The 144179-nt window shown below is 37.1% G+C and overlaps 2 protein-coding genes and 1 long non-coding RNA gene across 4 annotated transcripts in view; 2 read left to right on the top strand and 1 right to left on the bottom strand.

Annotated features, from left to right (window-relative positions):
- Positions 1-55411, top strand: part of timm50 (translocase of inner mitochondrial membrane 50 homolog (S. cerevisiae)) — an 85024-nt gene extending 29613 nt beyond the window's left edge. For both annotated transcript variants that reach the window (XM_061877736.1, XM_061877737.1), the window contains exons 4-11: positions 6666-6687; positions 24810-24868; positions 27133-27252; positions 33846-33950; positions 34540-34638; positions 53858-54014; positions 54079-54185; positions 54258-55411. In XM_061877736.1, the coding sequence (XP_061733720.1) occupies positions 6666-6687; positions 24810-24868; positions 27133-27252; positions 33846-33950; positions 34540-34638; positions 53858-54014; positions 54079-54185; positions 54258-54356 (768 nt within the window). In that variant the 3' untranslated portion in view covers positions 54357-55411. The remainder of the gene's footprint in view (positions 1-6665; positions 6688-24809; positions 24869-27132; positions 27253-33845; positions 33951-34539; positions 34639-53857; positions 54015-54078; positions 54186-54257) is intronic.
- An 11412-nt stretch (positions 55412-66823) lies between these two features.
- dlc (deltaC) lies at positions 66824-127194 on the top strand. Its single transcript, XM_061877735.1, has 10 exons — positions 66824-67027; positions 67177-67419; positions 69312-69372; positions 69463-69720; positions 74722-74913; positions 74986-75155; positions 75227-75443; positions 119104-119851; positions 125051-125153; positions 126674-127194. Exons 1-10 carry the CDS (start codon positions 66968-66970, stop codon positions 126677-126679), a joined length of 2058 nt encoding a protein of 685 aa, XP_061733719.1. The 5' UTR covers positions 66824-66967; the 3' UTR covers positions 126680-127194.
- On the bottom strand, positions 80908-131963 carry LOC133536965 (uncharacterized). Its single transcript, XR_009802585.1, has 3 exons — positions 131822-131963; positions 126651-126773; positions 80908-82946 (listed from the first exon to the last, which is right to left on the bottom strand). It is a non-coding gene; the product is annotated as an uncharacterized LOC133536965 (long non-coding RNA).
- Positions 131964-144179: the final 12216 nt, after the last annotated feature.

Below are 144179 nucleotides of genomic sequence, written 5' to 3'. Positions count from 1 at the left end.
TAAAGTTAAAGTACCAATGATTGTTACACACACACTAGGTGTGGTGAAATGTGTCCTCTGCATTTGACCCATCTCCTTGATCACCTCCTGGGAAGTGAGGAGAGCAGTGGGCAGTGTGATTATTTAAAAGTGCATAAATGCAGTTGGGCCGATGAAGAGTAATGGTGCTGTCGTGGGAAAAGGATCAGAGGTTATTCTTGAAGCTGTGTGGCCTGCAGAGGGCAGCAGTGCACACGTGTAAGTTAAAGTTAAAGTACCAATGATTGTCACACACACACTAGGTGTGGTGAAATGTGTCCTCTGCATTTGACCCATCCCCTTGATCACCTCCTGGGAAGTGAGGAGAGCAGTGGGCAGCAGCGTTGCCGCACCCGGGAATCATTTATGGTGATTTAAAACCCAATTCCAACCCTTGATGCTGAGTGTCAAGCAGGGAAGGAATGGGTCCCATTTTTAGTCTTTGGTATGACTCAGCCGGGGTTTGAGCTCCCAACCTACTGATCTCATGGTGGACACTCTAACCCGGGGGGTTAGAGTGTCCACTGATTAATGCGAAGGGCTACCAGTTTGATACACACTTAAATAAATTGCCAGAAATAGCCAATTTGCTCAATTTACCTTTAATAAATAAATCTATATATATATTAAAAAATTGGTATTTCTGTCTGTCATTCCGTGGTACATTTTTTTTCTTTTACGGAAGGTTTTTTGTAGAGAATAAATGATGAAAAAAACACTTAATTGAACGGTTTAAAAGAGAAAAAAACATGAAAAAAATGAAAATTAAAATTTGAAACATGGTTTATCTTCAATTTCGACTCTTTAAAATTCCAAATTCAACCAAAAAAAATTAAGAGAAAAACTAGCTAATTCGAATATTTTTGAAAAAAATTTAATAATTTATAGAACATCATTAGAAATTTTTCCTGATTAAGATTAATTTTAAAATTTTGATGACATGTTTTAAATAGGTTAAAATCCAATCTGCACTTTGTTATAATATATAACAAATTGGACCAAGCTATATTCCTAACAAGGACAAATCATTATTTCTTCTAGATTTTCCAGAACAAAAATGTTAAAAGAAATTCAAAAGACTGAAATAAGATTTGAATTTGATTCTACAGATTTTCTAGATTTGCCAGAATAATCTTTTTGAATTTTAATCATAATATGTTTGAAGAAGCTAAAATGAAGAATTAAATTAAAATGTACTTATTATTGTTTATAAAAAAATACTTGAACATTGATTTAAATTGTCAGGAAAGAAGAGGAAGGAATTTAAAAGGTAAAAAGGTATGTGTTTGAAAATCATAAAATCATTTTTAAAGTTGTATTTTTCTCTAAAATTGTCATTCTGAAAGTTATAAGAAGCAAAGTAAAAAAATAAATGAATTTATTTAAACAAGTGAAGACCAAGTCTTTAAAATATTTTCTTGGATTTTCAAAGTCTATTTGAGTTTTGTCCCTCTTAGAATTAAAAATGTCGAGCAAAGCGAGACCAGCTAGCTAGTAAATAAATAAAATTAAAAAAATAGAGGCAGCTCACTGGTAAGTGCTGCTATTTGAGCTATTTTTAGAACAGGTCAGCGGGCGACTCATCTGGTCCTTACGGGCTACCTGGTGCCCGCGGGCACCGCGTGGTGACCCCTGCTCTAACCACTAGGCCACTGAGTAGATTAGGACAGGAGTGATCAGTGTGGTCAAGGATGTTGTTGTCTGGTCGCAAATGTCTCACGTTTTGTAGCCATCCATTGTTTCCTGGTAAGCCAACAGGCGTGGTGACTCACTTCAAAGTACAGGCACACTTCTTCCACCTCCCTTGTCATCCAGAACCACTTAGTCCAGTTGGTGTATCATCCTTTTTATTGCTTGAAAGGTCCTTTAGAAGACCTTGAACTCCTAAGAGCCAGTTTTATGAAAGTCACATCCTAACTGTATTTGTAAAAGACAACACATATCCCTAAAAAATAAAAATGTTCTATCTAAAGTCCTGTCAGTTTATTTTGTAGTAGGACTATGATCATGGCAAAAATAAGGCTCTAATTTGATTGGATGTTGACAGGCAGCCCACACGCTGACAGACACACACGTACACAATGAAAGATACGGAGTGCTCCTGAATAACTTTTTGATCTTCAGGTTTTGGGGAAAGTAGCAAGTTTTGTTATGTCAAAAGGCTCAAGTCCAAGTGAAGTAACAAGTCATTGATGTTAAAGTCTAAGTCAAGTTGCTAGTCTCTTTACATTTCGTCAAGTCGAGTCTGAAGTCATCAAATTCATGACTCGAGTCCAAGTTATGTGACTCGAGTCCACACCTTTGCTGTTAGCATTAGCTAAGATAGCTGCGGGCTACAAAACAACGTACACTATTTTGGAAAAAATAATGTTGTCTGTTTATTTTTAGTCATCTGTAAGCACAAAAAAGAATTTGTTTTTTTTACAGAGAAGCAGTGCCATGATCAAAGTACTTTAAAATCATTTACGGCTTGCTGGGCACCACTCCATCTCGGACACATGAGTTATGAAAATGACCCTATACGTAGCTCAATAACCAAGAAGATCCTAAACATTTCCCATGTTAATGCACAGTGGATTCCAGGACTATAATATATTTTGTTTGAAACAAATTTGTCCAGGGGACACAGGACTACACGGTGGCGTGACAAGCCCTGTTCACTTACTTCTGAAATATTAATAATGATGGAAAATCGTCTCAGATGGAAAATTCTGAAGTCTTGCACCCACCCAAAGTTGGCTTGTCCACGAGCCTTTACACATTTTGTATTCCAAAATATTTTACCTTTAAAAATGGACTCCTTTGGCGAGTTATAAGACAAGTTCGGCTTACTTAAATTTTTTGCCAATTTGACATGTTGATATGGATAAATTCCACCAACTGTACTTATTTTTCGAGGTAACCAACCTTTGAAACAGGCTCCAGTTTGTGTCAGTACGATCCCTTGATTTTTTTTTTTGCTTTTGTACGATCCATTCTATTCCAGTTTTTTGCTCACATTAACACGGGTACAGTACAGCCATGGAAACAAACGCTTTAGCTTGCCAAACTGGCTGCCACATTGCGTTTTTAGATTACATGCCTTTTGAGCTGTCTATTGCAGTCTAAAACAGCACATTTGTCAAAATAAACAAGTCTCAAGTAAATCTAGGTGCATATTACTTACATATACAAATTCTCCAATGCAGAAAGAAGCATATTAGAAAATAACAAAAAAGACAAAGGCTCCCGCAATCCCAAAAAATGGATGGGTGTCCGCATACTTCACTTTACTGCGTCATGAGCTTAAAGTATTGAATTATTGTAGCCACAAGGTGTCAACAAAAAGCAATTACCACTTTACTTCAACGTAAAGACAGCATTAGTCTATTCCAGACGCTTAATAACAAAGAGGTTAGTGTTTTTCATACCTACCGTTGTTCTCTGTTTGTATAATTTCACTTGATCGAACCTTTTCTAACATTCCACACAATAAAATAATAAAGGTATGTATAATTCCAGCTGATATCGTATCAGATCATTATCTATATTGGTCAATAGTCAAGGGAAAAAGTTGTATTGGGTCACCCCTAGGAGTAACCAAGCCTATTTGGTGCTAAATTAATGTTTGATATATTGTATATTTTTAATGGTACTGGAATGAGGCAAAAGTGAGGTATCGTTACTGCGGCGCCTAAGTACACAGTTTTGACGTTAGTTTTTCACCTGCACAGATGTGCGTGTGGCTAAAACAGTGGTTCTCAACCTTTTTTCAGTGATGTACCCCCTGTGAACATTTTTTTAATTCAAGTACCACCTAATCAGAGCTAAGCATTTTTGGTTGAAAAAAAGAGATTAAGTAAGATACAGCACTATGTCGTCATTTTCTGATTTATTAAATTGTATAACAGTGCAAAATACAAAAAAAGACATTTTTAACATCAATATTTATGGAACATTTCCGAAAAAAATCTAGCTGTCAACATTGAATATTGCATTGTTGCATTTCTTTTCACAGTTTATGAACTTACATTCATATTTTGTTGAAGTATTATTCAATAAATATATTTATAAAGGATTTTTGAAATTTTTATTTTTTTAGAATATTTAAATAAAATCTCACATACCCCTTGGCAAACCTTCAAGTACCCCTAGGGGTACGCGTCCCCCTATTTGAGAACCACTGGGCTAAAAGGCTCAGATTGAAAGCTGGAAAGTTTTGCTGTACTTGACCTCAAAAAATGCAAACTCGACAACCTGCACGAAGTGCTTGAAGGTGATGGCTATTGTGTAAGTAACAATGTAAGCAACTTAGTTTTGCTCAATTGCATTTAGGATTCACCAGCAAACGCTGCTGTTAAAGCCAGTATAAATAGCCAAAATTGTGTATCAATGAACTATTTTTGATTAATTGTACAGCATGTTGGCTCTTAGAATAGTGTAAAATCTTGCAAGTTTTGTATTGCTGCTGGTCTTGCCGTTATAATTTGAATTTTATTTCTGATAAGTGATTCATTACTTAGTTACGATTGTGTTTTAGTGACTATTCTGTCCAAATTTTGCAAAATTATGTTTAAAAACATTTTGTTTGTTTTCCTTTTCTGTGCTTTGCTAAACACTGATGAGTTGAAACGTGGACATTTTTAGCGTCCTGTGATCCTGTCACTGAGCAATCATGATTTATGTTAACATTTGTGTACCATGAATTGATTAACGTGGACCCCGACTTAAACAAGTTGAAAAACTTATTCGGGTGTTACCATTTAGTGGTCAATTGTACGGAATATGTACTGTACTGTGCAATCTACTAATAAAAGTATCAATCAATCAATCAAGGCTCTCACACAGACTCAGTATAATGTGTTGTGAGTCGAACCCAGACAGGCGGTGGGAACCCACTTTCCCCCGCTCTCACAGAGCCGAGGTGCCGACGAGGACTAAGCGGCCTCGTTCACACCTCGCTCAGACCAATGAGCTCTTTTACAGATGTCACTTGTGTGTTAGTCTGATGACCACATGAGAGGAACTCTCACATTGTTCACCTCAGCTTTCCCGCGCTGATTTTAGTCCTATTGGCTGGATTTGGACATGATCTGCTGATTACGAACACAGTAAATGTGCACAATGTTGATGACTGAAACTAAATTGAAGGTCTTGCTGTGTTGCTCTGCAGCCACGAGATGGCAACATTATCCTGAGTGTTGTCATGGTGCTGACATGTTTGGCATTAAGATTGACATACTTTTATCGTCATACTTTACACAATATGATCCCTGTAAAAGTACTGTACACAAAATTAGTGACTAAATGTTTTGGCATGTGGGTTGCGTGTTGCTACATGGGATATGCAGTATGGTACATCTCTGTCTATTTGCGATTTGTTGCCCCTCATATTTGCAGATGTCGTTTTCTCAAGTTATATCATTCAACATTTTCCAGCAGGAAGGTGTAAGTACAAGTATTGTAATAACTGCGATTGGCAGATTGTACGCAGGGGTTCTTGACCTTTTGGACCTCAGAGCGCAACAGAGGGGCCCACTCAAATAACACTGAGATAGTAATATTACTCTCGTTTCTGGTCCTATTTCTTGAATCTCCGGCTCTTAGCTTTGTATGGACTCATCGATTGTTTACAACCTGAGTTCAGAGAGGAAATGACGCCAGAAAAACCGCGCCCCGCACAGGAAGTGACGTCAGAAAGAACGCGCCACAGCCAGCTTCTTAATAAAGCGGTTTCGTAACTCGGAGCAAACCACTAGAAAGATGGGGCGAGTCATCCAGACATGCCCGTCTTTCTTCTTTCGTCTGTACAGACACTTGTGGAAATCCCACCAAAATACCTTCAGAGAAAGCGATTGCAGCTATTTCGGATACAACACTTCTCAGACGGCAAGATAACTTTCGAATGTCAAGGTCAGCTGTGATTCTACTTACCGAAAAACTTTGTCCATTTGTCGAAGAAGAGACAACGAGAATGCGGGCTCTAAATAAATGTGGCGGATGCTTTGCATTACCTGGCCGTCGAGGGAAGACTGTGGAAAACAGCGATTGATTTTTGACTGGAAAGGAGACTGTATCAGTTATTTTCCGCCATGTATGTCTCGGACTCAACGTCTAGGTCCAGAGTATATAAAGTCACCAAAGACGAATGGACAATGAAGGTGAAGGCAAAAGAATGAGTGTCCTGACCAGATATGTAGATCCCTAGATTGATTGATGTAAAATATTCTTCATTATATTAACTTTTACGTGTCCATTGAAGATTTGATTAATATATGATGGCTCAGGTGTGATTCACCACAATAGGGCCCCACAGCACACTGGATTCCAGTTAATTTAAATGCCACAACACTGGATATTGTTCAGATAACTTAAATTTAATTTAAGAACTCGCACACAAAGCAGCACTGGAGGTGACTATGACGTGCGCATTTTCCGCGCATGCGTACTAGGTCGCGTTGCGCCGGGGGGGGGGCGATCTTTAACTACCATTAATGTGTGTGTGGATAAGGTTAGGTGCGATTTACCCTGGATAACCTTAGTGAAGAAGGGACCTGAAATTACCTCCCCCATGTACTGTGTGAACACACGAATTGCACAGTTGTGATTTGTCTGTCAACACAAGCACGCAGTTATGTAATCATCTTTTTTTTTTGTCTCCTTCGCAGATTCCTGACGAGTTTGACAAAGGTGAGTGTGAACATGCAACAACATTTAACTTTCATTCAAAACCCATGTAAGTGGCGGTAAATGGTAAATGGGTTGTACTTGTGTAGCGCTTTTCTACCCCTTTTTAAGGAGCCCAAAGCACTTTGACAGTATTTCCACATTCGCCCATTCACACACACATTCACACACTGACGGTGGGAGATGCCATGCAAGGCGCTCACCAGGACCCATCAGGAGCAAGGGTGAAGTTTCTTGCCCAAGGACACAACGGACATGACTAGGATGGTAGAAGGCGGGGATTGAACCAGTAACCCTCAGATTGCTGGCACAGCCACTCTACCAACTTCGCCACACCGTCTCGGTAGAGATGGAAATGACAACACACTTTCTCTTGGGCGAATGTGTCCATTCGTTTTTGAAGACTTTTTCAAGTAAGGAGATGTGAAGAGTTTTTGAACTTTTCTGCTGTTTCGTCTGCTGAAAGTCTTCAAAGGCCTATTGAAATGAGATTTTCTTATTTAAACGGGGATAGCAGGTCCATTCTATGTGTCATACTTGATCATTTCGCGATATTGCCCTATTTTTGCTGAAAGGATTTAATAGAGAACATCCACGATAAAGTTTGCAACTGGAGAAAAGCCCTGCCTCTACCGGAAGTCGCAGACGATGATGTCACACGTGTTGGGGTTCCTCACATATTCGCATTGTTTTTAATGTGAGCCTCCAACAAAAAGTGCTATTCGGACCGAGAAAACGACAATTTCCCCATTAATTTGAGCGAGGATGAAAGATTCATGTCTGAGGATATTGATAGTGACGGACTAGGAAAACAAAACAAAAAAAAAATTTAAAAAAACAACCGCGTTTGCAGTCGCGTTGCATTGAGACGGATTCATATGTTTTTAGAGACATTTACTAGGATAATTCTAGGAAATCCCTTATCTTTCTATTGTGTTGCTAGTTTTTTAGTGAGTTTAACAGTACCTGATAGTCTGAAGTATACGTCCATGGCCGGGTGTTGACGCGCAGTGTCTCGGGGAAGTCGACGGCAGCTGTACGGGAGGCGCAAGCTCAGCTGATATCCGGTAAGTGGCAACTTTTTAACCACAATTTTCTCACCGAAACCTGCTGATTGACAATTGGTCGCGATCCATGTCCGCTGTGATCCATAGGAAAGTTTCAACTCCGTGAATTTTAAACAAGGAATCACCGTGTGTTTGTGTGGCTAAAGGCTAAAGCTTCTCAACTACATCTTTCTACTTTGACTTCTCCAATATTAATTGATCAAATTGCAAAAGATTCAGCAACACAGTTCTCCAAAATACTGTGTAATCATGCCGTTAAAGCAGACGACATTTAGCTGTGTGTGTGCGTAGCGCTCATACTTCCTAAAAACCCGTCACGTCTTGCGTACACGTCATCATTACATGACGTTTTCAAGACGAAACTCCCGGGAAATCTAAAATTGCAATTTAGTAAACTAAAAAGGCCGTATTGGCATGTGTTGCAATGTTAATATTTCATCATTGATATATAAACTATCAGATTGCGTGGTGGGTAGTAGTGGGTTTCAGTAGGCCTTTAAGACTTCTCACTTCACAAATGCAGGAGAACAAAACGCATCAGATGGTCACAAGATGGCGGCGCCCGGACAGGCTGCAACATCGCGGAGCTCTTGCTAAAGATGGAACATTTGGCAGATATACCGGACAATTCTGCAAACTTCATGGCTGGCTCACATCGTGGTCACTCCGTGATCACGTACGACCTCCAGACACTTCTGGATGTGGACATATCGGGCCGTTTTGGACTGATAGACGCGTGCTTGCTAGACGTGCTAACTAGCATGGGAATACTTCGGCGGCTACATCCAGCGGCCTGTGAAGCAGGGTAGTATAGTAGCAGCGGGGGCCGTCTACGGAGCAGACGCTAGCGGTGTGATCGGAAACGCGGATGTCGAGCGGGGCTAAAAACAAAGCAGAAGGCTAATCCCAGCAGAACACCACTTCCCTCCATCCTGAAGCCGGATTTAAATGGAAGATACGAGACTACTGGTCTGGTTAAGGAGTCAGTTAAATTAGAACAATTTTTTTCTGCTTTGATTGTTTCAGAGTTGGACATGTGTTCTACCGAGGTGGCAAACTATGATGCGTGCAGTTTATCAAAGCAACAAACAAACAATCGGAACATGCGTTCTACTGAGTTGGCTAACCATGATGCGTGCGGTTTATCAAAGCAACAATCAAACAATCGGAAAATTCCCGTCGTATCAATTCCTAGATATGGTCGTAATTATACTAAATGCACTGGGCATAATAAACACAACATTATTAATATTGCTACTACGAATAATTTGATCAAAAATTCCCTAAAACAGCCCACTACCTATAATATAGGTTTTTTTAAACATAAGATCATTGTCTCCCAAAACGTTGTTAGCTAATGATATCATCAGAGACAACAATCTTAACGTCATCGGTCTCAGCGAAACCTGGCTTAAACCAAACGACTTTTTTGCGCTAAATGAGGCATGTCCTCCTAACTTTACACATGCGCATATTGCCCGTCCTCTTAAAAGGGGTGGGGGGGTCGCACTAATATACAACGAAAACTTTAACCTTAGTCCTAACATATATAATAAATATAAATCGTTTGAGGTGCTTACTATGAGGTCTGTCACACCGCTGCCTTTACACCTGGCTGTTATCTACCGCCCCCCAGGGCCCTATTCGGACTTTATCAATGAATTCTCAAAGTTCGTTGCTGATCTAGTGACACACGCCGATAATATAATCACAATGGGGGACTTTAATATCCATATGAATACCCCATTGGACCTACCGTGCGTAGCGCTCTAGACTATAATTGATAGCTGTGGTCTCACACAAATAATAAATTAACCCACGCATCGCAACGGTAATCCGATAGACCTAGTGCTTGTCAGGGGTATCACCGTTTCCAAAGTTACAATACTCCCGTATACTAAAGTATTGTCCGATCATTACCTTATAAAATTCGAGGTTCAGACGCATGTTCGTCAAACTAATAATAATAATAACTGCTATAGCAGCCGCAACATTAATACGGCCACAACGACAACTCTTGCTGACCGACTGCCCTCGGTAATGGCACCATTCCCAAAATATGTGGGCTCTATTGATAACCTCACTAACAACTTTAACGACGCCCTGCGCGAAACCATTGATAACATAGCACCGCTAAAGTTAAAAAGGGCTCCAAAAAAGCGTACCCCGTGGTTTACAGAAGAAACTAAAGCTCAGAAATTATTATGTAGAAAGCTGGAACGCAAATGGCGCACGACTAAACTTGAGGTGCACCATCAAGCATGGAGTGATGGTTTAATAACTTATAAACGCATGCTTACCTTAGCTAAAGCTAAATATTACTCAAATCTCATCCACCGTAATAAAAACGATCCTAAATTTTTGTTTAGTACGGTAGCATCGCTAACCCAACAAGGGACTCCTTCCAGTAGCTCCACCCACTCAGCTGATGACTTTATGCAATTCTTTAGTAAGAAAATTGAAGTCATTAGAAAGGAGATTAAAGACAATGCGTCCCAGCTACAACGGGGTTCTATTAACACTGATACGATTGTATATACGGCGGATACTGCCCTCCAAAATAGTTTCTCTCGTTTTGAGGAAATAACATTAGAGGAATTGTTACAACGTGTAAATGGAATAAAACAAACAACATGTTTACTTGACCCTCTTCCTGGGAAACTGATCAAAGAGCTCTTTGTATTATTAGGTTTGTCAGTGCTAAATATTATAAACTTATCACTTTCCTCGGGCACTGTTCCTCTAGCATTCAAAAAAGCGGTTATTCATCCTCTTCTTAAAAGACCTAACGTCGATCCTGACCTCATGGTAAACTACCGACTGGTGTCTCACCTTCCCTTTATTTCAAAAATCCTCGAAAAAATTGTTGCGGAGCAGTTAAATGAACTCTTTGCGTCTAACAATCTATGTGAAACCTTTCAATCCGGTTTCAGGGCAAATCACTCCACGGAGACAGCCCTCGCAAAAATGACTAATGATCTATTGCTAACGATGGATTCTGATGCGTCATCTATGTTGCTGCTCCTCGATCTTAGCGCTGCTTTCGATACTGTCGATCATAATATTTTATTAGAACGTATCAAAACACGAATTGGTATGTCAGGCTTAGCCCTGTCTTGGTTTAACTCTTATCTTACTGATAGGATGCAGTGTGTCTCCCATAACAATGTGACCTCGGACTACGCTAAGGTAACGTGTGGAGTTCCCCAGGGTTCGGTCCTTGGCCCTGCACTCTTCAGCATCTACATGCTGCCGCTAGGTGACATCATACGCAAATACGGTGTTAGCTTTCACTGTTATGCTGATGACACCCAACTCTACATGCCCCTAAAGCTGACCAACACGCCGGATTGTAGTCAGCTGGAGGCGTGTCTTAATGAAATTAAACAATGGATGTCCACTAACTTTTTGCAACTCAACGCCAAAAAAACGGAAATGCTGATTATCGGTCCTGCTAGACACCGACCTCTATTTAATAATACAACTCTAACATTTGACAACCAAACAATTAAACAAGGCGACACGGTAAAGAATCTGGGTATTATCTTCGACCCAACTCTCTCCTTTGAGGCACACATTAAAAACGTTACTAAAACGGCCTTCTTTCATCTCCGTAATATCGCTAAAATTCGCTCCATTCTGCCCACTAAAGACGCTGAGATCATTATCCATGCGTTTGTTACGTCTCGCCTCGACTACTGTAACGTATTATTTTTGGGTCTCCCCATGTCTAGCATTAAAAGATTACAGTTGGTACAAAATGCGGCTGCTAGACTTTTGACAAGAACAAGAAAGTTTGATCACATTACGCCTGTACTGGCTCACCTGCACTGGCTTCCTGTGCACTTAAGATGTGACTTTAACGTTTTACTACTTACGTATAAAATACTACACGGCCTTGCTCCATCCTATCTTGCCGATTGTATTGTACCATATGTCCCGGCAAGAAATCTGCGTTCAAAGGACTCCGGCTTATTAGTGATTCCCAAAGCCCAAAAAAAGTCTGCGGGCTATAGAGCTTTTTCATTTCGGACTCCAGTACTCTGGAATGCCCTCCCGGTAACAGTTCGAGATGCCACCTCAGTAGAAGCATTTAAGTCTCACCTTTAAACTCATTTGTATACTCTGGCCTTTAAATAGACTCTCTTTTTAGACCAGTTGATCTGCCGTTTCTTTTCTTTTTCTCCTATGTCCACTCTCCCTTGTGGAGGGGGTCCGGTCCGATCCGGTGGCCATGTACTGCTTACCTGTGTATCGGCTGGGGACATCTCTGCGCTGCTGATCCGCCTCCGTTTGGGATGGTTTCCTGCTGGCTCCGCTGTGAACGGGACTCTCGCTGCTGTGTTGGATCCGCTTTGGACTGGACTCTCGCGACTGTGTTGGATCCATTATGGATTGAACTTTCACAGTATCATGTTAGACCCGCTCAACATCCATTGCTTTCCTCCTCTCCAAGGTTCTCATAGTCATCATTGTCACCGACGTCCCACTAGGTCATTATTGTCACCGATGTCCCACTGGGTGTGAGTTTTCCTTGCCCTTATGTGGGCGTACCAAGGATGGCGTAGCGGTTTGTGCAGCCCTTTGAGACACTAGTGATTTAGGGCTATTTAAGTAAACATTGATTGATTGATTGAATGCACTTACATGTATGCAAATGGAAAACGTGTGTGCTAATTTTTGGCACGGACGTGTGTGTAGGGGTCAGTGTTTGAATGATGGATCACTCCACAGAGCCTCACTGGCACTGCCAACTGCTCTTTGTATATATGCTTATGAGTGTGCGTGTGTGTGTGCGTGTCAGCCATTCATATGCCCACCATGACCCATCATTTTTCCAATCCCCCAAACTGCTATCTGACCACTCTTACCACAGCAATTTCCGTAACGATCGGACAGAAAAACACCTCTTAATGTCATGACATGACACTTAAAAAAAGTATATTTGACAACATGAAAACTAATTAGGAAAGCTTTTGGTAAAGGTCCAGAACCCAACAACATGTCCACAGGATCATTATGTTGCAGGGAGAGGACATTATATGGTTAGCTCTCACAGAAAAGTTTGGATATGCCAACATCTGCTATATGTACAACATGTGTTGTGATCCCATCTCTCGTCTCTGGTGGTCTGGTTGTTGTCGTTAACTTTCCTCATAAAATTGTTCAAAGTTTTATAAGGTTGTCATTTCGATCAGATTCAGAGCAGCGGTACAAATTAGACTCCCTCTTTAAACGATTTCTGATCGCCTGCTGATACCAATAAGCACTTTGTCAATAACTACCAGAGGCCCAGTCTGTCTCGACAGACTTACTCCTCTTTATCATCCCCCTTCGTCCATCATGAACTAGTCCCTGTGGACCACTTTGCTCTCAACAGTGTGCAGATCCCTTTCTGTGTGTAATTTTATCGCGCTCCTCCTCCGGGCTTCGTCTCTCCTCATCGTCCTCACCGTCGATGGCGGTCTGTCCATCTGTCTCCATCTCTGCCTTGGCTAGGACTGCCCCAGGACGGTAGAAAACTGATAAAACAATAAATAAAACCCAATGTGTGCACTTTTCATGACAATGTCTTTTGTAAACCGAGACTCAGTGAACACAATCTGGTCCAGAGGGCTAGCGGTAGTTTGAATGGAGGAGAGAAGGATTGATTTTATGAACAGGAGGAGGATAGTGCATGCATCAGCTGGACCGGACCTACAGATCCAAAGAACTATTGACCAGTGAGAGTTGGGTACCAGCAGGCGATCAGAATTAATTAGACTGGACCATTTTGGGGCAACAGATTGACCTCCCAGCTGTCACACACGTTCCTACACGCGCGCATACACATACACACATTCAATTTCATTCAGAGCAAATGTCCAGACAAGTGTTGCTCCGGTTCCATTGAAACAGAACGGCATCGTCATGGCAATAACAAAGACAACTTATTGTTTTGTTTGTTGTGCGGATTTGTGCATTATGTGAAGACATTGATCTTTGTGAAAGCTGATAAACGCTATTGAATGGCTTCCATGATCACTTCCCTTCAGCCAATCTCAAATAATAAGAGCCAATCATGACTTCAACAACCTTTAGGGGATTTACGGACCAGGGCCAAGTCATCCTTGCTGGGCTTAGGGAGCAAGTTAAAACTTGATGATCCCTGAGGGAGCAAATATTGTTAGATCATCTCCACTTCCCCTCCTCCAACTCGCACCCTCCACCTACTTTTCGTCACAAACCACGAATACCTGGAAACATGGCAGCGTATGCACAGAAAATAGTGAAGTCAAAGGAAACTGTTGCCGGGCTTTACTTTTCTTTTACTTTTACTGCAAAATTGGGATGTGAATCTTTCGTCCACTCATGATGTGATCTGATTCTTGGGCGAATGAGTCAATTCAGATTAAATTCTCGATTTATAGACTATTCTCTTTGAGTAATTTGTGAACGGAAAGACAAACAGTTTAGAAATTGGTACTCCACTTCAAAAAGTGGTTATAATCGAGAAAATTCAGCTTTACGCGGTTAAGTCAAGTTATTGTAAAATTGTAAATACACAGACACTGTGATCACTGTGTTTTGACAATAAAATTCAACACTTGTTTGGCATATGGAAAGTATTATTTTTATTTACTTGGAATATTTAACATATTGTACTTGGCTAATAAGAGTTAAGAGCAAGCGATTGCAGCTATTTTGGCTACAACACTTCTCAGAAGGCAAGAGAATTTTCAAATGTCAAGGTCAGCTGTGATTATACTGAAGGAAAAACTTTGTCCGTTTGTCGAAGGAGAGACAACGATAATGCGGGCTCTAAAAAAAGGTAGCGCGTGCTTTGTATTAACTGGTCGTCAAGGGAAGACTACAGAAAACAGCAATTGCTTTTGGACTGGCAAAGCAGACTGTATCAGTTATTGTCCGCCATGTATATCACTCTGATTTGACAATGAAATTCAAAACTTGTTTGGCATATGGAAAGTATTATTTTAATTTACTTGAAATATTTTACATACTGACCTACTGTACTTTGCCAATAGGAGTGCAAAAATAAATCAATTTGCAGCCGATTCCTGATTTGTATTCATCCCAATTCTATATCAAGCAATAATTTTTAAAAATTGATTTAAAAAAACAAAAAAAAAACAGGGTGTGTGTGTCTATTTATGGTAGATGAGAACAGATCTAAAGGTTAAATATAGTGTAGAAATGCATCCAATTGCAGGAAATGTTTATTTTAAAAAAAACAAAAAACTTTTGGGACTAAGGACGCAGCACTTTGTGCCGATAGAAATGTTCCACTTTTTTTCGTCAGTTTTCCACTTTTTTTTCTCAAAGGCTGCTCACCTGCCTGCAACTGGAGAAAAAACTGCACTTTAAAATGTTCAAAATTTCTTTTAATTACAACTTTGGCTAACAAAGATTCTGAGTCTACTTTGTTTATTTGTTTACTTATTTAGGATAATTGAAAGTTCTTGACCTTTCAATTACAATCGTTAACAATACTATTGAGAAATACAAGTTTATTGTGTTTGAAAGGGTTACTTGCAATAATAATGATAATGGTAATATTTATCAATGTTATTATAGTTACATTAGTGGTTTATTTGGTTTCAAAATAAAGCAGACAATATTATTGTTTACCAGCAATAATTTGTGGGACTGTATCATCCAGCAAAATGTGTTATCAGCCCAGGCCGAGCACTAATCTGTTTGTTGATCTGACAATCCATTCTTCTCACTCGTGAACAAGACCTCGAGGTACTTGAACTCCTCCAGTTGGAGCAGGATCTTGTCCTCAAGTCGGATAATTAAAAAAATCCGCTGCTAAAACGTCCGAAGCCTTTAATTGGTCTCTTAGTCTGAATTGATCTGAAATCAAATAACTTTGTTTATTCTCATCTTCTTTTATAAACTCAAATACTGTCTTCACAATAACACCATCGTTAATAAAAACATTGTTATTGTTGAAGCATTTTATTGTGAAGGGATTTAAGGCATGTTGTTTGCATGGTTTTATTTATGATGTAAATTGTGTTTGCATGTGCTGTAATCAAACCGTGGTTTAGTGCTTGTTTACTGGAACAGCCATCGCATTCCTTACATGTGATTTCACTTCTTCATGTGGTAAACATTAACAGCAGGTACACACACACACACACGCACACAAACATTAAAGAGGCCGGCCCACACTGCCGTTTGTCACCCATAGAAAACAGACGATTGACAAAAGAGCAGAAGGAGGAGGTTGTGTTGTGCAGCAGATGCTGGGCCTGATTTGGACCCCTTAATATCCCCAACGCCACCCTCCCTCCTCACAATGCATCTCTCCATTTCCCTCCTTCATCCATCTACTGAAGTCCTCTCTGTGTTTTGATTTTTTTCCATCCATCATTTGCTGCTGCTCCTCACCATGTGCACCTCCTTCCTCGTTAGCTCCCTCTCTCCTCTTGCCTCACCTCTAGCCCTCCCTCCTTACATTCCTCAGCAACCCTTTCTTTTTCCTTTCCCCTCTTTCCTTTCCTCCATTAATTTGCTCTCACTCTCTCCCGTCTCAGCGTGTTTTCTCCTGCTTCTTCTTCTTCCTCCTTTGTTTTCCTTCTCCATCTTTCTCTGTCCCCATTAGTCCATCACTTATTGTACAATTTAGTTGCTAAATTCGTCCAGCCATATTCAAATCAACTATGGTCTGTCTTTTTGCCCGCTGCTAATTAAACATTAGCGTGCCGGCATGTTTACGGCATGTTTACACCCTTTTGTTTATTGTGATGGATGGATAGACTGTGTGTGTTCGTCTTATGCCAGTCCGACCATGGCACGTCTCTCTCAGAACGAGAATTCGTTTGGTGTGGCTGGGCCCGCCGGGGATAGTCGGAGACGGACACGGGCAGTCGTGAAGTGACAGGTCCACTCAGCGAGGCCCCTTGCACAAAGACACAACTTTGACTATGAAAGGAGGACCGTTAGGAGGGACAGAGCGGCTGAATGAAGAGGAAGGTGGCCTCTTTCTTCCTCTCCTCTGCTCCCCCTCATGCCTTCTTTCCTCCCTTCTTTCCCTAAATTATCTTCTTCCCATTTGCTTACTCATATTTCCTGCTACTGTTTTCTCCCCGATTGAGGAAATGTGATTAGAGACTTCACCTATAAAGTGTCGGTTCTCTATTAAATCTAGCAGTTTTATAGAGAAGGTCAGTGATGTTGACTCAGAGAAGCTTTAGGAATGTTGGCTTGCTTGTGGTCAACAGTTTGGGTATGACATGGGTGATCACTTGTGCAGGTGCTGATGCTCATCAGGCTGATTCCATGGTCTTTATCTTCTCAGGTCTTTGCTTCCCAGCTTGTTGTTATTCTTTTCAAACAGTTCTCACTCTCAATCACCCTTAATGATAGTCTTTTGAGACATCCAAGCCCAACATTTCCAATGCAGAGGGGCCTGAGGCCCACTCAAATATTTACACTGAATTAGTCATCTTATGCTCACTCTTTTAATTGTATTCAACAATTATATCAAACCTACTTGCAATGTACAACCTTGTCAAATTATATGAAACCATGTGTTAATCACAAAGATTCATTTTTATCTACATGCAAACCTTAGGTTTAGGTCAGGCAAATTAAAAAAACAAGTACTAATAAGTCTCTCTCTCTCTCCCTCTCTCTCTCTCTCTCTCTCTATATATATATATATAGACTTATTAGTTCTTATTTTTTTAATTAGCCTGACGAATATATATATATATGTGTATATATGTATATGTGTATATGTATATGTGTATATATATATATATATATATATATATATATGTATATATATATATATATGTGTACATATATATGTATATATATATATATATGTATATGTGTATATATATGTATATATATATATATATGTATGTATATGTGTATATATATGTATATGTGTATATATATATGTATATATAGGTGTATGTATATGTATATGTGTATATATATATGTATATATATATGTATATGTGTACATATATGTATGTATATATATATGTATATGTGTATATATATATATGTATATATATGTATATGTGTATATATATATGTATATGTGTATATATATATATATGTATATGTGTATATATATATATATGTATATGTGTATATATATGTATGTGTATATATATGTGTATATATATATGTATATGTGTATATATATATATATATATGTATATATATATATCGTCCACAAAACCTTCCAAATGTACTGTATACAAAAGGACTCCAATAACCTACGAAAGACACATTTACATACAATTATGTTGTCCTAAAATAGATAAATGATATGTTTCACAACTAAACTGTCAATAAAATTAGAATGAAAGTGAAAATACAGTTAATTAATGAGTTTTGCACTTAAACTACCAGTCGAATGGAAAATTAAGTTGAATTTATTTGCTTAAATGTAGTTCATAATATCCATTAAACCGTATCCAATTATACAGTCTGAAAAATATGTGAAAATGCCATATAAACATCAAAAAATGCTACAATTTCAGACGGCCATTTTGAATATTTCGCTCCTAATAGCTTCAGTAATTTCCATAGATTCGAGGTCGTATGACGTCAGGATGGGAACACTTCTGCACTCTGACCGTGTCATCAGATCAGTCATACCGGAAATATGCAAACATTGGAATGACATGTACTGTTTATCATTCACAATCCTTATGTAAAACAAGAACGCATATGCCCGGCTTTTTTTTGTTTAATGCATTTGAAATCGTAAATAAATAGCTAACAATTGAGTCAACAGATCGAGCGAGGGTCCTCTATTTCGTCCATAAAACCCTCTAAAAAAACATCCAAACACCACCAGTCGTGACCTGAAAATTAACTTAACATAAGTGATATTGTTGTTATAAGCACTAATGCGGACAGCCTTTTTGAGCCGCGCATTGTTAGCAGTGAGCTAATGCTATCTTAAACTGCTGCTGTTGACACACTGAGCGGGCGGATGCTTCTGCTTTGTCTCAAACTTGATAAAAAAAAAAATTATAGATTATTATTCATGCATCTTTCACCTGCTGGTAGACAAATGTGACTGACCATGGGCCGACAGGCTGGTCTACTTTGACATCTCGCAAGTCAGCGAAAAACACACAAAAGAATGCTAGTTGCGGCAACTTTGTTCAACCCTTTGTGAGGATTGTGATTGATTCTTCATCTAAACAGGATTATGTGAGCGTTCCATCGGTTGGCATCCCAGCGAGAGTGGAAATATTACAGTAAATGTTTGTTTTATTATGGTTAGTTTATATGTTTAGTAGGGTTGCCCCGATCTGATATTTGGATCGGATCAGCCGCCGATAATTGCTAAAAAATGCGTATCGGCAAGGCATGGGAAAATCTCGTTCCAAATCCAGTTTTTAAAAGAAATCCGTGTTTTCCAACGCACCGATTTAAATAATACATTCCATTCTTCTGCTGCTCCCTACGCTCCGTTCCGCATTTTCCAGCACACCTTCAACACATCCACAGGTTTGTGTTCTAACCGTTAAGACGGCCGTGTGAATTAAAAGTTACGGTAAAAATGTCAGCTGTGGGATTATTTTACCCTACAAAACGAAAAAGATGAAGCGGTTGAGTGCAAAACATGCCACAATAAAGTCAAGCGTGATAGTAAAGTTGTAAGACATTTTAATGACTCTTGAGCGTGAGAAGCTTTTTAGCACTCATCATTGATGAACACAGGAGCAGACTGACACCTGAGGATCTTGAAGTTCTCGTCTTTGTTGGAAAGAATGTCCCCATTATGCTTGGACTTCAATTGGATTTCCCAGAATTATCCTAGTAAATGTGTTTAAAAACATCGGAATAGGTCCCAATGCTATCGCGTTTTTTTATTTTTTTCTAGTCCGTCACTATCAATATCCTCAAACACGAATCTTTCATCCTCGCTCAAATTAATGGGGAAATTGTCGTTTTCTCGGTCCGAATAGCACTTTTTGTTGGAGGCTCCCATTAAAATCAATGTGAATATGTCAGGAGCCCCCACACTTGCGACGTCATTGTCTGCGACTTCCGGTAAAGGCGAGGCTTTTTCAGGAAGTATCGAAAGTGGCAAACTTTATCGTCGATTTTCTCTACTAAATCCTTTCAGCAAAAATATGGCAATATCGCGAAATGATCAAGTAAGACACATAGAATGGACCAGCTATTCCCGTTTTAAATAAGAAAATCTCATTTCAGTAGGCTTTTAAGAGACACATGTCCAAACAATCCAATCAAACCAAGATAATACGACCGGTGGTCCTCAGTTTAGAATTTTTTTGTGGTTAAACAAAAATATAAACTCAACATTTTTGTTTTTTGGCCACATTGCGCGGTTGGGAGAGTGGCCATGTGAGCAATCTGAGGGTTCCTGGTTCGATCCCCATTTTGACCAACCTTGTCATTTCCGTTGTGTCCTTGAGAAAGACACTTCACCCTTGCTCCTGTTGGGTCGTGGTTGGAGCCTTGCATGGCAGCTCCCACCATCCGTGTTTGAATGTGTGTGTGAATGGGTGAATGTGGAAATAGTGTCAAAGCGCTTCGAGACCTTTGAAGGTAGAAAAGCGCTATACAAGTGTAACCCATTTACCATTTACCTTTCATGGAATGCTCAAAATCAGCGTACATGACAGTCAGTACGTTTCCATTCACTAAATTAGTCCCGATTTATAAAATAATTTGACTTCTTCTATTTTCACACCTTCATCTAAAGTTCCTGTTTCCAATGTGACTGTTGGTAATACACTGTGTGCCTTTCGTATGCTAGGAGGCTATGTGATAATTTCAGGTTGTTTAGCTACGTGGGCTTGTGAGCAGTGGAACAGAATGTTACATGCTAATAAGAGAAAGCTAGTAGTTATCACTAATCTAATGGATAACAACTTTTCACTTCTATTTGGTGTTGTTGGTAATGTTTTAATGTGTTTAAATTGCTTATTTGGTTATTGTGGTTATGATGATCATCAGAAACACATTGCTTTGACTATTTAAATCCAAACTACACTGTGAAATATTTTTAATTGCCGGATTACATGTCAATAACGTCATGTAAATTGTTTATATCGGCATTTAATTCTTACATCACGCAAAGTATGAATAACGGTGTTTACATGGGTTGTAGAAAGCTAATTTCGAGCCAGATCATGCAATAATTTGGTTTTCCGAAATGCACTGATTGTATTTCAATTCCTGCGATTGTGCAGCAACCTAACACAGGGAATAGGAGTGGACATATCACATGTTACAATCAACAACCTGGTCAACTCGAGGCAAAGATGTGTTGCACTGCATGAGTTAAATGGTAGTCACGCCAGGTACTGACTGGTTTTCTAACGACTTAACCTAAGCAGTTTGGTTTGTAAATGTGAGACTTGTTTGAGAACTAGTTACGTTGCGTGTCGCGTAAGATTACGTAGTCACTATGGGTGTCCCATCTTAGGCACTTTGTAGTATGATGAAATTACAATTCAACCCCCCGCGACTCCAAAAGGGAATAAGCGGTAGAAAATGGATGGATGGATGGGTTCTACGATCACTTATTGCAATCACATATTCCACTAAATAGTCCAAAGTCAACTGTCAGCTTTATTATAAGAAAATAGAAGAGTTTGGGAACAGCAGCAACTCAGCCAAAAAGTGCTAGGCCACGTAAACTGACAGACAGGGGTCAGCGGATGCCAAAGCGCATAGTGCAAAGAGGTCACAGACTTTCTCCACAGTCATTTGCTACAGAGCTCCAAACTTCATGTGACCTTCCAATTACTCTGGAGTGATTAATTACGCTTTTCCATCTGGAAATCTGATTGACGAGTCTGGCTTTGGACGATGCCAGGATAACGGTACATTTCGGACGGACTGCATTGTACGGAGTGCAAAATTTGGTGGAGGAGGAATTATGGTGTGGGTTTGTTTTTCAGGAGTTAGGCTTGGCCTCTTAGTTCCAGTGAAATGAACTTTGAATGGTTCAGGATACCAAAACATTTGGGACAATTCCATGCTCCCAACCTTTTGGGAACAGTTTGGAGCAGGCCCCTTCCTCTTCCAACATGACTGTGCACAAAGCAAGGTCCATAAAGACATGGATGACAGAGTCTGGTGTGGATGAACTTGACTGGCCTGCACCAAGTCCTGACCTAAACCCGATAAAACACCTATGAGATGAATTAGAACGGAGACTGAGAGCCAGGTCTTTTCGACAAACATCAGTGTGTGACCTCACCAATACGCTTTTGGAAGAATGGTCGAAAATCCCTATAAACACACTCCGCAACCTTGTGGACAGCCTACCCAGAAGAGTTGAAGCTGTAATAGCTGCAAAAGGTGGACCGACATCATATTGAACCCTATGGGTTAGGAATGGGATGGCACTTCAAGTTCATCTGAGTCAAGGCAGGTGGCCAAATACTTTTGGCTATATAGTGTATCAGGCGCTCGTCTAGGAACCAGTTACAGGTGCAATTGAATCCAATGGTTTGGTATTTGGTTCACACATGAGTTCGATTACTGTGGTCATATACCGGTTGTAATTAACTTCCCACATGAACAAATTGGAACAAAATCTGCTAGTGTGGCATCATACATTATTAGTGAGAAGATTCAAGACTAACTCTGACTGCCACCACTTGTGCAATATTCACATTTTCCTAAAATAACAAGTACACACTAATGTGGTTATGTTCCGCTTTCAAGAAGACTGACAGGATGACAAATTTGGTACCCGCCCTCTTTGTGCTTTCCTCCTCCATGCATCCTCCCATCACTTCCACTCCTTCATCACTAATCTCATCTGTCCCGCCCTCCTTGATTAACATAATAAAAGACCCCCGTCTTAATCTTCTCCAAACACGCATCCCATGTATGCATAGGGATGATATAGTGATGCAGTGTGATACACGCATGCACACTCTCTATGCTTGGTCTGGGGTCCCGAGGGAGAAGTTACCCTAAAGCCACGCTTACACTCCCACGCTGTGTGTGTGCAGTCAAGCTTAGTGATGAGAGATGTTATCACCCCACTTTGTTGTCTCTTGACTCAAATGTGCATCCTCTTTTACGCCACATTGGCAGTCTTAATGGAAATAGTGCCACAAATACCTTAATAGCACAAATTGATCCAAAAAATAACGAGAGCTGTGTCAAAAACTCTGTCACGGTTAGAGGTATTCCGTTTCAAAAATGCGTTTAATGTTGCACTTGTACACCTGCACAATAGAGAAGTGTTTGCTTCTACAAGCTTAAAACATGATGCGCTCCAATATAACAGTCTGCTGGCAACTGAACATGTGAAATGTGTAATAGTAATAGGTCTGTGGCAGATGGCCGCCGCTTCCTGCTTGAGCATGCTGCTATGAACTCTGGGGGATGGAGTCCCCCTGGGGACCACAGCGTCCTAGCGTCAGCGTTTGTGTGCCTAGAGAGCAGGCACGTGCGTGCTGCTATTGTAATTGTGTTTGTAGTGAGGAGCCCACAGCCCCACGGGAAGCACAGTCTTTATTATTATTGGCCATTAACGCATCGGCAGCTGGGGGTGTCATTAGCAGCGAGCTAGCTTATCAGCCCAGCCATCAGCAGGTTGCATTGCTAACGCTGAATAATCACTCAGCTGTCGTCAGTCCAGTCAGAGTCCATGTACCCACTCCGCTTCAGGTCAAAGTCATATAATGTCTGGCTGATGTTATGTGTCACCCGAGACGCCTGAGTATGATCCTCGGTAGCGCTAGCCTGGCTGATGTGGCTGGTAGAGGTGGATACTTGACGTGGGCTGGGCTTGTGTAGCCCCCGTTGTTAATGGATACAAATCATAAGAGCTGATTCTTGTATTACGGAAATGACCAATGCAGCTTGCCCTTAAAGGGGAACTGCCCTTTTTTGGGAATTTTGCCTATTGTTCACAATCATTATGAAAGACATGACAACAGATGTATTTTTTTTCCCAATGCATTCTAATTCGTAAATAATTTTACACTTATAACAAAGCCAATGAGAGATCCTTCAGTCCGCCCATAAAACCCCCAATTAATAATTATCCAAAAACAGCCAACAATACTCCATTTACATTTTGCGATTTGAATATTAACCAGGCTTCACGGTGGCAGAGGGGTTAGTGCGTCTGCCTCACAATACGAAGCTCCTGCAGTCCTGGGTTCAATCCCAGGCTCGGGATCTTTCTGTGTGGAGTTTGCATGACCTCCCCGTGAATGCGTGGGTTCCCTCTGGGTACTCCGGCTTCCTCCCACTTCCAAAGACATGCACCTGGGGATAGGTTGATTGGCAGCACTATATTGGCCCTAGTGTGTGAATGTTGTCTGTCTATCTGTGTTGCCCGATTGTAGCTGAGATAGGCGCCAGCGCCCCCCGTGACACCAAAAGGGAATAAGCGGTAGAAAATGGATGGATGAATATTAACCAAGTATTAGTTATATGTTATAAGCACTTTATATAGCAGCGCTGTGATCACAAGCTTGTGTGTCTATGTAGACAATATTGACTGGTTAGAGTCTTCCTCGTTACCTTGCTTGTGGAAGTTTTTTGTGATCATATATCATGCCTTTTGCCTGGATAGTAGAAGGATGAGGATGTAATCCAACAATTTGGTGTACTTTGACAGCAAATTTAGACCAGGAAATGAAAACACACAAAAAAAAAAAAAACGTCCCGAAAATACTCTTGGTCCAACCCTCTTTTCTTTGCGAAGATTTTGAGTCGTTCCACCCCCTTTCCTTTTTGAGTACAATGAGTCTTTCTTAGTCTAAACAGGAATATAGCAAGTTCATGTTTGTTGGCTCTTGTGAATTCTGCAGTGAGGAATAATTAGTGATGTAGTTGGGGGGGGGGGGGACGTTATGATGCATCTTTGAAATTGTAAGCAGACTTTTGATTGTATTTATTATTTAGAATGCATTAAAGAAAATCATGTGTTCTTGTCTTATATAAGAATTGTGAATGATAAGCAAAATTAAAAAAAAGTGAAGTTCCCCTTTTTAATGCAATGAACACAAACCAGAATTTCCAAACCTTGACTGTCCTTTGCTCCAACTTGTTCCTGTGTTTCAGACTTACCAGTGGTCCAGCAGCTGAAAAGAACTTTCAAGTACTTCCAGGACTACAGACAGGTGAGTGGAACACATGACCTATGAGCCATCGGTCTGGCAGTCGTTTTTTTGTGCTTAAACTGCACTTTTTTTGGAATTGTGTCTGTCTTTTATAATCATTATGTCAGACAAAAAAAACACGTGTTTTTCTTTTTTATGCACTATAACTAGGGGTTATGATATACCTGGATTATGACCGAAAGGAGAAGATCACGGGTACAAGCGGCCGAAATGAGTTTTTCCTCCGCCGGGTGCTGGGCTCTCTTTTAGAGATAGGGTGATAAGCTCTGCCATTCGGGAGGAGCACAAAGGAAAGCCGCTGCTCCTCAACATCGAGAGGAGCCAGATGAGGTGGTTCGGGCATCTCAGGTCAGAATGCCACCCGAACGCCTCCCTAGGGAGGTGTTTAGGGCACGTCCGACCGGTAGGAGGCCACGGGGAAGACCCAAGACACGCTGGGAAGACTATGTCTCCCGGCTGGCCTGGGAACGCCTCAGGATCCCCCGGGAAGAGCTGGACAGAGTGGCTGGGGAGAGGAAAGTTTGGGCTTCCCTGCTTAGGCTGCTACCCCCGCAACCCGACCTCGGATAAGCGGAAGAAGATGGATGGATGCACTATAACTACAAGATAAATGTCAATGTTAAGGCACGTGATTAATAAAAAATTAAATAAAACATTGCGTGTATGGATAAATATTAATCACCCTGTTGGTTATGAACATTTGTAAACCCGGGAGTGAGGTCGGCACACGGCCAGAGCGACGATGAGTGAACGTCAGAGCGTTGCACCGGGCGGCCATTTTCGCCCCCCAAAAAATGAGATGGAACTGTAGATAAAATTAAAGTAATTTGTTGGTATTGCAGCAACAAACGTTTTTATCATCGGCACAAGTTTTATAAAAAGCATCTTAAAGCAAATATGTACGTGAGTATGCCGCCGTTAGCATGAATGCTACATTGACAGAAGATGACAAACACTGACGGAGTTTACTTGCGTCAGTGTTGTCAACATAAGTACCACAAATAAGTACCACAAATAAGGTAGATAATGCTTTTGCAAAATGGACAGCCGGTGCATGGAGGTCACCTGACATTAGTGAAGACAATGTGCTGCAAGAAAATGTCATGTGTGTCACCACAGCTTAACTGGAGGAGCGCAATTTCAAATGAGCAAATCAATGACTCAGTTTGTAAAATGTTTAAAGATGGGTGACATTCTGACAATACAATTGTATTTGTGTCCAAAAATTGGGGGTATTTTCTTAACCAAATTTTAACTATGTAAGCGAGTAATAGCCCATGATTAATCGATTAATCACAATTCAAAAGTGTGATTACGCGATTAATTACAATTCCCAAAAAATTAATCACTCGACAGGCTTAAAATAAATGTGACCAAAAGTCAGCTTACAATGGCTCCTGTGGCAGTCCCTCTATTCTGCCTGTGAAGCGCCTAAAAAAACATACAAAGCACCTCCATTAAGATTTTAAATACATGCTGTAAGTATATATTGTAATGTAGTAACAGGCACATTTATGATATGTAATATTTACGTATTTTGCCCATTTTAAGCATGTGGCACATTAATTTTACAAACTTCACTACTTTCGCATTTTTCTTCAACATCACTGATAACTACCCTCTGCAGACTTCATGAGAGCCAACAAACAAAACAACACATAACTTACTGTACAACATCTGCTGTCATTAGGACCGACTGATTGTCTTGCTTTGTTCCCGTTTAGATGAAGAATGACCCATTGTCCTCGTGACCCTTTTCATGTCTCTCTTGCCATTTCTGCGTTTGAATTGGATGTCAATGTTGACCAACTTGTCAGATTATGTTCTTATACTTCTACTATCAAAGTGAGAGGAATTATTTATGATGCAGAATGAATTTTCATAAGCTCTGAGACGCAGGCGCCTTTAAAAATAGTTTGTAATAGTTTGTCTGTGTTAGCGCTTATAATAAAAATATTACTACTATTTGGTTAACATTCAATTCACGAAATGTAAATTGAGAATTGATGTATTGTTGGTGCTTTTTGGATGCTTATTTAGATGGATTTATGATTGGAACAGAGGACTTCTCATTAACTCCATTGTAAGTGGACTTTTATTTATGTTTATTTACCAGTTAGAATGCAATAAAAAATACATTTGTCGTCTTGTCTCATGAGTGTGAACGATAGGAAAAATACCAAAAAATGCCGCAGTTCCCCTTTAAACCTACTCTGACTCTGACTCTTGAGTTCATGTTTCTTTTTGTGTTTTCATGACGTCAGATGATCATCGAGCCCACCAGCCCCAAACTGCTGCCAGACCCCCTGAAGGAGCCCTACTACCAACCTCCATACACGTTGGTCCTGGAGCTCACTGATGTTCTGCTGCACCCGGAGTGGTCGGTACGTTTATGCATGCCCACCTGGTCCTCTCTGCTCTGGTCCACCAGGTTACCTTGTTGTGCTCCTCCTCAAAAAGTAGAGAGAAGATCTGGATTTATTTACAGGTGTGGGATATCAAATGTTGGTGAGGTGTGTAAACATACCACCTGTCTACTGGAACCCCCTCCCTATATACACACACTCTTTGTCCACCAAGCTGAACAGGTGTGCAGCAGTAGTAGTTTGACATCTGACGCTTCGCACGCGCACACACACACTTTAAGACGTCATGTGGGACACAAACTGTTTGCTGCTGCTTTGTTTTCATGACACACACGACAATGAAAGAAAGTCATTCAAGTGTCACTTTGATATTTCATTGTTTCCCAACAGGAGAAACTGGAAGATAGATTTCAATTGACAGTAGTCATTATGTCTGTACATTTCTACTTTGTTCACCGGCAAGCTGATCAGTTGACACACAAACATGTACCTGTGTTTCTTAACTATAGGGCCAGGGCCCATTGTTAGGCCGGGAAAAATATCTGTTTCTCAGCTGTGGTTGGTTTGGGCTGCACTTAATACACAGCTTATTAAAAAAAACATATATATTGTTATGTATTATTAATTTATTTGAAATGTATTTATTTTAGCACTGCATAACGTGGGGCAGCATAGCTCGGTTGGTAGAGTGGCCGTGCCAGCAACTTGAGAGTTGCAGGTTCGATTCCCGCTTGTGCCATCCTAGTTACTGCCGTTGTGTCCTTGGGCAAGACACTTTACCCACCTGCTCCCAGTGCCACCTACACTAGTTTAAATGTAACTTAGATATTGGGTGTCACTATGTAAAGCGCTTTGAGTCACTCGAGAAAAGCGCTATATAAATATAATTCACAATTCACTAATAACTGTATCTGAATGTATTTTGGTCAGTTTTTATGAGTACCTTCTTTTGCAGTAAATTTGATAAGTATTTATTTTTGTAATCAGTCCGACCTAGGCCTTGATAATAATCTTTGTGATTAATACATGCTTTCATATTATTTGATAAGGTTTATCCTGTTAAACTCTAAGTAGGTTAGATATGATAATTGAATATGATTAAAATCAAGAGTACAATTATTATCCAGTGTTAATATTTAAATGGGCCCTGGGCCCCTATGGAGTGGAAAGTTATGAACTCCTTATCTATACCACACTAAATCAAAATATTGGAGAAAAAAGTGAATTTGAGAGATGCTTGAAAATCTAATTTTCAAGGTTATACAGCTATTTACTCAAGATACTGTCAGGTCACATATTGGTTAATAATGAACCCGTTATGCTTTTTTGACTGTCAATACATTTCTATGCACTAAATTAGTCGGATTTATCAAAAACATTGGCTGAAAGTAAGCTTTCTTCAACACACAGCTTTTGAAAAATGGGATCAACACACCTAGATTATATGAATGGAAACCAGTTTTCTCTGGCATATGGACGTAATCAGTGCGCCAATCTCAACACGCCATTCCTTACTGCATTATTCACAGGCGAAGAAGAACAAATCAGTGGGGGAAAGGGGAAACTGTTAACACCAAGTATTTGTACAAGTTAATATTTTTAAATATACAATATCTGTGTTGGCCCTGTGATGAGATGGCGACTTGTCCAGTGTGTACCCCGCCTTCCGCCCGATTGTAGCTGAGATAGGCGCCAGCGCCCCCCGCGACCCCAAAAGGGAATAATCGGTAGAAAATGGATGGATGGATGGATGGATGGATATACAAACCTACCAGTTTAGTTTAAAAAGGGTCAGGATATATATCAGTGTTTCCCCCAGAATATTTGTGAGCTAAAGTGGCGTCTCTCTAGGGGGCAGGGCAGGAAAAGTCTGCAATAGACTGCAGACTGTGGTGAAGTAGGCCGGCTTCGTCGCATGAAGAAGCCTACAATTTAGTTGGTTGTGTTTTCCGCTCAGTATGCGGAATGGCAATATAAGATATATATCTAGTACAGTAAAATCAAAACACAAAACAGTCCTAGTTACCTGAGACACTAAGTATGCCATTATTTTGTCTTAGTAAATCAATATTTACTAAGTCAAATTAATGACTTACTATAAATTAATGTTTGCAATAAGAGTTGAAAAAAAAGAGTTAAAAGTGGGGCCACATGCTGACATATGCTCAACTCATCATGCTTAATTTATTACAGCATTTGGGAAGCCCTTTAGCTGATTTTCATTATGTAAATGTTATATTTTTATCAACATGTAATAACAGAGACCCTGTCATTCAAAACTAGGCAGCTACATTACTAATGAATAATGTAACTGTAGCTGAAAAAATAGTACAATAGCAATAGGAGAGACTATTCATCCCTGAACACTATGGAGTTCATGTAGGCTTGATGATGCAGTTACATTATTATATGAACTATCAAGACAGAACTCTTAATTTAACATAATGTTCTTTTTTGCTGCTTCAACACAGAAAAAGGTCAAGTGAAATAACTTAGTTGTTAACTGTAGGTCAATAATGCTTGTCTTTCTCTTAGACAGACAGGGTTTTGCTGTTCGTAACACATGCACACACCGCAAAATGAGCTAACATTACGCTAAAAGCTAATTGGCCTTCACCTCAAGGGCTGCGAGCAAGCTGAGCTGCCGCTTACATTTCTAAAACATCAACGCGCTCATAGTGATGTTACTAGTAGTTGACTGGGAGGTGTTTGTATTATTTTGGGGAGAGTCCGCTGCATTATGCTCGCCTGCCAAACACCTTCCTGCTAACCCGCATCGTCTCTCCTCTCTGCCTGCCTCTGCCATGAGCACTGACTCCATTCGCTCTGAATACTCACTGCTGATTGGCTGTTACCGCTCTGAATACGCACTGCTGATTGGCTGTTACATGCGCTCTGAATATGCACTGTTTCATGCGCTCTGAATACACACTCCTGATTGGCTCTTACCGCTCTGCGTGTAACCAATCAGATGGTTGTGTGGGTGGGACAATGCTGGGTGCTGCAGAGAAGCACTGACAGAGGCAGTACAAAGCGTAGCAGGATTTTAAGACTTAAGTTCAGCACCGAATGATAATATGAATACATATAATAAAGTCAAATACAAATAAGGCAACAAGAGAAGTATCCTACACTTCTCTTTTGTAAAGTGAATCTGAACAGCCGATATGGGCATCTACATCAACTATATGTTTTGCCTGAGAAGCTGGACAGGACAATTTTTTTTAATTGATTTATTTTTTTACTTTAGTTTAGGCGGTGGCTCTTTGTTGTTAAGGCAGCTGCCTTAACAACAAAACGCTGCGAGAAACCCTGATTTGTATACATGTGTAAATGTGTATATATATGGGTATATATTTGTGTGTGTAGATTAGGGGTGTAACGGCACACACAATTTTCGGTTCGGTACGTACCTCGGTTTAGCGGTCACGGTTTGGTTAATTTTCGGTACAGTAAGAAAACAACAAAATATACATTTTTTGGTTATTTATTTACCAAATTTGTAAGCAATAGCATAACATACTGTACATATACACACAGGGTTTATTGCCAGGGTTAATGTGGTCAACATATATAAAATAAAAATTAAATAAGATAAGGCTCAGAATGGTTTCTTATCAAAACCTTTCTACATATAAAGTGCTGTTTTTGATTGATTGATTGAGACTTTTATTAGTAGATTGCACAATTGACCACCAAATGCTAACACCCCAATAAGTTTTTCAACTTGTTTAAGTCGGGGTCCACGTTCATAAACACCACTCACCGTTTATTGTGGACATGTTCCATAAATATTGATGTTAAAGATTTCTTTTTTTGTGAAAAAATTTTAAAAATTAAGTTCATGAATCCACATGGATCTCTATAACAATCCCCAAAGAGGCCACTTTAAGTTGATGATTACTTCTATGTTTGGAAATCTTTATTTATAATTGAATCACTTGTTTATTTTTCAACAAGTTTTTATATCTGTCTTTCCAAATAGTTCAAGAAAGACCACTACAAATGAGCAATATTTTGCACTGTTATACAATTTAATAAATCAGAAACTGATGACATGGTGCTGTATTTTACTTCTTTATCTGTTTTTTTTCCAACCAAAAATGCTTTGCTCTGATTAGGGGGTACTTGAATGAAAAAAATGTTCACAGGTAGTACATCACTGAAAAAAGGTTGAGAACCACTTTGTTATGAGAGTAGTGTATGTGTGTGTGTGTGTGGCCCCTTAATATGTGACAGCATGTGAGGTGAGTGTGTGGGCGAGTGAGGTGAGGGAGCGGTAGAGTGCGGGAGTGGTTGGTGTTTTGTTGGATTGGCTGTGTGCGAGACCTCGATAAAGCCACGATTTGCAACTAATTGCCGGACTCTTCATTTACCCTGGAGTCCGGAGCTGTGGAGACCCACTGCCGGGTAGAGTGAAGGGTTTTTCCCCCGGGAATACATCAGCCCTGGAGGAGTGTTCTCCCCTACGCTCGAGGAGCGGAGTAGAGACATTTTTGGAGCCGGAAGCAGGAAAGGTGCAACACATGTTTGATGTGTTGTCAGAAGCAGCTGCTAACCTCCGTCCTCCATCGCGCAGCCAAAGTGTTCCCATACGGGAGATCTTAATGAGGCAGGAGGGTCTTCCAGCTCTGGCTTATACATATTGTCCTAGCATGTGTACTCGTTCGGTACACCTCCGAACCGAAACCCCCGTACCGAAACGGTTCAATACAAATACACGCACCGTTGCACCCCTAGTGTATATATATATATATATATATATATATATATATATATATATATATATATATATGTCATCTGCATTTATTTTCAATTTCCTTTTAAATGTCTATTGTTGGTGTTGTGTTTTATCAAATAAATGTCCATTGTCCAGTGCGACTTATAACTGCGTGAGCAAATAGTCAAACAGTTTAAAGGCCTACTGAAATTAGATGTTCTTATTCAAACGGGGATAGCAGGTCCATTCTATGTGTCATAATTGATAATTTCGCGATAATGTCATATTTTTGCTGAAAGGATTTAGTAGAGAACATCGACGATAAAGTTCGCAACTTTTGGTCGCTAGTAAAAAAGCCTTGCCTGTACCGGAAGTAGAAGCCGATGTGCGCGTGATGTCACCGGTGTGAGGGCTCCTCACATCCTCACATTGCTTACAATCATGGACACCAGCATCGCGAGCGATTCTGACCGAGAAAGCGACAATTTCACCATTAATTGCAGCGAGGATGAAAGATTTGTGGATGAAGATAGTGAAAGCAAAGGACTAGAAGAAAAAAAAAAGGAAAAAAAGGACGAGGGCAGTGGCAGCGATTCAGATGATATTAGACACATTTACTAGGATAATTCTGGAAAATCCCTTATCTGATTATTGTTACTAGTGTTTTAGTAAGATTATAAAGTCATACCTGAAAGTCGGAGGGGTGTGGTGACCGCCAGTGTCTCTGAGTGAAGCCATGGAAGAGCCAAGAAAGTCGCAGCTGCCTCTTTGACAGCTGCAAGAAGAACGACACAAGCTCAGCTCATGTTTACTGTAAGAGCCAACTTATTACCACAATTTTCTCACCGAAACCTGCCGGTTGACGTGTGTGTGTGTGTGTGTGTGTGTGTGTGTGTGTGTGCGTGTGTGTGTGTGCGTGTGCGTGTGTGTGTGTATATATATGCATATATGCCACTGGATTGTAATGCGTAATCGCTCATGAATGGTGTTCGCAATAACAGTTTTGTATATTACTTTCACTAGTAACGAGTAATCTAATGAATTACTTTTAGGTCCGTTACAACGCCGTTAGCGAGAGCTTGATGTAACGTGGCACGCTACTTTTGATGTGGTTCTGTCAACAACAAGACAGCGTCATAAGCGCAGCAAATTCAAAGCAGGAAATATCTTTTTACTTGTGAAAGCAACAAGCAGTACTGCACTAAAATTAACTTGATATCAATTTGGAAGAGGCAACATCACACTGACGTAGCAGACAACAACATATACACACATACTCAATGGAAATATTGAACAACAAATAAATGAAGTGACACACTTGCCATCCAAACAATACCCCGTTTGTTGAAAAGAAGATATGACATCCATGGACACACATCCATTTTCTGTATTAAGCAGGTAATGTAGTGAAAAGATTCAAAAGTGCTGGCTTCGAAGCCGACAAATTGCACTGCTAACTGCTAGAATGAAAAAACACTGCTCCATTGAAACTCTCGATGACATCACGTCACCTTTTAAAAGCACAGAGTCTGCCCACTGTGCTCTTATTAATGTTAAAGTACCAATGATTGTCACACACACTCGGTGTGGCGAAATTATTCTCTGCATTTGACCCATCAGCCTTGATCATCCCCTGGGAGGTGAGGGATTAAACATCTCTCAAATGTATGAGCCAGATTTTTAAAGCTTTTTTTTTTTAAGTAACTTATAAATTACTTTCTCTAGTAATTACATACATTTATTAAAGAGTAATGCCATTAGTAATTCAATTGCTTTTTGGGTAAAGTAAAAAGTAACTATAATTATTACTTTTTGAAATAAATTTTCAGAAGACAGCTCATGAAGGACTTGTCTTGTGAACTGAACCACTCTGATTTCCCTCTGCTTACAGCTGGCCACTGGGTGGCGCTTCAAGAAACGTCCAGGCATTGACTACATGTTCCAACAGCTCGCCCCACTCTACGAGATCATCATCTTCACCGCCGAGACGGGCATGGTGAGAGACACACACACACACTTGTGTTGTCTATCCCCAAACATTGTGCTGCTGTCATGCAGATATGAGGCGATAAGAAAGTTTATCTGAGCACTTTTACGATCAGAAGCGGAAATTTGAGTCCATTGCTTAACCGATAGTAGCTCATAAATGTCGAGGGATGGAGCCTACAGTAAGAATGGGACTCATGATGACAGTATGGCTAATCATTGTTGTATGTTAGACGTGTGTGTGTTAATTACTTTGTTAATGTCTGCTGTTCACATGCAGAAAGTCTGCAGAGGCGGGTGTAATGCTTTGACATGCTAAAAGAGTCGTTAGCTCCATCTCTGTTTGTCCTGTTTGTGTGTGTCAAGTGTGTGCCTTTTGTCCCACAACGCGCACACAAACACAAAACCACAAGCTTTGTGACACATCCCTGCAGGCTCCTCTCATTTACATCTGACCACTGACTATTCATGACTTTGTTTCCTTTAAAAGCCTCAAAGATATGCAGACGGACAAGTTGAATGTGTTTCTGGGACAATCTTAGTCTTGACAATTGAACTCGACGGTTTGTTTGAAGTCTGTATGCGTTTACTTCACCCAGACGGCGTATCCTTTGATCGACAGCATCGACCCTCAAGGTTTCGTCCTGTACCGCCTCTTCAGAGACGCCACGCGCTACATGGAGGGTCATCATGTGAAGGTGTGTGTTCTTGCCAGTTGACGAACAGAAACAAATCTGTGTCATAATCAAGGTGATTGGGGAGTAAATGGGTCCAAGATGTGCGTGCAGTGAATACACAAGAGCAGTTAGTAGAGAAACACCTGTAAGATGGAGGAGAGTTGTTACATTACCACCCATGTCTGCTCGTCATCGCCGCCTTCTGCCACCATCATTGATTCCACCTCCTCGCCACAAAAGACATCCCTAATCCCCCCTAAATCCCCCTCAGGCCTCATTAGCCTTTTGCCTGGTTCCTCTTCTTCCTCTTATCTCACCTCCCTTTCACCCTCGATTGAGTCCTAGCGCTTCCTTGTTCCCGCTACCCCTTCCCCGACCCCCGTCTCAAGCTGCCCCGTCTCCCCAAACCACCCACCTCCTCCAACTGTCGTGTGTGCTGCATTGAGGGAGTTTGGTAACCTACTTCTCGCATCTCATCTCCATAACACGCCAAGATGATGCCGAGTGCTCCATATGCCAACACACACGGAGAGAGTTGTTGCTGTAAATATGCAGAGAGAAAGTTCATATCATATGTCGGCCATATTACTTGTTTTTTTTTCTGTCGTTCTCATTCATGGTCAAGAGGTGAGGGATGCTCTGGTCGACTGGTAGTGGCTTGATTAAGGAGGTCCCCTGAGTGGTGGACTCAAGTACGGGTAATTTAGGACACTCTCCGAGATAACGAGCGGCACATAAGTCGTTCTTGTAGCATCCTGCTATTGTTGGTTGGCCCGCATCCCAGCGTCTGGATCAGACGTCTTATTGTTTGATGGCCATGGCGACAAGGAGCACAACAGTTGGATTAACAGCGATGTGCTTTTGTGCTCCTCTTTCCGCTCAAACCCAGCGCATCTCTGAAGTAGGCCTGGGCGATGTATCGATTTTATCGATAAATGCAAGTTTTTTGTTGCACCTGGGGTTGTCCCAATACCAATAATTTGGTACCGGTAACAAAATGTACATCAATACTTTTTGATACTTTTCAATACTTTTCCAAATAAGGGAAGTACAAAAAAGTGTCGATTTTGGCTTTATTTTAACAGAAAATCTTACAATAGAATAAACATTTTCCTATTGCACTCGAATAATAATTTTAGAAGGTTAACATGTAAATTAAAATGCATTAAACTCGTTTTTTTTGTTGTTGTTGTTGTTGTTGTTCTTCTTCTTCTTCTCAAAGAACGATTTACAATTTTCCATACTACTTATACTGTAGTCTGCCATAATCGAGGATTAGATTTGAATATAATAATAAAGCTTTATTAACATTATATTAAATTATTCATGATTTATGGTTGCCAATCCTGGTCTATGCTTTAAGAAAAATACAATTACTAGTAAGTACTAAAAACTAAACTATGGATAAATGTACACAGATAAGCCTTGTAGCAGGTAAAACACGCATTGTTAAAGATAAAACACAATTTAAATTTGTTACCAAATTCAGTCATTTTACTAGCAATAGTTTACATTAGATGAGGGTCCTTACTCCACTAATATTTGGCATCAAGTCAAGCATTTGTGTGCGCGTCTACATATCTACATGTTTATGCATCTACATGTGCACAGCAGGGGAGTTGGTTAAATTATGAGTGTACAGTATGTGTGTTAGTGAGAACGTCAACGTGTTGGCTGAGTGACGTCAGTGAGTGACTGGGCGAGTACAGAGAGAGAGGAGCGCGCGCACTGCGCAGTAAAGTGATGAATGGGTACGGTTGTGTTCTGCAAAACTAATAATAAAGCAACTAGATAGTCACAAATCGGCGGCCTCGATTTCTGTCCGGAAAGCGGATCTTGGCAGAACCATTGCTGGGGAAAATTGAACTGAAGGGAATGTCAGCTCTGTGCTCCTCTATGCCAGTCTGCACCTGAGCCGAACAGCAGGACAGGTGCAACAACTCCATTATTACTCGTCACTCTTTAAACTCCTTGTGCAGATCTGAATGCTTATTTTATAAATGTTTATCTAAGTTAGAAGCAAAGATGGTAACACTAATTGCCATGTTTGGCGAGGCGTGTTTCAAAACAACACTTGAAGTGCGGCGCTTCCTTGTTTAAAGCGTCACTTTTTTTGTTAGTTATGAAGCCCAAATAGCTCCATGTTGGGCTTCACGCACGCTCTTTATTAACCAGTAGAATTGCTGTTTTTTGTCATTCCTCCCCACCAAGATGTTATTGCTTGTATGCACTTTGTGTGTTCGTTTTGACACAGTCAACTTCCGCAGCTAACAACTATAGCTCAGCTGAAACCCTCACTGTCACACATTGCTTGGTAAAAGACACCGCCTTTCAAAGGCACACACATGCTCTCATAAACTTATCTGCATATGATATATATAAAGTGTTTTTTTAAGTAGCGCATTAAGTACTCTCCCTCGTAAATAATTACATTTATTTAAGAGTAATATCATTTTGTTACTAAATTACTTTTTTGGTTAAGTAACGTGTATTTTTAATTACTTATTTAAAAAAAAAAAATCAGAACACTGGTAGTAACAGTAATGTGGTGTTGAGTTTAAACTAAATACTTTGCATGTTTTGTTTAAAATATCGATATGTACATAATGTAAATTTTGATTCGGCCTAAAAATACAGGGATATTAGTTATGGTCCATATCGCCCAGCCCTCATCCCTCATAGTTTCTTAATGTCATATTAGGCTCCAGTTTTGCTGTTTTTACATCAGAACTTTTATACAATCAGAAATCCGCTAGCTTGTTGCCAGCGCTGTATGAAATCTGCTGAGGCTTTCTCAATCAACAATGTGGCGATCTGTGCGGGGCACATACAGCTGATAGACAGTTGCCATAGCCAATCAGATCACGACTTGTTGACAGTAGCCCTTTGAGGTTGCTTCATGTTGAACGTGATGTTAAGACCTCCTTGAGAGTGAGTCAAAAGTGAGTATCCAATCACAAGTTGTGAGTTGCAAAAGCAGGAAGTGCTACGCAGATCAACAGAGCCGCACGGAGCCACACTTGCTTAGCAGAGACATCTGATATCTACTCGCTTTTTGAACCCACAATGGCCAATGGAGTAAAACGTTGCAGATATATACAGTATTTGCAAGGGGCATTTTTTGAGAAGGACATTTCAAGAATAGCTAGATCTCCTGAGACGATGTTGGCCGAACCTCGAGCTAGCCAACCTGACCCAGTTGGTGAAATAATTTGTCCGCCACTTCCAATCTATGAGCAGTATCCCTGGCTTACAGTTTCCGATGGGGGCTGCAAACTGTGAATTTGAATATTTTATTTCTTATGTTTTTACAATTAGTTTGATTTTGAGAGTACAATGTCGCGATATGCTTTGATTGCTCATGCAAGTTTCTTGATTTTTTTAGCTAGTTTTGTACACTATTGAGGTGATTCAATACAGAGAAGTGCACTACAGTATATTATTTCTTCAGGCGTGGTCATTTGGTGACTAGGACTGCAACGATTATTTTGATAATTGATTAGTCAACGATTAAACGATTAATCGACTAATCAGATAATAAAGCGTACACATATAATGGCTGTATTTTTTCTATTGACCTGTAAAAGCAGCTTATTTTCGGCATGTGATTATTCACAGAAAAGATGAGTAATCCATTAATTTTTTTTTTTTTTTTTACTGTTACTGTGCTGCTCATTTAGCTGTTACAAAAAACAAAATGATTGACAAAATGTTGTCGATTTAAAAGAAAGGAAAGTGCTACAAAACATAATTACCTTATGCATTACAAAAAACAGTTTCAACAACAGCGATGAAAACAAACAACAAAACACAAAATCTAACTTCCTCAAAAAGAAAACTATTTGCAACGTTTGAAAAGCTGCACACTGATATATTGGCTATTAATTAAGTTGGCAGTTTTAGCACTCTAGAATTCTATCTTTGATTAATTCCTAAAATGTCGGCTATTTAATAGATTGTATGTTCAATCTTATTATTCTTCCATATAGGTGCCTGTCTGTCTTTATGTGCATTAAAGTGCTTGAAATGATGTAGACAAAGTTTAGCTGACTGACTTTGGCTAAAATATTTAAAGTTATTTTTCACACAACTTTGTCTCTCTTTTGTTAGCTAGCTCTTAGCTAGCTAGGTAGAAGCTAACACCTTTACCGAGGCTGTGTCTGCATCCTCCCTCCAAATGTCCGACATCATGTCTCCGCTTTAAATGCTGGTGTATCACAGATATACTACCATAAAAACAAGGTCCGATTTGGAAAATGAGCAAGAATAAGAGGAAATATCCTCAAACTTTACATTTGATCGCTGTTGTTGTTTTTCACTTCCGCCCGTAAAAACACTAGTGATGACGTCACAAATATAATTGTCGGCGACAAATTTTATCGTTGACTAATCGTTGCAGCCATAGTGGTGACATAAATGATAGTATTATGAGAGTTATTAAAGTTGGACATCACTGAATGCCTAAGTGTGAAATGCACGGCCTGCCACTGCAGTACATGCTTAATCTTTTATTACTAAATATACCGTATCTGTTCTTTCCCTTTTAACATAAAAAATCATGTACTGAATGCGATAGCATATCTTTTAAAATTCAATATTATCAAAATCTAAATATTATGTATTACAAATGTATTTTTGGCTAAAATAAAGATAAATATTGTACTTAAATATCTGCTTGACTTATGATTCCAAAACAATTGATCAATCAAACTGTAGACCGTAAAATAAACAGTAGATTTTACGGTTAAATTCGGCCGACTGAGTTTTTTACCGTATAATCAACTTTGGTACTGTTTCTTTATATATATATATATATATATTTATATGTATATATATATATATATTTATATATATATTATATATATATATATATATATATATATATATATATATATACAGTAAGACACTAAAACATAAAACAACTGACAAATAAACATTAAAACAAGATTTTATGGTAAAAAACAAACAAATTGGCAACTCTGTTGCTTGAATTTTACCGCTAAAAACAGTGGTATTGTTTCTCCATTCCTTTGCATTTATTATATTTTTTTATATGCTGTATAAAACTCACTTATTAGTAGCTTATGTAATAATATATATTGTTAATGTATTATATATATATATATATATATACACATGTATATTCATATATTACTCATTGTTAAAAACGTCCCTCTTAGGGCAACCATAACTGCGATGTGGCCCTCAATAAAAACGAGTTGGACGCCCCGGTCTACATCAATTCATGTACTTTTCAAAGCAGCGCCAATATAACAAATGTCTATCACACACAAAACGTGAGGCACTAATGCGTCCACCATAAGATTAAACATACATTCTTTATGTAGCTAAAATGTCAAGAATTAATCAATCATACACTTCAATTAGATTGCTAAAATGCCAGGAGTTAATCACTTATATTTCAGTGTGCAGCTTTTTAAACACATCATCACAACATGCTGCTAATTCCTTTTTGAACAAGTTAGATAGTTTTGGCCTTTTGTAGTGTTTTTTTAATTTATTTTATCTGTCTTTTTTTAAAATGCTAATCATTATACTTTTTTTAGCACTCTGTCTGTCCTTGCTTTTAATTAAACAAAAGTTTAAGTGTTTTTATTTTTTAACAGACATATGAGCTGCATAGTTACTGTATAAATACATATTTCTAAATGAATTAGTCATATTTGTTGTTTATAAATGGTTGATTTATATAAAATAGTAAGGTAAAGTTTTGTACCTGACTAGTTTCGGCTTGTCAGGTACAAAACTTAACCTTACTAGTCTATATAAATCAAGAATTTATAAATACACATCAGTAGGCTAAATGAACCTCTTCAACACATATTTGTTGTTAATAAACACATGCCTAAAAATAACTCGAGCTCCATTTAGAAGTTGATGGCTAAACTAGAGCCTCTGGATTTGTGTTTGATTTATAATCCGATTAGTCGACTAATTGTTAAGATAGTCGATGATTTGTTGGCTGTCAAAATAGTCGTTAGTTGCAGCCCTACTGCCAATCATCTTGGCCATTAAGGCAGGGGTGTCAAACTCATTTTAGATTGGGGGCCACATGGAGAAAAATCTACTCCCAAGTGGGCCGGACTGGTAAAATCCCTGCACGATAACTTAAAAATAAAAGACACCTTCAGATTGTTTTCTGTGTTTAAAAATAGAAAAAGCACATTCTGAAAATGTGCAAATCATAATGTTGTTGTTTTTTTACACTTACATGTTGCGGTTGATAGCATTCTATCTTTATTTGTCGTTATTTATATTTTCTGAATGAATGATGTGACACTGTTCATCAGTCAACTCAATGGTGTTGATTGAAATTTAAAATGAAATAACACAGCGTACAAAGTTTTTTTTGCTTTGTGCCATGTATTAACCAGGGGTCACAGACACGCGGCCCGCACCTTAATATGAAAATTTAATAATAGTGTGACCCGCGAGTTTTATTTGAATGCCGCTTGACGACATCACATTTGCCAACCGTCTCAATTTTTCCGGGAGACTACCGAGTTTCAGAGCAGCCTTTCTCTCGACTGTCTGCTGGTTTTCACCCAAACAACAATAATAAGGGCGTGCTATGATGACAATGCGTTTAGCACCCTCCACAACCGTAACAAATAGCTTACCAGCCCATTCGCATATTGTATGAGGCTTCTGCAGACACACATAAGCGACTGCAAGGCATACTTACTCAACAGCCATACCGGTTACACTGAGGGTTGTCATGTAAACAACTTTAACACTCTTACTATAATGCGCCACACTGTGAACCCACACCAAACAAGAATGACAAACACATTTCGGGAGAACATCCCCACTGTAACACATTATAAGCGCAACATAACAAATACCCAGAATCCCATGCATCACTGACTTTTCCGGGCTCAATTATACACCCCCGCTAGCACCTCCCGGTAAAATGGGGGGGTCGGCAAGTATGCAGCTGAGCCACATCAGAGTGATCCAAGAGCCGCATGCGGCTCTGGAGCCGCGGGTTGCCGACCCCTGATCTACAGAGATACAAAGAATAGCTATTGCAACATCCAGTAGACACATTTAGAAGAGCTGTTTCTTTCATTCATAAATTTCAGGTTAATTTGTATACTTAGCAAAATCATCCCGCGGGCCGGATAAAACCTGCATTAAGGTATCAAAACAAACACTGTCAGAGACTTTAAAGGCCACGTCAGAAGAGATGCAAAGTGAGCTCATACTTAACAAGGTGCCAACTCGCGCCTTCACCTTTTTTTACTGCACGTAAATCTGTTAAATAACGCTTTGTGGCCAGTTCGCTAAATGCACGTTCATGCCCTGCACCATCTACCCTTGTGACTCCAGCTGTGACGTTCGCAGCCATCCCGTTTTGCCCTGACATAAAAGTTAGTGTTGGAAAGTGGACCGGAGTGTCCGTGCTGCAGATGTCTGCCTTCCCTCCTTGGCTGTCGCGGCACTGAGGCGTCTCATTCCCATCAACAATATAATGAATCTGTCGTGAAGTTGGGCGGCGCAAAACAAATGAGTAAAAAACAGTCTTGTTTTACATTAGCATGCGATACCATTTCTAATAGATGACTTTAATACGAAAATATGTATTAGCAATATTGTCATTTTACTGACGGACTCACGTTGCACTGACGTTAGCACAACGCTGTACTGACGCTAGCATGACACTCCCTACTCACTCTCCACATCTGCCAAGAAAGTCCCCAGTCAACAGTCCTTCCAGGACTTTCTATGTAGAACAGCAAAGCAGGTTGGAAGTTGTTGTTGTTGTTGTTTAAAAGGGAAGTGCAGTTTTTGGGGATTTTTGCCAAACATTCGCAATCCTTACGAGAGACAAGCACACTTATGTTTTTCTTTTTATTATAAATTCTAACTTGTAAATAATTGTGGAATGGTAGTTGCTCTATTGTGCTCTAAATACATCCAAACACCTCCATGAATTAAGTATATTTGTAGTGTAACAAGCACATTCATAATAGCATGTAATATTTACGTAATTTTTCTCATTTTAAGTTTTCGGCGGCGTATCAATTTCAAAAACGTTTTTTTCTATATGGGCTTGCATGTAAAACGTGCGATATAAGCAGGCATGTTTACTAGTGTAAAGCTTGCCAGTGTACATTTAAATGTTCTCCGATAAACACAATTTCTTCTATTTTATTAAAGTCATTTACAAAAGGTAAACATGCTCGACTGTAGGCTACTAGGAGCTAGCAGCTAAGCAACAGCTAACACACAATGGCACAAAATATAGATAATAAGTGTGCTTAATTGAACAGTATTTCAGTCTAAAACAGCAAATTTGTCAATATAAACAAGTAACAAATAATTATAGATGCAAAGCAGAGCCGTGTGAAGAAAATGTACAATAACAAACGTGTCCGCATTGTTCAATTTACTGTGTCATGAGCTTGAATGAATTGTTGCCAAAAAACGATTACCACTCCAATTTATGAAACAGCGCAAGTTTATTTCAGACTGTTAATAATAAATAAGTTAATATTTTTCATACATACCATCGTTCTTTTTTGACATTGCACACTTCAAAATAGTATAAGTGTGTGTAACCCTGCTGATATCGTATTGGATTAATATTAGTATCAACCAATTAGTGTTGTCCCGATACCAATATTTTGGTACCGGTGCTAAAATTATTTTGATACTTTTCTAAATAAAGGGCACCTCAAAAAATTACATTATTGGCTTTATTTTAACAAAAAAATCTTCGGGTACATTAAACATATGTTTCTTATTGCAATTTTGTCTTTCAATAAAATGGTGAACATACAAGACAGCCTGTCTTTTAGTAGTAAGTAAAGAAACAAAGGCCCTTAATTTAGCTGCTGACATATGCAGTAACATATTGTGTCAATTATCATTCTATTATTTTGTCAAAATGATTGACAAGTGGTAGAAAATATAATATTTATCTACTTGTTCATTTACTATTATTATCTGCTTACTTTCTCTTTCAACATGTTCTATCTACACTTCTGTTAACATTCAATAATCACTTATTCTTCTGTTGTTTTATACTTTACATAATTTTTCGATGATACCACAAATGTAGGTATCAATCCGATACCAAGTAGGTATAGGATCATACCTTGGTCATATTCAAAGTCCTCACGTGTCCAGGGACATTTTCTGAGTTTATAATCATAATACAAATACAAAAAAAATGAAAGATGTTGTGATGCTAAAAAATATCGACATAATTATAATGGTATCGCTCCATGCGTGACATCATGCGAAAGTGGCGCTGCCTCTGAGCAGCGACACGCAAAAGTAGTCACTCTGTTGTTTGTCCTGTCTTCTTTTTGTTTTATTCTGTTTGTCATGTGCGATCAGTGTTTTGTTATCATCATGAGCTAAGGAGGGCATGGGTTTTGCGACCGAGCGGCTCTAATGAGAGGAGCTCTGGACTTAATGGCGTTGCCCGAGGGACAGTCACAGCTGAGAACTGACAGCGTGTATAGCGGCCAGCAGCCCCACTCGCTGAAATACAGCTGTGACTTTTTGATCCGCTATAGAGGCTCAAAAGTCGGGACCTTGCCATCTGGCATTCCGCTGGAGATGTGCAAAACAGAGTCCGAGACGGTAGGCGGGCGGCGGCACGCACGAGGAAGCCGCGCAAGGTGCTGCGAGGAGCGGTCTCGACACGGAAGCGAGGGCGGAGAAGAGGAGTGCGACTGCGGCTTCGCCGACTTGGATTACGCCGCTTACCCTTTCCCTCCATCATCCTCAGTAACGCACAATCACTGACAAACAAAGTAGATGAGCTTCAAGCTCATGTAAAGTGCATATCCGAATACAAGAGCGCTTGTGTGATTGCACTAACCGAGACGTGGTTAACGGATCACGACTTGAACCAGGACCTGGAAATCACTGTTTTCGGGCAGCCTTTTCGGCTCGACAGAAACGCACAGCTGACAGGTAAAACACTTGGAGGGGGCGTGTGCTTGTATGTGAACCCAGCCTGGTGCAAGACTGTCACGGTGCGTGAAACTATATGTAGCCCCGATATTGAACTTTTGAGTGTCTCACTGTGGCTGTATTATTTACCGCAAGAAATCCCACAGCTGTTCATGTCTACATCCATCCCAGAGCTAATATGGGAGAGGTAACATCCACTATTGTTAAACTTGTGCACCGTCTTCAAAGTATCAGCCCCGAATCCCCCCATTTTCTATTGGGAGATTTTAATTCATGTAGCCTTAAGAAGTCCCTAGGTCACTTTTAGCAGTATGTAACCTGCCCAACTAGGCATGGAAAAATTCTGGACTTGTGCTATTGCACTATAAAAGGCGCTTACCAATCCTACGGACTAGCACCATTAGGCTCATCTGATCACAACAGCATCATTCTGGCCCCTGTGTATAAACCGGCCCTCAAGAGAAGAAAAGTGGAATGCAAGGAGGTGGCTGTGTGGTCCGAAGGCTCTATTCGTGAACTAAACTGTTGCTATGAAAGCACCAATTGGGATGTTTTTAAAGACTCTTGTAAGGACTTGAACGAACTGACTGATGCTGTGACAAGTTACATTAAATTTTGTGAGGAAATGATTATCCCTAGGAAGATAATTAAAGTATACCCATATAATAAGCCATGGGTTAGCAAATCCCTTAAAAATTCCTTAAACTTATCTGGGTGATTTTGAAAAACAAAGAGAAGCTCACAAGCTGGTCAAAAAAGAGATGAAAATGGCCAAGCTACAGTATAAAGATAAGGTAGAGGAAGAACTAAAAAATGGTAGTTCACGCTCTGCTTGGAGGGGTATTAAGTCCATAGTCGGAATGCAAGACTCCAAAAAATGTCTGTCTAACCCCCACAAGCCTGATTCTGTACTAGCAGATGAGTTAAACTGGTTCTATTTGAGATTCGATTCTCATGATTTTAGTAATGAACTGTCTGAATTCAGAGGCGCCCCTGTGAGCAGTCAGATTCAGATTAATGAAATGGATGTCTGGAGAACATTTGAGCAGACAAATGTGGGTAAAAGCCAGGGGCCTGACTGCATTAGTGGTAAACTACTCAAAAAATGTAGTATGTTTTTATCCGGAATTTTCTTTCACATATTCCAATTGTCTTTTATCACAGAACCGTGTCCCCAAATTATGGAAAGAGTCCCTTGTAGTACCTGTTGCAAAAGTCCCATCACCAAGGGGGCTGAATGACTACCGCCCCGTGGCATTGACATCTCTGGTGATGAAAAGCTTCGAGAAAATAGTAATGGTCATGACCCAGGATGCAATTGACCCACTACAGTTTGCTTATCAGCCCAGGAAATGTGTGGATGATGCAATCACAACAGTACTACACCTTGTTGTGGGCATTTAGATGGAAATGAAACACATGCACGCTTATGCTTTGTGGATTTTTAATCTGCATTCTGGCTCGTAGACCGCTGAATATGTCCAATATTGACTTTGGTACTATATGCTGGCTAGTGGACTTTCTCACCTCAAGATCGCAGAGAACTCGTGTTATTAGCACACTGTCTGATGCTCGCTTCTGCTCCATAGGATCACCTCAGGTACGGGTCCTGCCCCCCCTGCTGTTTGTACTGTACACAAATGACTGTCAGAGCACACTTCAGTCAAGGCACATCATTAAGTTTGCCGACGACTCGGTCATAGTCAGCCTCCTGCAGGACAAAGAGTCAGACCACAGTCCTGTTCTGGAGAACTTTATGAAATGGTGCAATGATTCGTACCTGGAGCTTAACGGCGATAAAACAAAGGAGATGTACATTGACTTTCGTCGTGAGTCCCCTGCCAAAGCACCCATTCTCATTAATGGCTCTGATGTTGAGATATTCCGTGGATACAGGTATCTAGGCACAATTTTAGGCAATAAATTGACCTTTGATGCCAACACTGACCGTGTTTGTAAGAAGGCCAATCAGAGGCTGTTTTTCTTGAGGAAACTGAGGGGTTTTCAGGTTGATAGGACACTAATGAGGATGTTCTATTCATCTTGTATCAAGACTATTTTAACATATTCTATCACTTCCTGGTTTGGTAACCTCAGTGTGGCCAATAAAAACAGACAAGGTGGTATAATCAAGGTGCTCCAAAAGACCATAGGCACTACCTTGAAACCCCTGAACCAGATTTATCAGGTCAGACTCATCCAGAAGGCAAAGGCCATTCTGGCCAACTCTCAGCACCGTCTCTTCTTAAAGTTTAGACTCTTGCCCTCAGGATGTAGATACGCCCCTAGTAATAGAAAGGCCAAAAAACAACCGATACATACGATCCTTTGTTCCCTCAGCTGTTGTTTTTATAAATGAGCTCCTTAAACAAGCTTAGCTGCTATGTAGTCACTTAAGTGGGATGCGACGTGTGATTAGTTTTTATTGTATTACAAATGTTTTTTGTTTTTAGCTTTATGATGGTTTGTATGTTGTATGTATTTTATGTATTTGTACCTTGTTTTGACTTTTGTACCTCGTCTTTACTGTTGTACCTCATCTTTACTGTTGTACGTCGTCTTTACTGTTGTACCTCGTTTTTACTGTTGTACTTAGTTTTGACTGATGAACCTTGTTTTTAATGACTACTGCTGCAAACCAAATTGCCCCTCGGGGACAATAAAGATTTTCTAAGTGTAAGTCCTGTACTTGGTATCCTTACACTGGATGTCAGGTGTCGATCCACCAATGGCGTTTGTTTACATGTTGACGCCGGTGAGCTACGATGTGTAGTGAAGCATGTTTAGCTATTCCTCGTCCTGCCGGGATGATACTTGTAAGAAACTCAGTTTATTTGTCGCCATGGAGGCGAAGATTAGTGATTTAGAAGTAGCTAAAACACTGCAGACTTTGGATGGACTTTAGCTGCTAGCTAGCCATGTCTTAGTGCTCCTCTTCCTGAGGGCGTTTCAGTGTTATAGCTTTACCTTTATCTTTAGTTTTTAAGCCAAAATACATTCATTGTCCCTTTTCTGTCAATCAATCAATCAATCAATCAATGTTTACTTATATAGCCCTAAATCACCAGTGTCTCAAAGGGCTGCACAAACCACTACGACATCCTCGGTAGGCCCACATAAGGGCAAGGAAAACTCACACCCAGTGGGACGTCGGTGACAATAATGACCCAGTGGGACGTCGGTCACAATGATGACTATGAGAACCTTGGAGAGGAGGAAAGCAATGGATGTCGAGCGGGTCTAACATGATACTGTGAAAGTTCAATCCATAATGGATCCAACACAGTCGCGAGAGTCCAGTCCAAAGCGGATCCAACACAGCAGCGAGAGTCCCGTTCACAGCGGAGCCAGCAGGAAACCATCCCAAGCGGAGGCGGATCAGCAGCGCAGAGATGTCCCCAGCCAATACACAGGCAAGCAGTACATGGCCAACGGATCGGACCGGACCCCCTCCACAAGGGAGAGTGGGACATAGGAGAAAAAGAAAAGAAACGGCAGATCAACTGGTCTAAAAAGGGAGTCTATTTAAAGGCTAGAGTATACAAATGAGTTTTAAGGTGAGACTTAAATGCTTCTACTGTGGTGGCATCTCGAACTTTTACCGGGAGGGCATTCCAGAGTACTGGAGCCCGAAATGAATAAGCTCTATAGCCCGCAGAATTTTTGGGCTTTGGGAATCACTAATAAGCCGGAGTCCTTTAGTCTACACACTGTGTCTGTTTGTAAGTACTCCGTGACTGTGCGCTGCCGAAAATGCTCCTCTGCTCGTAAACCAGCAATGTCATGACGTGATTTCGACGCGGGCGTATGAAGGTGGGGGCCCGGTACTTTTCAGAGGCGGTATAGTACTGAAAATTATTCATTAGTACCGCGGTACTATACAAATACCGGTACACCGTACAACCCTACAAGCAACACTCAATGCTACAATACCGGCGTCATACTGTATCAGAAGTGACACAGATGTTCTGAAGTCATTGTAAAATACATTTTTTGACAATATTTAGGCTCAAATGTAACACAAACGACCGGCAGTTTTAATATCTTTTTTTTTTTGGCTGACCGTAGCAATGATTTGATTTAATCAGTGTTGTTTTTGTTCTGTGGTTGTGGGCGACGCTGCTGCGTTATCTCGGACCATAAATCAGCTTCATCGCCCTCTTTAGACCTTAAGTAGGAGGTCAACTGTACACAATAGCCAGGTCAGCTTTTTGGTGGAAATCCCCTCCACTGCACTCAAAAGTGTTTCTGCGCGCACGCCTTATTGGCCCTGCTTATGTTGGCCTGGGAACGTGCGAAGGACCGAGGAACGCAACACAAGCCGTTTCCTGTTGTTGTCTCCATTAAACACAACTCCTTTGCTTCACGCTGGGCAGCGGCTCCCTCTTTTTTAATAGTTTACTCCCTCCATCTTTCAGCCTTCTAGTTCTATCGTTTGTTAATTGACTATGACCTCTTTTAGAGATGCTACATGCTAACAACAGCTGTCACTCTTAGAAGTTTAATTGACTTTGGCTCTTGTGGTTATGAAAAAATGTTGCATAACAAACTTTTTTTAATAATAAAGGTATGTGTTTATTTGTTAATAACAATATATGAATAGTGTCAGTGTTTATCTGTAGATAACAATACATGAATGATAAATGTTGGTGTTTATATGTAAATAACAACATATACATATAAATGTTAGTGTTTATCTGAGAATAACAATACATAATTAATACATGTCAATGTTTATCTGTAAATAACAATATAGAAATGATAAATGTCAGTGTTTATCTGTAAATAACAATTTACAGTGTAAACAATACATGTCAAAGTGTTTGTGTGAATAAAAATATATAAACAACACATGATATTGTTTATCTGTAAATAACAATATATAAATAATAAATGTCAGTGTTTATCTGTAAATAATAATGTATTAATCATAAATATCAGTGTTTATCGTAAATAAAAAATATAAATAATAAATGTCTATCTGTAAATAACAATATATGAATAATAAATGTCTGTTTATCTGTAAATAACGATGTATAAATAATAAATGTCAGTGTTTATCTAAAATAATAATATATAAATAAGTGTCAGTGTTTATCTAAAATAATGATATATAAATAGTAAATGTCAGTGTTTATCTGTAAATAACGATATATAAATATTACATGTCAGGGTTTATCTGTGAATAATATATGAATAACAAATTTCAGTGTTTATCTGTAAATAACAATATATAAATCATAAATATCAGTGTTTATCTGAAAATAACACCATATACCTGGTGGTTAGAGTGTCCTCCCTGAGATCAGTAGGTCGTGAGTTAAAACCCCGACCGAGTCCTACCAAAGACTATAAAAATGGGACCCATTACCTACCTGCTTGGCACTCAAAATCAAGGGTTGGAAATTGGGGATTATATCACCAAAATGATTCCCGGGCGCGGCTACCGCTGCTGCTCACTGCTCCCCTCACCTCACAGGGGGTGAACAAGGGGATGGGTCAAATGCAGAGGTTAATTTCACCACACCTAGAGTGTGTGTGACTATCAGTGGTACTTTAACTTTATATAAATAATACATATCAGTGTTTATCTGTAAATAATATATAAATAATACATGTCGGTGGTTATGTTTAAATAACAATATATAAATAATAAATGTATGTTTATCTGTAAATAACAATATATAAATAATAAATGTCAGTGTTTTTCGTAAATAATGTATAAATAATACATGTCAGTGTTTGTATGTAAATAACAATATATAAATAAAACGTATGTTTATCTGTAAATAACAATATATAAATAAAACAGGTCAGTGGTTATCTGTAAAAACAATATATAACTAATATGTAAGTGGTTATCTGTAATTAACGACATATAAATAATAAATGTCATGGTTTATCTGTGAATAACAATATATAAATAATAAATGTCCGTGATTATCTGTAAATAACAATATATAAATAATAAATGTCAGTGTTTATCTGTAAATATTATATGAATAATAAATGTCAGGGTTTATCTGTAAATAACAATATATAAATGTCAGTGTTGATCTGTAAATAACAATATATGAATAATAGATGTCAGTGTTTATCTTTAAATAACAATGTATGAATATTAGATGTCAGTATTTATCTGTGAATAGTAATATATAAATAATACATGTCAGTGTTTATGTGTAAATAATATATAAATAATAAATGTTAGTATTTATCTGTGAATAACAAATGATACATGTCAGTGTTTATCTATAAATAACAATATATGAATAATAAATTTCAGTGTTTACCTGTAAATAACAATATATGAATAATAAATGTCAGTGTTTATCTGTGAATGGCAGGATATAAATAATACATGTCAGTGTTTAGCTGTAAATAACAATATATAATTAATTCATGTCAGTGTTTATCTCAAGCTCACAACACAAACCCATCGGCTTTAGCATTAGCTTGTTAGCATTAGCATTCTGTTCCCTTGAGTTGAAGCTAATAACGCCACAAATGGAGTGTCACTGACTATTTTTACAACATGTAATAGAGTCAATATTTAATATTTGATGTTACTTACCTTCGTTACACTCATGTACTGTCTCCTTTTTCCCACATTTATCCAACAAAGTTAGAGTAGTAAGCAGCTGAGGTCACCGTTTTGAGTTCGGCTTCATACTCCTCGGTGAATACGTTTAAAAGAGTGTCTTATATACAACAATAAACTGCATGTACTTTAGATATTACAGCTGAGTAAAAACATTGCAGGATAGTTTCACTGATCAACGTTCTAAGATGCCCCACAAAATTTCCTGCAAGTCGAGAGTTTCTTTCGTTCTTTTTTTTCTCTGTTGTAAGCTAGCGTCAGCATGCTAAAAATTAGAATGTGACCGTATGTGTGTCAAATTAGCTAAAAAAAAAGTTAGCGTGTTAATGCTAGCATGCTTAACAATAACGTGTGTCAAGCACCAAGTTTTGTCACCCTGAGGCAGCTGCTATATTGGCTAAAACACTAGAATGCGTATTTTAGTAATGAGGCTGAGCCAATCAGTGGACAGGATACTGAACAGCTGGCTCAAATTAATTTGGTCTAGTCTCGTGGCCAATACCACTATACTATTGATATTTTTACCTTATTCACTCATTTTTATGCTGGGAAACGCTTCATTTAAGACAAAATAAATGGGTTGTACTTGTATAGCGCTTTTCTACCTTCAAGGTACTCAAAGCGCTTTGACATTACTTCCACATTTACCCATTCACACACACACATTCACACACTGATGGAGGGAGCTGCCATGCAAGGCGCCAACCAGCACCCATCAGGAGCAAGGGTGAAGTGTCTTGCTCAGGACACAACGGACGTGACGAGGTTGGTACTAGGTGGGATTTGAACCAGGGACCCTCGGGTTGCGCACGGCCACTCTCCCACTGCGCCACGCCGTCCCTAAGGTGGTATATTCTTTGTTAGCTAAATAGTAATCATGTGTGCAGATAGTTAGCAGATGTATGTACCCCTGACCCCCATGCTTTTAGCTTGTCACGGTTTAATTTTTGTCTTTCCAAATGAGCACTTTTTTGTGTGTGTTGGCTGTGGGCGGGACTAAAGTGCCCACTTGGGTTAACACACGCACACACACCCATTCTTGTATTTTTTTGCTTTCTTGAGACCTCCGAAAAAAATGCCTACGTCTTCAGGACCACCCTTTATAGATATATAAATTTTTGTATTTACAACATTGATAATATATACATACTATGCAACTATAAAAGAAGCTTGTTGTGATAAATGAGTTGGAATTTCACAAGAAAAAGCTCACAGTTTCACTACAACCAAAACTGAACAGTTGTACAATATTATGATAAAAGTTGGAATTTTACTCAATAACAGTTGCAATTTTACAAGAAAAGTTTAGAATTTTGGCAATTTTATGAAAAAAGTCGTAAAAATAACTTGAAAAAGTCATAATTGTATAGGAAAACATTTTTAAAAAATTGGCAACATAATGATAATCAGAATTTTACATGGCAAAATGATGACAAAAGTTATCTATTTACTCAAAAAATGTCACTATTTTACAAGAACAAAAAAAATTGCCAATATTGTGATTAAAGTCTGAATTTTATATTACAAATGGCACCATTTTGTATTAAAATGTAATCATTTTACATAAGTCGTAATTTTTTCGAGAAAATATTGCAATGTTACAGAAAAAGAAAGAATATGAGTAATTGTTCCCAATTTTATAAGAAAAAAATCGACACATTGTGAGAAAAAGACTGCTTTTAGTTAATTAGTTTATTTATTTGTTTGTAATTGTTTTTTAGTCTTCAACACTTACTTGAAGTTATTACAGTATGTACTGAAGTAATCGCACGGGACACTGGGATCCTTGTTTCAGAGCTGGGCTCTGGCATGGATGACCCCGACTGCTGGCGGAGGGTTGTGCAAGGTCTCTCTGCTACGGCCGCACATTTATGATGAAGAAATCAACCAAAAAAATCTTGACTTTGGAACAATGTTCACGGACTCTAGTATTTGGCTCTCTATTAGATGCAATGTTATTGGGGATTTGCTTTAACATTTAAGTGGGGAAACTTCCTATAAGGGGACGGCGTGGCACAGGTTGGGAGAGTGGCTGTGCCAGCAACCTGAGGGTTCCTGGTTCAATCCCCACCTTCTACCATCCTAGTCACGTCCGTTGTGTCCTTGAGCAAGACACTTCACCCTTGCTCCTGATGGGTCCTGGTTAGCGCCTTGCATGGCAACGCCCGCCATCAGTGTGAATGTGTGTGAATGGGTGAATGTGGAAATAGTGTCAAAGCGCTTTGAGTTCCTTAAAAAGGTACAACAGCGCTGTACAAATATAACCCATTTACCGTAAGAGGACAGCTGTAGTGCTGTATTCCGAGTATCATGTCATATTTAATTTGAACTTTTTTTTTTTAATGGTCCTCAGTAGTCTCGTACAAATTTGTGTGAATTATGCTAAACTATTTAAATTTGGTCCCCATGAACCATATTAACTCTTTTTCCCCAGCGTCCCCAGTAAGAATAATCAGCACATTACTTCATCAATCCAGAGATTTAAAGACGTGTATGAGCTAACTGGGCAGTGGCCATTTTACCTCTTTTTTTTTTTATGCCTCCGCAACCTGTAGAAAGGGTGGTCCCCGCAAGTCATGATCAAAAACTTGGTCCCCATTCCAAATGATAACCAGTGTGTGTTTGTGTGTGTGTGTGCGTGTGCGTGTGCGTGTGGGTGTGCGTGCGTGCGTGTGTGTGTGTCAGGACGTATCGTGTCTTAACCGTGACAGCAGCAAGGTGATCGTGGTGGACTGCAAGCGGGAAGCGTTCAGCCTGCAGCCTTTTAACGGCATGGCCTTGAAGAAATGGGATGGCAGCTCTGACGACCGAACGCTCTACGACCTCGCCAACTTCCTTAAGGGTGAGGACACGCCCCCTTTTGACTCCTCCCTTCCCGCCATGCTTAACTCCCGTCCTTTCACCAGCCATCGCTCTGAGCGGCGTGGACGACGTGCGCTCGGTGTTGGAGAACTACGCCATGGAGGACGACCCCATCGACGCCTTCAAGCGCAGGCAGGCTCAGCTGGCGCAGGTGGGCGGAGTCTGGCGGGCGCTCATGCGTGTGTGGGTTTGTTTATTGATGGTGTTTGTGTGTGTGTGTTAGGAGGAGGAGCAGCGTCTGTCGGAGTTGTCCCGGCCGAAGAAGCAAGTTGTGTCTCTGGGCTCCATCGCCTCGCGCTTCTGGCGCTCCAAACAGCAGTGAGCCCCGCCCCCTCACTGACTCACGCCAGTCGCTGCCACTGTGGGGAGGGGCCGGGGCACAGCGGGGGAGGAGCCTCGCTCACAAATCATGTTTGGGGTTTTTTTGTGGGTGGGGCCTCGGCACTCAAACGACAGGAGCGGCCTCCAATGAAATGGAAACACTTACTGCTTCTCGAACGCACGGGAGGACCGGAGCAGCTGATTGGGCGAGGGAGGGAAGGGGCGGGATGGAGGGAGGGGTATACAGATCAGGGTAAAGGTGTTCTTGTCAGCCGCTGGAGTGCTGGACATCACCACCTCGGCATCAAAATCTGACTTGAGATCTGCTGGCCAAGCCCCGCCCCCCCACGCCAAAACGTGTGACGTCTGCGAGCGCGCTGGTGGACTGAAGGCGGACTCATCTTTGTACCAATAAAGACAAACACCACCATTTGTCGTGATGACAAAACAAAGACGGCCCCATTTTTTATTTCTACTTTGTATTATTTATTGCTAAAAGTATTTTTGTGTTTCGGGACGTCTTCCTCTGGGCTTCACGGTGGAAGAGGGGTTAGTGCGTCTGCCTCACAATACCAAGGTCCTGAGTAGTCCTGGGGACAATCCCGGGCTCGGGATCTTTCTGTGTGGAGTTTGAATGTCCTCCTCGTGAATGCATGGGTTCCCTCCGGGTACTCCGGCTTCTTCCCACTTCCAAAGACATGCACCTGGGGATAGGTTGATTGGCAACTCTAAATTGTTCCTAGTGTGTGAATGTGAGTGTTGTCTATCTGTGTTGGCCCTGGCGACTTGTCCAGGGTGTATCCCGCCTTCCGCCCGATTGTAGCTGAGATAGGCAACAGCGACCCCAAAGGGAATAAGCGGTAGGAAATGGATGGATGGATGGACGTCTTCCTTTCCACAGGACCAGAACTCTCACAGCCACTTCCTGTATGAGAAGGTCACATGACACGTCCAATCCCCGCCTCCTTTGTCCCGCCGCAGGTTTTGGACCCAACCGAGCTCGCTTTTCCACGGTCATGTGTTGTAAGATTTCTGCAATAAAAGTGACCAATCAGAGGCCTCCTCGTGTCTTTGTGCCGGTTCCTCCCACACAGGAAGCGTGACATAATGGAGGTTCGTCGGAAAGCCGCCAGACTTTCCTGCTTTAGGTCTTTAACGAGCCTGTAAAGTTTAGCATGAAAGCTTGTTAAGTCAAGATTGTTGTTAAATAAATAGGATGCAAAGTGGAAACTTGTTTGAATCCGAAATGCGGACATTTTAAGTTTACATTCCAAGCATTCTTTCGCATATTAAGCCTCAAGAGACTCTTGGAACAGAAATGTCCAAAGTTCGCCACGTAGTACACTTCTTAACAGCCCGCGGCACAATGCTAGCATGTCAAATGTTTTGTGACTTGACAAATGCTACCTGTTAGCATTAGTAGGTTAGCTTTTTGAGCACATTTCACAGGTAGGCACCTGTTATTTTTGTACTTTATGTATGCTAACCTTAGCATGCTAATAACATTTTTAAGAAAATTGTTAAACATGCACCTCAGCGTCAAATGTTTTGTGACTTGACAAATGTTACCTGTTAGCATTAGTAGGTTAGCTTTTTGAGCAAATTTTACAGGTATGAACTTGTATAATTTTTGTACTTGATATATGCTAACTTTAGCATGCTAACATTTTTAAGAAATTTAGCAGACATGCACCTCAGTGTCAACGTTTTGTGACTTGACAAATGCTACCTGTTAGCATGAGTAGGTTAGCTTTTTGAGCAAATTTTACAGTTATGAACCTGTATCATTTTTGTACTTGATGTATGCTAACTTTAGCATGCTAACATTTTTAAGAAATTTAGTAGACATGCACCTCAGCGTCAAACGTTTTGTGACTTGACAAATGCTACCTGTTAGCATTAGTAGGTTAGCTTTTTGAGCAAATTTTACAGGTATGAACCTGTATCATTTTTATACTTGATGTATGCTAACTTTATCATGCTAACATTTTTAAGAACTTTAGCAGACATGCACCTCAGTGTCAAACGTTTTGTGACTTGACAAATGCTACCTGTTAGCATTAGTTGGTTAGGTTTTTGAGCAAATTTTATAGGTATGAACCTGTGTCATTTTTGTACTTGATGTGTTCTAACTTTAGCATGCTAACATTCTTAAGAAGCTTTGCATATATACACCTCAGCGTCAAATGTTTTGTGAGTTGACAAATGCGACCTGTTAGCATTAGTATTTTAGCTTTTTGAGCACATTTCACAGGTATGCACCTGTTATTTTTGTACTTGATGTATGCTAACCTTAGCATGCTAATATTTTTAAGAAATTTAACAGACATGCACCTCAGCGTCAAATGTTTTGTGAGTTGACAAATGCTACCTGTTAGCATTAGTAGGTTATCTTTTTGAGCAAATTTTACAGGTATGCACCTGTGTCATTTTTTTACTTGATGTATGCTAACTTTAGCATGCTAACATTTTTAAGAAATTTAGGAGACATGCACTTCAGTGTCAAACCTTTTGTGACTTGACAAATGCTACCTGTTAGCATTAGTAGGTTAGGTTTTTGAGCAAATTTTAAAGGTATGAACCTGTGTCATTTTTGTACTTGATGTGTTCTAACTTTAGCATGCTAACATTCTTAAGAAGCTTTGCATATATACACCTCAGCGTCAAATGTTTTGTGAGTTGACAAATGCTACCTGTTAGCATTAGTGGGTTAGCTTTGTGAGCAAATTTTAAAGGTATACACCTGTGTCATTTTGGTACTTGATGTATGCTAACTTTTGCAAGATAGTATTTTTCACATATTTTACAAGTATACACCTCAGTGTAAAATGTTTTGTGACATAACAAATGCTCCCTGTTAGCATTAGTAGGTTACCCTTTTGAGCAAATTTTACAGGTATACACCTGTGTCATTTTGGTACTTGATGTATTCTAACTTTAGCATGCTGGTATTTTTAAGAAATTTTGCAAAAATTCACCTCAGCATCAAATGTTTTGTGACTTGATAAATGCTACCTGTTATCATTAGTAGGTTAGCTTTTTGAGCACATTTCACAGGTATGCACCTGTTATTTTTGTACTTGATGTATGCTAACCTTAGCATGCTAATATTTTTAAGAAATTTAACAGACATGCACCTCAGCGTCAAATGTTTTGTGACTTGACAAATGCTACCTGTTAACATTAGTAGGTTAGCTTTTTGAGCAAATTTTAGAGGTATGCACCTGTGTTATTTTTGTACTTGATGTATGCTAACTTTAGCATGCTAACATTTTTAAGAAATTTAGGAGACATGCACTTCAGTGTCAAACCTTTTGTGACTTGACAAATGCTACCTGTTAGCATTAGTAGGTTAGGTTTTTGAGCAAATTTTACAGGTATGAAACTGTGTCATTTTTGTACTTGATGTATTCCAACTTTAGCATGCTAACATTCTTAAGAAGCTGCAAATATACACCTCAGCGTCAAATGTTTTGTGAGTTGACAAATGCCACCTGTTAGCATTAGTGGGTTAGCTTTTTGAGCAAATTTTAAAGGTATACACCTTTGTCATTTTGGTACTTGATGTATGCTAACTTTAGCATGCTAGTATTTTTAAGAAATTTTGCAGAAATACACCTCAGCATCAAATGTTTTGTGACTTGATAAATGCTACCTGTTAGCATTAGTAGGCTAGCTTTTTGAACAAACTTTACAGGTACACACCTGTGTCATTTTGGTACTTGATGTATGCTAAGATTTTTAAGAAATTTTGCAGATATTCACCTCAGCATCAAATGCTACCTGTTAGCTTTTTGAGCAAATTTTGCAGGTATAACCTGTCATTTTGGTACTTGAGGCATGCTAACTTTAGCATGCTAATATTTTTTTGACAAATTTTGCAGGTATACGCCTCTGCGTCAAAGGTTTTGTGACTTGTTAGCATTAGTAGGTTAGCATTTTGAGCAAGTTTTGCAGTAATACACGTGTCATTTTATCACTTGATATATGCTAACTTAAGCATGCTAGTGTTTTAAAAGAAATTTTGCAGGTATTCATCGCAGAGTAAAATATTTTGGTACTTGCTACAGTTAGTATTTTAGCATGCTGACATGAGCATACTAACTTTTTGTCAGCTAATTAGCAGACATGCACCTCAGTGTCAAATGTTTTGTGACTTGATAAATGCTGCCTGTTAGCATTAGTAGGTTAGCATTTTGAGCAAATTTTATACACCTGTACAAACTCCTGTGTAATTTTGGTACTTGATGTATGCTAACTTTAGCATGCTAGTATTTTTAACACATTTTTCCGTTATACATCAATGATATAGTGTAAAATATCCGCAGTTAGTATTTTAGCATGCTAACATTAGCATTCTAGCTTTTTTTTTAGCTAATTTAGCAGGTATATCATACACCACACAATATACGCACTGCAAGTATATATGTATAATGAAGTAACAGACACCCTCATGACTATTTGTAATATGTTTTATATACACACTGTAAGTATATACATTTGTATATAAAATGTAGTAACAGACACCTTCATAACAATATTAAATATGTACACTATACACACTGCTTGTATGTATATATATACATAGAGTATATATATACATATATATATATATATATATATATATATATATATATATATAAAATGTAGTGACAGACACTTTCATAATAATATGTAATATGTTTTATATACACACTGTAAGTATATATATATATAATGTAGTAACAGACACCTTCATAAAAATATTAACTATGTACAATATACAAACTGCACGTAACTGTATATACATATAATGTAGTAACAGACACCTTCATAACAATTTGTAATATGTTTTTATACACACTGCAAGTGTATTTATATAATGTAGTAACAGACACCTTCATAACAATAAGTAATATGTTTTATATACACATTTCAAGTGTATATATAATGTAGTAACAGACACTTTCATGGAAATATTAAATATGTACAATATACAAACTGCACGTAACTGTATATAAATATAATGTAGTAACAGACACCTTCATAACAATTTGTAATATGTTTTTATACACACTGCAAGTATATATATAATGTAGTAACAGACACTTTCATAAAAATATTAAATATGTACAATATACAAACTGCACGTAACTGTATATACATATAATGTAGTAACAGACACCTTCATAACAATAAGTAATATGTTTTATATACACATTGCAAGTGTATATATAATGTAGTAACAGACACTTTCATGAAAATATGTAAAAAGTACAATATACACACTGCAAGTATAACAGACAACTTCATAACAATATGTAATATGTACAATATACACACTGCAAGTGTATATATAATGTAGTAACAGACACTTTCATAAAAATATGGAAAATGTACAATATACACACTGCATTGCATTGCTAGCCACCGAGAACGAACCAATTTTTAAATGTTAGAAAAGCAAAAATAACAAAGAACGTTTGTCTTGTTGTCTCTTATGATGATTGTGAACGATAGGCAACATTCCCCCCAAAAAGTGCATTTCTCTTTAAGCAATTGTCCTTTCTCACAACCAGCCAATGAGGTGTCAAGTTTGAAGTTATGTGACTCAAATATTTCTGCACTGAATGTTTTTTAATACAGCTTTAAGACACCCTAGAGCAGAGGTAGGGAACCTATGGCTCTAGAGCCAGATGTGGCTCTTTTGATGACTGCATCTGGCTCTCAGATAAATCTTAGTTGACATTGCTTAACACAGTAAGTAATAAATAATTCTGCTGGTAATCACAGTGTCAAAAATAACGTTCAAAATATAAAACATTCTCATGCATTTTAATCCAACCATCCGGTTCTACCGCACCTGTTCAAGAAGTCGCAATAATGGTAAGAAGTATTTTATTTATTGTTGGTTAGCTTCAGAATAACATTGTTATTAAAAAGAATAAGAGACTTATTATACTCAAAAAATGTTGGTCTTACTTAAAAATGCACAGATTTAGTTGTATTCAGTCTTAAAAAAAAATATTATATGGCTCTCACGGAAATACTTTTTTAAATATTTGGCTTGTATGGCTCTCTCGGCCAAAAAGGTTCCCGACCCCTGTCCTAGAGTCTATTTCAAAACACTGCAAATTTATTTTTTAAACACACACATTTGGGTCACAAATTGTTATTCAATGATAGTGTCAGTGTCATTTCAAGTAATAAAAACATAAGTTCACAAAATTCAAACGCAAAAAAATGAATTACATGGATTTATTGTCCAAAAGAAAGCTTTTTTAATAAAGACTCTAATCAACACCTTTACTTGCACTCTTCCAATATGTAATCTATATATATATAATCTATATCTGTAATCTCTCTCTCTCTCTCTCTCTCTCTCTCTCTCTCTCTCTCTCTCTCTCTCTCTCTCTCTCTCTCTCTCTCTTTCTCTCTATATATATATAGATATATACATCAATGTTTATTTATATAGCCCTAAATCACCAGTGTCTCAAAGGGCTGCACAAACCACAACGACATCCTCGGTAGAGCCCACATAAGGGCAAGGAAAACTCACCCCAATGGGACGTCGGTGACAGTGACAATGATGACTATGAGAAACCTTGGAGAGGACCGCATATGTGGGCAATGGTCCCTGGGGGGGCGGTAGATAACAGCCAGGTATAGAGGCAGCGGTGTGACAGACCTCATAGTAAGCACCTCAAAGAATTTATATTCATTATTTAGGTTAGGACTAAGGTTAAAGTTTTCGTTGTATATTAGTGGTTAGTGATTAGTTTATATCACAACCATTAGTGTACTCTGTGTCACTCAGTATACCTTGCAGTCGTGTGCGTGTCGTCGCGGAAGCCACAACATGATGCTGGACTGACAAGCAGATCGTACATGTTGTAGTAGCCGACAAAGCCAATGGCTTCATAGCACGCTCTAATACTTATTATCTGGGTGACTACCGGCAGTCATTCAGGAGAATAATGGCGTCTCTTACTGTCTTCTTCGCTTTAAGACACGCCTCTTTGAATGGCAAAGGATACCGATCACAGAACCGTGCATATCAAATATGTACGGATGATTCAACCGCCACCCGCCCAAATCTAATTAAAATCTATTTTTTCGTCATGTCAACTGCCCGACCCGCGGTTTATCCGCGGACTCCGCGGATGAGACCGCAAACCGCGCATCTGTAATATATATATATACATCTATACCTACAATATATATCTATAATCTATATCTATATTATCTATGGCTATAAGGTATATCTATAATCTATATCTTTTATGGAATTGTCCAAAATGTTTTGGTATCCTGGAGCATTCAAAGTTCATTTCTCTGAAACTAAGGGGCCAAGCCCATCTCCTGAAAAACAACCCCCCACAATTCCTCCTCCACCAAATTTCACACTCGGCTCAATGCAGTCCGAAATGTACCGTTCTCCTGGCAACCTCCAAACCCAGACTGCATCCGACGCTTTGCATTGGACTTGGTGATGCATGGCTTAGATGCAGCTGCACGGCCATGGAGACCCATTACTTGATGCTCTCTGTATACTGTACGTGGGCTAATTGAAAGGTCACATGAAGTTTGGAGTTCTGTAGCAACTGACTGCAGAAAGTCTTTGCACCATGCGCTTCAGCATCTGCTGACCCCTCTGTCAGTTTACGTGGCCTACCACTTTGTGACTGAGTTGCTGGTGTTCCAAAACTCTTCCATTTTCTTATAATAAAGTTGATTTAGGAATATTTAGGAGGGAGGAAATTTCCCGACTGGATTTGTTGCCCAGGTGGCATCCTATGACAGTTCCACGCTGGAAATCACTGAGAGCGCCCCATTCTTTCACAAATGTTTGTAGAAACAGTCTCCATGCCTAAGTGCTTGATTTTATACACCTGTGGCCGGGCCAAGTGATTAGGGCACCTGATTCTGATCATTTGGATGGGTGGCCAAATACTTTTGGCAATATAGTGTATATTTGCGCATCGGTTGGGGACATCTCTGCGCTGCTGACCCGTCTCCGCTCGAGATGGTCTCCAGCTGGCCCCACTATGGACTGGACTCTCACGATTATGTTAGATCCACTATGGACTGGACTCTCACTATTATTTTAGATCCACTATGGACTGGACTCTCACTATTATTTTAGATCCATGATGGACTGGACTCTCACTATTATATTAGATCCACTATGGACTGGACCCTCACTATTATGTTGGATCCACTACGGACTGGACTCTCACTATTATGTTGGATCCACTATGGACTGGACTCTCACTATTATGTTAGAGACACTATGGACTGGACTTGTCATAGTCATTCTTATCAATGTCCCACTGGGTTGTGAGTTTTTCTTCGCCCTGATGTGGGCGCTAAACCGAGGATGTCGTTGTGGCTTGTGCGGCTCTTTGAGACACTTGTGATTTAGGGCTATATAAATAAACATTCTGCAATGAGGTGCGACTTGTCCAGGGTGTACCCCGCCTTCTGCCCGATTAGGCACCAGCCCCCCCTGCGACCCCAAAGGGAATAAGCGGTAGAAAATGGATGGATGGATGAATAAACATTGATTGATTGATTGATCTGTAATCTATATCAATAATCAACATCTGTTATCTACAATATTTATAACATATATCCGTAATGTATATCTATGATTTAATTTATATTTATAATCTATATCTATTATCTACAATATATATCTATAATGTAAATATAATCGTTATCTATTTCCTACAGTCTATATCTGTATCTGTAATATATGTCTATTATCTACAATATATATCTATAATGTAAATACAATCTTTATCTATTTCCTACAGTCTATATCTGTATCTGTAATATATGTCTATATATGTAACCTTAAGGTATAATCTATATTTTTAACCTATAATCTACTTCTATCATCTATATCTATAATTCATATCTATATCTATAATGTATATATAATCCAGGGGTCACCAACCTTTTTGAAAACAAGAGCTACTTCTTGGGTACTGATTAATGCAAAGGGCTACCAGTTTGATACATACTTAAATAAATTGCCAGAAATAGCCAATTTGCTCAATTTACCTTAAATAAATAAATCTATATATATGGCTATTTCTGTCTGTCATTCCGTCGTACATTTTTTTCCTTTACGGAAGGTATTTTGTAGAGAATAAATGATGAAAAAAACACTTAATTGAACGGTTTAAAAGAGGAAAAAACAGGAAAAAAAAAGAAAATTAAATTTTGAAACATAGTTTATCTTCAATTTCGACTCTTTAAAATTCAAAATTCAACCGAAAAATATGAAAAGAAGATTTTATGGAACATCATTAGTAATTTTTCCTGATTAAGATTAATTTTAGAATTTTGATGACATGTTTTAAATAGATTAAAATCCAATCTGCACTTTGTTAGAATATATAACAAATTGGACCAAGCTATATTTCTAACGAAGACAAATCATTATTTCTTTTAGATTTTCTAGAACAAACATTTTAAAAGAAATTCAAAAGACTTTGAAATAAGATTTAAATTTGATTCTACAGATTTTCTAGATTTGCCAGAATATTTTTTTTGAATTTTAATCATAATAAGTTTGAAGAAATATTCCACAAATATTATTCGCCGAAAAAACTGAAGAATTAAATTAAAATGTATTTATTGTTCTTTAAAATAGATAAATAAAATACTTGAACATTGATTTAAATTGTCAGGAAAGAAGAGAAAGGAATTTAAAAGGTAAAAGGGTATACGTGTTTAAAAATTCTAGAATCATTTTTAATGTTGTATTTTTTCTCTAAAATTGTTTTTCTGAAAGTTATGAGAAGCAAAGTAAAAAAAAAAAAGAATTTATTTAAACAATATTTTTGGGGATTTTCAAATTATTTTTGAGTTTTGTCTCACTTAGAATTAAAAATGTCAAGCAAAGTGAGACCAGCTTGCTAGTAAATAAATAAAATTTAAAAAATAGAGGCAGCTCACTGGTAAGTGTTGCTATTTTAGCTATTTTTAGAACAGGCCAGCGGGCTACTCATCTGGTCCTTACGGGCTATCTGGTGCCCGTGGGCACAGCGTTGGTGACCCCTGATATAATCGATCTCAAGGAAAAGATGCTGATCAATGATAGTCATCATTAAAATATACATTATGAATCAATAATCAATTGATTAACATGAATTATGAAAATATTCTGCTTCATGATGCCCCCCCCTACAAAAGTTGACACTTTGCATTCTGTTTTGGTACATTTTACTCTGAAAAGCATCAAACAAAACACTTTTACTCATTATTATTTTGAATTTTGGTAATATTGGGTCAACTGCACTGTGTAGGGGGGAGGGGGGGTGACTAGCCGTAAAGATAGCAACTTTGTGACAGAGGCCGAAATAAAGAAATAAGTTAAGGAAAGGTAAGGTAAGTTGAGGCCAAGTCGGAGGCACACGCGGGGGGCGGGGCTTAGACGTGACATGAGAGCCATGAGCCGTTTGCTCGTCTGTGCGCAGGTGCGAATCCTCGCGCCTCTCACGTTTATGACTCTCACACTCTGGCAGACTTTCCCACGCGCGCTCTTGCATATTGCCACGCCCACTCCCGACACCTCAGAGCGGCACGCGGCGCCCCTTCGCGCCTCCACAAAAGCTTGCGCCGTTTGGGCACGTGTGATGTCTTGCGCGTGCAGATGAGGGCGCGTGGCGTGCGCGCGTCTCCTGCGCGATCAATGCGGGCAGATGGCGCGCGATCAATACGTGCGCGTGCACGCACCCTGCATTGAGGACTCCTCGAGGCCCTAAAAGTGCTTTTCCGCTACATCGATCGCGAGCTGTCTGCCTACATCTAAATGTGACGTCGCTGTGGTGGTGCACGCACGCGCACGCACGCGCGCGGAAGAAGCGTGCCTTGTGTCGCGTGGGGTGGGTGGAGGGGGGAGGGGGGGTCCCGAGGAGGAGGCACGCGCTGGCCTCGTTAAGAATAACAATTGGGGGCGTGGCTAGTCTCGGCGCCAAAAAGACAGGATAACTTTTTTTCTCGTTTTTATTTTTATTTTTATTACATCTGCTGACATCATGTGCGTGTTGTGACGTCACCAGAAATGCACTTTAAATGCTGCCGACCTTATTCATAAACTGATGTTTCATTCACACTGTGTGCCTGTGTTTGTGTGTGTGTGTGCGTGTTTTCGTGGGTGGGAGGGGGCGGGGGGGGGGGGGGTGTTAGCAAAAGGAGCATTTGGTCCTATGTCACCTGGCAGTTTGTTCCATATAGTGTGCGCGTGCGTCCGTGTGTGGATGGTGAAAGCGAATCAAAACAGGATCCCCCCGCCCCCACCCTCCACCATCACACACGCACACGCAGGAGCACACTTTAAAAAGAAATGTCCTCACATACATTTCAATGGTTGTCACATTTCACTTTGTGACCATACCAATACAATTAATAATATGAATAGAAAATAATCAAACAAATAATACAATTACAAGTAATATTAATAGGAATAAGAAATCAAACATTATAATTACAATTATAATACTAAAAATAACAAAACACTTAATAATAGTAATAGAAAATAATAAAACAATAATATAATTAAACAAATAGAATAATTACATCCATCCATCCATCCATTTTCTACCGCTTATCCCTATTAATGGTAATAAAATAATAAACAGGGTTTACCCCGCGTCCCCGCCTTCCGCCCGAATGAAACTGAGATAGGCTCCAGCGACCCCGAAAGGGACAAGCGGTAGAAAATGGATGGATGGATTAATATTAATTGTCATTATGTTATTTGTTTTATTTATTTATTATTTATATTATTGGGTTATTATCCATACATCCATTTCCTACCGCTTGTCCCTTTCGGGGTCTCGGGGGTGCTGGAGCCTATCCCAGCTGCATTCGGGCGGAGGCAGGGTACACCGTGGACAAGCCGCCACCTCGTCGCAGGGCAATTAATATTAATACAAAATACAATACGATTGATAATATTACATTTAAAAAAATATATAAGAAATGGTACGACAATTAATAATAGTAATACAATAATAAAACAATAATATAGATAAAGGAGGGCCACAAAAAAATTAGAGGATGAAGGGTAATATTTGTTGTCTTTTCATTTATTTAAATTGATCAAAATAGGCTTAAAAAAGGTTAGAAAGTGTGCATCTGTTTCCAAAAGGTTTGATTAAAAACTGCATTGCAAAGCAAAACAATTTCCCACTACAAGAAATAATAGGAACCAACACCAAATATCAACACTGGACACATTTTGTAGGGACTAAGTCTACTTTTCCGTGCAGAAATATATATATAGATATAGAATAGATATGTATTTTATGTGTGTGTGCTGTGAACTAGTTGGGCAGACTTAGCATTAACATAATTGTCCTTCAAGGTGGACATTTCTTCCAGTGTGCCGCCTACCGCCCCCTCGACACCCCCCCGCTCCCTCCCCGCTATAAAAGCGCGCCAGTGCGCGCTCCTCTCAGTGCACAGTTCAAAACCTCGCTGACACGATCTTTGCTCTCCCCGTGCAAACAACTCTCTCTCCCGTCGGGAGCGCGCATGCACGCCACTTGACTCTTTGAAGTCCTGCGTTCGGACTTTTGCTCCCGTCCGTCATCTCCTCCGAGCGGACCCGCCATGACGCGCCGTTTCCCGCCGCCGTGTCTGCTGCTGCTGCTGCTGCTCGCGACGCGCACGGTGAGTCCTCCGTGCGCTTTTACGCGCGGCGGGCCCTCTCCCCTCTTTCTCTTCCTACCGTAACCGGGTGACGTTTTTTCTTTATGTATTTATTTTTTACCGGTCGATGCTCCCCCTGCCCCCATCCCTCCCTCTCTTCCCCCCAACAGGCGATGTCCTCCGGCGTGTTCGAGCTGAAGATCGACGCGTTCACCAGCCAGCGGGCCTTGTGCCGCCAGCCCTCCCGGGACTGTCACGTCTTTTTCCGGGTGTGCCTCAAGCACTCCCAGGACGTCATCAGCCCGGAGCCTCCGTGCACGTACGGGACCGCGCTCACCGAGATCTTTGGCGCGGACGCCGAGTCCATCAGCGGGAGCGCGCCCACCAGGGTGCCCTTCGCCTTCAAGTGGCCGGTAGGTGACCACCGACGCCCCCCCGCACCCCCTCCAAAAAAACCCCACACTCATTGACATGTCCGACCCCCCAGTTAATATTTTAGCATGCTAACATTAGCATGCTAGCTTTTTGGGGGGAAAATATGCAGGTATACACCTTAGTGTGAAATATTTTTTTTACTTGACAAATGCTACCTGTTAGCATGCTAACACTAATTGCATATTGTGTCATTTATCATTCTATTATTTTGTCAACTTTTATCAGGGACTAACGTTAAAAATGACAACACCATTCATTGTGTCATTTTATTATTATTTTTGTACACTGTCAATGACTGTACTTGTGTGTTTACATGGATTATATGACTTTTCTTATCGCGAGTTAGCATGCTATCTTTTTGTGGGCAAATATGCAGGTATACACCTAAGTGTAAAATATTTTTTTACTTGACAAATGCTACCTGTTAGCATGCTAACGCTAATGGCATATTCTGTCATTTATCATTCTATTATTTTGTCAACTTTTATCAGGGACAAACGATAAAAATGACAACACCATTGTGTCATCTTATTATTATTTTGGTATTCCGTCAATGACTGTCCATGTGTGTTTACATGGATTATATCACTTTTCATATCGCGAGTTAGCATGCTATCTTTTTGGGGGCAAGTTTGCAGGTATACACCTTAGTGAAAAATATTTTTTTACTTGATGAATGCTACCTGTTAGCATGCTAATGCTAATTGCATAATATGTCATTCATCATTCTATTATTTGGCAACTTTATCAGGGACAAACGATAAAAATGACAACACTATTGTGTCATCTTATTATTATTTCTGTATGCCGTCAATGACTGTCCATGTCTGTTTACATTGGTTATATCACTTTATCACTTTTCATATCGCAAGTTAGCATGCTATTTTTTGGGGGGGCAAATTTGCAGGTATACATTAGTGTAACATTTTTTTTACTTGATGAATGCTACCTGTTAGCATGCTATCCCTTCTAGCAAATTTGTGTAAGTATACACCTGTGTCATATTTTGGTACTTGGCGTATGCTAGCTTTGCGTGTTTGCATTTTTTAAAAACAATTTTCAGGTATACGTCAGAGTAATATATTTTAGTACTTGCCGCAGTTTGTTTTTTAGCATGCTAACATTAGCATGCTAGCTTTTTGTTAGCTAATTTAGCAGGTATACACCTCAGCGTCAAAAATGTTGATATGTGACAAATTTTACTTGTTAGCATGCTAACGCTGGTAGGCTAGGTGTTTGAGCAAACTGTATAGGTATACACTAGTGTCATACTTTGGTTACATCAAGTGGCCGGTAGGTGACCACAGCGACCACCCCCCCTCCAAAAAAACACACTCATTGACCTGTCCGTACGCCCCAGTTAGTATTTTAGCATGCTAACATTAGCACACTTTTTTTTGGGGGGGCAAATTTGCAGGTAAACACCTTAGTGTAAAATATTTTTTTTTTTACCTGTTAGCATGCTATCCTTTCGAGCAAATTTTTGTAAGTATACACCAGTGTCATATTTTTGGTACTTGGCGCATGCTAGCGTCAGCGTGTTAGCTTTTTTAATTTTTTTTTTCCAGTATACGTCGCAGAGTAATATATGTCAGTACTTGCCGCAGTTCGTTTTTTAGCATGCTAACATTAGCATGCTAGCTGTTTGTTAGCTAATTTAGCAGGTATAAGCCTCAGTGTCATAAATGTTGATACGCTACGAATGTTAGCATGCTAATGCTGGTAGGCTAGGTGTTTGAGCAAGTTGTATACAAATATAATCCAAGTGTCATATTTTGGGCACTTCAAGTGGCCAGTAGGTGACCACAGCTACCCCTCTCCCACCCAAAAACAAAAAAACACACTTATTGACCTGTGTCCTACCCCCCAGGGAACATTCTCTTTGATCATCGAGGCCTGGAAATCTGAGTCATCCGGACTCGACTCAACAGGTAGGATTGCTGCAACGCTCATATTCACCTCCAGGTGGCGCCACCTGCTGTATTATGTGGGCTCTGGCTCACTGCGCATGTCCTTCTCAGCGAAGCCAAACAACCTCATCAGCCGGCTGGCGACGCGCCGCAAACTGGCGGTGGGCGCGGAGTGGTCGCAGGACGTGCACTTCGGCGAGCAGAGCGAGCTGCGCTACTCGTACCACGTGGTGTGCAACGACCATTACCATGGCAACGCCTGCTCCGCCTACTGCCGACCTCGCAACGACACTTTCGGACACTTCACCTGCGACCAAGATGGCCGACGCCGCTGCCACGTGGGCTGGACGGGCGACTACTGCTCTGACCGTGAGTCTGCGCCCAAATACGCCGGCCTTCCCTCCCTTTTTTCGGGTAACGTTCCTTTAGGGTGGTGGTGGGGGTGTTTTTATCCAGCGTCCATGAAATTGTTAAGTCAACCAGTCGTCAACACTAAATATTTAAGGCCTACTGAAATGAGATTTTCTTATTTAAACAGGGATAGCAGGTCCATTCTATGTGTCATACTTGATCATTTCGCGATATTGCCATATTTTTGCTGAAAGGATTTAGTAGAGAACATCCACGATAAAGTTCGCAACTTTCGGTGCAAAGAGAAATGCCCTGCCTCTACCGGAAGTCGCAGACGATGACGTCACATGTTTGATGGCTCCTCACATATTCACATTGTTTTTAATGGGAGCCTCCAACAAAAATTGCTATTCGGACCGAGAAAACTACAATTTCCCCATTAATTTGAGCGAGGATGAAATGAAAGATTCGTGCTTGAGGATATTGACAGCGACGGACTTGAAAAAAAAAAGACGCGATTGCATTGGGACGGATCCCGATGTTTTTAGACACATTTACTAGGTTAATTCTGGGGAATCCCTTATCTTTCTATTGTATTGCTACTGTTTTAGTGAGTTTAATATTACTTGATAGTCGGAAGGGTGTCTCCACGGGTGTCTTGACGCGTAGTGTCTCAGGCGAGTCGATGGCAGCTATGGACGGCACAAGCTCAGCTTTTCTCCGGTAAGAACTGACTTTTTAACCACAATTTTCTCACCGAAACCTGCTGGTTGACATGTGGTCGGGATCCATGTACGTTTGACCGCGCTCTGATCCATAGGAAAGTTTCACCTCCAAGAATTTTAAACAAGGAATCACTGTGTGTTTGTGTGGCTAAAGGCTAAAGTTTCCCAACTCCATCTTTCTACTGTCACTCCTCCAATATTAATCGAACAAATTGCAAAAGATTCAGCAACACAGATGTCCCAAAACACTGTGTAATAATGCCGTTAAAGCAGACGACATTTAGCTGTGTGTGTGCGCAGCGCTCATACTTCCTAAAAACCTGTGACGTCTTGTGTACACGTCATCATTACACGACGTTTCGAAGACGAAACTCCGGGAAATTTAAAATTATAATTTATTAAACTAAAAAAGGCCGTTTTGGGATGTGTTGCCATGTTAATATTTCATAATTGATATATAAACTATCAGACTGCGTTGTGGGTAGTAGTGGGTTTCAGTAGGCCTTTAACGCTATATTATAAAAATATAATGCTATATTATAAAAATACAGACGTTTTGTTAACCCTATATTATAAAGAAATAAAATAAGAATTAAAAAAACTATTTACAAACACAAGCTATGGGATGACGTAAGCGGAAACGTGACCCCGGAAGTAAATGCGTCATCCCATAGCTTGTCTTTGTAAATTGTTTTTTTAATTTTACTTTTAATTTTTTTAAATATAGCGTTAACAAAACGTCTGTATTCTTATAATCTAGCGTTATATTTTTATAATAAAACATCTGTATTAATCATGACCCGGGAAGTAAATGGGGGGGAAGGTGCTTATAGGGGGGAAGAAATTTGGCGTGACAGCATGCTTAGTATTACCGCCTGGTCAAACTCGTGACGTCACGAGTGACACGTCCCCTGTCATCATATTCAAAATGTAGGAAGCTGATTTCAAAACCGGTAATTTGAAATCGCATAAAGGAAAGAAGACTCAGAGCTATTCAGTATGATTTAAGGTCCAAGCTTACATCACACGCCAATTTTTACTGCATGCATCTGGTAAGTGCCGTAGTGAGAAGCGGTTTTAAAATAATTAGTGCATGCTTACTTTTACCGCATGCCTTTGGTAAGCGTAGGAGTGAGAAGAGGTTTGAAATTGATTAGAGCCCCGGCGGCAATTTAAGGAAATACGGTAATGACAATTCATATTAATACAAAATAAAATTGGAGCGGTATGGCTCGGTTGGTCGAGTGGCCGTTCCAGCAACTTGAGGGTTCCAGGTTTGAGCCCCGCTTCTGCCAACCTAGTTACTGCTGTTGTGTCCTTGGGAAGACACTTGACCCACCTGCTCCCAGTGCCACCCACACTGTGTTTAAAAATGTAACTTAGATATTGTGTTTCACAATGTCAAGTGCTTTGAGTCACTAGAGAAAAAGCGCTATATAATAATAATTTACGTCACTTAATATAATTCACAATTAATAAAAAAATAAATACATAATATAATTAATAATATGAAATAAAACATATAAGATATGATGCTACCATTAATGATAGTAATAAAATAATAAAACAAATATAATACGCTTTTTTTCCTGAGAGTATGCAGGGTAATATTTGTTATATTTTCCATATATTTAAATGGATAAAATAGGCTTGAAAAAGGTAATAACGTGTTCATCTGTTCCAAAAGGTTTCTTCAAAAACTGAATCGAAAAGCAAAACAATTTTCCAGCCCAAACCAAAGAAATAATATGAATGCAAAGGCTGTGTCACCAACACTAAATATTAAGACTGGACACATTTAATAGAGATTTAGTCTAGTTATACGTGCAGTAATACATTTATTATCACTTGTACTTGTATTTTTATTTTTTTAGAGAACCAACGTACTATTTGTGTTATTATAATAACGAACATACAAAAATAAAACAAATACTATAATGAAGATTCATATTAATACAAAATAACAAAACATAATACCATTAATTAAAAAAATATTACAATTAATAATATCAAATGAAAAATACAAGAAAGGATACTACCATTAATAATAGTAAAACAACAATAAAACAAAAAATAATAATACACCTTTTTCCTTGTATGACCACAAAAAAATGAGAGGATGCAGGGTAATATTTGTTGTATTTTCTATATATTTAGATAGATAAAATAGGCTTGAAAAAGGTTATAACGTGTTCATCTGTTCCAAAAGGTTTGTTCAAAAACTGAATCGAAAAGCAAAACAATTTTCGACCCCAAAAATAATATGACTGCAAAGGCTGCTTCACTTACACTAAATATTAACACTGGACACATTTTGTAGAGACTAAGTCTGGTTTTGCGTGCAGAAATACATTTATAATCACTTGTACTTTTATTTTTATTTTTTCAAAGAACCAACGTACTAAAACTGGGGCAACTTTCTGGGATGAAAATATTCGCCTAAAACCAAATCATACTAAAACCAAGGTACATGCAAAGACAACTGTTTGTGTTATTATAATATTCAACATACAAAAATAAAAAAATGACGATTCATATTAATACAAAATAACAAAACATAACAATACCATTAATATTTTTTTTTGTAAATAATACAATTAATAATATGAAATGAAAAATACAAGAAATTATACTACCATTAATAATAGTGGTAAAAATAATAAAACTAATAATAATAATACACTTTTTTCCATGGATGACCACAAAAAAATTAGAAGATGCACGATAATACTTGTATTTTCCATATATTTAGATGGATAAAATAGGCTTGAAAACGGTAATAAAGTGTTCTTCTGTTTCAAAATGTTTGTTTAAAAACTGAATCGAAAAGCAAAACAATTTTCCACCACAAGAAATAATGCGAATCCAAAGGCTGCGCCACCAACACTAAATATTAACACTGGACACATTTTGTAGAGACTAAGTTTAGTTATAGGTGCAGAAAAAAAATTTATTTTTACTTGTACCTTTTTTTTTTCAAAGCACCAACGGGCAATTTTGTGGGATGAAAATATTGGCCTAAAACCAAAGTACATGAAAAGACAACTATTTGTTATTATTATAATATTGAACATACAAAAATAAAACAAATAATGTAATGATGATTCATATTAATACAATATAACAAAACATAACAATACAATTAATAAAAAAAAAATACAATTAATATTATGAAATAAAAAAATATAAGAAATGATATTACCATTACCAATAGTAATACAATAATTAAACAAATAATAATAATAGTTTTTTTCCTTGCATGACCACAAAAAAATGAGAGGATGCATGGTAATATTTGTTATATTTTTCATGTATTTAAATGGATAAAATAGGCTTAAAAAATAATAAAGTGTTTATCTGTTCCAAAAGGTCTGTTTAAAAACTGAATCGAAAAGCAAAACAATTTTCCACCCCAAGAAATAATACGAATCCAGAGGCTGTGTCACCAACACTAAATATTAACACTGGAAAAATTTTGTAGAGACTAAGTCTGCTTTCACGTACAGAAATACATTTATTATCACTTGTATTTAAATTTTTTTTAAAGCATCCATGTACTAAAACTGGGACAATTTTGGGGATGAAAATATTCGCCTAATACCGAATCATACTAAAACAAAGGCACATGCAAAGTCAACAATTTGTGTTATTATTATAATATTGAACATCTTCTCAAGTTTTTGCCTTTTTGATGTATTTTTCATTTTTTAGCAAACCAAATTGTTTTTGGATTGTATTTCTATTTGTGCAAAAAGTAAACAACGAATAGATATTTATTAGGTATGTGTTCTATGAATTAGTTTAGCAGACTTAGCATTAGCATAATTGTCCTTCAAGGTGGACATTTCTTACAGCAGTCGTCAACGCGGCCCTCAGCCTGCTGCTTCACTCGGTGTGTGTTGTTGTCTTTTGTTCCGCCCCGCCTCCCCACACATACACTCTCCCGGGCCGGGGGCTGCCCCCGAGCCTGCCCGCCTGAACGGGGACACGCGCTGGAGCTTAATGAGCGCTGCCTTGCGTGAAAAGAGACGGCATGTGTCGCTTTTGTTGTGTGGGCCAGCTGCTTAACAAGCACCAGTGTGTGTGTGTGTCGTGCGTGTGTGTGTGTGTGTGTGTGTGTGTGTGTGTGTGTGTGTGTGTGTGTGTGTGTGTGTGTGTGTGCGTGTGTTTGTGTGCGTGCGTGTGTGTGTGTGTGCGCGCGCGTGTGTGTGTGTGCCTGTGAGGCCCCCAGAGGGAGGGGCTTGTTGTGTGCTCCTAAGCGGACTCAACTTCTCTCTTCCCTGACTCCCACCAGCCGTGTGTGCGGCGGGCTGCAGCGGCGAGCACGGCTACTGCGAGGAGCCCGGCGAGTGCGTGTGTCGGCAGGGCTGGCAGGGCGAGCGCTGCGACGAGTGCGACCGCCACCCGGGATGCCTGCATGGCACCTGCCAGCAGCCGTGGCAGTGCAACTGCAAGGAGGGCTGGGGAGGCCTGTACTGCGACCAAGGTGAGTCTGCACGCCTTGTCGCGGCGTTTCCCTCATGGCGCCCGTCTTCTGACCTCTCTTCTTCACCCCCAGACCTCAACTACTGCACCAACCACAAGCCGTGTCAGAACGAGGCGGCGTGCACCAACACGGGCCAGGGCAGCTACACGTGCACGTGCAAGCCCGGGTTCACGGGCAAGGACTGCGAGGTCCAAACCAACGAGTGCGATAGCAACCCCTGCAGGAACGGCGCCAGCTGCAGGGTAAGTCGGCGCCCCCCGCCGGCGTCTGTTTCGCCTCGCCGGTGTCAGAAACCTTCTGGTCTGCCCTCCAGGATTTAGTCGGCGGCTACTCGTGCGCCTGTCCTCAAGGCTTCAGGGGCAAGAACTGTGAGATCGGCGCCATGCTGTGCGTGGACGAGCCATGTTTTAACGGTGGCACCTGCAGGGAGAGCGCCGGAGGAGGTTACACCTGTCTCTGCCCGCTTGGGTACGCCGGCTCCAACTGCGAGATGAAGAACAACAAGTGCAGCAGCAACCCCTGCGCTAACGGTAACTAGCGGCCGCCATTGTTAGCGCCCAGCTAAGCTACGGTGCGTTCGTCCCCTGCATGTGATAGTGTTGTTGACGGGCTGAAAAGAAACCAAAACAATGCTGCATTCAAAACAAAACTCTCAAAATAAGAGCGCCAGCGCAGGAGCCAACACGTCTTATCTGACGCGCAAATATGTAACCTTTGTTGCCATGGTAAACACGTCTCTTGCTCTACCGGACTGCCCGGGTCCGGGTCCTGGGCAGGAATGCGGCCCTGGCTGCGTCTCCGGGCCGATAAAGCCATCAGTGCCTAGGTCCTGCATGGCTCATTTGTCTCGCAGAACGCACAATCATGGGCCAAAGTCGTGTAAAAACAAACGGGAGCCATCTTTAACCCGACTTAAGTTACTTCTGTCGTTTATCACCATGCTATTGCTAGTTCATGACCTCATTAGCTTATTTTCCATCTGCAAACATTCCCAGCTATTGCAACATCAGCAAGTCAACAGCACGAAACATGGACCGGCTCCAAAAAGGTGTTTATGCTGGCTGTCTGTGTACGCGAAAAACACGCTGCCTGTCTGTAAACGCCTCTTCTCGTAATCATGAAGCCACTTCCTGATAACGTTGGCCACTTCATATTTTAGGACTCGCACGCCCACGCACTTTTCTCTGCGAGCCAAACCAGGTCCGCCAAGTTCCCGACTTTGGTACTTGGAAAAGTGTAGACGACTTATTAAACTTTCCAGATGACCTTTTAATAAATGGTTTATAAACTAAGATGTGTTTTAAAAAATAACGGTAAGGTATCACATTTATAAAAGGTATAAAAGGTGTTTTCAAAAGATAACACTTTAATCTCATGTGTTTATGAAGAATAACGTATTCAACTTAGGGGTTTTCAAATATGGCTCGTAGGGGTGTAACGGTACACAAAGATTTCAGTTCGGTACGTACCTCGGTTCAGAGGTCACAGTTCGGTTAATTTTCGGTACAGTAAGAAAACAAAAAAAAAAATGTTTTTTGATTATTACAAATTTGCTAAATCTTCCACCAAAAATATTTTTCTTAGTGGAATATTTGATGTGAAGTAATCGGAAATTTGGATAGGTCAATAATTCATAATAACATTGATTTTGATTCAATATTATGTTTTGAGCAATGATAGTTTGAAAAAAAAAAACAGCTTTGTTTTATTAGTCAACGTTGCAACTTTTTCTAAATTACATTTAGCCTTTAAGCTTTTTTATTTCACTTTTGTTTATGTTTTTGTTTATTTTAATAGTATTTTTAGAATGTGCCGTGGGCCTTTAAAACATTAGCTGTGGGCCGCAAATGGCCTCTGGGGCACACTTTTGACACCCCTGCTATAGATAATAAAAAATAAAATCTGATAAATCTATTGGTAAAAAGCAGAGTCTGGCGACACATGCGCGTTTATCATAACTCTCTCGCTCTCTCTGTCTCTGCCCCTCCCTAACAAATGTTGCTGCGTGCAGCACTTTTTTAGTTTGTTTTTAACCCCTTCTTAAACCTGAACGTACATTGAAAATACACGCAACTCTTACTTAAAATGCCGGACATTCGAGGCATTTAAGAAACTCCACCTGGACATCTCCGCAAAGAGGACATATCCCGTGAAAAGAGGAGGTGTGGTCATTCTATCATAGCCCGGTCGTTGCTAACATGCCGTGTGTTGTTGTTTTTTTGATTGATTGAAACTTTTATTAGCAGATTGCACAGTACAGTACATATTCCGTACAATTGACCTCTAAATGGTAACACCCGAATAAGTTTTTCAACTTGTTAAAGTCGGGGTCCACGTAAATCAATTCATGGTGCCTCGGTGTGCATTGTTTACACAACGTGCGGTGCGCTACTTTATATGTCCGTGTTGTTCGGTACACCGCCGAACCGAACCGAAACTCCCGTACCGAAACGGTTCAATACAAATACACGTACCGTTACACCCCTAATGGCTCGTTAAACTTGCATCTTTTAAAAGATAACGTACTAAAGCATCGTGTTTATAAAAGACAACGTATTAGACTAACACGTTTTTAAAGAACTCATAATAAACATGTTTTATATTATATGGCTTATAAACTGGGCTGTTTTAAAAGATAACCTACTTAAGTAATGTTTTTTATAAAATATAACATACTGAACTAAGGTGTTTCTAAAATAAATCGTATCAAACTAACCTGTTTTAAAATATGGCTTATAAACTGACCTGTTTTAATCGATAACGTACTTAAGTAACGCGTTTTATAAAAGATAACATACTAATGTGTTTCTAAAACAAATGGTATCAAACTAACCCGTTTAAAAAAAATGGGTTATAAACTAAGCTGTTTTAAAAGATAATGTACTGTACTTTTGTAACGTGTTTATAAAAGATAACTTATTAAACTAACAGGTTTTAAAATATGGCTCATTAAACGAGCATCTCTTAAGAAATAACGCACTAAAGCATTGTGTTTATCAAATATGACGTATTAAACTAACGTGTTTATAAAAGATAACATATTAAACTAAGGTGTTTGTAAAATAAATTGTATCAAACTAAACCATTTTAAAATCCATCCATTTTCTACCGCTTATTATTCCCTTTTGGGGTCGCGGGGGGCGCTGGCGCCTATCTCAGCTACAATCGGGCGGAAGGCGGGGTACACCCTGGACAAGTCGCCACCTCATCGCAGGGCCAACACAGATAGACAACTTTCACACTCACATTCACACACTAGCATCTTTTAAAAGATAATGTACTAAAGTATCATGTTTATGACCGATGACATATCAAACTGGGTTTAAAATTAAAATTGTAGTAAACTAACCTGTTTTAAAATATGGCTTATAAACTAAACTGTTTAAAAAGATAATATTCCTAAATAACATGTTTAGAAAAGATGAAGCATTAAACTAACATGTTTTAAAAGATAACATAATTAACTCTTGTGATTATAAATTATAACATTTTAAACTTAAAACATTTTTTAAATAAATCATTGACCTGTTTTAAAATATGGCCTATAAACTAAGCTATTTTAAAAGATAACGTACTTAAGTATTGTGTTATAAATAACATTTTAAACGAAAACATTTTTAAAATAAATCATTGACCTGTTTTAAAATACGGCCCAAAACTAAGCTATTTCAAAAGATAATGCGTTTAAGTAACGTGTTTATAAAAGATGACGTATTAAAGATGTTTTAAAAGAAAGGTCATAAAACTAACATGTTTGAAAGATCACATACTTGAGTAACGTGTTTATAAAAGATGAAGTGTTGTATGAACGTGTTAACAGGAAACAGTAACATGTTTTAAAATATGGTTTATTAAGCTAAAATGTTTATAAAAGATGACACACTAAAGTAAAGCATTAATAAAATATATTGTAACAAAGTAACAAAAAAATATTAAATTAGGATGTTTCAAAATATTTTTAAAAATAACTTACAAAAAAGGCGTGTACAAAAGAGAACATATTAAAACTAACGCATTAAAATAAATCGTATTAAGAGAACATATTAAAACTAACGCATTAAAATAAATCGTATTAAACTAACCTTTTTTAAAATATGCCTTTTAAAGTAAGCTGTTATTAAGATACAACATACTGTACTAAAGTAACGTGTTTATAAAAAATGACCTATTAAATTAACATTTTAAGTCATAACACATTAAACTAATATGTTCATAAAATATATCATAAGCTGTTTTAAAAAGATAACTCATTTATCATGTTAGATAACGTTTTGAACCAACAGGTTTTAAAGTATGGCTCATTAATCTAACATGTTTTTAAAATATAACGTACTAAAGTGACTCGTTAATAAGATATATTGCATTGAATTCAAGTGTTTTTGACAGATGACGTATTAAACGGGTATTTAAAAGATAACATATTAAACATGTATTGAAAAAATAATGTATTGAACACGTTTTTTTTTAAGATAACAAATTAAACTAACGCGATTTTAAAATTAATCGTAATAAACTAAATTGTTTTAAACATGGCTTATAAACTAAGCTGTTTGTAAAAAATAATGTACTAAAAATTTATAAAAGATGACTCATTAAACTAACGTGTTTTAAAAGATAACACATCAAACTAACACGTTCATAAAAGATAACGTAATGAACTCAGGTGTTTTTAAAAGATATTGTTTTAAACTAACAAGTTTGATTATATGCCTTATTAAACTAACATGTTTTGAAATATAATATATTGTAATTATAATATATATAATATAATATATTTTATATTATAATATAAAATATATTGTAGTAAGTGAACGTGTTTTTAGAAAATTACATATTAAACGTGTTTTCAAAAAATAACAAATTTAACATGTTTTTAAAAGATAAAGTATTAAACTAACTTGTTTATTAAAGATAAAACTTTAAACTAAGGTGTTTTAAATTATGGCTTATTAACCATGTTTTTAAAGATAACATACTGAAGCAACGTGCTCATCAAAGATAACAAAATAAACGCATTTTTAAAACAAATCGTACTAAACTAACCTGTTTTAAAATATGGCTTATAAACTAAGTTAACGTACTAAAGTAATATGTTTATAAAAAATGACGTATTAAATGAAGATGTTTTTCAATGATTACACATGAAACTGACATGTTTTTAAAAGATAACATACATCGATAAAATAAAATATTTTCTTATGAATGTACTTGTTTTTTATAGATAATGTATTAAAAAAGTTTTGAAAAGATAATGTATTAAAAATGTTGATAAAAGATAATTTGGTAAACTACTGCATTTTTAAAGAAATGGTATTAAACTAACCTGTTTTTAAAATATGGCTTATAAACAAACATGTTTTTAAAAGATAACATAGTAAAGTACCACATTTAAAAAAGATGGCATATTAAATAATTGTGTTTTTAAATGATAACATAATAAACTAACGTGTTTTTGAAAGATGTTTTAAACTAAACTGTTTTGAAATATGGCTTACAAACTAACGTGTTTAAAAGACAGGTTACCAAAGTAACGTGACAAACTAAGGTGTTTTTGAAAATCTTGTAATAGAATAAAGTTTTTTTTTAAGTTGATGCATTAATGAAAGTGTTTACAAAAGATAACACACTAAAGTGATGTCTTTTTAAAAAGAGAACATAAAGTAACATGTTTTTAAAAGGTGAACCCACTTATGTTGACAACCTGTCTATGTGGAAGAACTCAAGTCCCCATCCACTGTGTGTGCTTAAGTAGACGTTGACATACACGGTCGGTTGCTTAAGTCGACATAAAATTTGAGCCAAGGGGGTCATTTTAAGAAAAAATGTTCCGTATATTAAAATATTTTATATTTTCTAAATAATTTACACATCTTATGGATTTGTCAACTAAATGTATTATGGCTCGTACACCTCTTCACTGGTTGTAATTTAACCATCAGCTTTAAAATAAGCTTAGGTATTGTGCTAACAAACGATAAAGATTAACTTTATTCAGAAATATTTATTTTGTTCCACAATTGAGATCATTAGGCTGCTACAAAAATAATAGCAGTCCAGTTAAACTTTTGTGTATTTTAAATCAGGGGCAGGCAAAGTGATGATAATAAAATATATTTTTTAAGTAAACAAAGGAGAGTCAAACTAGCAGCAATAACAACAAACACCTTCTTAAAAAAGGAAAAAGTATTTTGTGACGATGATGTGTTCAAAATATGCGCTCACAGGTATTTAGGCAACTGGAACCTTTTTGTTTGGTTAAAGACCTTTCAGCTTTCATCTCTGAAAGGCTTCTTCACTTTTAAATCATAGGTGTGCAGTCTGTAATGGGTGTGTCCCACAGCAGTGGTCAAATTTGGGGTTTAACAATGGTCCCAAGTCCTTCTTAGTGGCATGCGGCTCGTTAGTGGCCACTCTCCCCATGGAACGAGACAACCTTTGGGGGAGAGATGGAAAAATTGTGAGCAGACAAAAGGTGATGGCGCAAACCTCTTCATTTCCAGTTTGACAAAGATGACTTCTTTCACACCTCTTTTCAAACCACAGGTCCTCCAATTCTACAATTTGGACATAGTGGTCCCCAAATGACTCTCCATTCCTTTTTAAGATGCAAATTAACTCCAGACTCTCAGCCCAAAGGAACAGCCCGCTAATGCTATGCCATTAGTCTGTGTAAGGGTTGTTTGGTGTCTCCAAAGTAGAGGTCTTTGCACGCCTCGCTACACTGCGCTGCACAAACACCATTTCTAAGTGTTGTCATTGGGTTGAACCAGTTTTTGTCTTGTGAGTATGAAAAGCATCGGTATGTCTTCCACCCATCTATCTCCTTCCGCTTATCTGAGGTCAGGTCGGGTAGGCAGCAGAGAAGCTCAGACTTCCCTCTCCCCGGCTACTCTTGTCCAGCTCTGTCTGGGTGATACTGAGCTGTTCCCAGGCAAGCTGAGAGACACAATCTCTCCAACGTGCCTGGGTCTTCACTGTGGTCTTTTACCGGTCGGACGTGCCTTGAATACTTCCGAAGGGGGTATACTAACCAGATACCTGAGCCACCTCATCTGGCTCCTCTTGAGGTGGAGGAGTGGTGGCTTTGCTCTGATCTCCTCCCAAATGACAGAGCTTCTCACTCCATCTCTAAGGGGGAGCCCCGCCACCCTTCGGAAAAAAAGATAGCGTAGATCGACTGGTCAATTGAGAGCTTTGCCTTCCAGGTCAGCTCCCTCTTCACCACGACAGACCGATGCGGAGTCCACATCACTGTGGACGCGATCCATTCTTCTGAGATAGCATTCCACTCTTTTTTGGATTGAGAATCATGATCTTGGTTTTGGTGGTGCTGATTCTCATGTATGATTTTTGATATGTGTTTTGAGAAAATGGGACAGTTTCTTGAAAAAAAAAAAAAAACTGCCACGTATGAGACCGCCACATTTGGTCTCCTGTTTTTATCCTTAGGCAGGGGAGTAGTGACATTTCTTATGCTCTGTTAGGACACTCACAGTAAAGTGTTCAATATGCTGCAACGTCATGGTGCTACCTAGCTCCTACCTCTTCAAACCTTCCAGCAGAGCTTGACGTGCAGCTCCAAAAAACCTCCTGTCCACAGCAAGGCAAGCCACAAAGTTGTGATTGGTACTTCTTTTTTTTCTCAAGCGAAACAATGGTGGAAATGAATGAATGTCTCAGTGACGAAATATGCAGATATGACCAACTGTACGAATATGAATGGTATCGGATAACACGTACAATAAAAGTGACTGATGTTCAAGCGCAAAAAACGATCTAGATGTCGCCCTTGATGTTGGTAACTCCGACTACATATCAATGAAATTTAACAAGAGCATAACAGGATCAAAACACTGTCGGAAGAGCCAGCGTAGAAACATAGCATGATGAAGTCTTTAGAAAGATGTCTCTGCTCCTTTTGTCTTCTGTTGTCAGTGGTAGGGATCTTTCCTGAGGGTCCTGATTGCCCCAAGCTTGTCTTCTTGTTGGTGATGGTAGTCAAAGAGCAGGTACTGGTCTGTGTGGTAGGTTTTCTGTAGACACAGAGGCTTCATTTCACAGTGCAAAAAGATGGCAATGTTTTGTCTTTGACGTCATCCTGAGTGAACAGGGTTTTTTCTGTCCACAGAGGTGATGTGTTCATTAAACAAATCCACTCTGCAGGTTTTGATATTATAACCCTTGTGTCACCAACAAAATTTGAACAAGGGATCGGGTTTAGTTCCTCTAAAGGAGTTCAATTCTTTCCGCTTCTACCATGTTCATGTTGGCCACAATGAAGGAGGACGGCGAGTCCAAGACATGTTTTTACTTGAAGATGCAAGAAATGTGGGAGTGAAATGTGGCGGTCTTGTTGTGTGACAGGTTTGTCAGACAATCTCACAAGGATGTTCTCTAAACACAACATACCTATGTGTTTCATACTCACAAACATCCTCAAACAAAAACTAGTCCGCATCAGTGAAAAAATTCTAAACTCTTATGCAGTGCAGTGAGGAGTGCATTGACCTCTATGTTTAGGAGACAAATCAACCTTTACACAAACACGTGGTACAACTTAAGAGGGCAGTTTCTGTGGGTCCATGGTCAGATGTTCATTTGCTTCTCAAAAAGAAGGGACAATCATATCCAAATTCTACATAGGGAGAACCGCTCATTTGAAAAAGGAGTAAATGTCGCCATCTCTGTCAAGATTGATAGGCATTCTCAAAACAGAATAAGGTTTGCGCTCGTAATCGGAATTCCCGCACTTGAAGGACGTTTGTTCCCAAAAAGATCCAACTGCTTCATTTTCTGATTTACGTTGTCGCTTAAATGGATTTATTACCAAAGTAAGTTGTGAAATGAATGTCTAGTGTAAAAATGGTAATCCGTTTAATGTCCATGTTTGCTTTATTTACAGATGAAACTCAAAAAATTTGAATATCGTGCAAAAGTTTGTTTATTCAGGATATTAGATTTTACAAGGTGAAACTAATACTTGACCTGAGCTCAGAATATTTCAAGCTTTCTTTTGATATCAGTATGACTGCTGATAATGGTTATGAAAACCTCAAATTGAAAATCTTAAAAAATGGGGGTTAACAAAAACCCTAAGCCGTGATGATCGAAATTATAACAAAAGGCCATATCTCACTTTGTATGTAATTACTTTAAATCGCATATTAGTTTCATATTGGAAGATGAATTACTGAAATAAACTGACTTTTGCTCAATATTCAATTTGTTTGAGTTTCACATGTATATGCTCAACATGGAACCAGTCATAGAACACAAAAAACACCCATCTCAATTCAACACAAAGATCCAATCTGATTGTGTGTATTATTTGTCTATTTACAGGGAAACCACACAACATCAACAAGACTTTACAAGACAAAATATAATTCTCTGTAAAAGAAAAATAAAACACGTCACAATTTTTGCAAGACTTCACAAACATGGGCCTTCAGAAACTAAGTGCCTCAAGCTTTTGTTTCCTGCTGCCCATTTTCCTCACCTGTCGTAGTCTCTAGTTCTGTAGCAACATTTGTCTCATCTCTCTAACTCCTGTTCCTGTTCTCATGACTGTGCTGATCACTAGTTTGCGTTATCGCCTCGCGTACAACAATATCAAGGCCTCTCCCCGAAAGATTGTTTCATTCCAAGGGTAGAGAAGCCTCTAGCTGCTTTGCTGCATGACAGGTGAACGAGCTATTTTGTTCACCAGCCACAACAGCAGCAACCTTCTTGTGACCACTACATATATAAACAGAGAGACAACACACCTAAAATGTAGATGTCAAATGGATTTTACTCGTAGAGTGTTTTTTTTTACCTTCAAAGTACTTAACGTGCTTGGAGACCACGACAACATACACCAAGAGCAACTGGGGGTTCAGTGTCTTGCTTAAGGATACTTTGACATGGTCACAAGGGGACTGAGGGTCGAACCCGCAACATTCGGGTTGGTAAACGACTTTACCACCTGAGCTTTCCTTTAAAAGTGAAGAAGCCTTTTGGATGAAAGTTGAAGAGTCCAATTGTCAACTGTTGTAGAGTTAATGGATGATGAATGAAACAAAGTCTTGATAACACAAACTAAGCTTCCTCTATTTAAGTCACTGCTGTTGTGTCCTTGAGCAAGACACTTCAACCACCTTACCTCCAGTGCAGCCAACACTGGTGATAAATGGCAACACAAATTGACAGCCATATTTCCGTTGCTGTGACTACAAATGTAACTTACCATCACATTGTTGTCTTAGCGCAAAACAGTTTTTTAAGGCACAGCTAATAGGATTATCCCTTTTTTCACTTCAAATAAAAAAAGATTCAACCCTCGTACAAATAAATAAGCCTGGATTAGTGAGTTCCTCAGATCGCATCATGTACCATGTCCCACTGCTGGAGCAGGCATGCATTCGAAAGGGTGAAGCTGCACTTCTGTGTTTGCACCACTTTGGTGTATTAATAAATTTAAAAGTGGATTGTTCTGCTTGTGTTTCAAATTTCACCATTCTGCGCTACGTGTTAACTTACGTTTAGCCCAAGTTAACAACGGCTCTGGCGGCGCACCAAAAAGACGATCTAACTTGACTATCAGACGAAGGAAACGTATTATTGTTAGTCAGGGAATGTCTCCTGTCCTGGCTAACTGGTCAAAGCTACACCTGATGAGTTTAGTAGCCAACAGAGTAGTGCAGGCCTCAATTTTTTTTATTTTTTTATTTTTTTACAGTGAATTGATTAACGTGGACCCCGACTTAAACAAGTTGAAAAACTAATTGGGGTGTTACCATTTAGTGTGGTCAATTGTACGGAATATGTACTGAACTGTGCAATCTACTAATAAAAGTTTCAATCAATCAACCAAAAAGGCAAGTGCTGGATTAAAGCAGGTCTTAAATTTTAGGGCACCATGGCAAGTTGAAAGGGCACCAAGGCAAACATTTTCTTTTGAGGCAGGGGCTCCACGAATATATAAAACGCCATGAAATTTCCATTCCATTATTGTTTACATCAGCGGCTGATGTTCAACCTTTACAAAAAAAGTAAACAAATTCACACGTGGTCGTTGACAAATCAAAATAGACATTTACGACATGATACATCACATAAACAACATTGACAGGTCTAGAACTGCTGAGTTTCGAGGGCAAACGATCGACTAATTTAGAACTCAATTTAAACTAAAAAAAGTTGTATAGCTTGCTAAATTTTTTCCCCGACAGCCTTTAATTGTTTGTGTTTTATTTTTTTGACTCGTTCCTTACTCAGCATTTTGAGAGCTGCCTGACCTAAATTCACCTAACACTTGACGTCCTTCCAGACCTTAATGCAGCTAGTGTATCTCTCGTAAAATCTTGGAACAACTCGGCTGTTCTCGTTGTTTGTTTACCTTTGACACAAGCTTCCAAAATGGCTGTGGCCTTGTTGTTTTACCGATGTTTTAAACAGTTAAAAATGAAAGAAAAAAGTTGTGTTGGGGTGTTTTTATCAATTTATTCGACAAAACAATTACGTTACAATTGTCCCCAAAAAAGTCAATGGCGGTCGTGGCATGTTTTTTGCGTCAATGGTGGTCAATTTTTAGGGCATTGTGGCAAACGTCAAGCGCGATCGAGGCAGTTGTCGTGGTTGCCGCGGTTAAATTCAAGCCCTTGGTAGTGTATCTTAAAATATATTTTTAAGATTTGTTGAAGGAAGTGCACTTAAAGGTTTTTTTTTTTCCACTCGCTACTACATCAATTTAGTACTTCAACTTACAAGCTTGATTTGGTTCTGTGACAGTTCGTAACTGAAAACACTCGTATTGCAAATCAACTTCACCCATTGAACTGAACTTAAATATTTTAAATTGGTGCTTGCTCCCCTCAAAACATTAACATTTTAGCCTTTTAAAAAGATAAACTTTTAGATAATGCATTTTGTTTGTTTCACCAAGTCATCTACGCAGTCGTTCATGTTTTTTAAGATATCTTCCTTTTAGGTCAACAAATTTTCTCAGCACTTTTTCTTCAAACCCACTTACTTCGTGGCCATGGTTGGAAAACCAAAGTAATGTTATCCCGGGCTTTAAGCTGGGCGAACAAGACCAGATTTTTGGGAGGATCTCAGGGGGTTCATTGTGACATCCGCTACGGTAGGGAGGCTCGTAACTCTAATTTCTGCTCACAACCTAAAGCATGAACAATTATCCGAGAAACCGCTCTTAACGCAAAACACATGTAAGTTCGAGTACTCGTAAGTCGAGATACAACTGTATTTCTATTATTTCTACACAATTGCAGATGTTTCAGGTTAGCAAAAACTCCAACATGCTTCTTAGCCAGCCGGACCTTGGTAAGAAACCAGACTCGGATTTCTCAGACTTTCTTTTTGTGATATTTGTGGCAGCTTTTCTCCAAAAGTTGTAATTTTTTTTAACGTAAATTTTTTTCAACATCGCAAAGGCAAGTGATTTTACAAATTTGTTATAAATACTTTTAATTGTTCTATGTAATCGCCAAAAGCATAAGATTCTTTTGAACAAATCTAACCAAATGTTCTTTATTTACACACAAATCTGTGCATTGTTCAGAAAACAAAAAATGATGACGTTTCACCCTTTCTATTATAACACAAAGCAACGGAACCAAACACACACTAAATTAATTTGCAGAATCATTTACTCTCGGCTATCATAAAAAAAAAAAACACCACCCAAAGGCTCCTCTATAAGCTGCAGACATTCTCCGCGTATGTTTTATGCTTTAAAAGTGCTTGTTCGTCATAAACTTTTATTTGTGTTCCTTGTAGGTGTGTTTGTAAATGTTTATATACTTAATCAGAGGTTCCTAACTTTTTTGACCTCGGGGCTGAAGGCCAATCAAATGTTAACTGAGTTAGTAGTCTTACTCCTGATATGAATCGTATCCAATAATTCTATCTATTTATTTGACACATAAACCTTAGACTTAGGTCAGGCTGATTGAAAAAAATAGGTACAACATTTTTTTTTTTTTTTACATACAATGATGTTTTAATAAAGTGAAGTGAATTATATTTATATAGCGCTTTTCTCTAGTGACTCAAAGCGCTTTACATAGTGAAACCAAATATCTAAGTTACATTTAAACCAGTGTGCGTGGCACTGGGAGCAGGTGGGTAAAGTGCCTTGCCCAAGGACACAACGGCAGCGACTAGAATGGCGGAAATTAATATTTTTTTCTCTAACTAAAATTAAAGTACAAATGAATATACAGCTTCACCCCTTTAGTCATAATTTTTGCGCTTAAACTTCTCTATGACTTTAGCTCCAGGCCACAGCTGGCGGCCCTCTAGGGGTGCGCTCGCGACCCAACAATGGGCTCCACCCTATGGTTTAGAAACGCTGTACTAAATTACCCTTAAGGCTTTCAAAAAGTAACATATTACACAAAGATGTTTTAAAAGAAGTAACGTATTAAGTTGTTTATTTTTTTTTTTTTTACAAAGTAACTTATTGTACAAAGGAGTTTACTTACTATTTTTTTTTAAATGTTACGTATTTTACTTAAGGTGCTTTTAAAAAGTAACAAAGGTGTTTTTAAAATGTAACTTATTATACAAAAGAGTTTTAAAAAATAACATTTATAGGGTTTTTTAAAAAGTAACATTGAACTAAGGTGTTTTTAAAAAAGTATCGTATTGTACAAAGGAGTTACCAACCTGTTTAGTTTTTTTAAGTTACATTTTATAATTTAAGTGTTTTAAAAAAGTACCGTGTTATGTTGAAAAGTTTTAAAAAGTAAAACTTTAATATGTTACTTTTAAAAAGTAACATATTACACAAAGGTGTTTTAAAAGAAGTAACAAATGATTAAGGTGTTTTTACAAAGTAACGTATATACAACAGAGTTTTAAAAAGTTACATATCATATTAAGGGTTTTTAAAGAAGTAGTAATATGCTACTTTTTAAAAAATCATTCATATGATTACACAGTTACACTGCGTTTTTTTTTTTTAAAGCAGTGTTTTACACTAACGCAGGGGTCACCAACGCGGGCACCAGGTAGCCCGTAAGGACCAGATGAGTAACCTGCTGGCCTGTTCTAAAAATAGCTCAAATAGCAGCACTTACCAGTGAGCTGCCTCTATTTTTTCAATTTTATTTATTTACTAGCAAGCTGGTCTCGCTTTGTTCGACATTTTTAATTCTAAGAGAGACAAAACTCAAATAGAATTTGAAAATCCAAGAAAATATTTTAAAGACTTGGTCTTCACTTGTTTAAATAAATTCATTTATTTTTTTACTTTGCTTCTTATAACTTTCAGAAAGACAATTTTAGAGAAAAAATACAACCTTAAAAGATTATAGGATTTTTAAACACATGTAGCTTTTTACCTTTTAAACCTTCCTCTTCTTTCCTGACAATTTAAATCAATGTTCAAGTAAATAATTTTTTTTAATGTAAGGAATAATAAATACATTTTAATTTATTTTTCATTTTAGCTTCTGTTTTTTCGACAAAGAATATTTGTGAAATATTTCTTCAAACTTATTATGATTAAAATTCAAAAAAATTATTCTTTCAAATTTAGAAAATCTGTAGAATCTTATTTAAATCTTATTTCAAAGTCTTTAGAATTTTTTTAAATATTTTGATTCCGGAAAATCTAAAAGAAATAATGATTTCTCTTTGTTATAAATATAGCTTGGTTCCAATTTGTCATATATTCTAACAAAGTGCAGATTGGATTTTTACCTATTTAAAACATGTCATCAAAAATATATATTTATTGTGAGAAATCATTAAGATGATCAGTGTTTCCACAAAGATAAATATCATTAATTATTAATAATAACATAGAGTTAAAGGTAAATTGAGCAAATTGGCTATTTCTGGCAATTTATTTAAGTGTGTATCAAACTGGTATCTCTTTGCAATAATCAGTACCCAAGAAGTAGCTCTTGGTTTCAAAAAGGTTGCCGACCCCTGCACTAACGTTTTAGGTGTCTCAACTTACAAGTAATTTGAGCTACGAGGTGATTCTCAACTATTTCTTATACTTTAGGTTGCGGGCATAATTTGAGTTGCAAGCATTTTACCCCTCGGGTAAAGTAATATTCGTAACAGGGTTGCGCCAACTGAGAAGTAAAGAATGATGTCTTGTTACAGGTTGTTGTCCCTGCTTCGTTTACTCAAGAAACAAAGCTAAGTTTGGATTAGAAAATTGATGTGCTGCCGCTCAGAGATCGAAGATCAAACTAAGAAAGTTAGTGGGATGTAGAAGAAGCCGACAACCAAACCAGAGAAACAAATCAAAATATGTTATAAATGATAAATGGGTTGTACTTGTATAGCGCTTTTCTACCTTCAAGGTACTCAAAGCGCTTTGACAGTACTTCCACATTTACCCATTCACACACACATTCACACACTGATGGAGGGAGCTGCCATGCAAGGCGCTAACCAGCACCCATCAGGAGCAAGGGTGAAGTGTCTTGCTCAGGACACAACGGACGTGACGAGGTTGGTACTAGGTGGGGATTGAACCACGGACCCTCGGGTTGCGCACGGCCACTCTCCCACTGCGCCACGCCCGGTGAGCAGCCTACTCGGCGAGACAGCCCTGCCGCAGCCAGGTTTAATGGTATGCAGCCACAAACCTATAAACGATGAACATTTATCCATAAAAATATTGAGAAGCTGCAGCTGCTGTTTGACGTTTTTCAAAAGGCTCTGTCAACTACCAACTGGATGATCGAGCATTAAATTAAAAAGTTAAAGTACCCATTATTGTCACACACTAAGTGTGGCGAAATTATTCTCTGCATTGGACTCATCATCCTTGATGACCTCCTGGGATGTGAGAGGAGCAGTGAGCAGCAGCGGTGGTTGCGCTTGGGAATCATTTTTGGTTATTTAACCCCCAATTCCAACCCTTAATGCTGAGTGTCAAGCAGGGAGGTAATGGGTCTTATTTTCATAGTCTTTGATATGACTCGGCCGGCGTTTGAATTTTGATCTACCGATCTCAGGGCGGACACTCTCATTACAAGGCCACTGAGCAGGTGGCCTTGTGGTTACCATTACCCGTTACCTTTGGTACACAGACAAACATATCACTTGTTGTCAACTCTGACCTCTCCGGTTCGTCACTCAAATACGTCCGTGTGCGACATAAAGAGCAATTTCTTAGTTGCTATTGTTACACGATGGAGAAGCAGCCAGTAGGAGATACCTAAAAAACTCTGCTTCCTGAGGGAAATGTTGAACATTGTTAAATTATTATATTTCTTGTCTAGAAGTAGATTTTTCTATTTCAAAGGCATGTCACATGTCAAAATTGTGCTTTTTTGATCATACAGAAAGCACCAATTAAATGTATTTCAATTATTCTTAATAGGCTAGGTTGCTTTGATATAAGAGTGTTTTAAGTTACAATCTTGGTCGTGGAACGCATTGTGTTCTCCTAAAATGAGGTGCTGCTGTATTAAGTTTTTTTTTTCAAAGCATACTAAAGTGTTTTTTTTAAATAAAATTGAAAATACTAAGGTTAATTAAAGAATGTATTGTTTTGAAAAAAATAGCGTATCAAATGGTGTTTTTGAAAAGTAGCATCTTATACTAAAGTTAAAAAAAAAAGTAACTTATTTTACTGAGTTAAAAAAAAAAGTTACGTATTATCCTAAGGTGTTTTTACGAAGTTATGTACAGTATTACACTCTGTACTTTTTCAAAAGCAACTTAATATACGATGTGTTTTCAAAAAGTAACTTATACTAGGGTGTTTTCAAAAAGTAACGTATGCTAAGGTCTTTTTTTGTATAGTATCATTCATATAATTTTTAAAAGGTTACGTATCATGCTAAGGTCTGTTTAAAAAAAAAAAAAAAATTTAAGTATCATACTGAAGTGTTAACATATTAAGGTCTTTAAAAAGTATCTTACTGAAGTGCGTTTAAAAACTAATGTGTTTTTAACAATTAAACTAAGGTGTTTTTATATTTAAAGTAACATATTCAAGTACATCTTTTAAAAAAGTACATATCACACAAAGGTGTTTTAAAAAAGTAACTTTGTACTGAGGTGTTTTAAAGAAATTAAGTATCATGCTAAGGGGTTTTTAAAAAATCAATTATATATATATTTTTTTTAAAGTAATGTATCATACTAAGGTGTTTTTAAAAACAACATTTTGTACTAAGGTGTTTTTAAAAATCAACCCATTTTCTACCGCTTATTCTCTTTTGGGGTCGCGGGGGGCGCTGGCGCCCATCTCAGCTACAATCGGGCGGAAGGCGGTGTACACCCTGGTCAAGTCGCCACCTCATCGCAGGGCCGTTTTTAAAAATCAACATATAATATATTAAGGTGTTTTTTAAAAATAACATTTTAACAAAGTTTTTTTTTTAAAGTATCATTATCGTGAGGTGTTTTTGAAAATAACGCATTTTACAATTTTTTTTTAATAGCATATTACACTAGATAGATGGATATATAGATAGATAAATAGATGGATGGATAGATAGATGGATAGATAGTAATTTATTTATTCCTTCGGGAGAGTTCCTTCAGGAAAATTAACATTTTCAGCACAATCCCATTCAAGATCAGACAAACATTACAGTGAGACAGAACAGGATCGCTGACGGGTCTGGTGAGATACAGGTAAACAAGGGGGGAGGGGGGATAGGAGAAAAAAAATAAAAGATTAAAATAAAATAAAATTGAATTAAAAAAACGGTCTAAGCCTGGGCCTCTGGAGAGGGGGTCCAGACTGAGGCCAAGGGGGAAAAAAAAAAAAACTAGACTAAGGTTAAAAAAAACAACCCAAAAAACATATCATACTAAAGTGTTTTTTTTTTAATCAACCAATTATACTAAGGGTTTTTAAAAAGTAACAGATCATATTTTTTTTTTTTAAATAACATCTTATACTAAAGTGTTTTTAAAAAGTAACTTATTATATATAACCTGTGATGAGGTGGCGACTTGTCCAGGGTGTACCCCGCCTACCGCCCGAATGCAGCCGTGATAGGCTCCAGTGACCCCCTGACACCCCAAAACGGACAAGCGGTAGGAAATGAATGGATGGATGGATGGAACTTATTATACCAATGTCGGGGTTTCCCCTACATGTAATTGATAGTGGCGCACCTTAAAAATGTGTTTGTTACGTGAAAACAAATTTAAGTAATATATTGTATGACTGGATTTCCTGTATATTATTTACACAATAAGTTTGAAAAATATCTCCAATATCATGAAAACAGTACACTGTGCTTTATTTTGAAAAAACAAAAACAAAATCGTGCATCTAAATCGCCTGTCAAAAAAGTAAGGAGAGAAAGTTCCAAAGAAATGTATTTCAGGTAATTAATGCATTTCTTGTTCAAGCCAGCGTAAACGAGCCTGACGTTGACATTACTTCTGGCAAAACTGTACGCCGTGCGCATTTTTCAACATCCGTTTGGATGTGTGTGGAGCGTGCATGTACCCATGTGTGTGTGGGTTTTCTTCCTCCAACATTCCAAATATATGCATGTTGGGTTTATTGGAAACTGTAAATTGTCTGTAGATATGAATGTGAGTGTGAATGATTGTTGATATACAGTATGTGCCCTGCAAATGTCCATGCTAATTTGAGTTAGCTGGTCAATGAGCTGGTCTTTTACACATTAGCATTAAGCTAGTGGCATGAGAGCCAACCTTTGACCTGTATAATTGTATTGTTTTGTATGTTTTTTCAGTTTATTCCAAACTAAAATATCAGTCTAACATGATTCCTACATGTATGTGCACAAATAATCTACTTTCCTGAGCTTGCTTAGTTTTACAGTGACTTAATTGTGGAGAATATCAACAAAACACCTTGCAGTGTTTTTTCATGTCTATTTCAAAATACTGTTTTTATATTTGGCAAACTAAATTCCAGCATTCATTGAGGGCAGAAAATAAAAAGCAGCGACAATTTGAAAAATAGGGAAAAACAATATAAGAATTGTTCTTATTCCTAGTAAGTAATACCACAGATTTGTTTTTAGATATACATAAAACATTTGTTTAGCCTTTTTAAAGAAAATATATGCATCATTGCTAATCAAAATTATCATGATGTTTTTAACATCATCATTTGTAACATATGATGATGTTACATTGACCACACCCCTAGACACGCCCCCATCACCACATGTATACTAGCAACCTAGAAGGAAACCCTGGTGAGGTGTTTTTACAAGGTAAATTATAATAACATGTTTTTAAAAAATAATGTATAGCAATGAGAATTTTTTTTTTGAGTAAGGAAATTTTTAAAAGTAACGCATAGGTCTGGGCGATATGGCCTTTTTTAATATTTGATATTTTTATGCCATGTCACGATACACGATATATCTCTCGATATTTTGCCTTAGCCTTGAATGAACACTTGACGCATATAATCACAGCAGTATGACGATTCTATGTGTCTACATTAAAACATTTTTGTTCATACTATATTAATATATGCTCAATTTAAACTTTCATGCAGAGAAAGAAATCACAACTAAGTCAAATGACCAAAACTGTGTTTATTAAACATTTACTAAGCAGTGGCACAAACATTGTCATTTCAAAACAGAAACATTTTAAAACAAGAAATTAGTGCACTTTTGTGCATGATGTCACTAAGATGACATATCAAAACAACACTAAATTAAAGTGCACTTTTTGTACAGAACGCCACTACAATAGTTTAAAACAAATAAAGTGCACTTTTGTGCATGATGTCACACAAGATATTTCAGTGACTGTTAAATAAAAATGAGCTGCACAGTCGGAAATCAAATAGTGCATGTCCTTCGCTATGTGGTAGGTTCTTGCGGATGTTATCTCCTTCTGTTGTTGACTACTTTTTTCATACGGTGTTGATGTGGAAATGGTTGCCTTGGCATTTTGTTGGTGTGGCACCGAACAGGGATGTTGACATGCAGAGTTTCAAACACTCTTCATTCTCTAGCGGGTGACTTTTCAAATGATGCTATATATTGGCAGTAACGCTACTTTTTGTAGCACTGCATTTGCCCCACACTTGACAAATTACGGTGGTCTGTTCAACATATTCCCTCTTGAAGCCAAATCACCGCCAGACGATGGACCCTTGCTGTTTTTCTTGGGAATTACTTCTTTATTTGTTACCAGATTCGCACCTTCTTTCACTCATATTGCCACTCGCACCACAGCTAATGTTACCCATGCCGCTACCTCTCTGCTCCGCGAGGGCATATATGTATGTGACGTATGTAAGAAGGTGCGCTTGTTTTATGTCTGAGAAGGAGAGACAACAAAGAGTGAGAAATGCCTGTAGTGTAATGCCCGCAGCTAAAATCAACTGCGTGAGAATGTATACTCGAATATCATGATATACTAATTTTCTGTATCACACAGAGACAAACCCACGATATATTGAGTGTATCGATAAATCGCCCAGCCCTAGTAACACATTTAAGTAAAGGTTTTTTTAAAATGTACGAATTATACTAAGGTGTTTTTGAAATGTAATGTATCACACTAGGGTGTTCTTAAAATAACATATACTACAATGTTTCTAAAAAGTAACTTATCATAGAAAGGTGTTTTTAAAAAGTGACCTATCATACTAGGACTTTTAAAAATGTAACATATGATTCAGAGGTATTTTTAAAAACTAAAGTAATAGGAGGTATTGAAAAAAATAATGTACTATCTTACCCCTACAGGGCCACCAAAAAAGATCTGTTTCTCAGCTGTGATCAGTATGGGCTGCAGCGGTACTCAGCTGTAATACACTTTTCCACCACTTGAAGCAGTAATGACAATATCAAACAAACAGAAGTCTGGAGCTTGTCATAAAGAAGTTCCTTAAGCGCAAAAATTATGACAAAATTGTTGAAGCTGTATTTTCATTGGCACTTTAATTTTATTAACAGTTTAGTTTAAAAATGGAAATAATTATTGATTAAATTTCTTTATCATTAATTGTATGTAAATGTATTTTTCGTCATTTATTTGTGATTCCTTCTTATGCATGATGTATTGGTTAGTATTTATTTTTGTAATCAGCCTGGCCTAAGTCTAAGGTCTATGTGTTCAATAAACAATCTTTGAGATTAACACATGCTTCTATATCAGGTGACAAGGTTGTAAACTGTAAGGAGGTAAAATCCAATTAATAAATATGATTATAATCAAGATTAAGCCTTCTAATTCGTACTCATTTTCGACCCCTAGGTCAAAAAGATTAAGAACCCCTCTTTTATACAAAGTTTTTTTAAAAAGTAACATGTTACTAAGGTGTTTTAAAAAAGAGTTTCGTGCTAAAATGTTTTTATTCTGAATGTTTTTCAAAGTGTTTCTAAAAAAATTACATATACTACGTTTTTTTTTTTTTTTAAAGTGTTTTATACTATAACTAGAATACAACAGAATTTTCTTCGAGTAGGGATGATAAAGTTCCACATAGTTTCAACTGATGTGCTGTACAAAGATTTTTTTAAATAAATTTTTATGCGGATATGTAACGTCTTATTCTAACGTGTATTTAAAAAGTCAACGTAATATACTAAGGTGTTTTTAAAAATAAAAGTATTAGACTAAGGAGTTTTTAAAAATCAACAGGTTTTACAAAGGAGTTTTTAAAAAATTCCACGTGTTATACCAAGAAGTTTTTAAGAATCAATGTATTATACTAAGGAGTTTTGAAAAATGTACTTATGATACTTAGGTGTTTTTACAAAGTAACAAATCAGGAGTTTTTCAAAATCAACGTATAATACTAAGGTGTTTTTAATGACTAAAGTCTTATACTAAAGAGGTTTTTTAAATCAATGTACAGTATTATAACTAGGTGTTTATAAAAAATTAAGAATTTTACTAAATTGTTTTTAAAAAGTTACACATTATACTAAAAAAGTCAGGTGTTACATACCTGTATGACGTATTTATCTACTGTGTATTAACCTAACATTATGATAAAAGATGACGTTGAATTAACACGCTTTTTTAAATGGCCCATTAATGTTAAAAAAAAAAGTTGTGACTTGAACTATGTAACATAAAATTATAACCAATCAAACTAACATGTCTTAAAAGATGACATATGAACGTATCTTAAAACATTCATAAACATTCACTTCAGCTGTGAGCAAATTCCAAACAGCCTCGTAAATGCAGTGCTTCTTAAATGATAAAACAATAAATAGCATAGTCTATTGGGATGAAATGATAGACAAAAGCCTTGATTTTTATGTTGTTGCTTCGATTAATTGTTTAATAAGTGTAACTAATACAAATTGAGAAAATCTGGACCGAATGGAGTGCTCGGAACTTTAAATACACGGACAATGTTTCCGCACGGCTGCTGCAATGGAGCGCACACAAGAGTGCATGGTTAAAAAAAATTTGGGAAAAAGAAAATTATGGCAAGCAGAAAAATCTTTGTTTATTCCAACTATTTTGCCATGTTTAGGCTATAAAGTGTGTTTTATCCAATTACTTGATTAGTCGAACAAACTTATCGATAAATTACAAAAATAATCCATAGCCCTTGAGTTTACATTTGTCAGCACGGCTTCTGGGACGTAATGACGTAACTATGTCTGTATGTAACACTTGCACGCATTAGCTTTTGGGTGTTGTTAGCTAAAAATAGCGATTTGGATAGTTAGCTGTCATTGAATGTATATTCTATCACGGCATGACGGCCAATTGTTTGTTGCGTCTTTTGGATGCGTTGACCGTCGAAACCACCATTCATTTTATTGGGGCCAGTAAAAAATGTTATTACACAAACGTAATTGTAAAAAAATGATAGACCGTTTTAACACAGGTGGTAACAAGTGTTTTTGTTATAGTTCTTGCTTGAAAAATGGTGCGACGTAAATATAAACATTTGTAGACTCATTGAGAAAACAAGACATGTGAATTGAGTTAAGTCTTCCTCTCCTACTTCTTAGGCCTGTGCTTCATAATTATTATTAATCTCACACCCCCCGTAGAGGACGGAAATGTTTTCACGCCCCCTGAAATGAAACATTTCATTCAATTTGATTCAGAATCCATTCTCGTTTTACAATCAGTATTCTTTAAGAAACTGCCAATTACAGAATTAATTCCATTGTTCCGAAAAACCTTACTAACGCTGTTATTTTTTATCGTAACAAGTATTCTCACCAATTACTTTTATGTACATTACGACGCCGTTATAATACTTTTGATCTAACGTGGCACTCTACTTTTGATGCGGGCAAGAGATCCTTAGAATTCCAGCAAGTTCACACACTACTGCTACTACTACAGGGGATTAATGAACATTGAATAAAGTGACTATCATCAATAATGATAGTTGATTCGCTTTTTAACAATCAGTGAAAACATTGTACATGCTCTCCCGTCAGTAATTCCACTGACTACGGATGCTGAGCTAAAACTGCCATTGAAACATCTCCCAACTATGAAAGTTTCCCTATTAATTAATTACATATTTAGTTTTTATTTATTATTGTTTGTATTTATTTATTTTGAATTATTTAATTAATCAACTAATTTCATCTGTTAAATAATTCCGTTAGTAATTCAACGACTATTTTAGGAGCGTAACAGGTAACTGTAATTATTACTTTTTTAAAGTAATTTTCCTAACAGTGCTTTATAAGCCAGATAAGCAGCTGTGCAAAACTACTGTACTACTTTTAAGAAAACAAGTTAGGTTCAAATGCAGAGATGCACTGTTATCCGTTACGTTGATATCTGTCGAGGCAGTTCCAAGTTGTCTGGAAGTTTAGTGAAGTGATGCATTTTGTGAGCACTTTCTCCTCTTTTAGTTGTGGAAGACAAAGTAAGATAGGTGTCCCTGGTTTTTGTGTCAAGCTTATTCTTACCCAGCAAATTGTAAAAAAGCTAAGTTTAGCGAAGACAATTTCTACTCCATGCCAAAACATTTGTAACATTTAAAGCGAGCTAGCTAACATTTGAAGCTGGTTAGCTAACATCTAAAGCTGGTGAGATAACATTTAAAGCTAGCTAGCTAACATTTAGTTAGTTAGCTGATTGATTGAAACATTTATTAGTAGATTGCATAGTACAGTACATATTCCATACAATTGACCACTAAATGGTAACACCCAAATAAGTTTTCCAACTTGTTTAAGTCGGAGTCCACGTTAATCAATTCATAGTAAGCTATCATCGAAAGCTAGGTAGATAACATTTAAAGTTAGATAACATCAAAAGTTATTCGGCTAACATCTAAAGCTAGTTAGCTAAAATTGAAAGCTACCTAGCTATCATCTAAAGCCAGTTAGCTAACATTTAAAGCTACCTAACCAACATTTAAAATTATCACCGAAAGCTAAGTAGCTAACATTTAAAATTAGGTAGCTAACATCTAAAGCTAGGTAGCGAACATTTAAAGGTAAATATTTTGGTTTAAACAATAGATTTTCACTTGTTTTGTTGCTCCTGACGCCTTTGAGGCTTTCCTTTTCATTCTTGGTATAAACGTGTTCATCTCTCCTCCATCAGCGCTGTGTTCCTGTCAGCTTCTTCCACTGGCTTCAACAATTGTTTAGTTTGCTGCCACCTAGCATGACTAAAGACACTGAGGAGTATATTTGTGTCGTGATGCTCTAAAAGTGCTTATCTCACTTTAAATTCACTGCTAAAGTCTGCCATCTTAAAACATTTGTTTTCTTTTTATTCTTCCACTTCATCTTCTTGTTTTTCTTCCTCTTTTTCTTGTTTTTCTTCCTCTTTATCTTCTTTTTGATTCTTCTTTATCGTCTTTTTCTTACCCCATGTTCTTACTTCTTCTTGTTCCTCTTCTTCTTGCTTTGTTTCATCTTCCTCTTCCGTGTCTTTCTTCTTCTTCCTCTTTTTCTTCTTCCTCTTCACCCTTACCTTCATCCTCATGTGCATTGTCACTCTCCTCATTCTTTCCTTTTTTCCTCCTTCTCATTCTTATTATTCTCACGCCTTGTCCTTATTTTCCTTCGCATTCTTCTCATTCTTCTTCTCATTTAAATTATCCTCTTAGTTTTCATTATTTTCCTCATTGTGCTCCTTCTTCCTTCTCATTTTCATTATTATTTTCTCATTTTCATTATCCTCCTTCTTATTCTTATCGTCTCTTATTTTTCTCCTCAGTCACATTATCCTCCTCATTTTCTTCCCCTCATTCTAATGCCCATTCTTCTTCTCAATCTCATTCTCCTCTTCCTCATCCATATTCTCCTTTTTTCTTCTTAATTCTCATTACCCTCCTTTTCATCCCTTTTTTCCTCTTCGTCCTTATTCTCCTTATTTTCCATTATCCACGTCATTATATTTCTCAATTTTCTTCATTCTCCACCCCACTTCCATTATCCTCATTTGTGTTCTCGTTCTTCTCATCATTCCCTTACTTATTTCTCTTTCTCCTCCTTCTCATTCTTCTCTGTCTCATTATCCTCCTCATTTTCATTCTACTCATTCTATTTGTCATTATTTTTTCATTTTCATTATCCTCCTCCTCATTTGCCTTCTTATCTTCATCTTCATTCTGACTTCCCCTACTTCTCATTCTTCTCTTAATTCGTATTCTCCTTTTCATTTTCCAACTTGTTCTAATCTTCATTATTATTCATTATTTTCCTTTACATTCCCATTCTTCTCATCTTTAAATTCTTATTCGTCTTTTCCTCCTCGTTCTTATCTCCATTATTGTCAATTTCCTTTTCATTCTCCACCTTCTCATTTTCCTCATTGTAAGCGTCGTTCTTCTTATTTAGTCTCCTCCCTCTCATTCTCATCCCCATTTTTATTCTTCTCATTCTAATCTTTATCCTCCTCCTCTCCCTTCTCCTTATTCTAATTATCATCCTTTTTCTTATTACTCTCCTCATTCTTATTCTGCTTCTCATTTTCCTCCTAATCCTCATTATTTTCCTCCTAGTAATTTAAATTTTCTTCATCCTCCATCTCCTTGTCATTTTCGTTGTTCTAATTCTCATTCTAATTATTTTACTTTTCATTCTTCTCATTTTCATTCTCATAATTCTAATTCTTATTCTTCTATTTCTTCCCCTGAATGTCCTAGTTTACCTGTCATGCTCTGCCTTCTCATCCTTCTCTTCATTTTTATTCTCTCTCATTTTCCTCCTTCTCATTCTTATTTTTCTCATTCTAATTCTCCTTCTCCTCATTTGCGCCCTCGTTCTCATTTTCCATCGTCATGTTGTAATTTTCATTCTTCTCCTCATTCTCCTGCTTGTCATTCTCATTTTCATTCTCATCATTCTAATTCTCCTTATCCTCCCCCCCTTCATTCTCCTTGTTCTTTTTTTCATTCTCATTCTCCTCCTCATTCTTCGACTGAGGCCCAATTGTTTGTTACTGGATGACATGTAAAATGCTGAGTCAACTGAGGCGCAATGGGAAAAAGTTTATAGAACCAAAACAAAAGGCGTTGTCGCTAACGATAAGGTTAATCAAGGTTATATATGACAAAGTTTAAAATGATAAGGTTAAATATGACAAGGCTTAAAATGACAATGTTTAAAATGACAAGGTTAAATATGATAAGGTTAAATATGACAAGGCTAAGAATGATAAGGTTATATATGACATAGTGTAGTGTCCGGATACCAATATTTTGGTACCTGTATCAAAATGTATTTTGCTACTTTTCGGTTCTTTTCTCAATAAAATTGACCTAAAAAAAATTGCATTAGCTTTATTTTAACAAAAAATGTTAGGGTGCATTAAACATATATTTCTTATTGCAAGTTCGTCCTTAAATAAAATAGTGAACGTACAAGACAACCTGTCTTTTAGTAGTAAGTAAGCAAACAAAGGCTCTTAGTCTGCTGACGTATGCAGTAACATATTGTGTCATTCATCATTCTATTATGTTGTCAAAATTATTAAGGACAAGCTGTAAACATTTGATTATTAATCCACTTGTTAATTTACTGTTAATATCTGCTTACTTTCTCTTTTAACATGTTCTATCTACACTTCTGTTAACATTTAATAATCACTTATTCTTCTGTTGTTTGATACTTTACATTAGTTGTGGATGATACCACAAATTTAGGTATCGATTCGATGTATATTCAAAGTCATGTGTCCAGGGACATATTTCCTGAGTTTATAGACATAATATGAATTAAAAAAAAAAAAAAAAGGTTTTGTGATGCTAAAAAAATATAGACATAGTAGTATCTCCTAGATACGCTCCTGTACTTGGTATCATTACAGTGGCTCTTAAGTGTAGATCCACCCATGGCATTTGTTTACATTGTGACACTGGTGAACTACAATGTGTAGTGAAGCATATATAGCTATGCCTCGTCCTGCAGGGATGATACTTGTAAGAAACTTACCGGTACTTTTTTTGTGGCCATGGAGGTGAGGATTAGTGATTTAGAAGTAGCTAAAACACTGCAGACTGCGGATGGATGTTAGCCGCTAGCTAGCTAGCCATGTCTTAAAGCACCTCTTCCTGAGGATGTTTCAGTGTTCTAACTTCACCTTTGTTAGTTTTTAAGCCAAAATGCATCCGAGCTCCCTTTTCTGTCTACACTCTGTGTCTGCTTGTAATGAGCTGTAATTGTGCGCTGCCGAACATGCTCCTCTGCCCGTAAACCCAGCAATGTCTTAATGTAACGACGAGGCGGTATAGTACCGAATATGATTCATTAGTATCGCGGTACTATACTAATACCGGTATACAGTACAACCCTAATATAACAACGTTAAAATTGATAAGGTTCAATAGGAAAAGGTTGAAAATGACAAGATTGAAAATGACAAGGTTGAAAACAACTAAGTTGAATATGATAAGGTTAATAGAATAGAAAGTACTTCATTGATCCCTGGGGGAAATTCAGCACCACAGTTCGCTCACAATAGATAATAAATAATATACAATATATATATATATACACACATATATATATATATATATATATATATATATATATATATATTCGAATAATATAAATATATTCTACATTTAAGGGCTTCACGGTGGCAGAGGGGTTAGTGCGTCTGCCTCACAATACGAAGGTCCTGCAGTCCTGGGTTCAAATCCAGGCACGGGATCTTTCTGTGTGGAGTTTGCATGTTCTCCCCGTGAATGCGTGGGTTCCCTCCGGGTACTCCGGCTTCCTCCCACTTCCAAAGACATGCACCTGGGGATAGGTTGATTGGCAACACTAAATCGGCCCTAGTGTGTGAATGTGAGTGTGAATGTTGTCAGTCTGTGTTGGCCCTGCGATGAGGTGGCGACTTGTCCAGGGTGTACCCCGCCTTCCGCCCGATTGTAGCTGAGATAGGCGCCAGCACCCCCCCGCGACCCCGAAAGGGAACAAGCGGTAGAAAATGGATGGATGGATTTAAGTGCAGTCAAGAAGGAACATATGCATTATACAGTCTGATGGCTGTCTGTATGAATGACCTCCTGTGTCGTTCCGTGTTGCATTTTGGGAGTCTGAGCCTTCCACTGAACGTGCTCATTCTCTCCACAAGGTCCTAGTGTAGTGGGTGGGAGGTGTTGTCCATTATGGCTAGGAGTTTTGCTAGACTTCTACTCTCTGACACCACCGCCAGAGAGTCCAGCTCCACTCCCACCACCTTACTGGCCTTCTCTACCAGCTTGCCCAGTCTGTTCGTGTCCCTCACTCTGAGCCCGCTGCCCCAGCAAGCAAAAATGATAAAGTCAAATACGACATGGTTAAAAATGATAAGGTTGAATATGATGAAGTGAAAAATTATTAGGTTAAAAATGACAAGGTTAAATATGACAAAATTAAATATAAGGTAAAATAATTATAAAGTTAAATATGACAAGGTTGACAATGACAAGGTTAAATGAAAAAAATGATACAATTAAATATAAAGTCAGATATATATGATAAGGTTAGATATGACAAGGTTAAATATGCTAATGGTTAAAAATGACAAAGTTGAACACAAGGTTAATTATGGTAAAGATCAATATGATAAAGTTAAAAATGATAAAGTGAAATATGATCATGTTAAAATAAGGAACGATTATAGTGTTGAAAATGATTAGGTTAAATATTACAAGGTTAAAATGATAGTTAACTATGATAAGGTTAAACACTATAAGGTTAAAATGATAAAGTTTAATATGATAAGGTTAAAAATGGTTAGGTAAAATTATGTTGAAAATGATAAGGTTAAATATGACGAAGTTAAAGTGATAAAGTTAAATATGACAAGGTTAAATTATAAACTTAAAAAGAACAACGTTAAAATGATCCAGTTAAATATAAGGTTAAAATGATGGGGTTAAGTATGATAAGGTTAAAAATAATAGGGTTAAATATGACAAGGTTAAAATTAGGGCTGGGCGATATGGCCTTTTATTAATATCTCAATATGTTTAGGCCATGTCACGATACAAGATATACCTGTACATATCTATTTTGCCTTAGCCTTGAATGAACACTTGATGCATATAATCACAGCAGTATGATGATTCTATGTCTACATTAAAACATTGTTCTTCATACTGCATTAATATATGCTCATTTTAAACTTTCATGCAGAGAAGGAAATCACAACTAAGTCAATTGACCAAAACTGTATTTATTGAACAGTGGGACAAACTTTCATGTCATTTCCAAAACAGAAAGTGCAAAACTGTCAGAGACATTTTAAAACAAGCAATAAGTGCACTTTTGTGACTGATGTCACCAAGATGACTTATCAAAACAACACTAAATTAAAGTGCACTTTTTGTACAGAACGCCCCTACAATAGTTAAAAACAAATAAAGTGCACTTTTGTGTATGATGTCACACAAAATATTTCAATAACTGTCAAATAAAAATTAGCTGCATAATAGGAAATCAAATAGTGTATGTCCTTCGCTATGTGGTAGGTTCCTGCGGACATTTTTTCCTTCTGTTGATTTTTTTTTTTTCATACGGTGTCGATCTGGAAATAGTTGCTTCTGCATTTTGTTGGTGTGGAACTGGCCGGAGATGTTGACATGCAGAGTTTAAAGCACTCCTTATTTATTCTCTAGCGGGTGACTTTTCAAATGATGCTACATTAGCAGTGCTGCTACTTTTTGTAGCAGTGCTTTTGCCGCATAAATGTTCAACATATTCCCGCTTGAAGCCAAACCACCACCAGACGATTGACCCTGTGTTATTTTTTTGGGGAAATAATTCTTCCATTTTATTACTAGATTCCTACTTTCTCTCTCTGGTATTACCACTCGCACCGCCCTGTTAGCATCACAGCTAACGTTACACTGTTGCTACCTCTCTGCTAAGCGGGAGCGTATGACATTGCACACATGACAGTATGTGACGTATGTAAGAAGGTGCGCTTGTTTTACATATCTGTGAGAAGGAGAGCAAGAAAGAGTGGGAAACGCCTGTAGTGTAATGCCCGCAGCTAAAAGCAACTGCGTGAAAACGTATACTCGAATATCACGATACAGTAATTTTCTATATCGCACAGAGACAAACCCGCAGTATATTGATATATCGCCCAGCCCTAGTTAAAATTGATAAGGTTCAAAATAATAAGGTTGAATACGATAAGGTCCATATATGACAAAGTAAAAATTATCATGATAAAATGATAAGGTAAGATTACAGTAAGATTAAAATCGATAAGCTTAAAAAATGAGGTAAAAAATAAGGTTAAATATGACACGGTTAATAATGGTATATTTAAATATGATAAGGTTGAAAACGATAAGGTAATATAATTAGATTAAAAATGATATGGTAAGTATATAAGGTTAAAATAAGGTATTTATTTGCCAAGGTTAAAAATAAAGTTGAATATGATACATTTATAAAATGATAAGGTTAAATATGATAAATTAAAAATGATAAGGTTAAATATGATAAAGTTAAAAAGGATGTGGTTAAAATTTATCTGGTTAAAATGATAGGGTTAAAAATGATGAGGTTATAAATGATAAAGTTAAAATAATAAGGTGAAATATGATGGGGTTGAATATTACAAGGTGTAAAATAAAAGATTACAAATGATATGGTTAAATATGATAAGATTAATATAAGTTTAAAATTGATTAAGTTAAAATGATAAGGATAAAATATGACAAAGTTAAATATAAGGTTAATTATGGTAAAGTTAAATATAAGGTTAAAATGATAATGTTAAATAGGATATGGTTAATTATGGTAAAGTTAAATATAATAAGGTTGGAAATTATAAGGTTAAATATGACAAGGTTGTATATGATAAGGTGAAATATGATCATGTTAAAAATGATATGGTAAGATTATGATGAGGTTAAAAATAATAGGGTTAAAGTGATAAGGTTAAAAATGATAAGGTTAAATATGATCAAGTTAAGAATGATATGGTTAAATATGATGAGGTTAAATAACAGGGTTAATTATGGTAAAGTTAAATACGATAAGGTTAATATGGTTAAGTAAAAAATTACAAGGTTATACATAATGTTAAATATTATCAAGTGAATTATAGTAAAGTTAAATATGATTAGGTCAAATATGATGATGTTAATTATGGTAAAGTTAAATATGATCAATTTGAAAATGACAGGGTAAAATATGTTAATTATGGTAAAATTAAATATGACAAGGTTGAAAATGATAAGGTTGAATATGATCAAGTTGAAAATGACAAGGTTAAATTTGATAAGGTAAATAAGATACGGTTAATCATGGCAAAGTAAAAAATTATCAGGTTAAATATGATAGGGTTAAAATATCCATCCATCCATCCATTTTCTACTGAATATGACAAGATTAATTATGGTGAGGTTAAAACTGATAACGTTAAATATGATCAGGTTAAAAATTATAAGGATAATATGACGGTTAAATATTAGGTTAACTACGATAAGGTTAATTATGGTAAAGTTGTATATTATAAGGTTGATAAGGTTAATTATGGTAAAGTTAATTATGGTAAAGTTAAAAGGTTAAGAATGATAAAGTTAAATGCGATAAAGGTACACATGATAGGTAAAATATGATCATGTTGAAAATGATAAGGTTAGTTATGGTAAATAAATATGATAAGGTTAAAAATTATAAGGTTAAAAAAGATAGGGTTGAATGTGATGAGGTTCATTATGGTAAAGTTACATATGGTAAGTTTAAAAATTATCAGGTAGAAATTATGAGGTCAGATATGATAAGGTTGTTAACAATGATAAAGGTAAAATGATAAGATTATAATAAGATTAAAAATTATAAAGGTAAAAAAATATGTTACAGATAAATATAATAAAGTGAAATATAAGGTTAAAAATGATACGGTTTAATATGATAAGTTTAAATATAAAGTTAAAAATGGTTAGGTTAAAAATAATACTGTTAAATATAAGGTTAAAAATGACAAGGTTAAATACGATAAGGTTAAAATTGATAAGGTTAAGATTGATAAGGTTAAAATATGACACTGTTAAATATAAGGTTACATATGATAAGGTTAATTATGGTAAAGTTGAATAAAAGGTTAAAATGATAAGGTTAAATATCATAAGGGTTAAATAAGGTCATGTTAAAAAATTATAAATTAAGATTATGATAAGGTTGAAAATGACAAGGTTAAATATGATAAGGTTAATTATGGTAAAGCTAAATACGATATGGTTAATTATGATCGAGTTAAAAATGATAAGGTTAAATATTATCAAGTTAAAAATGATAAGGTTAAATATGATGAGGTTAAATATAAGGTTAAAAATGATAAGGTTGAATATTATAAAGTAAAAAATATAAGGTTAAATATGATAAGGTTAATTATGGTAAAGTTACATATGATAAGGTGAACAATGTTAAGGTTAACAACGAAGTAAAATGATGCGTTTATATAAATAGGTTAAAAAATATAAGGTTAAATGATTGAGTTAAATATGATAGGGTTAAAATAGGTTAAAAATAGTAAGGTTAAAGATGAGGTCAAAAATTATATTAAATATGATCCAGTTAAAAATGATAAGGTTAAATAAAATTTAATTTTTGTAAAGTCATATATGAAAAGGGTAAACATTATCAAGTTAAATATGATAAGGTTAATCATGGTAAAATTACATATGATCAGGTTAAATATTAAAAAGTTAATAAGGTAAAATTATAATAAGGTCAAAAATGATAGTCAGATTATGATAAGAGTAAAAATGACGGTAAATGACAAGGTTAGAAATAAGGTTGAATATGATCAAGTGAATATTGATAAGGTTAATGATATGATTTAATATGATAAGGTTAATAATGACAAAGTAAAAAATTATAAGGTTAAATTTGATATGGTTAAATATATATATTAAAGTTAAAAATTGTAATGTCAAATGTGATAAGGTCAAAAATGATAGTCAAAAATAAGGTAAAATATGACAAGGTTAAATATGGTAAGGTTAAATGATCAAGTTAAATATGATAAGGTTAAAGATCAGGTTAAAAAGGATAAGGTTAAAAATTATTAAATATGATGAAGTGAAAAATGATACGGTTAAATATGATAAGGTTCAAAATTATAAGGTTAACATTAGTTTAAACATGATTAGGTTAAAAATTATAAGGTTAGAAATGATAAGAATAAATATTGCGCTAAAATGGCCATATTTTTATTGGTCACACAACAGTCTAAGCTAAATTTTCAAGCATGGAGAAGACTGACACAATCATGGCTGCCAGTTTGCAGCCTCTTCAATATGCATTGGCATTTGTACAGCAGTGAAATCAAGTTGTGTGGAGTGCCTTGCCCAAAGACAAGAGCAGTGAGCGGTCACCAGTAATTAAAGAAATATGGCATGTTAAAGTGTGTTTTTAGAAATATGTCATATTAAAGAATGTTTTAGATATTTGGCGTAGTACAGTGTTTTTTAGATATATGTCGTATTAAAGTGTGTTTTTAAAGATAGGTCGTATTAGTGTTTTTAGAAATGCCGTTAAGTGTGTTCTTAGAAATATGTCAGATTAAAGCGTGCTTTTAGAAATGTATTAAAGCGTGTTTTTAGAAATATGTTGTGTTTTAGAAATGCATTAAAGCGTGTTTTTAGAAATATGTTTTAATAAAGCATGTTTTTAGAAATGACGTACTAATGTGTGTTTTTAGAAATAAGTTGCACTAAAGTGTGTTTTTAGAAATAGGTTGTATTAAAGCGTCTTTTCAGAAATAAGTTGCACTAATGTGTGTTTTTAGAAATAAGTTGCACTAAAGTGTGTTTTTAGAAATAGGTCGAATTAAAGTGTGTTTTTAGAAATAGTGTTTAAGTGTTTTTAGAAATAGGTCGTATTAAAGTGTGTTTTTAGAAATAGGGTCGTATTAAAGTGTGTTTTAGAAATATGTCGAATTAAAGTATGTTTTGAGTATTAGGTCATATTAAAGTATGTTTTGAGAAATAGGTCGCATTAAAGTATGTTTTTAGAAATAGGTCGTATTAGTGTGTTTTAGAAATGTTGAATTAAAGTATGTTTTGAGTATTAGGTCGTATTAAAGTATGTTTTGAGAAATAGGTTGTATTAAAGTGTGTTTTTAGAAATAGGTTCCATCACAGCGTGTTTTTAGAAATAGGTCGTAGTAAAGTATGTTTTTAGAAATAGGGTCGTATTAAAGTGTGTTTTAGAAATATGTCGAATTAAAGTATGTTTTGAGTATTAGGTCGTATTAAAGTATGTTTTGAGAAATAGGTCGCAATAAAGTATGTTTTTAGAAATAGGTCGTATTAGTGTGTTTTAGAAATGTTGAATTAAAGTATGTTTTGAGTATTAGGTCGTATTAAAGTATGTTAGGAGAAATAGGTCGTATTAAAGTGTGTTTTTAGAAAATGGTTCCATCACAGCGTGTTTTTAGAAATAGGTCGTATTAAAATATGTTTTTTATAAATAGTTTTTATTAAAGTGTGTTTTTAGAAATATTTTGTATTAAAGTGTGTTTTTAGAAATATGTCTTATTAAAGTGTGTTTTTAGAAACACGTCGTAATAAAGTTTGTTTTTAGAAATAGGTTGGATTAAAGTGTGTTTTTAGAAATAGGTTGCATTAAAGTGTGTTTTTAGAAATAGGTTGTATTAAAGAGTGTTTTTAGAAATCGGTCGTATTAAAGTGTGTTTTTAGAAACACGTCGTAATAAAGTGTGTTTTAGAAATGTTGAATTATAAATGTTCTGACTATTGGGTCGTATTAAAGTATGTTTTGAGAAATAGGTCATATTAAAGTGTGTTTTTAGAAATAGGTTGTATTAAAGCGTGTTTCTATAAATAGGTCGTCTTAAAGTGTGTTTTTAGAAATAGGTCGTATTAAAGCGTGTTTTTAGAAATATGATGTATTAAAGTACATTTTTAGAAATAGGTTGCGTTAAGTGTGTTTTTAGAAATAGGTTGCATTAAAGTGTGTTTTTAGAAGTAGGTTTTATCAAAGCTTGTTTTTAGAAATAGGTCGTATTAATGTGTGTTTTTGGAAATATGGCGTATTAAAGTGTGTTTTTAGAAATAAGTTGTATTAAAGCGTGTTTTTAGAAATAAGTTGCACTAAAGTATGTTTTTAGAAATAAGTTGCACTAAAGTGAGTTTTTAGAAATATAGTTGTATTAAAGCGTGTTTTTAGAAATAGGTCGTATTAATGTGTGTTTTTAGAAATGTATTAAAGCGTGTTTTTAGAAATAGGTTGCATTAAAGTGTGTTTTTAGAAAAAGGTTGTATTAAACCGTGTTTTTAGAAATAAGTTGCACCAAAGTGTGTTTTTGGAAATAAGTTGCACTAAAGTGTGTTTTTAGAAATAGGTTGTATTATAGCGTGTTCTTAGAAATAGGTCGTATTAAAGTGTGTTTTTAAAAAATGTCGTATTCAAGTGTGTTTATAGAAATAGGTCGAATTAAATTATGTTTTGAGTATTAGGTCATATTAAAGTATGTTTTGAGAAATAGGTTCCATCACAGCGTGTTTTTAGAAATAAGTCGTATTAAAGTATGTTTTTTAGAAATAGTTTGTATTAAAGTGTGTTTTTAGAAACACGTCGTGATAGTGTTTTTGGAAATATGGCTTATTAAAGTGTGTTTTTAGATATAGGTTGCATTAAAGCGTGTTTTTAGAAGTAGGTTGTATTAAAGCGTGTTTTTGGAAATAAGTTGCACTAAAGTGTGTTTTTGGAAATAAGTTGCACTAAAGTGTGTTTTTAGAAGTAAGTTGCACTAAAGTGACTTTTTAGAAATAAGTCGTATTAAAGCGTGTTTTTAGAAATAGGTCGTATTAAAGTGTGTTTTTAGAAATGTTGTATTAAAGCGTGTTTTTAGAAATAGGTTGCATTAAAGCGTGTTTTTAGAAATAGGTTGCACTAAAGTGTGTTTTTGGAAATAAGTTGCACTAAAGTGTGTTTTTAAAAAAAAGTCGTATTCAAGTGTGTTTATAGAAATTGGTCGAATTAAAGTATGTTTTGAGTATTAGGTCGTATTAAAGTGGGTTTTTAGAAATATGATGTATTAAAGTACATTTTTAGAAATAGGTTGCATTAAGTGTGTTTTAGAAATAGGTTGCATTAAAGGGTGTTTTTAGAAGTAGGTTGTATTAAAGCGTGTTTTTGGAAATAAGTTGCACTAAAGTGTGTTTTTAGAAGTAAGTTGCACTAAAGTGACTTTTTAGAAATAGGTCGTATTAAAGCGTGTTTTTAGAAATAGGTCGTATTAAAGTGTGTTTTTAGAAATGTCGTATTAAAGCGTGTTTTTAGAAATAGGTTGCATTAAAGCGTGTTTTTAGAAATAGGTTGCACTAAAGTGTGTTTTTGAAAATAAGTTGCACTAAAGTGTGTTTTAAAAAAAATGTCGTATTCAAGTGTGTTTATAGAAATTGGTCGAATTAAAGTATGTTTTGAGTATTAGGTCGTATTAAAGTGGGTTTTTAGAAATAGGTTGTATTAAAGTGTGTTTTTAGAAATACGTCGTATTAAAGTGTGTTTTTACAAACCCCGTTTCCATATGAGTTGGAAATTGTGTTAGATGTAAATATAAACGGAATACAATGATTTGCAAATCATATTCAACCCTTATTCAGTTGAATATGCTACAAAGACAATATATTTGAAGTTAAAACTGATAAACATTTTTTGTGTGTGCAAATAATCATTAATTTTAGAATTTGATGCCAGCAACACGTGACAAAGAAGTTGGGAAAGGTGGCAATAAATACTGATAAAGTTGAGGAATGCTCATCAAACACTTATTTGGAACATCCTACAGGTGTGCAGGCTAACTGGAAACAGGTGGCTGCCATGATTGGGTATAAAAACAGCTTCCATGAAATGCTAAGTAATTCACAAACAAGGATGGGGCGAGGGTCACCACTTTGTAAGCAAATTGTCGAACAGTTTTAGAACAACATTTCTTAACAAGCTACTGCAAGGAATTTAGGGATTTTACCATCCACGGCCCGTAATATCATCAAAAGGTTCAGAGAATCTGGAGAAATCACTGCACGTAAGCGATGACATTACGGACATTTGATCACTCAGGCGGTACCGCATCAAAACCCGACATCGGTGTGTAAAGGATATCACCACATGGGCTCAGGAACACTTCATATCACCACTGTCAGTAACTACAGTTGGTCGCTACATCTGTAAGTGCAAAGTAAAGCTCTACTATGCAAAGCGAAAGCCTTTTATCACAACACCCAAGAACGCCGGCAGCTTCGCTGGGCCCGAACTCATCGAAGATGGACTGATGCAAAGTGGTAAAGTGTTCTGTGGTCGGACAAGTCCACATTTCCAATTATATTTGGAAACTGTGGACGTGGTGTCCTCCGGAACAAAGAGGAAATCAACCATAAGGATTGTTATAGGCGCAAAGTTCAAAAACTAGCATCTGTGATGTTATGGGGGTGCATTAGTGCCCAAGGCATGGGTAATTTACACATCTGTGAAGGCACCATTATTGCTGAATGGTCCATACAACTTTTGGAGCAACATATGTTGTCATCCAATCAACGTTATCATGGACGCCACTGCTTATTTCAGCAAAACAACGCCAAGCCACATGTTACAACAGCGTGGCTTCGTAGTAAAAGGGTTCTTTCCTGGCCCGCCTGCAGTCCAGACATGTCTCCCATCAAAAATGTGTGGCGCATTATGAAGCGTAAAATACGACAGCGGAGACCCCGGACTGTTGAAAGACTGAAGCTCTACATAAAACAAGAATGGGAAAGAATTCCACTTTCAAAGCTTCAACGATTAGTTTCCTCAGTTCCCAATCGTTTATTGAGTGTTGGTAAAAGAAAAGGTGATGTAAGACAGTGGTGAACATGCCCTTTCCCAACTACTTTGGCACGTGTTGCAGCCATGAAATTCTAAGTTTATTATTATTTGCAAAAAAAAAAAAAGTTTGAGTTTGAACATCAAATATCTTGTCTTTGTAGTGCATTCTATTGAGTATGGGTAAAAGGATTTGCAAATCATTGTATTCCGTTTAAATTTACATCTAACACAATTTCCCAACTCATATGGAAACGGGGTTTGTAGAAATAGGTTGCATTAAAGCGTTTTTAGAAATAAGTCGTATTGAAGTGTGTTTTTAAAAATAGGTTGCATTAAAGTGTGTTATTAGAAATAAGTTGCACTAAAGCGTGTTTTTAGAAATATGATGTATTAAAGTACGTTTTTAGAAATAGGTCGTATTAAAGTATGTTTTTTAGAAACATGGCATATTAAAGTGTGTTTTTTTAAATTTAAAGTGGGTTTTTAAAATAGGTTGCATTAAAGCGTGTTTTTAGAAAAAGGTTGTATTAAAGTGTGTTTTTAGAAATAGGTTGTATTAAAGCGTGTTTTTAGAAATAGGTCGTATTAAAGTGTGTTTCTAGAAATAAGTTGTATCAAAGTGTTTTTAGAAATAAGTTGCATTAAAGTGTTTTTAGAAATAAGTTGCATTTAAGCCTGTTTTTAGAAATAGGTTGTATTAAAGCGTGTTTTTAGGAATAGGTTGCATAAAAGTGTGTTTTTAGAAATCCATCAATCCATTTCCTATCGCATGTCCCTTTCGGGGTCCTGGGGGGTGCTGGAGTCTATCTCAGCTGCATTGAAATAGGTCATATTAAAGTGAGTTTTTTAGGGAATATGGCGTATTAAAGTGTGTTTTAGAAATAGGTTGTATTAAAGTTTGTTTTAGAAATAGGTTGTATTAAAGTGTGTTTTTAGAAATAGGTTGCATAAAAGTGTGTTTTTGGAAATCCATCCATCCATCCATTTCCTATCGCATGTCCCTTTCGGGGTCCTGGGGGGTGCTGGAGTATCTCAGCTGCATTGAAATCGGTCGTATTAAAGTATGTTTTTACAAATATGGCGTATGAAAGTGTGTTTTTAGAAATACGTCGTATTAAAGTGTGTATTTAGAAATAGGTTGTTTTAAAGTATGTTTTTAGAAATATGCCGTATGAAAGTGTGTTTTTAGAAATAGGTTTATTAAAGCGTTTTTTAGAAATAGGTTTATTAAAGCGTTTTTTGGAAATAGGTTTATTAAAGCGTCTTTTTAGAAATATGGTGTAATAAAATGTGTTTTTAGATATAGGTTTATTAAAGTGTGTTTTTAGAAATAGGTCTTATTAAAGTGTGCTTTTAGAAATATGATGTATTCAAGTGTGTGTTTAGAAATATGTCGTATTAAAGCGTGTTTTTAGAAATAGGTCGTATTAAAGTGTGTTTTTAGAAATAGGTCGTATTAAAGTGTGTTTTTAGAAATAGGTCGTATTAAAGTGTGTTTTTAGGAATATGTCATATTAAAGTGTTTTTAGAAATAGGTTGTATTAAAGTGTGTTTTTAGAAATAGGTCGTATTAAAGTGTGTTTTTAGAAATAGGTCGTATTAAAGTGTGTTTTTATAAATAGGTTGCATTAAGTGTGTTTTTAGAAATAGGTCGTATTAAAGTTTGTTTTTATAAATAGGTTGTATTAAGTGGGTTTTTAGAACTAGGTTGCATTAAGGCGTGTTTTTAGAAATGTCGTATTAAAGCGTGTTTTTAGAAATAGTTTGTATTAAAGCGTGTTTTTAGAAATAGGTTGTATTAAAGCGTGTTTTTAGAAATAAGTTGCACTACAGTGTGTTTTTGGAAATAAGTTGCACTAAAGTGTGTTTTTAGAAATAGGTTGTATTAAAGTGTGTTTTTAGAAATAGTTTGTAATAAAGTGTGTTTTTAGAAATAGGTCGAATTGAAGTATGTTTTGAGGAATAGGTCGTATTAAAGTGTGTTTTTGGAAATATGGCGTATTAAAGTGTCTTAGAAATAGGTTGCATTAAAGCGTGTTTTTAGAAATAGGTCGTATTAAAGTGTGCTTTTAGAAATAGGTTGCATTAAAGCGTGTCTTTTGAAACAGGTCGCATTAAAGTGTGTTTTTAGAAATAGGTCGCGTTAAAGTGTGTTTTTAGAAATAGGTCGTATTAAAGTGTGTTTTTAGGAATAGTTTGCATTAAAGTGTTTTTAGAAATAAGTTGCATTTAAGCGTGTTTTTAGAAATAGGTCGTATTAAAGTGTGTTTTTCGAAATAGGTTGTATTAAAGCGTGTTTTTAGAAATAGGTCGTATTAAAGTGTGTTTCTAGAAATAGGTTGTATCAAAGTGTTTTTAGAAATAAGTTGCATTTAAGCCTGTATTTAGAAATAGGTTGTATTAAAGCGTGTTTTTAGAAATAGGTTGTATTAAAGCGTGTTTTTAGAAATAGGTTGCATTAAAGTGTGTTTTTAGAAATCCATCTATCCATTTCCTATCGCATGTCCCTTTCGGGGTCCTGGGGGGTGCAGGAGTCTATCTCAGCTGCATTGAAACAGGTCTTATTAAAGTGAGTTTTTTAGGGAATATGGCGTATTAAAGTGTGTTTTAGAAATAGGTTGTATTAAAGTGTGTTTTTAGAAATAGGTTGTATTAAAGTGTGTTTTTAGAAATAGGTTGCATAAAAGTGTGTTTTTAGAAATAGGTCGAATTGAAGTATGTTTTGAGGAATAGGTCGTATTAAAGTGTGTTTTTGGAAATATGGCGTATTAAAGTGTCTTAGAAATAGGTTGCATTAAAGCGTGTTTTTAGAAATAGGTCTTATTAAAGTGTGCTTTTAGAAATAGGTTGCATTAAAGCGTGTCTTTTGAAATAGGTCGCATTAAAGTGTGTTTTTAGAAATAGGTCGCGTTAAAGTGTGTTTTTAGAAATAGGTCGTATTAAAGAGTGTGTTTAGGAATAGTTTGCATTAAAGTGTTTTTAGAAATAAGTTGCATTTAAGCGTGTTTTTAGAAATAGGTCGTATTAAAGTGTGTTTTTCGAAATAGGTTGTATTAAAGCGTGTTTTTAGAAATAGGTTGTATTAAAGCGTGTTTTTAGAAATAGGTTGCATTAAAGTGTGTTTTTAGAAATCAATCTATCCATTTCCTATCGCATGTCCCTTTCGGGGTCCTGGGGGGTGCTGGAGTCTATCTCAGCTGCATTGAAATAGGTCTTATTAAAGTGAGTTTTTTAGGGAATATGGCGTATTAAAGTGTGTTTTTAGAAATATGGCGTATGAAAGTGTGTTTTTAGAAATACGTCGTATTAAAGTGTGTATTTAGAAATAGGTTGTTTTAAAGTATGTTTTTAGAAATATGGCGTATTAAAGTGTGTTTTTAGAAATATGCCGTATGAAAGTGTGTTTTTAGAAATATGCCGTATGAAAGTGTGTTTTTAGAAATAGGTTTATTAAAGCGTTTTTTGGAAATAGGTTTATTAAAGCGTCTTTTTAGAAATACATTTCTTAAAGCGTCTTTTTAGAAATATGGTGTAATAAAGTGTGTCTTTAGAAATAGGTTTATTAAAGTGTGTTTTTAGAAATATGGTGTACTAAAGTGTGTTTTTAGAAATATGGTGTACTAAAGTGTGTTTTTAGAAATAGGTTTATAAAAGCGTCTTTTTAGAAATAGGTCGTATTAAAGTGTGTTTTTAGAAATATGTCATTAAAGTGTGTTTTTAGAAATATGGCGTAATAAAGTGTGTTTTTAGAAATAGGTTTATCAAAGCGTATTTTTAGAAATAGGTCGCATTAAAATCTGTTTTAGAAAATATGTCCTATTAAAATTTTTTTTTTTTTTTAGAAATATGGTGTATTAATGTGTGTTTTTAGAAATATGACGTATTAAAGTATGTTTTTAGAAATAGTTTTAAGTGTCTTTTTAGAAATAGGTCGTAATAAAGCGTCTTTTTAGAAATGTATCGTATTAAAGTGTGTTTTTAGAAATATGGTAAATGGGTTGTACTTGTATAGCGCTTTTATTTAAGTGTTTTTTTAGAAATAGGTCGTAATAAAGCGTCTTTTTAGAAATGTATCTTATTAAAGTGTGTTTTTAGAAATATGGTAAATGGGTTGTACACCTTTTTAAGGAGCCCAAAACGCTTTGACAGAATTTCCACATTCGCCTATTCACACACTGATGGCGTAATTATATGTGGTATTAGTGTGTTTTTAGAAATATGGCTTATTAAAGTGTTTTTAGAGATTTGTGGTATTAACGTGATTTTAGAAATATGTGGTATTAAAGTTGGCCCCAATTTGGCAAAAAATATTAATTTTAATATGAATGATGACAAAAAGTTAAAGCGTGTATCTGACTTTAAAACTGTTATGTTTCTTGGCAGAGTTTGTGAAAGTGATGTGTTAGAAGTGGTTAGAAAGTTTAAAAACAAAAAATCTGTTGATGGTAGTAATAAAGTGGATATTTCACTATAATTTCGCTATAGTCTCTACTACCTCAATTTGCAAAAATGTTTGAGAAATGAGTTGTAAATAGACTTGATAAGTTCATTGACAGTATGGCTTCATGAGTAATTGATCTGCATCCCTAGCAGTGATTGACTTTGTAGAAAAAAAAGCTACAGCAATAGAAAAAAAGCAACACACCGTTGGAGTATTTGACTTATGTAAAGCTTTTGACACAATCTATCATTCCTTACTTCTGCAAAAATTGGAAAACTATGGCTTAAGACGTGTTTCACAACAATGGTTAAGTAGTTAAGTAATAGATCTCAATATTTGGAAATTAATAAGGCTTAATCACAGCCAAGAAGAGTAACTTGTGGGGTTCCACAAGGCTCGGTATTGGGACCAAAGTTATTTTTACTTTATTTAAATTATATTTATTCAGTATCTAATAAATTGAAATGTATTATGTGTGCAGATGATACCAATGTATATTGTTCAGGAGAAGACTTGAAGGATGTGTTGAGGATAATAAAGGTTGAGTTGCTTCAGCTAAAAAATGGTTTGATATTAAGTTTTCATTAAATGATAAGAAAATTAAATACATGGTGTTTAGTGGTGCAAGGACAAATTGTGAAGTACAATTATAATTAAATCTAGTGGAAATTTATTGCGTATATGAAACTAAATTCTTGGGAATAATAATTGATCATAAATTATGTTGGAAACCGAAAACATCCAAATCCATTGCTATTCTTTATGAAGTAAGACATGCTGAATACGACATGTCTGCATACTGTACGTTATATTATTCTTTTATTTTTCCATATTTAACAAATTGTTTTGAAGTTTGGAGAAATGTTTATAGAACAAACATAGACCCAAGAATCAAACTTCAAAAAAGTGTCATTAAAATACACAAAGTGTGCTGCTATGAACATACCAATCTATTATTTATAAGTTGTAATGTGTTAAAATTTTCAGACATTGTGTTTTTAAACACAATGGAAATTGTGTTTCGAGTAAAGAACCACAGCCTTCCAGTTTGTATTGTTAGGTTATTTCAATTAAGAGGAGAAAAGTATAATTTACAGGGGATATTGATTTTTGTAAATATGTAAAGTAGGAACGCATATAAAATAAAAATGTATTTCAGTTTTAGGAGTTAAATGGTGGAAAAAGCTCAGTGATGAGTTGAAGACATGTAGTTTTCTGTTAAGGTTTAAGAAAACCTTGAAAGGTAAAATAATTGAAAATTATAAAATATAGTAACAATTACTTTCGTCCCATTTTTTTGAACGTTGATGTTACAGGCAATCTGATTTTCAGTGAATGTATAGGATAGGCAAATATAAGCTTTGGCTTCAGCCTATTCCTCTTTCAGTCATTCTTTTTGTTTTCTTTTCTTTTTGTGCATGATTGTTAAATATGTCTAATCTGTACTGTTAAACTGGTGACACAAAATGGTTGATGGTTGATTCTATGACCGAAATGAACTTATTTTGTTCATTCATTCAAAGTGTGTTTTTCGAAATATGTCGTATTTAAAGTGTGTTTTTCCCTGCAGGCGCTCACTGTTTGGACTTGGGTCAGAGGGTGGTGTGTCGATGTCGGCTGGGCTTCATGGGCACACTCTGCGAGACCAATGTGGACGACTGCGCTAGCAACCCTTGTCACAACGCCGGCACGTGCGTGGACAGCGTCAACGACTTCACGTGCACGTGCACGCTGGGCTTCAGCGGCAAGGACTGCTCCGTGCGCTCCAATCCCTGCGACCACTTCCCCTGCGACAATGGCGGCAAGTGTTACGCCCATTTTTCGGGCCCCGTGTGCCAGTGCCTGCCGGGCTTCATGGGCGCACGCTGCGAGTACGCCCTCAAGACCACGCCGCCTCCTGCCCCTGCCCTCACCTCTACCCCCGACAATGGCAGCTTCCCTGCAGTGCTGGCCGCCGCCTGCGTTTTTGGCGTGCTGACGTTGACCCTGCTGGCGTGCGCCGCCGTCTTTATCCTGCGTCAGCTCCGCTGGGGCAAGGGGCTCGCCGCCCTATCCACCTCAGTCAAGAACGACCTAGAGGCGGTCAACAACCGCAACGCCGTCATTGGCGGGGGCGGAGCCAGGAGCGTCAGCTTGGCGGGAGCGCTGCTGAGCGGCTTCAAGGAGAAGGAGAACTTCCACCTTCCTGGGGGACAGGTGAAAGTGTCCAACAAGGACGTCGCTCTGGTGGGCCGAGACAACGGGGCCATCTTTAAAAACAAAATGGCCGACTGCAACCTTGCCAAAGACGAACAACTCAACAAAAACAAATTTGACCGGTATGGACCTTATATTATTAAACTTATTTGTAGTAGTACTAATGGTAGTAGATACATTATCCTTACTAGTAGTATAAGTATTAGTAGTACTAGTATTACTGTTATTGTTATTATTAATAGTAGTAGTAATGGAAGTAGATTAATTATCATTAGTAGTAGTACAATTATTAATAGTACTAGTATTATTTTTAATAGTAGTAGTAATGGTAGTAGATGCATTATCATTTGTAGTAGAAGAAGTATTAGTAGTACTAGTATTACTGTTATTATTCATAGTTGTAATGGTAGTAGATTAATTATCATTAGTAGTAGTCCAATTATTAATAGTACTAGTATTATTATTTTTAATAGTAGTAGTAATGGTAGTAGATGCATTATCATTTGTAGTAGAAGAAGTATTAGTAGTACTAGTATTGTTATTCTTTGTAGTAGTGGTAGTAGTAGATGCATTATCATTTGTAGTAGTAGAAGTATAAGTAGTACTAGTATTGTTATTATTCTTTGTAGTAGTGGTAGTAGTAGATGCATTATCATTTGTAGTAGTAGAAGTATTAGTAGTACTAGTATTGTTATTATTCTTTGTAGTAGTGGTAGTAGTAGATGCATTATCATTTGTAGTAGAAGAAGTATTAGTAGTACTAGTATTGTTATTATTCTTTGTAGTAGTGGTAGTAGTAGATGCATTATCATTTGTAGTAGTAGAAGTATTAGTAGTACTAGTATTGTTATTATTCTTTGTAATAGTGGTAGTAGTAGATGCATTATCATTTGTAGTAGTAGAAGTATTAGTAGTACTAGTAGTAATGGTAGTAGATGCATTATCGTTAGTAGTAGTACTAGTGTTGTTATTTTTCATAGTTGTAGTGGTAGTAGTAATGGTAGTAGATGCATTATCATTATTAGTAGTACTAGTATTGTTACTATTTTTCATAGTAGTAGTGGTAGTAGTAATGGTAGTAGATGCATTATAATTAGTAAAAGTAGTATTAGTAGTACTAGTATTATTCATAGTAGTAGAGATTGTTGTAATGTTCGTAGATTATCAATAATAGTAGAAGTATTAGCAGTACTAGTGTTATTTTCCCTAGTAGTAATGGTAGTAGATGCATTATCATTAGTAGTAGAAGTATTAGTAGTAATAGTATTATCATTATTCAGAGTAGTAGTGGTAGTAGTAATGGTAGTAGATTATCATTATTTATAGTAGTGGTGCTAGTAACGGCGTGGCGCAGTCGGAGAACGGCCGTGCACAACCCGAGGGTCCCTGGTTCAATCCCCACCTAGTACCAACCTCGTCACGTCCGTTGTATCCTGAGCAAGACACTTCACCCTTGCTCCTGATGTGTGCTGGTTAGCGCCTTGCATGGCAGCTCCCTCCATCAGTGTGTGAATGTGTGTGTGAATGGGTGAATGTGGAAGTAGTGTCAAAGCGTTTTGAGTACTTTGAAGGTAGAAAACCGCTATACAAGTACAACCCATTTATTTATTTATATTATTTTTCAGAGTAGTAATGGTAGTAGATGCATTATCAGTAGTAGTAGAAAAAATAGTAATGTTAGTATTATTGTTATTATTATTCATAGGAGTAGTGGTAGTAGATGCATTATCAGTAGTAGTAGTAGAAGTATTATTGGTATTATTACTATTATTATTCATAGCTGTAGTAAAAATAGTATTACTGGTATTAGTATTACTATTAATTCTTTTTCCTAGTAGTAGAAGTATTAGTACTACTAGTATTAATAATACTATTATGGTTATTGTTATTATTCGTAGTGGTAGTAGTAATGGTAATGGATGCATTATCGTTTGTAGTATAAGTAATAGTACTAGTATTATATCACTATTATTAGTAGTAGCAGTACTAGTCGTGGTAGTACAAGTACTAATATTTTTATAAATACTAGTTATAGCAGTATTACTAATAGATGTTTTAATAGTAGTAGCAAAACATTTTAGTAGTACTATTATTAGTGTAGTAGTAGATGTAATAGGAGTACTATTAATAGTAGTAGTAAAAGTATTAGTTGTAGAAGTTGTATTGATAGTACAAGACAATATATTACAAACACGTTTAGTAGTACTGTTATTATTGTTAGTAGTAGTAGATGTATTAGTAGCACTATTATTGTTAATAGTAGTAGTATTGGTAGTACTATTAATATTAGTAGCAGTAGTATTAGTGGTAGAAGTATTTGTAGTAATACAATTTAGTAGTACTGATGTTACTAGTAGTAGAAGTATCAGTTGTACTATCAATGTTAATAGTAGTGTTAGTAGTAGTACTGTTATTTTGGTAGTAGAAGTATTAGTGGTACTAGTATTAATATTAGTTAATAGTATAATTATCAGTAGTACCAGTAGTATTAATTATTGGTTGGTTATTATTAGTTATAGTGGTAGTAGATGTATTTATATTATTATTATTATTATTATTATTATTAATAGTAGCAGAAGTTAGTAGTAGTAGTGGTAACAGTACTAGAAGTAATATTAGCGGTAGTAGTAATACTGGTAGTCGTAGCAGCAGTGTTATTGAATTAGTTGTGGGATAAGTAGTAGTATTAGTATTATTGTTAGTAGTACTAATGATATTATTAGTAGTAGAAGTATTAGTAGTATTATTACTACTATTATTAGTTGTACAATTATTAGTACTACTAGTAGTAGTACAAAACCCAAAACCAGTGAAGTTGGCAAGTTGTGTAAATTGTAAATAAAAACAGAATACAATGATTTGCAAATGCTTTTCAACTTATATTCATTTGAATAAAAAAGATACTTAATGTTCAAATTGAGAAAAAAAATGTTTTTCAAACAATAATTAACTTTTAATTTTTACCACTGTGTTACATGGCCTTTCCTTTTAACAACACTCAGTAAACGTTTGGGAACTGAGGAGACCAATTTTTGAAGCTTTTCAGGTGGAATTCTTTCTCATTCTTGCTTGATGTACTGTTTAAGTTGTTCAACAGTAGGGCTGGGCGATACGGCCTTTTTTATCCATCCACCCATTTTCTACCGCTTATTTAATATCGCGATATATGATATATATTACAATATTTTGCCTTGGCCTTGAATGAACACTTGATGCGTATAATCACAGCAGTATGATGATTCTATGTGTCTACATTAAAACATTCTTCATACTGCATTCATATATGCTACTTTTAAACTTTCATGCAGAGAGGGATATCACAACTAGGTCAATTGACCAAAAGTGTATTTATTAAAGTTATTAAGCAATGGCACAAACATTCATGTCATTTCCTTAACAGAAAGTGCAAGATTGTCAGAGACATTTTAACTGTCAAATAAAAATGAGCTGCATAATAGGAAATCAAATAGTATTCTTCCTTCACTATGTGGTATGTTACTGCGGTTATGAAATTTTCTTCATTCTCTAGCGAGTGACTTTCAAATGATGCTACATATTAGCAGTAATGCTACTTTTTATAACAACGCTTTTGCCCCACACTTGACAAATTAAAGTTGTCTATTCGACATATTCCCACTTGAAGCCGAACCACCGCCAGACGATGGACACCCTGCTGTTTTTGTTGGGAATTAAGTCTTCATTTGTTACCAGATCCACACCTTTCTCTCGTATTCCCACTCGTACGGCTACGTTTAGCAGCTAACGTAGCCCAGTTTGCTATCTCTCTGCTGGGCGAGGGCGTATACGTATGTGACGTATGATGACAGTATGTGACGTGTGTAAGAATGTGCGCCTGCTTGTCTGTGAGAAGGAGACACAAGAAGGAGTTGGAAGAGCCTCAAGTGTAATACCCGCAGCTAAAAACAACTGCGTGAGAACGTATACTCGAATATTACGATATAGGCTTTCTATATCGCACAGAGACAAACCTGCAATATATCATATATATCGATATATCGCCCAGCTTCAGTCCGGGGTCTCTTTTGTGGTATTTTAGGCTTCATAATGCTCCACACATTTTCAATGGGAGACAGGTCTGCACTACAGGCAGGCCAGTCTCGTATCCGCACTTTTTTACTATGAAGCCACGCTGTTTTAACATGTGCCTTGGCATTGTCTTGCTAAAATAAGCAGGGGCGTCCTTGATAACGTTGCTTGGATAACGTTAAGTATCTTGTCTTTGCGGTTTATTCAATTGAATATAAGTTGAAAAAGATTTTTGCAAATCTTTGTATTCTGTTTTCATTTACTATCTACACAACGTCCCAACTTCACTGGCTTTATAGAAGTATTTCCCAGATTGATTTGATTATTATTACTGTGATTATGACAATTACTAAAATATTTGTTAATAATTATTGCCATCATTGTTGATGCAAATTATTATTTGTAAAATTGGTAAAAATGATTGTATGATTATTGTTAAAATGTAATTGACAACATCAGTAGTGGTATTAGTATATATGCATCACTGTTTTTATAATGATGATTATTATTTGTATAATTAAATATTTCATGATTGACAACATCAGTAGTAATATTAGTATATGCATCACTGTTATGATTATTACTGTTCAAATGTTCAGTGTGATTGCAGTTATCAGTGGTAGTATTTTCATAATTATGAGGATTTTTGTTCGTATTTATGTTATTACAATTATTAAACAAATATTTTTATTTGCATTATTTTTAGTAACAATATTGCCCTAACTGTTGATGATTATCATTATTGTTCAAATATTCATTAGGATTATTAATAATTTTCATTAGTAGTATTACTAGTATTGGCATCACTCTTATGATTGCTGTCAGAATTCTCTTGCAGGTATTACTATCAGTGGTAGTAGCACTGTCACCAATCAGATGACGATGTTCCAATTTTTGTTATGTTAATTATTACAATGATTTAACTGAATTTTTTAAGTTGTTATTCTTGTTTGAATTATTTTTATATTTGATATAAGTATTAGTAGTATAGTCTTCGTTATGATTATTGTTGAATTTTGTATTATATCGTTAATTTTTCATTAATACTGTTATAACTAGTATTAATATGTCATCATTGCAACAATAATATAGTTGAAATTTTTATCGTAAGTTGTAGTTATTATTATTGTTGTAATTATGATCATGCCTTTTATTACTAATACTGTCAATGTTAATAGTAGCAGAAATAGTAGTACTACTATTATTGTATACAAGTATTATTGTATTTATATTCCTATTATTGCTCTCAATCTAACGAGTGTGTGTCCGTGCAGGTCGTCTGCCAGCATTCCACCTCTCAGTCTTGTCAAAGATGTCTGCTACCAGCCGGTCTTCATCAACCCCGAGCAACTGGAGCAGTGTGTCTTTGCTACTGAGGTGAGGTCACACACACGCATGCACTCATGCGCGCGCGCGCGCGCACACACACACACACACACACACACACACACACACACACACACACACACACACACACACACACACACACACACACACACACACACACACACACACACACACACACAAACACACACACAAACACACAAACACACAAACACACAAACACACAAACACACACACACGTGTTTCTTACCTTCTTTAGACCTTTGAAAAATGCCTACCTTTCTAGGACCAGCCTTTCCAGGTATTTAAAGAATTATATTTTCATTAGTAATATCCACAAACTATGCAACTCTAACAAAGGTGAGCTTTTAGTTTGTTTGTTTTTTCCGATTTTTTTGTTTTGTTTGTAATTGGTCTTAATAAATCTTCAGTCTTTACTTCAAGTTATTACCGTATCTGTCTATATACATATTTATTAAAAAAAAAAAAAATTGGCCCAAAGAGGTGTCTTTCAATGTCTTGCACACACTTGTTCATACATATGTTGGCCAGAGGGGGAACACTTTTAAAAGCGACACACAGTCAATTTGATACATGATTGAGATAGATTTCACCACCAGGGGTACGAAGGAGATATCTATTTTTTGTAATGTGCTTAAAGGCCGATGACAAAGCAGTCACAGACCACAAATGGCCCCTGTACCGCACTTTGGCTAACCCAGCTGTAGACGCTAACTGTTAATGGCCACTATAGTTTTATAGTGTATTCCTTCATCCTATGGTCACATGTAGTTTGTCTTACGTCAGCACCGGAAGTTGTAAAATCAGCTGTTCCCCTGGCGAGTTTTTTCGGGGATGAATAGAGAAGTCCTTTAGCTGCCACCTTGTTTTATCATATATGCACCTGGCAACGTTTACTTTTGTGTGCACATTAAATAAACAAAAAAATCCTGCCTTTGGAACAATGTTCACGGAATCTACTATTTGGCTCTCTATTAGATGCAATGCTTTTAACTTGTTCACCGGTCCTCATATGGAAGCTACATTTCCTTGTTGTCTCAAGAAGTTGTTGGCCAGAGCGGGAGCACTTAAATTTTTTGTACACACACTAGTTATTTCATATGTTGACCAGAGGGGGAGCATTTTTAAAAGCGACAGTCAATTTGAAAAAAAAAAAAAAAAAAAAAAAAAAAGGGGTTAGATTTCACCACCAGAGGTGCGAAGGAGATTTTTTGTTGTTGTAATGTGCCGATGACTATTAGATGCAATGCTTTTAACTTGTTCACCCGTCCTTATATGGAAGCTACTTTTCCTTGTTGATGTCTCAAGAAGGGTACAAACAAGAAAACACACACACACACACACACACACACACACACACACACACACACACACACACACACACACACACACACACACACACACACACACACACACACACACACACACACACACACACACACACACACACACACACACACACACACACACACACACACACACACACACTAAAGTAACATGACAACTCACCGCTCTCTCCCTGTCCCTGGCAGGTGTGAGTGACGTCCATGGAGCGAGGCTACAGGCTTCCTGTCCAGGACTTTATTTCCTAGGACTATTTATTGCTGCTTATTGCTGGAGACAAACGTTCCGCTGCAACGACAAAACCACCGACTGAATGTCCTGCGTTATTTTGCACTCTTTCTCTATCTATCTCTCTCTCTCTGGATTGTTCATGCAATGATACATTTTTCCCACACGTTATCCAAGAGCTCCTCAAATCAGCATCTACATCAAGTGCTTCCTGTGCAATTTCAAAGTAAGAGCAAGAAGAGGATGCGTTGAAAGTGCCTGAGACACGACAACAATCACACGCCGTGGAAGCGTGACATTCCTGACACTCCCGGGAAGAAAAAAAACATGTTATTTTTGTACGCCATTTGATACCAAAAATATGTGTTTGTTAATTTATTATTTAATTTGTACATAAAGCTGTATTTATAAGAGATCACTGTATATACATGTCCTCCTACCCATCAGCAAATATATTTTCACAAATAAATGACGAAATCGACTGTGTGTGTGTGTGTGGGGGGGGGGGGGGGGGGGGTGTGAGAATGATCCACTTCCTGCTTACAAGAAAGTGTTCCGAGTTGAGTTTCCCTGCATAAACAATCGTGGAAGTCACAAGACCATTTTAGGTAAAAAAACATCACCATGGTTTTACTTGGAGAGTGTGTGTGTGTACCAGGTTCTCACTCTGGGCCTGTTTGCTTTTACGTTCTCTTGTTGCCATGACAACCTTAACTGATTGGCACAGCAGACGCACCTGAGTCAAACAGAAACCAGCACGCTGAGCGGGGGTCAAAAGGTCAGACGGTGGAGGTTTTCTTCACGTTTGTGGCGCAGCTAACTGTGCGTGTGTGTTTGAGGTACTTATGTGTCCATGATGTAATGATGGTTATTGTTAGAATTGTTATTACAATTATTTTTAGTAGTAATATAGTCACCAGTGTTATGATGTTGATTACTGAAATGCTTAACATGATTACTATATTTTGATATAATATATATATCTTTACAATTATTTTAAGTAGAAGTACAATTGTCACCTTTGTTATGATTATAATTGTTCATCCATCCATCTTCTACCGCTTGTCCCTTTCGGGGTCACGGGAGGGGTGCTGGAGCCTATCTCAGCTGTTCAAATTGTTAAAATTATAACAATTATTTTGTAATATTGTCTTCATTGTAATGGTAATTGATTGTTGAAACTTATAATTATTGCAATTATTGTATTATTATTTTAAGTAGTAATTGAATTCTCATAATTATGTTTATTATTGTTAGCATTTTTATTATGATTATTATTACAATTATATAAGTATTGCAAGCGGTAGAAAATGGATGGATGGATGGGTAAGGTTTTCATGATGATAATAATTACAATTATATTATTTTAAGTGGTAGTATAACTGTCACCATTGTTTTGATGAAGATGTTTATTTTTATTATTAGAATTATGAGTATCAATACAATTTTATAAGTAATAGCAAGCGGTAGAATATGGATGAATGGAAAAGGTTTTTATGATAATTACTACAATTATTGTATTATTTTAAGTAGAAGAAGAATTGTCACCATTGTTATGTTTATTATTATTTTTTTTATTATTATAAGTATTACAATTGTATAAGTATTAGCAAGTGGTAGAAAATGAAAGAAAATACCAGTTTTTGTTATAATTGATTGTTATTACAATTATTTTATTATCATTTTAAGTAATATTAGTATTGTCTTTATTATTAGGATATAGATGTTAAATGTGATTGTTAGAATGTTCATTATAATTATCATTACAATAATTTAAGTATTAGTAACATTTTCATTGTTATGAATACATAATTGTTAACATTTTATTACAATTATTCCCTCCGGGTACTCCGGCTTCCTCCCACTTCCAAAGACATGCACCTGGGGATAGGTTGATTGGCAACACTAAATTGGCCCTAGTGTGTGAATGTGAGTGTGAATGTTGTCTGTCTATCTGTGTTGGCCCTGCGACGAGGTGGCGACTCGTCCAGGGTGTACCCTGCCTTCCGCCCGAATGTAGCTGAGATAGGCGCCAGCGCCCCCCGCGACCCCGAAAGGGAATAAGCGGTAGAAAATGGATGGATGGATGGACTACAATAATCATTTGGGTAGTAGTTTTATTGTCTTCATTGTTGTAATAATTATAGTCAGAATTTGTATTATATTACAAATATTTTACTATTACTATATTGTTGTCACCATTGTTATGCTAACAACGTTGATTATAATTTTGAATATAATTATTAAAATGATTATATTAATACAAGTAGTATTGTCATTACTATGATGATTAGTATTGTTAGAATGTTTATGATTACAATTATTATTTGTAGTAGTCATATTTCAGGTAGTACTTTGTGGTACTGTCATCCGTTATGGTGATAATCTTTATTATTATTATTGTTGGAATTATTATGAATATGCACATTACCATTACAATGTATTGGTAGCAGAACTAGTGGATTCATGTTATTACTAGTAGTACTAGTAGTGGAATAATATTAGTAGTAGTAGTAATACTAGGGGATCCATATTATTTTTAGTAGTACTAGTAGTTTATTCATATTATTATTAGTAGTAGTACTAGTAGTGGATTCATATTATTATTATTAGTAGTAGTAGTAGTATGAGTAGTGGATTCATACTAATAGTAATAGTGGATTAATATTAGTAGTCGTAGTAATAGTAATGGATTCATATTTTTATTATTAGTAGTACTAATAGTGGATGATTATTATGATAAATAGTAGTAGTACTAGTAGTGGATGAATATTATTAGTAATAGTGGATGAATATTAGTAATAATAGGTGATGAATATTATTATTAGTAGTAGTAATAGCAGTGGATGAATATCATTATTAGAAGTAATAGTAGTGGATTATAATAATTAGTAGTTGTAACAGTCGTGGATTAACACTTAGTAGTAGTACTAGTAGTGGATTAATATTATTAGTAGTACTAATAGTGGATGATTATTATGATAAATATTAGTAGTAGTACTAGTAGTGGATTAATATTATTAGTAATAGTGGATGAATATTAGTAATAATAGGTGATGAATATTATTATTAGTGGTAGTAATAACAGTGGATGAATATCATTATTAGAAGTAATAGTAGTGGATTATAATAATTAGTAGTTGTAACAGTAGTGGATTAACACTATTAGTAGTAGTACTAGTAGTGGATTAATATTATTAGTAGCAGTAATTGTAGGGGATGAATATTATTATTAGTAGCAGTAATAGTAGAGGATGAATATTAGGAGTAATAGTAGTGATTAATATTATTAGTAGTTGTAATAGTAGTGGATTAACATTATCAGTACCAGTAGTAATAGTAGGGGATGAATATTAGTAAGAGTAATAGTAGTGGATTAATATTAGGGACGGCGTGGCGCAGTGGGAGAGTGGCCGTGCGCAACCCGAGGGTCACTGGTTCAAATCCCACCTAGAACCAACCTCGTCATGTCCGTTGTGTCCTGAGCAAGACACTTCACCCTTGCTCCTGATGGGTGCTGGTGGGCGCCTTGCATGGCAGCTCGCTCCATCAGTGTGTGAATGTGTGTGTGAATGGGTAAATGTGGAAGTAGTGTCAAAGCGCTTTGAGTACCTTGAAGGTAGAAAAGCGCTATACAAGTACAACCCATTTATTTATTTATCATTTATTAGTAGTTGTAATAGTAGTGGATTAACATTATTAGTACCAGTAGTAATAGTAGTGGATGAATATCAGAATTAGTAACAATAGTAATGGATAAATATTTTTATTAGTAGTAGTAGTAGTGGATGAATATTATTAGTAGTTGTAATAGTAGTGGATTAACATTATTAGTACCAGTAGTAATAGTAATGGATGAATATTAAAAGTAGTAACAATAGTAGTGGATAAATATTATTATTAGTAATAGTAGTAGTAGTGGATCAATATTATTAGTAGTAATAGAAGTGAATTAATATTATTATTAGTAGTAGTACTAGTAGTGGATGAATATTATTAGTAGTAATAGAAGTGAATTAATATTAGTAGTAGTAGTTAAGTTCCACTCTTCTACTCCAAAAAGGACCCACGGACAACTCACGATTTCCAATTGATCAACTTTTGATTTTTTCCCAATTTGAAGAATTGTTGGTTTCTTTTCAGGTGATCTTCAAAATCATCAGGATGTTGTAAACCTTTAAACCACATAAACAGTTAATGTGATTACACAGCTATTTTCAAACTACTTTTCACAAATGCTTTTAAACCTCTGAATAATGTTTTAAACTTTCTATATAATGTTTTAACTTTTAGCAAACCGTGACTTTATCCTTTAAACTTTGCATTGATATTTTGTACTTTTAACATATGCCATTTTAGCCTAAGCTTTAAACTTTTACATGTGCTTTAAACAGCCCTGCGATGAGGTTGCGACTTGTCCAGGGTGTACCCGCCTTCCGGCCAATTGTAGTTGAGATAGATGCAAGCGCCCCCCGCAACCCCAAAAGGGAATATGCGGTAGAAAATGGATGGATGGCTCAGAGACAGCTTCTTTCCCAAAGCTGTCACCATGTTGAACTCTAACTTAAAATAATAATAATTCACCCATATACAATATCCTGCCCTAATACCCTACTGTGCAATACTACCCTTCGAGTGCAATATGTCCGACACTGATTATTTATTACTTCGGTACTCTTGTCTAATTCTGTATATTGTACAGTATTTTGTATTTCTATAGTGTTTTGTATATTCTACAGGATTGCTTATTATTTGTATTGGCTAGTAGTCTGTTTATTTCAATTGTTAGTTTTTCCTTTTTACCTCTTATGTCATTTATTTCACCCCATATTTGTTCCCACTACCGCACCTTAAGTTGGAGTCTTTAATCTCGTTATATGCAAATATAATGACAATAAAGTTCATTCTATTCTATTCTATGTGCTTTAAACAATTAGTTTTTAACTGGTCAAAGACCGTAAGCAATGAAAGCTGGAAAGGTAAATGCTGCAATGCAGTGTGGTTCAACTTCAACACAGCAGTTCAAACAAACGAGCTTGCAGGTACAAGTTAAGCTTAACAAACAAAACATTTCGATCATCATTAAATGAAGAATCATATTCACCGACCGTTGGTGTGTTTGGAGAAACTTGTTGAGTGGATTTTGCGGGTGTGGATGCTTGCAGAATTCCATGAAGGTTATTTGGTGAATGAGTGACTGAACCTCATTCGTTTTCAGGTGCCTTCAATTAGTAATTATGCGGCCATTTTACCTTGGCATCATGGGAATTGTAGTGTTCATTGATTTTGACCATGTAGGGCAGTGGTTCTTAGCCTTTTTCAGTGATGTACCCCCTGTGAACAATTTTTTAATTCAAGTACCCCCTAATCAGAGCAAAGCATTTTTGGTTGAAAAAAAGAGACAAAGAAGTAAAATACAGCACTATTTCATCAGTTTCTGATTTATTAAATTGTATAACAGTGCAAAGTATTGCTCATTTGTAGTGGTCTTTCTTGAACTATTTGGAAAAAGAGATATGAAAATAAAATCTTGTTGAAAAATAAACAAGTGATTCAATTATAAATAAAGATTTCTACACATACAATTAATCATCAACTTAAAGTGCGCTCTTTTGAGATTGTAATAGACATCCATCTGGATTCATGAACTTAATTCTAAACATTTCTTCACAAAAAAATAAATCTTTAACATCAATATTTATGGAACATGTCCACAAAAAATCTTGCTGTCAACACTGAATATTGCATTGTTGCATTTCTTTTCACAGTTTGTGAACTTGCATTCATACTTTGTTGATATATTTATAAAGGATTTTTGAATTCTTTCTATTTTTAGAATATTTAAAAACAAAAATCTCTCGTACCCCTTGGCATACCTTCAAGTACCCCCAGGAGTTCACGTTCCCCCATTTGAGAACCACTGATGTAGGGCATAGATTACTGTCACTTTTTAGTTTTTAATTACACAGTAGTAGTAATAGTAGAGGAGGAATATTATTATTATTAGTAGTAATAGTAGTAGTGGATTAACATTATTAGTACTAGTAGTAATAGTAGTGGATGACTATTAGAAGTAGTAATAATAGTAGTGGATAAATATTATTAATAGTAGTACTACAGTTGTGATCAAAATTATTCAACCCCCACACAATTTTGGTGTTTTAGCAAGTTAGACATTTATTCCGTATTTTGTTAATAGTCATATCAAATAAAGATGTGTTAAATAGACAAATGTAACTTAAATTGTAACACTGTATTTTACAAAATACCAAAAAAGGACATCTTTCTTAATATCTCATTGACAAAATCATTTAACCCCTTGAAGATCATAACTCTTAAGAACAGAATTTGAATAAGGTCTTTTCAATCAGGTGTTGAAAACACCTGTAGATGTGATTAGAACCATAACGAGCAACAGTTAAACTGATTGAAAAAGACTGTGACGCTCAGCTTCTTGTAGATGGTCAATGGTGTATTTGCAACATGGTGAAGTCCAGGGAGTGGTCAAAGAAGTCAAGAGAGGAGGTAATTTCTCTTCATAAGAAAGGATATAGACATAATAAAATAGCAAAGACATTACACATTCCAAAAGACACAGTTGGGAGCATAATTCCCAAGTTTAAAGCTAAAGGCACAGTGGAAACACTACCTGGGCGTGGTAGAAAGAGGATGCTGTGTGTGTACAGTGGTGAAAACCCCCCGGGTAACAGCTGAGGAACTACAACAGGACATTGCAGAGGTGGGAACGCAGGTTTCTTCCCAGACAATAAGGCGTGCACTACGGATGAAGGCCTCCATGCCAGAACTCCCAGGCGCACCCCACTTCTGACTACCAGGCACAAGAAAAATAGACTCCAGTATGCCAAAATTCATCTGGACAAACCCCAAAGGTTTTGGGAAACTGTTCTATGGAGTGATGAGACAAAACTGGAACTCTTTGGGCCAATGAATCAACGTTATGTCTGGAGGAGAAAAAATGAAGCTTACAAAGAGAAGAACACCTTCCTACTGTTAAGCATGGTGGGGGGTCAATCATGCTCAGGGGCTGTTTCTCTGCCTCAGGTACCGGGAATCTCCAGCGCGTTCAAGGCATTATGAATTCTATTTCCTACCAGGATATGTTAGCTGCAAATGTCATGAAGTCAGTGACGAAGCTGAGGCTTGGGAGACGTTGGACCTTCCAACAGGACAACGATCCCAAGCATACCTACAAATCAACATCAGAGTGGTTGCAGAAGAAGGGCTGGAAGACTCTGGAGTGGCCTTCACAGTCGCCAGACCTAAATCCTATAGAAAACCTGTGGTGGGACTTGAAGAAGGCAGTTGCAGCACGCAAGCCCAAGAATATGAATGAACTGGAGGCCTTTGCCCAAGAGGAATGGGCTAAAATACCTGTAGATGGTTGCAAGAAGCTTGTGTCCGGTTATGTATCACGTTTGAAGGATGTAATTACTGCCAAAGGGTGTTTTACCAAGTACTAAAGATGCATGTAACTAGGGGGTTGAATCATTTTGTCAATGAGATATTAAGAAAAATTTCCTTTTTTCGTATTTTGTAAAATACAGTGTTACAATTTAAGTTGCATTTGTCTATTTAATGCATCTTTATTTGATATGACTATAAACAAAATACGGAATAAATGTCCAACTTGCTAAAACACCAAAATTGTGTGGGGGTTGAATAATTTTGATCACAACTGTAGTAGTGGATGAATATTATTATTAGTACTAGTACTAGTAGTGAATTAATATTATTAGTAGTAGTACTAGTAGTGAATTAATATTATTAGTAGTAGTAATAGTAGTGGATAAATATTATTTTTAGTAGTAGTACTAGTATGTTTGTTTTTGTTTTTTTAATTTAATTTTATTTTAATCTTCCCCCTCCCATTCCCCCCCACTTGTTTACCTGTATGTCACCTTTTTTGTAAGAGGCGCCGGAAGTCGGCAGACCCGTCAGTGATCCTGTTCTGTCTCCCTATAATGTTTGTCTGATCTTGAATGGGATTGTGCTGAAATTTTTAATTTTCCTGAAGGAACTCTCCTGAAGGAATAAATAAAGTACTATCTATCTATCTATCTATCTATCTATCTATCTATCTATCTATCTACTGTAGTAGTAGATGAATATTATTATTAGTAGTGATACTAATAGTGAATTATTATTATTATTATTATTAGTAGTACTAGCAGTGCAGTGGTTCTCAAATGGGGGTACGCGTACCCTTGGGGGTACTTGAAGGTATGGCAAGGCGTACGTGAGATTTTTTTTTAATATTCTAAAAATAGCAACAATTTTATAATCCTTTATAAATATATTTATTAAATAATACTTCAACAAAATATGAATGTAAGTTAATAAACTGTGAAAAGAAATGCATCAATGCAATATTCAGTGTTGACAGCTAGATTTTTTTGTGGACATGTTCCATAAATATTGATGTTAAAGATTTCTTTTTTTGTGAGGAAATGTTTCGAATTAAGTTCATGAATCTAGATGGATCTCTATTACAATCCCCAAAGAGGGCACTTTAAGTTGATGATTACTTCTATGTGTAGAAATCTTTGTTTATAATTGAATCACTTGTTTATTTTTCAACAAGTTTTTAGTTATTTTTACATCTCTTTTTCCAAATAGTTCAAGAAAGACCACTACAAATGAGCAATATTTTGCACTGTTATACAATTTAATAAATCAGAAACTGATGACATAGTGCTGTATTTTACTTCTTTATCTTTTTTTTTTAACCAAAAATGCTTTGCTCTGATTAGGGGTACTTGAATTAAAACAATGTTCACAGGGGGTACATCACTGAAAAAAGGTTGAGAACCACTGTAGTAGTGGATGAATATTATTATTAGTAGTACTAGTAGTGGATGAATATTAATATTAGTAGTACTGTAGTGTTGCTGTCATTGCAAAGATAACACTTTCTGTGCGTGTGAAGCGCTAACGTGCTAATGCGCTAAGTGAGACGGCATAAAAAAGGAGCACAAAGTCCACAGACCACGTGATGGACGTCTGATGCGTTAAGAGGAAGTGTACATGAACACACACACACACACACACACACACACCTGTCAACACTCCGTCACCCTCTGCGACCTCTGACCCCGCCCCCCCTCTCAGGTCGTGGATGATGAGGACGCCATGTCGCTCCTGCAGTGAACACGGGAGCTCATCATCCAAACTTCAAAATAAAAGCGTGTCGTCATCCAAAAAAGCTGCTCAGCCTTGGGGGAGGTCGGCCCGTACTGCCCCGCCCACACTCAGGCACCGAGACCCCTGGAGGTCAGAGGTCGTCTGGAGAGGAAGTGTTCAGAGGAAAGGTCAGAGGTCATCTTCACCGTGGCAACAATGGCGACGACGTCACATTATGTCGGCCATGTTGCTTTCCCCGCCACATGCTGCTGTCAATCAAAGTGTGTGTTTGTGTGCGTGTGTGTCGAAACTTTGAACGTTGTAAATCTTCAACTCACACGCGAGAACTTTGCATTCCAAATGTTAACGTTGTGTCATGTGACCACAGCAACAACAACAACACGCCAACGTGGCGCTAAAGCTACAATACTCCGTGACCACCCCCCGCCGAGCCTTAAAACATCATAGCTTTCACTTTCATTTCTCTCACCAGTCTTCTTCCTTACATCCGCTCACCGGTGGCCTTTGACCCCGCCCATCGTGGGAACGCTGTCAGCGGGTGAGTTGGCATGACGGTCAGCAGGCCATGATGAGCCTACCAGAACCAAACCCCCCCTCCCCCCCACACACCTGTCTAAATCCTCTCTCCCACACACACACACACACACACACACACACACACACACACACACACACACACACACACACACACACACACACACACACACACACACACACACACACACACACACACACACACACACACTTGCATTTCTTGCCTTCCTGAGACCTGAGACAAAATCCTCCCTCTTCAGGACCACCCTTTCTAGAATTATAACATTTACAACATTAATAATATATACATACTATGCAAATATAAAAAAGCTTGTTGTGAAAAATGCGTTGGAATTTTTACAAGAAAAAGGTCACAATTTCATGAGAAAAACTTTGAATTTTGCCGGTATCATAATAAAAGTCGTCATTTTACCCAAGGGAAGTCCAAACTGTTAGCTTCCAGGAATGTTGTATTCCAGGACTGTTAGCTTCCAGGACTGTTATTTTCCAGGATTGTTAGCTTCCAGGACTGTTATCTTCCGGGACTGTTATCTTCTAGGATTGTTATCTTGCAGGACTGTTGTATTCCAGGATTGTTAGCTTCCAGGACTGTTAGCTTCCATGACTGTTAGCTTCCAGGACTGTTAGATTCCATGACTGTTAGCTTCCAGGACTGTTAGATTCCATGACTGTTAGCTTCCAGGTTTGTTAGCTTCCAGGACTGTTAGCTTCCAGGGCCGTTATCTTCCAGGATTGTTATCTTCCAGGAATGTTATCTTCTAGGATTGTTAGCTTGCAGGACTGTTAGCTTCCAGGACTGTTGTATTCCAGTACTGTTATCTTCCAGGACCAATACCTTCCAGGACTGTTAGCTTGCAGGACTGTTATCTTTCAGGACTGTTATCTTTCAGGACTGTTAGCTTCCAGGACCGTTATATTCCAGGACCGTGATTTTCCAGGATTGTTATCTTTCAGGACTGTTATCTTCCAGGACTGTTATCTTCCAGGACTGTTAGCTTCCAGGACTGTTAGCTTCCAGGACTGTTAGCTTCCAGGACTGTTAGCTTCCAGGTTTGTTAGCTTCCAGGACTGTTAACCTCCAGGATTGTTAGCTTCCAGGACCGTTATCTTCCAGGATTGTTATCTTCCAGGAATGTTATCTTCTAGGATTGTTAGCTTGCAGGACTGTTAACTTCCAGGACTGTTGTATTCCAGGATTGTTAGCTTCCAGTACTGTTATCTTCCAGGACCAATACCTTCCAGGACTGTTATCTTTCAGGACTGTTATCTTCCAGGACTGTTAGCTTCCAGGACTGTTAGCTTCCAGGACTGTTAGCTTCCAGGACTGTTAGCTTCCAGGTTTGTTAGCTTCCAGGACTGTTAACCTCCAGGATTGTTAGCTTCCAGGGCCGTTATCTTCCAGGATTGTTATCTTCCAGGAATGTTATCTTCTAGGATTGTTAGCTTGCAGGACTGTTAACTTCCAGGACTGTTGTATTCCAGGATTGTTAGCTTCCAGTACTGTTATCTTCCAGGACCAATACCTTCCAGGACTGTTAGCTTGCAGGACTGTTAGCTTCCAGGACTGTTATCTTTCAGGACTGTTAGCTTCCAGGACTGTTAGCTTCCAGGACCGTTATAGTCCAGGACCGTGATTTTCCAGGATTGTTATCTTCCAGGACTGTTAGCTTCCAGGTTTGTTAGCTTCCAGGACTGTTAACTTCCAGGATTTTTAGCTTCTAGGATTGTTAGCTTGCAGGACTGTTAGCTTCCAGGACTGTTGTATTCCAGGATTGTTAGCTTCCAGTACTGTTATCTTCCAGGACCAATACCTTCCAGGACTGTTAGCTTCCAGGACTGTTAGCTTCCAGGACTGTTGTATTCCAGGATTGTTATCTTCCAGGATTGTTATCTTGCAGGAATGTTATTTTCCAGGACTAATAGCTGAGCAGAGGAAGTTCTTCATGGTTCTGATGACCTTTCACCTGCACTCTAATCAGAGCAGCCATCTTGGATCATTTGGTCCAGAAAGCAGACAGCTGCTTCCTGCTGCCCCAAATAGTGCATGTCATGTGACAGGAAGTCTTCATGAATAATGTTCCCACTTCCGGTCTGACCTTCAGCCTCATCCTAGTTTCTACATAGAGTAGGTCTGAAAGGTCAGAGGTCACCTGCGGCCACTAGATTAGGCACAGCAGCTAGCGTTGTGTTGAGCAAGCAGCTGATGGGAACAAACAGAAAGAAAATGACTGCACTAAAAATAGACATCTGCTTCCTCTCGGGGGCAGAGTCACGTCCTTTACCACGCAGGAGATGAAAGTTCTGTGGGAATGTTGTTGTGCACCGCGGGAGACTTGATTGGACACGCTCCACTTCCTGTGCAGGAAGACCGAGGCAACACTCACCTGTCACTCAAACGCCTGCAATGTTTGTCCCGTTGCTTGTGCTCTGGAACCCAAGAGATCAAACCTACGGGCCAACGTGAGCAGCCACTCAGGGAATGAGACAACAAGAGACGGGAAGAGGGAAGTGTCCTCCTGCTGTTTGCCTTATTTCAAAACACAAACCTCCAAGGAAGATATCCATTTCCTGTCTGCTCATTTCCTCTTCCTGTTACTAAGAGCTCCCATCCTGCAACTAATTAGCCCTCACAATTGTCTCAGTCGCACCATGAAGGACTTAAGGGTCTCAAAGAGCATAAGTTAGCTGCTGAACCACGTGTTTGCTCAAACTGCTAGTAGCCAACACCCCTGGAAGCGAACAGTCCTAGAAACTAACAATTATGGACGTTAATACTCCTGGAAGCGAACGATCCAAGAAGCAAACAGTCCTAAAAGTTAAAAGTTCCGGGAAGCTAACCGTCCTAAGAGTTATGAGATCCAGGAAGCTAACAGTCCTAAAAGTTAAAAGATCCAGGAAGCTAACAGTCCTAAAAGTTATAACAGCCAGGAAGCTAACAGTCCTAAAAGTTGAAAGATCCAAGAAGCTAACAGTCCCAAAAGTTAAAAGATCAAAGAAGCTAAGAGTCTTAAAAGTTAAAAGATCCAGGAAGCTAAGAGTCTTAAAAGTTAAAAGATCTAGGAAGCGAACAGTCCTAAAAGTTAAAAGTTCCAGGAAGCTAACAGTCCTAAAAGTTATAAGATCCAGGAAGCTAACAGTCCTAAAAGTTAAAAGATCCAGGAAGCTAACAGTCCTAAAAGTTATAAGAGCCAGGAAGCTAACAGTCCTAAAAGTTGAAAGATCCAAGAAGCTAACAGTCCCAAAAGTTAAAAGATCAAAGAAGCTAAGTGTCTTAAAAGTTAAAAGATCCAGGGAGCTAAGAGTCTTAAAAGTTAAAAGATCCAGGAAGATAACAGTCCTAAAAGTTAAAAGATCCAAGAAGCTAACAGTCCTAAAAGTTAAAAGATCCATAAAGCTAACAGTCCTAAAAGTTAAAAGATCCATAAAGCTAACAGTCCTAAAAGTTAAAAGATACAGGAAACTAACAGTCCTCAAAGTCAAAAGTTTCAAGCAGCCAAGAGGCCTAAAGTTAAATGATCCAGGAAGCTAACAGTCCTAAATGTTAAAAGATCCAGGAAGCTAACACTCTTTAAAGTTAAAAGATCCAAGAAGCTAACATTCCTAAAAGTTAAAAGATCAAAGAAGACAAGAGTCCTAAAAGTTAAAAGATCCAGGAAGCTAACAGTCCTGAAAGTTAAAAGATCCAAGAAGCTAACAGTCCTAAAAGTTATAAGAGCCAGGAAGCTAACAGTCCTAAAAGATAAAAGATCCAAGAAGCTAACAGTCCTAAAAGTTATAAGAGCCAGGAAGCAAACAGTCCTAAAAGTTAAAAGATCCAAGAAGCTAACAGTCCTAAAAGTTAAAAGATCAAAGAAGCCAAGAGTCCTAAAAGTTAAAAGATCCAGGAAGCTAACAGTCCTAAAAGATAAAAGATCCAAGAAGCTAACAGTCCTAAAAGTTATAAGAGCCAGGAAGCAAACAGTCCTAAAAGTTAAAAGATCCAGGAAGCTAACAATCTTAGATGCTAACAATCCTGGAAGCTAACATATTGGAAGATAGCAATTCTGGAAGCTAACAAACCAAGATCTAACATCCTACAAGCTAACACTCCTGGAAGCTAACACTGCTGGAAGCAAACAATTCTTGAAGCTAACACTGCTGGAAGCTGACAATTATGGAAGCTATCACTACTGGAAGCTAACACTGCTGGAAGCTAACAGTCCTGCAAGCTAACCATTCTTAAAGACGATACTTCTGAAAGCTAACACGACTGAAAGCTCACACTCATCGAGGCTAACACATGATAAGGTTATAAATGGTTAAAAAAGGAAGACACAATACAATTACAAGCTCTTTACGTTGTATTTTATTACACTTTTTAACCAACAAAACCTTCTTGGCTCCCATAAATAAGCAATAAAAGTGACCGTTAGCATAAACTGAGACTTGCTTTTCCCTGCAGAGGGCGCAAGGGAGCAGACTGCTAATGCTAATAATTGAGCCTAAATATTTGTAGGTTTGAGTGTAAACACGACTGTGGTGCGTTCAGAGAGCTTCGTGTCCAACTGGTCGTGATCCAGACAACACTAAGAAATACCTGGACGCAAGCAGGAAGTGAAGGTAAGCTAGCACTATTGGCGTCCAGCCTCATCAGCGCAGGGTGTGACAGGTACTTTCACTTTCACTCTGGAAAAGTGTCCTTGCAAGAGAAAGGAATCAATGGGTTTGTTCGCCACTGCCTGTTGGGTGCTGAGTCACCGTTAGTTAGGATTTCATCACCTGAAGCAGTTGAAGCAGTTCCACATGATCGCGTTTGCACAATTCTTCACATCCTACTCTTTCTCAGAATGTTGCAATATTTCACCTTTTACTAGAAGTCATTATATATTTGTTCACTTCTTGTAAGCATTTCCTTGTAGGGAACAAAATACTTTAATATATTTGTCAGTACTTTCCGTTGAACTTGATTTTACGTTTGCTGTTCCAACTTTTGCGTTTGCTGGCTTCAGCTTCTTTCCTTGCATCAGCGGTGCCATTTTGTATTTTCTCATTAAACAATATTATTTTGTATGCTCTCGTCCTTCCTGGGGTTCTCACTTTTGACACCACGCTGATATTGGAGCCATGAACAACGGCCAAAGGTCATTGCAAGACAATTTATGCTTTTACAAATGTATCAAATTACGAGGCGGTGAATAAAAGCATTCAAAAATAAAAAAAATAAAAAGTATCATGAATTAATCTAATTGGCTTTGCTCCCTGCCACACAAAGACATATATGTTTCCTTCTCATAGCTTACAATATGTTGTACTGCTTTTAGTATCTTTCATGTGCAAAATGTATCAAAATGGCTGCCACATCCTTCAAAAAGTATGGACCCCCTGTACTAACCTCGTTATTAGAGGGGAACATTATCACCAGACCTATGTAAGCGTCAATATATACCTTGATTTTGCAGAAAAAAGACCACACATTTTTTTAACCGATTTCCGAACTCTAAATGGGTGAATTTTGGCGAATTAAACGCCTTTCTATTATTTGCTCTCGGAGCGATGACGTCACGTTGTGACGTTACGTTGTGACGTTACGTTGTGACGTCAACTAGGTAGTCAACCGCCATTTTCTCAAACACATTATAAACATCGAGTCAAATCAATTCTGTTATTTTCCGTTTTTTCGACTGTTTTCCGTACCTTGGAGACATCATGCCTTGTATGTGTGTTGTCGGAGGGTGTAACAACACGATCAGGGACGGATTCAAGTTGATTTACGTAGAATGTGCATCGATTAGCACGGTATGCTAATGGATGCTAACATGTTATTTAGGCTAGCTGTATGTACATTTGTAGCTATATTTGCATCCAGCCTTTCCCTCCACCCACATTTAATGCCAAACAAACACTTATCAATCGACGGATTTAAGTTGCTCCAGTGTCACAAGATGCGAAAGTCCCGATCGTTTGGTCTGCACATTTTACCGGCGATGCTAAGGCAGACATGGCACAGAGATGTATGGATATCTTGCAGATGCATTTCCAACGATAAAGTCAATGAAATCACAAAGGTGAGTTTTGTTGATGTTATTGACTTATGTGCTAATCAGACATATTTGGTCGCAGCATGACTGCCAGCTAATCGATGCTAACATGCTATTTAGGCTATCTGTATGTACATTTGTAGCTATATTTGCATCCAGCGTTTCCCGCCACACAGCAAAAATTGGAGTGTTGAATTTTCAGGGTTAAACATTTCCGTGTTAATTTCAACTCCCAAAGTGTGAATTTAACACATTCTGATTTAAATAGTGTTCAGTGCTTGAGTTATTTGACAGAGTTGATCACTCATGAGTTAGTTTAACTCTGCTGAGATGCAATTAAGCCCCGCCCTGCATTTCACTTCTTCAGTTGGAGGGAAAAGAGACAATAGGAACCATTTCGCTTCTCTCGTGCAGTTCCACAAGGTAAGTGCAATTTAATCAAATTTACTGAAACAGCTACAAATTAATGCTGTGAAATGTAGCATGTACAATAAAACATGTATGGAGAATATGTGTTTTAGCAACTAAGCTTTTTTTGTCACCAGTTCTGAACAGCAAAATTGGTCATGCTATTAGCTTGCATTTCTAAGCTAGCAGACAGTAGTAGCAAGTCACTTAAACTTTAAAAATGATAGTAAGCCACTTCCTCAAAGCCATGATAAACAAAGTTTTTACCGTACAAAATCTTATTTCAGGCTGGAACTAACAGTTGTGGGGGCTTTTGTTATTTTGTCCCTCACACTCTAAACTTCAAAAAACTGCAAAAACCTGTGGAGACATGTTTCTCCTGTCCAATTTTGTCTGCGTAGGGATAAGCTCAGTAGTTACTGGTTCATTTATTGCTACTCTTAAAGTTTTGGTGTTATTTATTATCAGGGTATTCACTGGGTCATGGACATATTGTATTAAATATTAAATGAGATTTAATTTAATTTGGTATTTAATTCATACCAGGGCCTTTACAAGCATCTGAATCTGTCTTGACCTAGGAATATATAAATGTAAGAACTGATTGTTAGTTTATTTCTTGATTTGGTACAAATTAATATAGCTGCAGCCTCTCCTCTGTTCTCAGGGGCACAGAAACACACGCACGTCAGTGAGCAGCAGAGCAGAGGTTACGGTGAAATGACAGTAACTGTAACATCAGTTTGACGACATCTAACTGTAAGTACTGTATGTGAAGAAAAACCTCCTTGAGTATAAACATCTGTAAAACCTGCGCAAACATGTGAAATACTTTTTAATCCGTTTGCTCCTCCATCTCTCATTTATCATCTGGCACAGCATGCTAGCTCATCTTTAAGCTGTAGCAAACAATCTAGCAGTCGTTGTCCTTATACTTTCTGTTAACCATAACTCGCCACTGAAATGATTGTGTTAAAAGTTTCTGCTGGCAGAGCCAACCAGCCCTCACTGCCACATAAACAGCTGAGAAAGGAGGAAAGAGATAGGACAGGAAGAATAACTAATGTTTTTTTTTCTTTTTTGCTGTGTTTTTAATCCTATTTTGAAATTATTCAAAGTTGTGACAACAGGAATATGATTAAAATGACTTGTTTCCAGTGAGATATTGTTCAGAGTATATTGTGACTTTTCTGTTGTAGAAATTACTGTTACTGCTCTAACATTTAGTTTTAATTACAATATTCAATTGTGATCCCTTTCAAAATTCTCTCCCTCTCTCTGTCTCATGTATACATAAATATATATATATATATATATATATATA

Source organism: Nerophis ophidion, linkage group LG18, assembly GCF_033978795.1.
Source record: "Nerophis ophidion isolate RoL-2023_Sa linkage group LG18, RoL_Noph_v1.0, whole genome shotgun sequence".
NCBI lineage: Eukaryota > Metazoa > Chordata > Actinopteri > Syngnathiformes > Syngnathidae > Nerophis > Nerophis ophidion.
The sequence above is the reverse complement of the archived record's forward strand: the minus strand, read 5'-3'. Positions and strand labels throughout refer to the sequence as shown.

Bases quoted from the DNA above. Each gene is read 5' to 3' on its own strand.
- dlc (XM_061877735.1), top strand. From the start codon at position 66,968: ATGACGCGCCGTTTCCCGCCGCCGTGTCTGCTGCTGCTGCTGCTGCTC. The intron at 67,028-67,176 runs GTGAGTCCTCCG...TCCCCCCAACAG, and splicing joins TGCTGCTCGCGACGCGCACG to GCGATGTCCTCCGGCGTGTT. The intron at 119,852-125,050 runs GTATGGACCTTA...GTGTCCGTGCAG, and splicing joins AACAAAAACAAATTTGACCG to GTCGTCTGCCAGCATTCCAC.